This window comes from Microplitis mediator, chromosome 4 (genome assembly GCF_029852145.1).
Source record: "Microplitis mediator isolate UGA2020A chromosome 4, iyMicMedi2.1, whole genome shotgun sequence".
Lineage (NCBI taxonomy): Eukaryota > Metazoa > Arthropoda > Insecta > Hymenoptera > Braconidae > Microplitis > Microplitis mediator.
In genome coordinates, this window is record NC_079972.1 from 10,965,323 (window position 1) to 11,109,501 (window position 144,179).

The 144,179-nt window shown below is 30.4% G+C and overlaps 3 protein-coding genes across 5 annotated transcripts in view; 1 reads left to right on the forward strand and 2 right to left on the reverse strand.

Annotated features, from left to right (window-relative positions):
• Positions 1-2,426: 2,426 nt before the first annotated feature.
• Positions 2,427-89,472, forward strand: LOC130666268 (semaphorin-1A). 2 transcript variants are annotated; one of them, XM_057467091.1, is made up of 9 exons: positions 2,427-3,284; positions 65,402-65,498; positions 67,460-67,869; positions 71,728-71,816; positions 73,785-73,926; positions 74,098-74,446; positions 75,191-75,804; positions 76,013-76,223; positions 76,352-89,472. In XM_057467091.1, exons 1-9 carry the CDS (start codon positions 3,173-3,175, stop codon positions 76,629-76,631), a joined length of 2,304 nt encoding a protein of 767 aa, XP_057323074.1. In that variant the 5' UTR covers positions 2,427-3,172; the 3' UTR covers positions 76,632-89,472. The 2 variants fall into 2 exon arrangements, with proteins under 2 accessions (XP_057323074.1, XP_057323075.1); XM_057467092.1 differs by having other exon boundaries at positions 76,355-89,472.
• An 8,281-nt stretch (positions 89,473-97,753) lies between these two features.
• On the reverse strand, positions 97,754-128,397 carry LOC130666649 (inactive tyrosine-protein kinase 7-like). Its single transcript, XM_057467837.1, has 8 exons — positions 128,086-128,397; positions 116,855-117,157; positions 104,931-105,054; positions 104,142-104,581; positions 101,615-102,478; positions 100,094-100,369; positions 99,736-99,918; positions 97,754-99,393 (listed from the first exon to the last, which is right to left on the reverse strand). Exons 1-8 carry the CDS (start codon positions 128,123-128,125, stop codon positions 98,294-98,296), a joined length of 3,330 nt encoding a protein of 1,109 aa, XP_057323820.1. The 5' UTR covers positions 128,126-128,397; the 3' UTR covers positions 97,754-98,293.
• Positions 128,398-131,507: 3,110 nt separating this feature from the next.
• LOC130666730 (homeobox protein OTX2-A-like) overlaps positions 131,508-144,179 on the reverse strand; it is a 16,612-nt gene continuing 3,940 nt past the window's right edge. The window contains exons 2-7 of one of the 2 annotated variants that reach the window (XM_057467965.1): positions 139,469-139,787; positions 139,213-139,364; positions 134,953-135,137; positions 133,589-133,709; positions 131,754-131,960; positions 131,508-131,628 (exon numbers count right to left, since the gene is read on the reverse strand). In XM_057467965.1, coding sequence (XP_057323948.1) covers positions 131,527-131,628; positions 131,754-131,960; positions 133,589-133,709; positions 134,953-135,137; positions 139,213-139,364; positions 139,469-139,709 — 1,008 coding nt within the window. In that variant the 5' untranslated portion in view covers positions 139,710-139,787 and the 3' untranslated portion in view covers positions 131,508-131,526. Of the gene's footprint in view, positions 131,629-131,753; positions 131,961-133,588; positions 133,710-134,952; positions 135,138-139,212; positions 139,365-139,453; positions 139,788-144,179 lie in introns of both variants that reach the window. The other variant, XM_057467964.1, reaches the window with a different exon arrangement.

A 144,179-nucleotide genomic window follows, 5' to 3' on the forward strand; every position in this document is an offset into this window, starting at 1 on the left:
CGCGTACACACAATAATATAGTAATGCTTCTGCGCAGCGATAAGTAGTGAGAGTCAACACTCGGTCAGACAAGTAAAGTCATAGCCTCTTGCGCGTACAACACACGTGCGCATTACATATATCTCGACTGTATTTACCTTAACTCTACTTACTGTATTACTGATGTACTCCTGATACTGCTATACTGTAAATACAGTAGCCCCCTATATATATATATGAACAACATACATTCCGAGCATAACCTGCTTACGTTCAACTCTAAAATTTCCTACATATACATTAGACTGATTCAAAAAAATCGAATAATTTTTCTTTTCTTCATTATATCGAAAATATTGTTGGAAATGACGAAAAAAAAATACTGCGAAAGTTTGAGCTCTTAATATTAATATTGACAACTGCCGCATCGCAATTTTCTATTTCCCGTTTAAATAACATGGGAAAATTTATTTTATAAGCTTTGGAATTTTGTAGCTCACGGTGGGACCAATACTTTTAAATGTCCAAGACATATTCTTACGGGAAATTTGACGCTCTACAAAAAAGGTCTCTTATAATTTTTTGATATTTTTATTTCTTCAAAAGTTATTCGAAGCTGAAGTTAGATTGACGATAAATTTTTACATTTTTTAAATTTTTTGATGCATCCATCAACTTTATCGGAAAATTGTAGAGGACATTTTTTGTAGAGCATTTTATTTCCTACAACTTATCTCAGAGAAAATTTTCGATATTTCTCATAACCCGTATGTTATTTGCAATTAACTGAAAATTTTCTTAGATAATCTGAATTTTGTTGCTTAAAATTAATTATAAATTTTGAACATCACACCCTCACATATATATTAATATTAAGAGCTCAAACTTTCACAGTATTTTTTTTTCGTCATTTCCAACAATATTTTCGATATAATGAAGAAAAGAAAAATCAGTCGATTTTTTTGAATCAGTCTAATATACATATATATATTTCGACGTACAATTTTGGCTGGTAGTGGCCATAAACGTGTATTATAAGATATTAAACACGTGTAGTCCAGAAAGCCGTACAGAGTATTAGCTAGTCGAGACTCAAACGCAACGTAACCAAATGGTTCAGTGGGTAGAATGGTGAAGATGAGACTGCGGAAAAGGAGATACTGAATGTAGAGTAGAGAGGAGAGACAGAAAGGGCGATAGTATAATATCAAAGATAGAAGAGACCAGAACCAGAGAGTCAGTAGAGTGCACAGGCACAGCAGAGTCGAGTTTTAGTGTATGGTGGCTACGCCTCGTACGTTATCCGTAATCTCTATATATGTGACTTGACAATGAGCCATTACGCGTCAGTATGTAACTACTGTACAGTATGTAGGTATATCCATAAATATGTACATGTATATGTATATGTTAATCTATATATAGACACTCTGTTGGGCATGAGTACAAGTCATATTCAACCAACAACAATGATCATCCGGTGGAGTTTATCGACTTCGGGTAATATCTGCGAGTACAGTACATGACCGGAGTAAACAATGAGCCCGGTCAATGCGTTGGATGGGCCATGGGGGTCTCACTTATTCACTCGCTCGCTCGCTCACTCACTAACTTACTCGATTTCTCACTGTCTCCTATATACATTAATGTATCCACAGCCTAATTTCGACGCTGCGTGTAACGTTCATTCCCATGGGTACTATTTAATAAACATGCTTCAATGTTTAACTAACATTTCATCATTCTATTTAAGCTGTGTAATAAAGTCCCATTCATCAATTATTCATCCCCTCTTGTTCCTCTAATTATAAATCATCAGTGGGATTTAATTTTTTAATTTAAATTTACAATCATCATTAATTCTGTCCTCCATTTATTTATAATTTATATTTATGTTAAAAAATTTAACAATTAATAAAAATAAAGTAAATATATTTTTTTATGTTACAGATCGACGGCGTAACGGCTTGTTTGACGCAAAGACAAACGGGGTATAGCAAAACCAACATAAGAAGAGTCGTGAATAATAACAATAATAAATAATAAAAGATAAAAAAAATAATAAAAACGCAATTACCGTAGCCTTGATAAAGAAGAGAGAGTTTCAATTGTGTCTGTGGTCCTTTCGCGACTCCCCTTCTTTTATTCTTTACGTTTTGATCTTTGTTTCATTGTTTCCTTCCGCCACTCTCTCTTTCTCTCTCTCTATCTCTCGTGCTCAGTGAGTTTTTTAAGTTATTTTTTCTCTATTTTTTCCCCTCGCCGCGTGGTGTTACTGTATACTAAACTCTTCATCCTCATCGTCGTCGACGGCGAGTATCGTCGAGCAACGCGCAGAACCCCGTGCGCATTCACGATCGCGCAATTCGCGGCCCTCTGGTGCAACTCAAAGTAACTCACTGGTTGTCGTCGTCGTGCGACCGCCGTCGTCATCGTCATCGTCGTCGCCGTCGTTCACTTGCGGCCGCGGCCGTTGTCCGCCGCAGACTCATGAGTAACTGAGTCAGTCGGTTATTTCGTGTTATCAATGTGCTAATAATTTAAGTGAAGTGATTAAATTTTAATTCATTAAATATTAATATAAATAAATATATTATTTAAACGATTTGATAAAACTAATCGGGATTATCTGTGAAGTGTTAAAGGATAAAAAAGTGAATTTATGAAAACAAATAAGTGATAAAAAAAAAAATAATAAAAAATATTAAATTACAATAAATAAAAGAGTGATAAGTATGAACGCGCGCCGGACGTACGTTGCTACGAGCGACCTCTCGTACGTCGCGACGGACGCGCTCGTCGAGTGAGAAGACCGGAATCCACGCGCGCATCGTCACCCAGAGGCACGCGTGACTCTTCGTTGTGCACGCGCACGCGCGTTCAACGTTTCCTTGTCCCACCACCCACCACCTAATCCACCTCATCCACCCTCGCTTTTCCCTACCCATTTATCCCGCACACGTTTCCTTCCGTTTTATTACTCTTTCTCTTATTCTCTATCTCCCACCCTCCCTCACCCTCACACTCATACTTACACTCACACATTAAAATCTCCCTTTATTCCTCTTTCTTGTGTCCCCTTCATTTATATCCACCCGCAATATCCACAAACGCACGCAAGTGCGTGCGACGCATCCTCTTATTCCCCTCGCATCCTGATTCGCGTCCGTCAGGCACGTGACTACTGGTCGCGATGCGGCCGGCCGTTGTGCAACTTTTTCTCTCATGTTGGGCCGTTGCCATGCTCGGCTTTGCTATTGCCGCGTGGCAGGAAAATATTAGACCCAAGATGTATGTTCAACTTGGTAAGTCATATTTTTTTTATTTTATTTTATTTATACCATCATTTCATTATTGTTACAATTGTTATTTGAAAATGATCCTGAAATTAACTGACGTCTAATAATTTTTGAATTTTTCTAGAAACGATAATTAAAAAAAAAAAAAATATTTTTAAAAATTGCACCTATAATTCTTTCAATTTTCTACATGTGCATATTTTTTTTTAATTAAATTAAATTGTTAAAAATTCATAGTTATGATCCTGAAGTTAGCAGCCAATTAAAAATTTTCTATTTTTTTTTCACCAAACAAATTACAAAAAAAAAAATCTAAAAATACGCACATGTAGAAAATTAAAAAAACTACAATTGCATTTTTTAAAAATATTTTTTTTTTAGTAATTTATCACTTTAAATAAATTTAAAAAATTATCAGACCTCGGCTAACTCCAGTATGATTATTTAGGGTCCAATAAAATACCACTTGATTGTTTTTTTAAAGCGGATTTATATGATGTAATTTATGGGTGGGTTTAAAAGTAAATATAATAAATGACAGCCCTATATTCGGTTATAAAATAACGTATTGAGACGTGAAAACAGATCGTAAAGCTATTAAAAGCCAGCTGCAACCCTCGTCATGAACTTACGCTTATTACACGATGACACTGAGTAGTTAGCTCTAGCTATAGCTCTATATAGATGAGTATAAGCCGCATACAGTGTTGTATATATATGAGCTCTCGTCATGGATACAAATGACCTGTGAGTGAAAGAGCAAGTGTCTCGCACGTGACACCCCTAAAACCGTGTATGATATACCTGGACGATTATTATACATCGTCACCTCGTAACGACGTAACTTGCGCGCCATACTGTGTACACCTGACACTACGATAAACATTAACTACTTGACGTATACACATATATACTAATATATGTACTTTTAAATATATGTGTACGTAAATTATAAAGTTTTAATAGTTTAATGTTCGGGCAGTTAATCAATTTTACTAGAGACTTCATAAATTATACCGAGTATACATTTCATTATTTATTTATTTTTAATTGATATAAGAAAAAAAAAATTATCGGTAACATTAATTATTAGATGGATATAAAATTTATAAAGTCGGGTAATTAATATGTAGGATTAAAGTTAATTTAATTGAGCAAATAATGCCGACAACGAGCAATTTCTACTTAAGTAATAAAATTAAATTGATCTTGAGAACTGCGAGATGCACTTTTCTTAAAATAAAAAAACTCGATGGTAAATCCTCTCTTGTTGAAAACTTTAAATTACGAAATTATTTTATTTCATTTTTTTACTTTTAAAGAAAATAAAAATTATTTTTTTTGCAATCATATCACAGTTAGAAATTTTGTGTATCTGTGTTAAAAAATTATTTGGTTAAATTTTTTGATGATTTTTAACACAGAAATCTGTTAATTAAACACAAACCGTTTGTGTTATTTTACTTTAAGAGATTTTTTATGTTAAATGATTGGAAAATCTAGAATGTAACACATTTCATGTGTTATTCGAAAATTAACAACAATTTTGTGTTGTTTGACTAAACGTTTCCGCGCGATTCTTCATTACTATAACCAAACAAAGCATTGTAGCAGCATTGTCTGCAGGGAAATTTGGATTATAATTTATTTACAATTAAATATATACATTTTACATTTAAATTTAGATAACTTTCATACTTTTTTGACTTGGTTCAATTGTTCGCTAAATTGACATAAGTTCTACTAAGGGTAGATCAGTATACTTGAGTTGGTTAGGTTATGTGCTTATGTTTATCAGTTGATTCTAACACGAAAAATGTGTTAAATTTACACAAATGTTCCGTTAAATATACACAAATTTTCTGTCAAAAGAACAGATTTTATGTGTTCAATTTTATTTAACATATAATTTGTGTTAAAGATCAATACAAACGCAATGTGTTGAATTAACACTAAAATTTGTGTAGACCGTTTGCAACAGACGATTTGTGTTGAATTTAACACTAAATTTCTAACAGTGTACATCAACACTTGATAAAAAAAATAATTTTATTTAAATTTAAATGATAACATTGTGGAGTAGGATTTTTTTTGAAAGTACACTTGAAAGCGCTCATATAAAGCTGCTGAGTACGAGGAAAAATCTAAATACCGATTGATTCGATAAGACTCGTCCTTGTCAACAAGTATAACTGACATTTGTAGCGTTCCTTGTGAAAAGTACATGTGTGTAAAACCCCTTTGTTGCTTATTTACTTTTTTTTTTTATATTTTATCTTTCGCAATCTCAATCTTTTTATCTGTAGTTTTTATCTTTTTTTAGTCATGTCTCGCTTTCTTATATATGTGCACACGAAGCTTTTTATGCGTTGCGACGACAACAACGAGGGTGTACTCGAAACCGATCGAGTGGCTGTCTTTCATCGTCAACCGAGGGGATGACGCGTCTTTTTTTTTCTTTTTTACTTTTTTGTTTTTTTGTTCTTTCAACCTGAATCTTGGAAAGCTCGCGGGTTAATGAAATAAAAAAAGTGGCTCATGAAATCAGATAATTGATAAAAGAAAAATATACGAAAGATGTTAGAGATCAAAGCAGACATAATTTTTTATTCATACAAAATGATAAATTTGATAGTGTATTCATGTTCCCTTAGATATAAAAATCACACTAACGTTAGCGTATATATATATGTATACATTTATTTTGTAAAATAACTGATGTGGCTCACAACCAAGTGGCAATCGTTTCAATTTGTGAAATTATATTTATCCCTCGGGCAAACGAGACAGGGAAAATACCCTAATACCTTTAGGTTTACAGCTCACCCTGATATAGCTGTATATAAATATATATATAGATAGATATATACATAGATTCTAAATCGTTAATTCTCAACGTCATCCCCTCGGCTCGAGTCTAACCACGTAGTCCGTCTTTACTCGTTCGTCCTCTTCGTCAAATTGTTCGTATCGAAATTGGTTTATTGCGAAAAAAAAACGTATGAATAATTCAAATTTGTCCTCAATCGTTCGTCGCACATACCAATCAATTTAAAAAGTATATTCCACACGAGTTATTTAAGTTTTATAAATAAAAATATAATATAATACTATCCAATAATATATATGCTGGATATTTCTTTTTTATTTCTTTTGCAAACTTACAATCGAAAATAATAATAAATAAACTTATTCAATTTTCGGAATTGAAATCTTTATTAAAGGATTCGCTAATCCCATATACTGGAAAAGTCAGGGAAATGTCAGGGAATTTCGTCACATAGCTGGAAAAATTTTCACTTTCTTTCTTTTGACTGAAAAAATCCTCCAAATTTAGTTTTCTGTCAAACTGTTCAAAAAGTGACGCGGCGCGAATGCGGTTGTCAAACCATTTTGAAAAAAAAATTAGTAGACATTGATTTCAATAGCGAAACAATGAAGCAGTTAGAATTATCAAGGCTGTTAGAAAAAAAAAGTCTAAGTAGAAACCAATCGCCAAGATCTTCAAACTATTAACATCCATATTGACTAGTTAAACAAACTAAAAACATTAAATGTATACATAAGTAATGAACTAATAAGTTTCACTATATTTATTATTCGCGTACTTCACACTGAAAAAAAAAAATTTACTACCGTAACAAAAGTCAAGATTACGCAGCTATTTGTTAAGATAACAAAACTATCTTGGTTAATGTTGTGGTAAGTAAAGTGAAGTTGCTGTTTTAACAAATAATATGTGTTGAGGAAAAGTTTTCGAATACACATAGAATTTTTTCCATCTAATATATTGCTAAGGTTGATAGTCAGTATTGGTCATAGGTGTAAACGTGATACTTAGCTCAATTTAGACAGACAGTTATTTTCCAGATAATAATTGTGAACAAATAAATAATATTTTGCTCAACACATGTCATTTGTTACAACGGCAACTTCACTTTATTTGCCACAACAAATATCACTTCGTTGCGTTGACTAAGATGGATTTGTTATCTTAACAAATAGCTGCGTAATTTTGACTTTTGTTACGGTAGCAAATTTATTTTTTCAGTGCATTAATACTTTATTAATATTCTTATTTATGAAATTTATTCTAGTGAAAATGAAAAATTTATTTATATTTTATTATAAAGTAAGTTATATAAAAACATGGATTTCAAATCAAAAATCAGAAATCAAAAATTATTAATTTAATAAATAAAAAAAAGAAAACCATGAACATTGACAAATAATAAAAAAAAGTTTCATTCAACGACAATGATTAATTATTGATTAAACTGACTAATACCATTTTATTTTAAATTAAATAAATATTTCCAATGATTTAATATTACTACACATAGTCAGGGAATTTTTGAATTGTTTAACTGGAATACCTGGAAAAGTCAGGGAATTTCAATCTCAAAAATCTGTGGCCACCATGTAATCCTCATTTTGACTTTGATACATTGGAATAATAGAAGGATTCTAATTTAAAGATAATTTTTTTAGACGTCTTGAATTTATTTAAGGATTTTTTTATGGGGAAAAAAAATGTTGTAAAAGTGATGGGATTTTTCACTGGTCAAGTTATCAATGGATCAAAGTATTTTTCGCGTTTATTTTTTTTTTGACATAACATTATTTTTTGTCTGACTAATCCCTTGGTAATGAAAAAATATATAAATTGCTAGAGGCTATTTTGTTTCATAGCTACTGTACGGTATAGTGTATTCACTGTAGGGAGAAAAGTTAAAAAGAAAAAAGAAGAGAGAACAGAGTTGGAGTTTGTGGTTTTTGGGAATCTGAGGAGAGAACCGACCACGTGGAGAGAAGTCGATAGGAAAAAAATAATGGCGGAACGCGCATGCGCATAATGCTTCGTTGCAAGCTCTACACAAATATATATAGGATATAGATATATAGAATATAGAGCTTTTTATGAAGGTTATCGTTGGGAGGTTAACAATGAACGTGTTCCTCGATCCTTGCAGCAGCATCTACATCTACTCTAGCTTCATTGTAACTTAGCTGCAATACACCAGTACAGTGTGTACTATATAGCTGTACTCTTTTACTCTCGACAGTTCGCTCCCTCTTCATCTTCATCTTTTCCCTCTTACTGTACTTTTTATTTTATTTTTATATTTATTTTTATTTCCCGTCTTTCACTTGCCACTCCACTATGAGAAATCCAGTCGTGAAAAACTTTGAGACGCTGAAATCCCCGTCTAATCGTCTGTATGTCGCCTCAGTAACGATCGATACAAATCCATCTCTTTCTCTGATATCTTAAATTATATATTTGTTATCATCATTATTATTATTGTCATTACTGCTAATAGACGAAGTGAGAAAAATTTAAAAACTTTTTTTTCAAGTAATATTTTTATTTCAAATTCACACATGAGTCATCACACGTATAAAATTTTTTTTAAACCATCCATGGTCTCAAAAAAAAAAATTAACGGCAATTGAAAATTAGTCTTATTTTTAAAAATTATTTGAAAAATAAAAAGAAAAGATTTTGTCGCTGGTTAAAAAAAAAATCAGTATTCAAAAATTTTTTTTCCAAGTAATTTTCAAAATGAAGCTCCTTAGTAATATTTGAATTTTTTTTTCATCAAATCAATTACAAAAAACCGAAAACTAATAATATGCACATGTAGAAAATTTAAAAAACTACAAGTGCAATTTTTGAAAATATTTTTTTTTTTTATATTTTAGTGTTTCAAAAATAATTACAAAATTATTAGACGTCGGCTAACTTCAGTATCATACGATCATGGGGTTTATTACAGAGATAAAATTAAAACAAATAAAACTTTACTCGCCCAAAGAAAATTTTTTCCAGTTCTAAAAAAATTTTTATTTTCATTTTACTTTTTTTGCGCAAAGAAATTTTTTTTTTCTGATGTAATTTAGGTGACTAGTTTTGACATTAATTCAAAAAAATCTACTCATTACGTCTACGATGTATTTAATCTTTAAATTTTTCATTCAATTATCTTACAACGCATATCTATTGAAAATCGTTGGTAAAATAATAATTATCAATTAATTATTATCAATAAATTAATATCAGGTTTGACAGTTTCACTAATGGGTTTGTTATCATTATCTGTCCCTCTATCAAGTACAACTAATATCCCATATTCAAGTAATTAAATTTTTCCAAAATATTAATAGAAATTTCAGGGCTGATAAAATTTAAATTGGCAACAAGTTATTGGCTGCAGGCAAATGTCCAAAATACGCAATTAAAGTATACAAAAATGTCCATTAAAATTTTTTAATGCATAAATATAAACTTAAGTTAAATATATATTTTTTATTAAAAGATAAAGTTGTAAGCGAGCGCTCTTGACTTTTTACAAACTATTAATTTATATTTATTTCCTCGGAATGATTTTCTGATGGCTTTCAAGTTAATTCAAAAAATTTTAAATTAACCTCTTATCGTGTCGTTACTTTAATATTTTTTTTTATTTATCTTTTTCTCACGACGTAATTTCCTCTTTTGGATGCTTTAGCGATAAAAACTTGTCACAAGATGTGTGTCTATATTTCCAAGCGAGCACTTAACTCGATGCGCCACTTTAACCTCGAGAAAACACACTCGTCTATCTAGTGAATCCGTCGATTACGTTGTCAATGTAAACGTCGCGCTATTGATCACTTATTTTTTATATTTTTTTCTTATTATATATTTTTTACATTACTCATTTTTATTTATTATCTTTTTTTATTCACTTACAAGACGTATTTTCAATCTACTTCTCTTCATCTTACTGGTCTTTATCTTCACTCAATCATCATCTTCGTACTTAGGTTATTGACGTCTATCATGAGCGTCGTTTATTTTTCTTCCTTACATTGAATCTCTCGTCGTTGAAATTTCATATTTTTTACTCATTTTTTATCATTTTTATGTTCGATTATTCTTTCGTACTCGTACCCGTTTTCATTCTCGTTCTCATTTTCGTCGTTTTTTTCATACTTTTTTTTTTTGCTTTTGCTTTCTTTAAAGTCTATTCTCATTGGTCTCGCGTGGAGAAATACGTTAAAGAAAAATGAAGGAGTATAAAAAGATAGAAAATTGCAGATACGTCGACATGACAACGCTAAGGAACGTGAAAGAGAGACACGTGATATCAGACATTGTGTAGATAGAGAGTGAGAAGGTTATCACTATTGTCCTATTGTTCATGATAAAAGCGTTCGTCCTTGGTTCTTTCGATATGTCATTATATAAAAAATAAAATAATAATGATAATGAAAAAATAAAAATAAAATACGTGAAAAAGAATTGAAAAAGAAGATGAAGAAGAATAACGATGAAATAACATTGTGGAAAAAAGTATAAAATGGACAAAAAATTAGAAGAGAAAATCTTCAGTGAGAAGTAATGCCAGCTTGAGCTGTTTTGTTTCATCTTTTCTTTTCTGCCTTAAACTTTTATTTTTACTTAAACTTTATTTTTATTTTTATCCTCGTCATTCTTATTTTTTGCTTTCCTCTGGTTTTCCTTTACTTGCTGAGCATATAAACCATCATACAGCTTCTCCAAGGAACTCAACAAACTCGAATACCAAGTAAAGGCTCTTCTCGCCGATTCTCATCGCGTTTATGACCACTAGCATGGATGCATTGTACTCAAGATATCGACTTCCACGCTCGTATTATATAAATACATATATATACGGGTGAAAAAAAAATTTATATATATATATAAAATAGAAAATACTAAAGCTAGATAGAAAAGGGCACTTCCACCGGAACCATATTCTTTACTTTCTGTGCCAAGTATTTTTCTTCAACATTTTTATATTCACATTTGATTCCGTCACAAAACTCTTAAATTTTCCTACAATATATTTCTCTACACGTAATATGCTTTATATAAATATATATATGGACCCAAATAAAAGTAAATTTTATCACCTCGTTAAAATTATAAAATAATATTTTATTTTTATTTTAACGATAAATAAATTTTTTAAACTTATAACAAAAAAAAACTCAGCTTACATTAATCAGCGTTGTATTGATTTATTAAGTTAGAAATATATATAGCGGTATAAATTCAAAAACCAATTTTCAAACGTGGGCTCTAAAATTAACGATCGTAATCTTTTAAACCCTCAAATAAATAAAAACCTCATATGCCTGCATTAAACGGCGCAGCTGTCTTTCATCAACTGACTGGCCATACCAATAGCCCCGTGTTCCATATGTGAATATGTGTATTTTATTTCCGTGCATATAATACCCAGATTATTTACATTTTTTTATTCTCCTATTTCTTCTTTATATATTTAACATATTCTCGAGTAGAGTGTGGCCTCAATATCAAGTGAATGAGGGTCTAATATCGGTTTGAGAGGTTGACTCTGATATCCGGAGGATTGTGTATAGTATTAGATATTGGGTTACATATATATGTATACATATACATATACATATCCATTTATAGCCTCAAGACTAAGTATTGTATAGTACAGTTGAGCATACAGTACATCCACATATAGAATCCTGTAGGATATTACTGCCTTATATACTGGACATTTGTTGTCGCGTTGGGCGTCGTTCAGATGCCAAAGGACAGCCGCAAAATTCATACTCACAGACCTTATATTTGGACTTCTAGTAGTATTACTATACAACTACTAAGTTAAATCTACCCAGACAAATCCAGACACACAGGAGACATAACACGTAGACGAGGATCAGACAAGGAGATGGAGAGAAATAAAAGGGAGAGAGGATGAAAAAGGAGTGGGACGTGACAGACAGCAAGGCAGACGAAAGAAGACGCGGCTTATATTACGAGTAGACTAGACTGCGGCTATGCTATTCTCTCTTATATACATATATACGTACATACGTACATACGTACAAGTTGGAGTACGAGTAGAGCGAAAGCGAGAGGAAAAAAGGTCGGCAAAAAGTGAATGATAAGAGGGAAAAAAGTAAGATAAGAGGGAGAAAAATGGACATAACAGTGCGTCGAGACTTTAAATTCCGGGGTATGGTCGAGCTTTTCAAAAGAAAGATATGAAAAAAAAGTATCGGCATCATCCCGTCATGATCCCACGGTGAAGAATACGAAAAATTGGTAAGCTCAGGCACTCTTGGACCGCTAGTGCTGCTGGAGAGTTTACCAACTCACGAGCAGCTCTCACGTGACGAGATAGTCGCCATGTTGAGAAAGAGTGAGAAGTATAAGGATCGCGGGTGGCGGTGGGGCTCGAGGGTGAGCAGAGCGAGATAAAAGATATAGCGGCGGAAAGCTAGTGGGGTTTTGCGGGGTGACTGTAAGAGAGATAAAATACCCGGGTATGAGAGAGATAGAGATGAGAACGAAGGCTCACGAGGATACCCGAACGTATGGGTTATTCTCTCTTCAGTCTGGTCCTCTCTTGCTTTGGTTCTGTGAATAGCGATCAATACCCCGTATATACCCACGGCGTGGTGGTGTGCCAAGAGAGCACAAAGTTATGCACGCGGTATTTCGGGGGTCACCCATCAGTGCTGCGGAACGCGACGCCGAGGATGAGAGGGTGAGAGAGGGCTTAGTGGTAATCGTGGTGAAGGAGGATTGTCCTTTATGTACTACAATATTCAATGACACATTCTCCCATACACTTAACTTTAAATTGTTATTTTTATTGTCAGTACATTTTATTTTAAAATGGATAATTTCAAAATCTAAAGGATACTTTTTTTTCGTCTACACCTTTCTGGTTTTTTTTTTTTTACTGCTCCCGGCTAGGCCCCTTGAGAAAAGTTTGACGCTCGGGCTCTTTATTTGGCCTTTTGGGGGTATTGAGCGGTGTAAAAGAGACGGTATAATATATACATACATATATATAACCAAATGAAATGGAGTATAAGGTCGTAGTCGGTAGTAGTCGGCTGAATTTAAAGAAAATAAAAGTTTCTATTGTGCGCGTTATTTGTTATATTTTTAAACTTTATCATTCAAATTTATTTTTATTATTTATATTTCTTATTCTTATTTATTTAATAGTATATGTATATGAAGAGTCAACAATAAAGCCAATCAGTACCAGGAAACTATATATAAATACATTAAAATTTATATTCAATATCACGAGAATGATAAAAGAAAAATATATTTTAATATGATAATAATAATAATAAGAGAGAAGTTTAAATAGAATATGACAGAGACTTGTTTAGTTACAATAGACACTGTATCTCTTTTATCTTAATGGTCTTTGGGAATACGTTTTCCCATCTCGATTATTGTAAATTCTTTTGTATGCTTAAGAATATACAATGTAGTTTTGCGGTAAAAAAAAAACAAACTTTTAAATTTCTTTATAATGAAATTTAAATAAGAAAATGAATTTTTTATTTCGGCTATAAATGCAATAAATAGTAATATTTATATACGTAAATAAATAATGAGCAAGCACGTATGTATTATAAAGTGTTTTTCCAGTAAATAGTTATAGCAGAGCGAGTGATTTAATGCAAAATCTTGAAAATAATAAAAATCAGCTTGAACAAAATACAGTCAAGCGCAATATTACAGACCGGCTAAAGCACCAGCGCAGTCTTTGTGTTTATATCCCGTAATAATTTAGATCCAAAGTTATGATAGGATATAACAAGCCATTAAAGTGAGCTTACAAGATTTAAAAATTTATAAAAAAAGTTAAAAAAAATAAATGTGTAGATATTACGGAATAAAAGACGAGATGACGGGGTAAACGTTTGAAGATAACGTGAAGAGAGGAGCTTTCGAAGCCGTTAAAAACATGAGGCGTCGGATGATTTTCACCGGAGACGAGACGTTCGATTTTCAACGGCTCTTCTATCTCTTGCTTTTTGCCATAATATCTCTGAGCTTCTGCAGAGGCGATAAATTGTAGCGTGTGGGCCTCTGTGTCAGCTTTTAACCTCTCTTGCTCTTTCTCATCCACTCTTTTTGTCTCTCTTAACACACTACACTACTACCACTACTACTAGTATTATTATATCTTGCTATCTACATATATATTGTATATGTATGAATCCATGTATGTATGTGTGTATAAGCCTGTAGATACGACACTGCGATTGGATTTGCGGCCTCAGGCCGTCTGTATAAAAGCGCGGGAAGGTTATAAGGGTGTTCTTGGGTTGAATCGATAGAAGCCGATCGGGATATGCTCGGGTAGGGGACAACAAAAAATAAAGAAAGACGAGCTACACTCTGCTGGCACAAGGGGGTTGCTAGATAGAATAGATGGGGATACCCAATAGGTGGGGAACAAAAAAAAATACAGGAGAGAAAGAGAGAACGAGGGAATGAGACCACGGGGGTTCCTTCATTTTCGTGGTGAGCTGTGGGGGTTTCTGCTACACTGTGAGATTTACCGCACATGCTCGTGATTCGTCAATCGATTTTTATCCTTACGACAATGTCTATTTATATAGATATATAATAATAATAATAATAATAACGAGATAGGATGAGGAGGAAAAAAAAAAAAAATTTAGATGACGTGGAAGTGACTACGCGAATGTCGAGTGTTAAAGTCTCTTTGAAACGTCCTCGGGATAAGCCGCGTGGTATTTCTGGTTGATCCACTCCTCGGTAGCGTTCTTGGGTCTTTCTTTTCCTGTACATTCTGCCCACTAAGGACACGAATAAAGTCCGTTGCCATCTCATTTTCACCAGCGTATTCTTTTATCTTGTAGTATGCGTTTTTCATTTCTTTTTCTTTTTTATCTTTTTTTTTTTACTCTTTTTCTTATAGATAGAGAGATAGGGTATCCGATGTAATAGAGAATTTTCTCGTTTTCACCTCCAATGCTTTTTATCACTCTGTAGCTACAGCTTGACCTATAAACCAATTGTTAAGTTAATGACTCTGGTTTTTTTAACATCACTAGAAAAGTTAAAGAACAAAGGTTACTTTTATTCAATTATTATTATTATTATTATTATATAATTTTTTTTTTATCTGAAAAAAAATATTATTTTAAGTAAAATAATGCCTTGATAATTTATTTCTTCAACGTTCATGTTCGGTAAAAATAAAAGGTTTTGGTTCTGACACGTCATTTAATAACATGATTATATAATTTTTTTTTGGAGTAAAATTTTTATTTTATTCAATAATTGGGATTAAAATAATCCTGATAACGAATACAAATTAACGAAACCCTGTTCCAGATAATTTTACAAAGTATTTTGCAAACTTCCCTTATTAGAAAATTCAAACTTACGGTATATTTACTTTGTTATATAATTCTTAAAGCAGAAAAAAGTAAATAAATAAAAGAAAAAAAGCTTTATTACAAAGAGTACTTTCTCAAGTATATTTCTAATTATATTTCCTTTCATCTTTTTCTTTTATTCCATTCCTTCATTATTTTTATTTTTAAAATATCTAATTATAGTCTAATATAAAACAGTGGAAAATAAGTAAACAAAAAAACTTAAAAAAATGAGTCATGTTAAAAAAAAGTTTATTAACTTCTTTCAAGGGCCTTTGTCACGTTTGCACTAACAACGGGTCTCTTTTTCGTTATTTTACCGGCTGTCGCATAACAACAACTGAACAGGAACAGCGACAATGTATACAATAATAATTATATAGTAATAATGATAAGAATAATAATAATAATAATAATAATAACAATAAGTGTTGACTAGTACAGGGTTGAATTAATCTCCGTATTGTTTGTGCTTTCCTCACATCGCTTAGTTCTTATTTTCAACAATTACATTACGGTCGGCGAATAAGTCGGTTAATTATCCTCTACTCTGTTCCTCTGTAATTATCCTTCTTTAATTCTTTTATTTCAAATTAGAGGTAAACAAAAAAATAAAACTGGATAAACAAAGTTAGAGGTGCACGGAAAAAAATGATGCTCAAAATTTTAATAGTTTGTAGTTTATTTTTGACTTAAAATTAGTATATTTGTATACTCATATCAAACTAGGATCATTATATATTACAAAATGGCTATTATTTATATTAAAATTTGATACACATAGAAGAGCAAAATTTGTAATTTCGTATATTAAAATTAACATGAAAAAGAATCGATAAATTGGTATCTATCAGGGTCAAAAATGAAACTTGATTTCGACTTGGTTCACCAAATCAAAATTTGGAGCCGTTTTTCACAAGACAAACTCGACTTTTTTTACGGAGATATGAAATACATTGAGTTTTCGCCTTGGTTTAGACTTAACTGGCTTACTTAGTCACGATTTAAGACGAAAAATTTTAAATCAAGTCGAAATTAACTTGATTTAGACTCATTCGACTTAAATTATAAGGCGAAAAAGTCAAAACTAAGGTGAAATAATTTTTATATATTAATGCATACGTAAGGCGAATAAATAACTTTTTTTTCGATTTGATTCAGCAAGTCAAAAGTAAGGTGAATGACTATCATGCTCGAAGTAAAGACAAATAAGTTCAAACTAAGATCAAAAAATACAAATAAGTTGGAACTAAGATGAAAAAAGTTTATAAGTTGAAAAAAATTTAATTTAAGTCGAAAAAGTCGAGATCTTATCAAAAAATCGTTGGCAAATCGATAATTTCAAAAGAAAATAAGGGGAAGCGAGCCTGAATCAAATTTTATTTTTAACCCGAGTACAGTTAGTTATTACTATTCACATAAACATAGAAAAATTAAAAAAATTTACCACTTATTCGATTTATTTATATAATAAATTAATTTATAATAACGAATAAATAACATTTTATATTAATTATTAGACAATGGGATAGAATTTATAAAATAAGAGTTAAAAGTTTTCGGTATTTTTATGAGCAAAAAATCAGTATCTAGTATCCTAATTTTTCATTTTATTATTTACCACTTATTCGATTTATGTATATTGTAAATTAATTTGTAATGATAAATAAATGATATTTTAAGCTAATAATTGATCAGTGATATCGAATTTATAAAATAAAAGTTATTAACTTTTGCAATTTTTCGGCTGGAAAAATCAGTATCTAAGATAGCAATTCTTAATTTGACTAATCATTACTTTTTAATAGATGTACGCCATAAATTAATTAATTTTCACTGATGTCACGTATTTATATACCTAAAAGTAATAATATTTACTTACTGTTTGAAATAATTGATAGTAGTTTTTAGAAATCTACAAAAATTAGTAAACTACTTTGCATTAAGTACACAATAGTACTAATTATTGATAACAGATTCCACTTTTTACTATTATTTATTAATTTTTAATATTCTGTTTTTTCCCTGTATAAGAAACCAAAATTAAATTTTGTATTGAATCTTATAAATATAAAATCACTATACAGAAAAAAAAAGATTTCTTAGCGTAAGAAATATTTTTCATTTTGAAATGAAAACAGAAATTTTTCCTTATTTTAAAAATTTTTGTTTTTAATTCGTAATCCAAAAATTTTCTCGACTCAAGAAAAATTTTCGTCGTTCCAAGAAAATTTTTGTTATCAATTCATAATCTAAACATTTTTTTTGTGTGTAAAAATTTTTTACGTCGAGAAATCCTTTTTTTTCTGTGGACGTAAATAAATAACACGGTTTATATATTTATAAAATTTGTCTTTGCAATATTAAATTATTAATTCATCTTGAGAGCTTTTGAATTATTGAAACAAAACAAAACGAAATCAAAATTTTCACTAATAAGTCACGTATTTATATACCTAAAAGTAATAATATTTACTTACTTTTTGAAATAATTGATAGTAGTTTTTAGGAAATTAAAAAAATTAGTAAACTACTTTGCATTAAGTACACAGTAGTACTAATTATTGATAACAAATTCCACTTTTTACTATTATTTATTAATTTTTAATATTCTTTTTTTTTCCGTGTGGAAAAAAAATTGGATTAATAAATAAACCAGATAAAAAAGTTTTTTTTTCGGTTCTTTTTTTATAAAAAATCTGCAGTAAGAGTCAATAGGTAAACACATTTATAACGACTTGTTATCTGAGACTTGATCCTGACGCAGATTACTCTATCATCGTATTGGCGAGGTTGCAAGTAGATCGAAGTGAAGTGTAGAAGGGACGACGAGACGGTTTATTGGCAATTTTCGAAGCTACGCCTTGAGATATAAATCGTTTATTTTCTCTCTTAGCTACATCGCTACTTGGTTTTAGTAAGTCGAATACTGAACCTCATACATACATACATCTATCCATACAGATATATTTATATACTAAGTATATATGTGTGGGGTAGAGTGTAGAAGTAAGAGAGGCAAAGGGAGAAATGAGAGAAGCTCAGGAAGTTAAGGAAATCCCGTCGCACTTCCGTTCAGCTATTAGATTCTAACTGTTACGAATGATGTCCGGATTCTAAAGCTTGGACTACTGGCTGTAGTCAGCTTCGACTTTACTTGTGTTTATGCGAGGAAATACAACGTTCCGTTTTATCCGATCGATTTTACACCGAGTTAACTGAACGTTCTTAAGATATTAATCTTGACATCTTGTTAAACTTTGATAATTATTAATTTATAGATATTCCAGTATTCCAATGATATATATTTTTACCAAGTCATTAATTCATATCGGGTCTTGAAGTATGAAAGCTCAAATTAAATATTAACGCGAGACTTTTAAGATAATTAAATAATAATTGTCAAATGTCACTTTAGTTTTATATATTTATGTTAATTTGAATACCAATAGTACTGTAATATCATTTACTTGAACGGATATTACTGCAAATATAGACTCATCTCATATATTAATCAAGATTCATGACTTAATTAGTATTATAATGATAATAGTACTGATTTCCATGTAATATATCATAGATATATGGAGATATTAAATTTGATATGATGTAGACAAGTAACGTGCCATATTCGTCGTACTTATAATCTTGATAACGGTAGAGTTTATTATATGAGTGGAATTTATAATTAACTGTCGTCGCTCTCAGTATAAAACCATCTAAATCTAAATTTTCCAGAAAATTACTATTTAAATGTACTGTGGGCAATCGTCGTAATACGGATTGTCACTGAGTGGTTGAATTTAAGTTATATAGGTGTCGCATGAAAACCGGCTGTAAGTCAGACAAAAAATTCAAGAGAAAACCGATACTTTAAAAAATTAAGATCATAGAATATTATGTGACAAGGAATAAAATGAAACGATTTCAAACCAGGGTGGTTGGCTGCCTGAACCAGAGTCGAGGGCTGACATCACTCATAGTCTGAAATCGTGTATCATTCTGAGTTACACACATATTTTTCATGATTACCTGGATTGGAACTTAAAGTTTCGGTGACAGCAGCCAGTCAGAAACAAGTTAATTTTCGACTAATGGTGTAATCAACTACACTGTAAAAAGAGCGGTGTTAAAATAAAATTACACCGGTGTTAAAAATACCGGTGTTAAATCGGGGTAACCGGTGTAAAAGCGGAGTAAAATCGGTGTAAAGGCTGGGTAACCGGTGTAAAAACGGAGTAACATCGGTGTAAAAGCGGGATAACCGGTGTAAAAGCAGGGTAAACTGCGTCCCCTTGGATTATTAGCTTTAAAGATTATAAAAGACAAAAAATGTCAGTTCTTTATGAAAATTAATAAAGAATATCATTTATTAACAAGTATAGTGATCGAGTAAGTAAAAATATTCACAAAGTAAAATATTTTAACACTGGTAAAGAATATCTACAACGGCGGCGGCGTTATTTTAACACCGGCTTAGAATATTTACACCGGTGGCGGCGTTATTTTCACACCGCTTTCGGAGGTAAATTTAACACCGATAATTTTAACACCTACACCGTTTTGACTTACCCCGGTGATTTTTTACAGTGTATTAAATTGTCATTTGCAATTTGTAATTAAGCAGAAACTATAAATACTATTTACTATTCACACTAATTTTTTTTTTTATAAAACTTATTTATTCATTAAGAAAATGACAAGTATCAGAGTTTGAATTGCGAAAGCCTTCAGTCAGCGGGCAGAAAAATTATTTGTTTGTTTCCAAGGGACAAAACAAGTTTGCTTCTGCTCGCTGACTTGACATTCACAATTTACGCGTTTGCTGATAATAATTCGCGGCATTGTACTGAAACTATCTTCTTTCGACTGGCTGTAGAGACACTGAAACTTTAAGTTTTGATGCTGGTATCTTTGAAAATATTTTTCACATGCGCATTAGTAAAAGAAATTATATCCTGGGCAAAAACTTCTGCATACTATACATAATTACACGTTTTTTTTAGTTGACAAAATAACTTTTTTACTGTTTTTTGCTCTTTTGTATAATTTACAAAAATGGAGTTAGCCGGTTTTCTACTGAGAACGCTGATATATAATATTCTGTTTTAAACGTCCGATAGACGAAATATTTTAGTTTGAATATTTTATTTGAAACAATGTAATAACAGTATTCATAATGATAATAATATACAATAATGGTAGCGAAATTGAGGCAGATAATGAGCACATCACTTTCTACAAATGAAGAACTCTCGAGAGAGAGTTTCAACACACCCTCTAATTGTCGACAAGTGGGAGATACTCCTGAATCCGCACTCTACCGGTATCATAGTGACAAATTATTGTATCATGTATTCTCTTTGCAACAACAGTCTATATTAACGCCACCATTATCATAATATTTAATTTTAACAAAAGATCCTAATATTTGATAACGTATTGAATTTTCGACAAAAGAATATTAAATTTAACACAGGATATTGCTTACTAATATATTGAAACACAGAAAATTTCCACAGGCTATCAAATATAATGTATCAAAATTTTAAATCATTTATTTGCAGATAGATATTTATATATTTTTTTATACAATTTAATTTTCTATACAATTGTGTAATTAAACCGCTAAAGTATTTTATACATTCGATTGGTTTTCGTTCGGTTTCAATTGCTGTACAAATTCTGCGAATGTGCCGGATTAAAACAATGAATGTATGTATATATATATATATATACATACGTATATAAACTAAATCCGAGATTCTGTACACGGTAAACCGCGGAAATTTTATATATTTTTGTTTTTCTCAAAATAATAGACTCCCAGTAAACATTACCAGCTTTTGCTGGTATAAAAACGCGAACAATATAAAATTCTGTTTTCTTTTTTATCATTTTCTTTTTGTAAAAAATGTATATTTTTTACTTTTATCTAAACCATTTCTGCGTGTGACACCGTGACAATATTGTCGTAAAACATTTTAAAGCAATTTTTTATTTTTTTTCTGTCTTTATTATCCGTTATAAACAACGTAACTAAACAAACTCACTTGTACTATTTGTTTTTATTTCCCCTTTTATTTTTTGTTCATCAATGAATGACATTTTTTTTATTAGTCAATGTCAATAATTTTTAATTTATGCATGCAAACAAAAAAATGAATACATAAAGTGTGTGACAAAATATGTATTCGTCAAAATGCGCATACACTTTGTCAATTTTTGAGGAAAAACGGAAAAGCCGCCAGTCGAGTGTGACGGAAGTATGGAGGGGAATATGATAGAGGGACGTTCGTAGATGAGCTAGTAGATGAAGGGGTGGTTGGTGGGTAAAAGAGGAGGATTGTTGGAAAATGACTAAAGCAAGAGTTCTATATATATATATATATATATGGCGATATGAATATTGATAAAAAGTAAAGTTTGGACAGAGGGTCGAGTCGAGATGCAGAGAATCTGGACTAGTATTAGTGTATTGAGGGTGATGTCGTTGTATATATGTATATATATGTATATACAAGAAAAATGTATGGATGTAGTAGTATTGCGGTAGCTATGACGAGTTAGTTGTTGTAGTAGTCGGGAAAAGAAGGAGAAAAAATACAATGGAGAAAGATGGGTAGTGAACGCGTCGACTAACGAAGCGTGAAGCACGTCAGACCGGACGTCTGGCGTGTCGTGGAATCGGCTTGACGGTAAAGCTGATGTGGATTTTTTTGTCGGAAAAAAAATAAAAAAAAAAAATTATTAAAAAAATGTTATAAAAAAATTATGTGTATGAGTGTGTTGGCAAGGGGTGGAGACAGGGTGGGGGTGGATAGGTGTACTCACAAAGCTTTTGTAGCTCGTGTATTGAGTTCATGTTATCCCTGACAAGTGAATATAGAAGAATCTCGTAGCGCAAAACATTCTCGTCTCCGCTCCATTTCCACATATCGATCCTCCGTAGGTCATTCACTCGAATCGGATGTGCTTGGCATTTTTAGAGTTTAATCTATTGTCGGATTTATATTTTATGTATTAATATTATTTTTACATTTGGCTTATAAATATTATTCTGTGGGAGGTCTTGAAGCTCGGATTGGACTCGCCCGAACGGTTTGTTTTCGTATACGTTACTTTACTTTTTCATTTTGCTACAAAAAATAAAAAATTACATTTATATTTCATTGTGAATATAAATTTTTAACCTTTTTATTTAATAAAAAAATTGTTAATTCCATATTTTCATTATACGGTTGCTATAAAAATTTTATTGTGTTTTATATTAAATTTTTTATCTCTCTGTTAATTAAAAAAAAAAAAAAATTTCCTCTTTAAATTACATTAATTTTATGCATTTTAACTTTATTTATATTTTCAAAAAAAGTTATTCAATTTATATAATGAAAATATAATATGAATGCGTTGAATAGAATTTTTAACTTATTAATATTATATATATTTTCTCGAAACCTGCACTTAATTATTAGCTTAAGATAATAATCCCGTCAAAAAAGTACCAGGTCAGCGCTGAGAATCCTTTTGAAAAGCTTTTATATAAATCACACACAACAAAAACACACATAGAAGATGAAAAACATAAAAATTAAATTAATCCTCTTATGAAATACTTTTACAATTTTTTTTTGTTATTATTATTATATTTATTTATTTATTTTCACTAAATCACAATGAAATTCATCAAAAGAATTTATATTTATAATAATAAAATACTATAATGCTATAAATGAACGTATAAAATCCTTCAAAGGTATTCTCGTGTATTATGAGACCTTAAGTAATGAAAAGAGAAAACTTGGATCCTTTTCCGCCGTGTTCGCTCGTCTGTACATACTTCGAGAGTGTATTGTGTCGTTGGTTGAAATCAAGTACCTCCATTTTCCCTCAACAATCATCCCTTTTTTATTTCAACTTCGTTTATTCAAGTGTCGTATTACTCTTTAAACACAACACTTTTAAATCTACTCACTAAATTATTTTTACTTTTATTTTTACAGTACACATATAACTGTCTAACAATAACGATAATTAAGAAAATAAAAATAAAAATTATTTGCTTTGCCTTTTTTATATTTTTATAGTACACGGAAAATTATTCTCGTTCGAAATTCTATGGCGTCATAGTAAATCTGGACCCTGATTGCCACCTGCAAAATTCAGATAATAAACACATGCAAAAATTACTTGGTCATAGTAATTTTTGCATTTTATTTCTATTTCAATTTCCGGCAGGTGGCCAACGTGCTCCGGTTTCACGATGACACCATAGCGTTTTAAACAAGAAGAATTTCTCCGTATAATTTACTTTAAAATTCATATTATGGTCTGATGACAAAGTGCTTTTCTGAAACCCTCGTAAAGTATAAATTCAACTAAAGTAAATTCGATTTTCTTGTGCATAATTATTTCACAATAAATTCCACTATATATTTAACCCCTACTCACTAGACATAGTTTCGATATTTTGACCGTATGCTAAAAATGAATCAAACGTCTTATAGTCGACGGGAAAACGCTAAAATTAACTACACTGTAAAAAATTGGGAGTGATTACGGATTTTATTTAAATCCAAATTCTTTCAGTCACTCGGAGTTTCGGAGTTTAAAAAAATCAATCTGCATACGGAGTAAATAGGGAGTTTATTTTTTCAGCTGAGTGATTTCGGAGTGATCCGGATTTTCAATATTAAATCGAACTTCTCTTTGGAGTGAATTTCACTCCGAGGGGATTGAATAAATAGTCATCCGCTCCGCATTCACTCCGTGTTTACTCTGCTAATTTTTCACAGTATATGAGTACTTGACGTTAATTAAAAAATTAGTTGTTAACATCGATTTGAAATTTTTCAAAAATCACTAGATGAAATTTAAGAGGAATCTGCATTTTTTTCTGTCACACTCAAGTCGACAACGATAATGTCCTTGTTGCACTTGCGCAGTAAACGCTAACTTTTTCCACGTTTTTCTCTTAAACAAATCAACATTTTTGAAAATAGAAAACGTAGATCCCCAGATTATAGAGCAAGGTATCGATCATCGGTCTAATTTTGCGTTCTTAAAGGTTTTGTTTGAAAGAAAATCTTGGGGAAAAATTACTATAGCAAATTTCGTAGCAGAGTGAGACATTTTGAGGTTTCTCGAAATTTAGTAAAAAAAAAAGAAAAGGAAAAGTGACTGTCCAAAACATAATCGGAATGACTTTTAATGATTTTCTAACGCAATTTCCACAATAATAATAGTAACAGTGACGAAGAAAATATAATATTAAAATATTAAAATTAATGCAAAAATATAAAATTAACATGTCAACTCGTATTTGATCTTTTCACTTCTTTCCATAGCAATAAGAATATAAGTTAAGTTTGTAGTAGTTGATCTGGAACTTTTTGAGGATTATACAAATGTACAGATGTTACTTTTCACACTTTTCACTCATTAATTATGTAGGGAGTAAAACCTTTTCGTACAACTTTCTCTTTTCTCCCTTTTATGTATTTCACTATATTTCATCTCTTACTCACCATTTTGTATATATATTTTTCAACACTCTATTCACATGATCGCTTTTGCGAAGTACAAAGTTGTGACGTAATTTTTTGTTTTTTAATTTGAATGAAAAAAAAGCAAAAATTAAAAGTAAAAGATAAAATTTCTCGTTTAAAAAAAAAAAAAATGATGAAAAAAAAAGATTTCAAGTGTCTTTTTACAATTCTACTAGCTTGCTCGTCTTATCGAGAATTCAAGAACGTGCGCGTGAACGAATTTTGTTACTACAGTGTCGATTGAGCGATTGAACATGCGACCCTCGACATTCCATAGAATTCCAGTGGTTAGATTTTCATCCCCTTCATACTTACTCATCTGTTAAACTTTCAGTTACATTATCGTTATCCTTATAATCTTAAAACGTTCACTGTTATATAGAAAAAAAAAAAAAAAATTACTTTACTAAAAAAAAAAAAAATATTTTCTCGTTAATTTTTTTTTCTTCATAAAACTTAAAATATTTTTATGTATGTATAAAAAAAAATTCGTTTAAATGTAAATTATTTTCATGTAAAATTTTTTTTATACATTTCAAACATAAACTTTAATGAGTTCATATTCATCGGAAATATAAGACTGCATTTCAATTTTTCATCCCTTAACTCATATCCTGACATGGGGGTGGTAAAAAAGGTGACAAGAGAAGGGAAGGGGAGAAGTAGGAGTGTAGGCTGAAGCTGATGTTGAAGCTGCGAGGGAATATGGGGGGAGTTGAAGGTGGATTTGAGGACAGGAGGTTGGCAACCCAAGCCAGATGATCATAGTCCGGACTGCATTGGAGACTGTGACTGTATAAGCAAGATAAAGGGGAGCAGAGAGTAAAGGAGAGAAGCAGAGTGAGTTAGTAGTGAATGAGTGAGCGAGGAAGAAATAGTAGAGTGCAATGTAGTAGATGAAAAAAAGGGACAGATGATAGAGAAAGAAGAAATAGTGGTAGCAGTGGTACAGGGTAGTGTAACAGAGGGTGGGGTCTCATTAGGAGCTCTAACGACCCGAGTGCAGCCCCTATCAACGTCTCGCGCTGAATCACTCACTCACTGTCTCTCTTTCACCGGTTACCTCTTTTTCTTTCCTCCACGGTTCGTCTCTTTCTTACGCTCACCAGTCCGCTTTATCACCCTCGCAGTCTATTGCAAGTTCTCTTTATCTTCGTACCCCTGCTTCACATTCTACTCTTTTTCTTCTTCTCTATCTCTTTCCTCTCTTTACCTTGTCTCGTGTCCTTCCGACCGCGATACCTGATCCGAAAGTCAAATGCACGCCAACTTATTTTCCAGTTGTCCTAGTCAACGTTTTGTCGTATTCTCTTTCTTCCAACTCACTGTAATTATCCACTATGCGGATCGGGAAATCAAGATGTCTTGTAATTACTGCTACAATTTACTTCCTTTTTTTTACTTTATTCATCTCATTTATTTTTTATAATCTCATAATTTTTACATTCATTTAGTTTACATAGAAAAATAAGTAATCATTCAAAGTTCAACTATGGAGATTTTACTTTTAAATAACTAGCGCAATTTCTTAGCCATTCTTGCTGTATACTTTTTTTTTCATACATAAATAAAAACCACATTTGCTAAGAAATAAACTACCCATTAATTTTAACCCCAGTAAAAAAAAAAAAGAAAAAAAAACTAACTCCTTTTCCTTTTTTTTTACATTTAAATTATAGAACATAATTAACAAATATATGGTACCATAAAGTACACTGTTAAATACATTTTATGTGGTGTTTCAAATACTCAAGATTCTCATTACCTGCTCAGTGACATAAACCTTCATATGGCAATCTCATCTAAATTAAGTGACGTCTTGTACAGCAGCATGTTAATCTTCAGATGCATACATATACTTACCGTATCTTGTTGACTTGGTCCTTAACTCTCTTCTCATCTTTCCATACCCTCGTATATCCACACATAAATATATACACATACAATATGTTATATTCCTTAAATTATAAGTTGGTACTGGTACGTGATGCATGGATGCAGCAATGCGCAAGATGCAGATATACAGATTTGCACACGGTTCAAGAGCACAAATCCTCAGCATTTGGATTCCATGACATGAAGGCAATGAATTCATCTACAAATACGTGAACAAAAAAAAAAAAAAATGCATATGTACTCCACACATTCATAAATAGATACATATGCATACAGATAGATCTATATGTAGACATCATGTCACATGTACATAACACAAGATATAATAAATTTAGCATCAGAGTACCGGTAGTAAATTAGAAATTTAAAGCCATACCTCATTTTACATGACACCAATAACATTAGCCTGATTGTCATGATGTTTTTGACATTTTCCTTAATATTTAAATTAGTTAACTGTTGTTTAAATTTATCCGAATATGTTAACTTTAATGTCTATATATGTATGTATTTATATGGGTGTATATAAATATAATATTAAGTGACGTGAGTCGGTGTGTATAAAGCCTCTCGGCGGCAAGGTTCAAGCGTATCGCTTGTTCTTCCCAAGGGAAGCGTAAAATTTACCTTAAGAGGGGCTGCCTTATTCTTAGCAGATACAGAGACGGTATAGAATAGAATGAAAGTAAAGAGAAGGAGGAGATAACAGAGAAGAGAGAGGAGAGACGAGAAAACGCAAGAGTATTATATACCAGAGGGGAAAGAAAATTCAACTGCATTTACGTCGGAAGAGCTCGTTAGGCCTTTCTCAACTCTACTCTTGAGTACACTAGCTCTAGTCATTTACTCGTCCTTCAATTCAACTTTTTTACTCTCTTTTTCTCATCTGATGATGCTCTATCTGCTGTACTGGTTGGATGTCCCTTGATTTCGTGGTTTCAACGTACGAACAATCCTAGGTAAAAGTCGCCGTATTCGTAGTGTAGTCTTAGTCTTAGTCGACGTCGAGGTCAACGAGCAAATGCTACAGCTTCTCTTTTCGTGATTGCGATCGTCCAATTGTCGTTGAATGTACTTTACCTCGACGTTGCGGAAATGCTTTTTAGATTTTACGAATCCTTATTTCTTTTCTCTATTTCATTTTCTTTTTATAATTTTTCTTCATGTCTCTTTTTTGTGATAAGGATATCAACTCGGACAGTTGAGACAATTTAATTAATTTTTTTTTTTAGTTAATCTTGGAAACTTTTTTTTTTTTTTTTATAAACAATTTTTGAACTCGTTGATTAAATAGATTTTTTTTCACTCAAATTTATATGAGATGATTAAAGAGATGATTTATTTTCCTTGTGAAAGGAATTAAAATAATTCAAATGCTTTAATATTATGACATGTAAATAGAATCCAATTACATTGACCCTTTGAGAAGGTTAATCCAGCGAATTTTATCTATCTTTTTTAATTACATCAAAGTAAACTCCATTATTTTTTATCATTCACCATTCAAATAAATTGAGGTAAATATTTATTGCAATAATATTAATTGACCAAAAATATTCCAACATTTTTTGATTGAATTTATTGTAAAAATTTTTAGCTTTCAATTATCCATTGAATTCCATGCGAATATATAAAATTTATATGACGAAACATATACTAAAATCTAGGTTACATATTTAAATATTTACTCGAAAATCGATGAAATTTGCACAACTTTAATATTCCTCATACATGCATTTTTCGGTCATTGTTACTCATATTATTGTTCATTCGCACCTACAATTTATTAAAAAAAATTTTTTTCACCGCAAAAAAAATTTTTTTTTTAAATATTTTAGAATCAGAATTCGATTGTAAATGAATGGAAATCTAATTTACCATTCACTGGAAAATTCACTCCGTAAATTAATTGCGAATATGTATGGATGATTAAATATATAACAAATGTATGTGAATGTCCATAAATATGCAAAAGAAAAAAAAAAATTTTGAAGTATGCACATGCCGTACGTATAATTGAAGGGAGAGACGTGTGTGTGTATGCCCTGAGTGGCAAAGAATTGCCACGCCCGATTCGATTAGCCCATGGGGTTTTATATTTCGACGATTAAATCGACGCTCGAGGTCAACAGAAGCCCTGCACCACTACTCGAGCTAACACTTTTTTATTTATTTATTTTTTTTTATTCTATATTGCGAACAGGGTGCAGTGCTACATCACTATCACCCCAACTTACTCGCATCAGTTTTGCTCACAGCTTTCACCCTTTGGACGATTTACAATACTCGCCTTTTTCACCCTTACAATTGATACAATCGAGTTGGAGCTTTATATCACAATTGACCTTGACGTTAACATGCCTAATAAATTTTTACTTTAAAATCATTTAACAATAAAAAATGAAATGGAATTTATCTGAAAAATTTTTTATTCAATAAAAAATTTCAGGTATTTTATGTTTTCATCGGGTGTGAAGAGCGAAATTTGAATATAAAAAAAAAAGTGACCCAAAAGCGAATGTCAATTATTTTTTTCTATGAGCCGAGCTCGTAACTTTATGCTTTGTTGATTGAAAAAAATGGATGGTAAAAAAAAAAAAATTATACCAGGAAGCTGGTGGATACTCAGTGCTTGGCAAAGTGGCCTATCATAAACCTTACACCTCGTCGCACCGGACGCGTCCAACGCGCGTTACGCTCTCTGGCGTTGAAGCGTAAAACGCAAATTACACGGCTACCGGTCGATCGAATTCTCAAAGCGCGCAATGAGAGAGCTTTCTCTTCCAGTACGCTCCAATGACAATGTACTATACAACTCTCGGGTCCTCTTCCTCGACACCCGAGAAATGTGTGCTCACCGACGGCGATGCTACTCCAGCATCACCGTTTTACTACTACACAGGGACAAGTAACGTCGTAAGACCATTAACTGCATTAATACAATGGACATTACCATACAATTATTCCGTCAAAGACGTTACAATAATTAACGCCAATATAACTTCAAACACCATAATTTAAATGTAATTTTAATTAGCCTATTACTTTTAATTACTCCTGAGAAATTACCTTTTATTACTTAAATTATTTTCATGCCATTAAAGTTTTATTATTCTCAAGTATTAGATAAATATTTTATCGAGATAAATTACCAGAAAAGTATATATGGATGTAAAAAATATTCAATTATAAGAGAATCCAATAAATCTAGTTCTGCAATCTGTCATATCAAACTAACTAACGAAAAAGTCGATAGATTTAATAAAATTTACCATTTTTCCGATATTCAGCGCTTTCTACTCTAATTAAATAATAATAGTATTACTCAAATATTAAATATTAAACAAAGTCTATTATAACATCTGCAAATCTATTCGACAAAATTATAAATTAAATACGTCAACGTTAACCTCGTCGTTATTAAAAAAAACAACGCATTGCTTAAAATAGTAAACAATAACTGCCCTCGATGAATCAACGCATTTATTTTTAGCTCACTTCCCTAGTAATTATTATAACCAAAATAATAATAATTCATGGATTATTTGACCCGTAAAAGCATTTTAAAAATCTCAAGTGACGTTTGACAAGTGACACGTCCGCCATCTTCTATTCGATTTTATCCGACGACCTCCGACATTTTCCGATTAATTGTACTCTTTTTCAAAATTAATGACGTCGATACCAGCACTTGCAGTGAAAAATAAAAAAAAGTTTATTTAAAAAAAGTAAAGAAAATAAAATAAAGAGCTTTCTATGTATAAAAAATAAAATACATCCGCAAACGAGGACACGGAGTGAAATCAATACTGGATTTTCACCAAACGATGTTGTTTAAGCCTAGCGGTTTAACCTGTACCGACATGGTGCAACCACAGAGGAGATCACAGCTTGTTTAGAATGCAACCGCGGTGCACATCGAATCCCTTTCCCCTGCGGATCTGACGCGTATCCAAGAGACAGTCTCTATATTCCCGATCGTATATTCTAGTCGCTATAGTTCCAACTACGGAGTCCACCTACACCTCAACGAGTCCTCTGGTGATCCATGTCACTACATGATCTGGCTCTTTACTCTACATATATACGTCCAGTCTACATATACACATATATATATATTCCATTTACCGCCCATTCCACTTCCCTTATCACACTCTCTGATGGCGCGGTGCATCATGTGGAAGCATGCCACCATTACGGCCTATGGGATCTGGGATTTGGGACATATCAGCCTGGTGTCATACAACTCCGAGTTCACGTCACTAATTGATTGGCACGTCTCTGCAGAGATGGCTCTTCCATCACATACACATCCATATTTAGCATACTCAATGATCGGTCTAGTCGGTCGGCTTATTACCATTGAAATAGCTTCGCGTGTCCTCTTCTCTTAGTCGTCGTAGTTGTAGTCGTGGTAGTTCTCGGTTAGGGGAATTGTGGATCCTCGCGTGACAAAGTATGCGAAAGCCGAGAGCTTTCCATTTGGGCTTTTATCTGTTTGGATGTATATATGTATATATTATATATTCTGTATGATAATACTCATATATACTCCTTCATTCGACGATGTCTGTTATCATACTGATGTGGTTGTAGGTGTGCTATATAGGGCTGTCTCTTAAAGTTTATTGGTAGCATGGTAGTGATGCTACGACCGACCGACGACATCGCCACTACGTAATAAACTTTTCTGTCGTATATTTATATATATTTATAGATATATATATATATGCTCGTATATGTATTAAAAACCTGCACCAAGAGGTACGTGATTTTGCGATTTGACAGAAAAGTTGAGACGACAGAATTCAGCTCAACATTCGCGGAAAAATGTTTATATATATTTTTATGAAGGATAGCTTATTGAAAAGTATTTTTATACTTGTCAATTTTAGTGATAGATTCTACTGTTTGATTTTTAACTAGAAATTTGCTAGTGACATTTGAACTTTATTTTTAAACAAGAATATTGAGACGAAATTTAAATTATGTATTTTATTTCTCATATTTAAAATTCTGCTATTATATTAATAAATGAAATTTGTTTCCGTTTTATCATCTGATGAATTTATAAATGTCATAAAAAAGAAAAGAACAAAAAAAAATAAAACCGAGCGGTGAATAAAAAGAGCAGTAAAATATTAATCCCAATGAGTGACATGGTTAGAAAATATGGGGATAAAAATTTAATTTAAACTGTCCCAAGCACACACTTGTACTACCAGTATCATGGATAGAAGCCTCGGAATTTAAAAATCGAGCAAAAGATAACAGAGTCGGGACTGAATAAAAGAAGGTGCTGGCTGAAATTACGTTATAGATTATGTACTGCCATATTCTTTTCTTTTGAGAGTACACGTTATGTTATAGCCGCTCACTCCGCTAGTGAATATATCCACTAAAATTATTAATACCCTCTACAAAGTAGTGTTTGTGCTCTAACCCATGATGTAAAGGGAAAGTACTACCTGATCCTATGTAATAATAAAAACATTACGGTCGACTTTTACGGTCACAGTTTATACGAATTTTAAAAATTTCAATCGCTCCTAAAAAGTTATACCTCCAATGCATACGTACATACATACAAATATGTACATATACATATATGTACCTAAAAAAGGTATATATTTGACCAAATGGACGGCCATTAAGTGAATCACTAGTGTCGAAGTTTGAAACTGTGGCCAGCAAGTGTCTTAGGAACGTCTTCCTTACTTTTATCCCCCGATTCTTGATCCACGGCGAACTTTTAAAAATGTACTTTACCTTACTTTCCCAAGATTCTTTCCATTTCCCAACAAGTAACGAGAGTAACAACTGCGACAGAGATGGAGACGAGAACGAAGCTACTCAAAAATAAGCAGCAAAACCAAAAAGAAACCTTGACCCAGCTGCTTCATATTTTATCTCCATACATATACATATATATGTATACACTTTTTATTATTTTATTTTATCATTTTTTGTTTTAACCATCCAACTAAACTTGCAAACGGAGAAAGTAAAACTTTAGACTCAGCGAGCATGCAAACTCTATACCTTTATATATAATAGTTGACGATATAAATTTTTTAGACGACGAGGGCGGTAAAGAAAAGTTTTTCCAGCTATACCCTCTTTACCCCTTATTACCTTACCTTTCTGTCATTTCTTTTCTTTCCATCCTTTCTTTTTGTCACTGGAAAAGTTATAGCCCGAGTCCAACGAACCTACCCCTCAATTCACCATAAATGTTTTTTACCTATAAATAATACTCTTCTATTTTTTTATACACACATATATACATATATATATGTACTTATATACGACTATACAGTATATTGTTTAATGTCTTTACCAAAAAAAGGAAAAGAATATTAATAGTATTAAATAAAAATAAGGTAGCAGAGAAGTAGAGGATAAAGGGGATGGTGTTGCAGAGGTCGTTAGTCGTTAGCGATTGGAAAATTATTCCAATTGAAGATGGCGTGTGTTTCTGACATAGCGTACTTTAGTGAGTTAACCTCATAACCTCTCTATATCTCGCTTAATCTCTCTTTCAACTTGAAAGCTCTTAAGTTCTTGAGATTAATCGGCAACCCAGATTCTAAAGTCACGTGTATCTTTATCTCTCAATCGCAATCTATATATATATATATATATATATACTACCTTATATTCCCTACTGTATTTCCGGTTCAAGATTACCCAACCGTTTCTTACATTTTTTCATTTTTTTCCACTTTCATATCCCCGGCATAGTTGAGTCGTCGTCATCGCAATCGCCATCCTTGTCCTCGTCCTCGTCCTATACCAAACGTACTCTAGTCATAGACTTACATAATATCAAAAGTTTAAATATCCTGGCATTTGCCAAAAGCTATTTAAACTTTAAAACATTACTTTTTAAGTCATGCAAATTTCCACAAAAATGTCAGACCGAAGTAGGATAAAAAAAATATTATAAATAAATATTTAAATCCTGATATATTTTTTATCTTATGGGATTCAAAATATTTTAATACATAAATAACATGATTATTAATTCATTTTTTTTTAAATTTCTATATATATTTTTGGCTCAAATTTAAATTTTCCCATTTATTATTTAAATTTTCATAAATGTTTTTGGGTCAGATTTAAATTTGGTCAGTTAAAAATTAAAATTTCCAATAATATATAAATATATATATTCAAATAAATAATCCATAGATACAATAAAAATGTCAGATTTAAAATATAACATTCGTAATGTCAATTTAAAATAACATTAGTAAAATTTATAATTCAGCATGATAATTTATTCTATATAATGTTCAAATAAAATTATAATTTAAATTTGAATATTTTAAAGTCTCATAAATTATTCTTGGACATATATATAATCTAGTTTTATGAATAATTAAATTATTGAATTATAAATATTTAAAAATCAATATGGATAAAATAAAATCTTTCAGATTACTGACTTATATTTTGAAATATTCCCAGAACTAACATGAGTATTCAGAACAGAATTGTGTGGGGTTATTACAGAGACAAAGAGATAATTCGCTTGACACAAACGAAATTAGCCATCGAGCGTGACGTGCGGATAGTAAAGTAAGGGGGACAGGCTACGAACCCACATACATATATATATAGAGAAAGAGAGAGAATAGGGTGGATAGGATATGAGTCAAGTACAGAGAGTAGAGAGAAGACGACACACTGGTAATGGTGATGGTGATGGTGATGCTCTCAGTAGAGTTACCCTCTCGTATAACTTTGTTCGTTTGGTGTTATATACTATGAACTCACTACTCTGGTACACACACTGGGGTAACAGTGTACGGTATCCCGTTTTCTTGGTGCCTTATATGGGCTCATACTCTCTGCATCATACTGTGTAGTACACACCAGTGTGTAAGGCACAATGCCCAAATAGAGAGCATTGTGTACCCTTCAATGCTGTCGCGTAGCTAGCTTCGCGCGTCTGACACTAATTGAACCGCCTGCGGTGTCTGTACCTACTCGTCTTCTATTCCACCAATGCAGAAACGAAACGCAAACCATGCGAATTATTGTTCCTCTTCAATCGAACGTTCCTTTGTTATTCGATCCCGGGTACATTTCCTCACCTGAGAACATATTGCTCTCTATGTTTTCGGATATATCTATAATTTAATTGTCAACCTTTTCATTTACTGCAAACCATTTCAATATTTTCATATTACCTCCAGCTATTTATTCTTTATTAAATTCCGTGTAACCATCCTTCGAATTAGAAAAAAAATCTGGAAAACGCTTGAACCTGGCGACCGACCCCAAAACTTCCCGCTGTTTTTGTGCCCAGAGAGCTCGGAAACGTTATTATTTGTAAGCCTTTGAGCTTTTCGAATTGCAAAAACGCTTGGCTTGAAAAATAATTTCGATGGAAAAGGGAATTTTTGTCCAATGATATCTTTGGATTAAATTTTGAACGAAATTGGTCGAGCTTGTAGTTAAGGTTACTACAAGTTGGAGTAAAGAAATGCCAACTTCAACTTGGAGTAACTTTAACCACACATGCAGTAACGCCAACTACAATCATCAATGTTTACTACAATATTTAGTTGTCAGTACTATTTATGTAGTATTTTTTATCACATATTGGAGTACCCGCTACTACATTTTTTGTTCAAAATTTAATCAGATTTGAGACTTGATGAGCCCTTTTGATTGACGCCAAAATTTCAAATCAAAATTGATTCGTTACAAAAATATCGTGCGACAAAAACTAGTTTACACACAAACACGCTTACACGGACATCCATCCGGAAATGATGAAAATTCAGTTTTCGAAAATCAGACCGAAACCAATAACTTCATGTACCTGAGGATCGGAACGTTTTTCGTGCAGCGAAAATGAAAAAAATTTACGTAATTCGACTGCTTAAGGTAACGAGGGATAATTGGGGGTGTCTACAATTTTCGGTTGACATACAAGCATCTGCGCGAAACATTTTGGAAATCTATATCCAGTAGATTTTTTACTTTTCCCTTCGTTTTTTTATTTTCGTTCCGCAAAAAACGTTCCGATCTTCAGGTACACATAACTTCCCTATTTTGAAAATTTTCAATTTTCATATCGGAAAGATAAAAAAAAAACCCTTTCGCTAAAAGTTATAATTTAAATTGCCATAAAAAAATAAATTTGAACGAGTGAAACAAAAAATAATTTATCTTCGTTAACGTGGGATTGTGACAGTAAAATAAATTACCAAGATTTCTTCAATAAAACTTTAGTTAATTGCAACTCGTAAAACGTTTAATGAAGCCTTCCCTTAACATTACCCAGGTATTCAGAGAAGATTTCAACCCTTTATCGGGCCTTAATTGCCGATATTACAGTGCAGTCACAAGTAGAAACTTGCTATTGTTCTCCTACGCGTCTAAGTGTTTGCTTGTAAATGAACGAACGTGTGTATGTGTGTGTGTGTGATATCAGTCTTATACGGCCCACTTGGCAAGAAGTTTAGCTCTAAGAAAAGGTCTTACACTGTCACGCTACCAATTTGTGCTCTCGAAAAGCTTAGAGTTTAACCAACGATGCTAAATTCCTGCAACATCATCTACTAGTGTTTTAGGGTACTTACAAAACAAACATAAGTAATTCGCGTTATTTTGTGTGTGTGTATGTGTGTGTGTGTGCCTGTGTTTATACACATGCATATATAGAGTACAGTAAAAACTTAAATAAACTACTCTCTATTTGAAAACATGTAAAAGCTTTTTGTCTGTAACCTTTCCACAATATATATGTACATATATATACGCGGCGTTTTATTACTTTGAGTAATTCAGAACGTAATTTTGTCAAGTTAAATATAATTATTGCCAAGCATTGCAGTTGTATTCAGTGACGCTTTGAACGAACATTATTCATGCCTTATTTGAGATGCCAGGTGTATTTGTAGAACACCTGCGGGTTTATATTTTATGCACCCGGCATCGTATATATACGACAACCTCTTAAAGATGTTCGATAAAACATCAACTTGGTTACTACTCACATATATCTGCATTTAATATCCATATATTTTTGGTACCACGTTTATTCTTCATAAATATTTACTTGTTTTTGACAAGAAGATTACTCGCCAATTTTACATTTATTTTATTAAAATCATAATTCAATTTATTGGTTGCCAACAACCGGTTCGATTTATTTGTTACGTAAATACCGAGTCATATTTTAGTCTGTTTTCTCAAATAATTAAACATATTTATATACAAGCAATATTATATATGATTACGATTTCTTGAACGAAAAAATATTTTTTGTAAAAACAAATATTTTATTGCCGTGTTTACACTTGAAAAAGTATAATAAATAACAATTATTTACTTTAGTGACTTTAGTACTGCAGTAATAAATTAATAATCGTTTAGTTGTGAGTTCTCTGTACTTGAAGTAATTTAATAATTAAAATTTCAATAACTTAAACAAATAAAATAAAAAATAATACAATAAAAAAGTAGAGAGAAAAAAATCCTGATAATATTTCATGTGGGTCAGGTATTTAAATTTTCAACGTTGTACAAAATACCTACACAGTAAAATTAATTAAAATAATAACCGTGTATTAAGCAAATTATAGAGCTTGAATTTCAACGTGAAAAATGATTGAAGAGTAGTTATAATAAAGCGTACTCTAGATCTCCTTTACAGCTACCTCTATTTTATTTATATTTTTTACTTTCACCCCCGCCTTCTCTCCCTCGCGCCCTTTTTTCTTCTTCTATTTTAATATTTTTCGCTTCCTCTTATTTCCTCTTTATTTCCTCGGAACTTGGTCGGCGATCCGTCTTTTCGTGCCGCGGCTGAAGAAAACGTGCCCGAGAATTCAGCGACGTCGACTACTGGTTGAGTAAAAAGGAGAGCAAAGGGGAGGGGTAAAGTCGAGGGGTTTCCTATGGCGCATTCGCCTTTCGTGCGGCTTATTACTTTTCACTTAACGCTCACATCTATAACCGTGCAAAAGTTATCCAAGTGACGTGACGCGTGTCATTTTCCGCGCCGCTCGCTCCGCAAAATTGCCAACAGCTTTGCTCCTTTCGCTTAAATATACACATATACATATATATTTAACTAATACAAGAGGGCAATGATTCATACCAACTATTTTACTCAAAAAAACAAACAGAAAAAAGTAAAATAAAATATTAAAATTCAAAAAATATAATAAATCCTTGTTAATAATTTATTGCATGCGTTTTAATAAAAACGTCAGGACGTTAACACACATACTCTTTATTAAAGAATTATTTTAACCATTATTTAATATAACAAACTCCTCACTCGTTATTACAAAACATTTATCAATTATTTACACTTCACACGTTATATTAATTTATATATATTGAAAATAAAAATAATTTATTGTGTAAAAAAAACTTGACGTCAAGTTAATTGACTGTAATTATGATGGAATACTATATAAAGTTTTCTTCATAACAACGTTGTAAGCAACGGAAAACACGCAAGTGTATTTAATAAACTTATTTATATATATATAAATATTAATATTAATATATAAAATATAAATTAAAAATCATACATACGGGTATATGTTTTCAATGTAAATTATTTTCAAAGAAAAAAAAAAGTTATAAATTTTATAACGATGCAGATGAGTTGAAAATGTGTAGCCAGGAGCAGGATACTCGGCAACAGTGACCCGAGATTATGCAAGTATAGTTACCAGAAAATATGTTAAACGTTGCGATAAGCTAGCGCAAAAGCCAGATGTATATTTTCGCACAACTACCGTCACTACCACCACCACTACTGCTGTTACTTATACTTCTACTGCTATTGCTACTGCTACTGGTAGACTTTCCATGAGCTATTTGCATAATTTCAAGTTGTCTTTTAGTTCACTGTGCACACAATTTTCCCAGTATACTTTTCTTTGCATCCATATACAAATATATAGATACATAGATATATATTTGTATAAAAAAGACGCGTAATGTGAATATATGTACAGTAGATATATTTCAGATGTAGTCATTTTTTACGATCAGATTTCTGATGCTCTCATGTCGTCATGCCTCTTCCAGCTCGTTGAAAAGTCAACGGGACTTAAAGTTTTAACATTTTAAACGCCAGCAGTAAAAGTTGAAGACGGCTCTTGATCATCCAAGCGTCGTTTGTCATCTGGTGTATATCTAACTGAGGGTGTCTCGCTAGTGTAACATGCTGCTTTGAAAAATGGCCTGTTTATATATAAAAATAAAAAATAAAAAATAAATATGGATATTTTTATATAAATATTACTTTTATATATATTTATACAATATAACGCCTTGGCAACAAGAATAGCGCAAAACGTGATAACAATATTCGATTATATCGTGTCAACATAAATTTGACTATATATACTTTTTTTATATTTTTTCTGTCGTGCATTGAACAAATTTCACCCTTGGGTTTCATTTATGATAACTTTATATTTTTCATTTTTTAGGTGGTCTACAAAAAAATTTTTTTTACTTCTTTTTGTTACATGCCATAAACATATTATTGACATGAAATTTATCATATATTTTAATATTTCAAATTTCCATATACATTTTTTTTTTTTAATTTAAAACGTTTTAATAATAAACTTTAAAAATGAAATTGTAATTAAAGTGGCTGAGTTTTGTTTATATAATTTTTAATTTGAATACATATTAAAATTACTAAGTGAATATGAACCGCATATGTATGTCTTTTTTATTATATTCGTTTGAGTATTATGTATATATATATAACATATGAGAGCCAGTATATGGTTTCAGTCATTTTCAATTTATGCCTGTTTTTTATTCGCTCATTCAAAGAAATAAAGTGTAAATTTTTTTTTTTTTTTTTTTTAATTTTATATATAGACTTGTCATGTCTTTCTGGTGACAATATTCTCGCACATTCAAATGTAGTCGATAAAAAAATTTCAAGTATTATATTTCACATAAAAATTTTTATTTTCTAAAAATTCTCATACAAATTAGAATGATCCTGAAGTTAACAGAGTTCACAGTTTTTGGATTTTTTTTTTTAACAATTAAATTTAAAAAAACTAAAAAAATGCACATGTAGAAAATTTGAAAAACTATCAATGCACTTTTTCAAAATATTTTTTTTAATAATTTATCGTTCTGAAAAAAAAATTCAAAAATTATTAAACTTCAGTTTCGTAAATTAAAATGATGCTGAAGTTAACAGAGTTTACAATTTATTGATTTTTTTTTCAACAATTAAATTTAAAAAAAATAAAAACTAAAAAAATGTACATGTAGGAAATTGAAAAAACTGTCAATGCAATTTTTCAAAATATTTCTTTTTAACAATTTATCGTTTTGAAAAAATATTCAAAAATTATTAGACGTCGGATAATTTAATTATCACAATTGATCTCCGAAGTAATTAATCAAAAAATAATTTAATTACAACGCGCTTTCAAAATGAAGAAAATAAATCCAATTACTGCTGCTCGACTAAATGAACAATAAAAAGAAAACAATAAATAATAATTAATCGAATGGTTTCATACATTTCAATTGTCACGAGTAGTTATTTAACGTTAGGTAAATTAATCATCGGTAATAACCAATACAGTATCAAATGAATTATTATTGAAATTAACTGTTTTCATTTACTCCAAGCTATATATTGTAATTTACCATATATATTTATATACATATATATATATTAACAAATACATATCGATATGTCAATAGTCATAACAAGACAACAGAGCATGCGTTGCGTTTGAAATTGTGATTGAGGTTTCCTCACACTTTCACACACACACATACTCACACTCAATTATATGTGTACATATATAAATATATATGAATAGACGTATGGACATCTATATTTATCACATAAATTTAAAAAAAAATGTTTTTTTCTCACATCAAGTGATACTGACGATGTATATTGGGGTACATGACCCCGACAGGTTATATTTCACAGTAGTATAAAAAATATTTCACTTGATTGATGAATATCACATTGGGTTTCGTTATAATTATTACTGTGGACTGTCGTGTATCATGTCACTCTAATTATTGCACATGTAGAAAATGGTTGAATAGCCTGGTCTATATACAGAGTGAGCGAGTGATAAAGAGGGAGATGGGGGATGAGAAATGTAGCCAACAAATAGATCTATATGCATTTGTGCAAACAAACTCTTGCAGTCATTTCTATCCCGTTCTATTCCTGCGTACTATCACCCTTCTGTATCATCTGTCTCTATTCCCTTCACTTTACTCTTCTCTTTCACTCTTTGATTAATTAATTAATGAAACGCAATACCCGACGTCAGCCTTTACGGTTTAGCATTTTCCCGTCACAGCTTCACGCGGCAATTTCAAAACTTTACAACATAATTATATTATTATTCTTATGTGAATTAATAAATGTCACGGTATATTATATTTTTAAAACTCATTTATTTATGAGTTTAATTTATTTAAAATTTAATCAATAAGAGTTTATAAATAAAAATGACAGCAATTTTGCAGAAAGCTCGTGAATTTAAAATACTTGCTACCGTTGCTTGACAATGAAATATTCAAACACATGAATTGCTAAAGCTTGTAATTACACGGAATTAATCCTAAGTTTACTCACTACTGCGGTTTAATTGTATTACTCATAATATCGATCTCGCCATAATGTGAATTGAATTCAATTATTTTAGATTAAATAATAGTTGTATAATTATAATAATGATAAAATTCAAGACTTATTAGAATTAAAACCGCGTAAATATTTAACTTAAATTAATAGTAAAATTTAATTTTAAAATAGTGAATAAATTTAAACATGGTGTTGGATAATTTTGCAGAATAGAATGAGGTTGGAGATACGAAAGATGTAAATACGTATTGTAGAAACTCTAAAAGCACTGACTCTAGTCATACTACTGGGGGAGTTTACTAAACTCATGCATGTATGTATGTATTATACATTTATACGTATATATGTATAGATAGATAGATATATATCCGCAGAACATTTGTGCTTACACAACTCTAAGGCCTTTTCTTATCTCTATTTCACCAGCAGTCGTAAAGCTTGACCTGAGATTCACTAACGTTCCTTTAAGAATGTCTTTTCATACACTTTGGAATCTACTGTAGTACAAAGTCACTTGCCATTTATTCTATTCAACCATCTCACCAATTTATTTTAGTGAGATACAACAAAATAACAAAAAATTTTAAAAAATATTCCTCGTCCTTTTCCCAGTTCTCTATCTGATTCCTCTCCCACCCGTCCCTTTTTATTTATTTATTTAAAAATAAATCAATTTATCATACCCGCGTATAAATATCAAAGACAAATATCACGTCGGAGTTGGACGTATTTGAAGATAAAATTGAAATATAAAAATAAAATCTATCCAATATTTCAAACCGTCAAAGTGCGAGGGATGATTTTTATAACAAGAGTACCATCGGTCATCTTTCTTCTCGCCAGAATAAAATACTACGTCGACATTAGAGATGAGATGACTCTGTTGGAAGACCGATAGTTGGATGAAAACGACACGTTCAAGTAAACTAAAACCTTTGCTATAAGACCGTTTCATCTTATGAGTCACGGTTAAAAAAAAGCAAGAGAAGAAAGAAGAAGAAGAAGAAGAAGAAACCGAAGTAAAAAGTATAAAAATATTTTTCTACACATACGTACACAAAATACCAGAGTAGTGTAAAAATGAAAATAGGAGTAGAGTAAAAGCAAGAACAAGCAGAAAATAGTGTAAGAGCAAAGAGTACAGCGCCACACTGCGGCGTATTATTGATCGAGTCTCCCCTGTCTACTCTTTACCTCCTTCCCTCCGTCCGAGACTCCCTCACTTACTCACCTACTCACTCATTCACTCATTCACTCACTCACTCACTCACTCACTCACTCTCTCACCCTTTCTCTTGAAGCAGAGTACCAAGTCCTCTTGGAATTCTACCGCGGGCACCACGCCACTGGTAGATGGCCCTTAGGGCTGCCCGAGCACACATTCCGCTCCCCTGCAATTGTTCCAATCCAATTTACGAATTGGAAACGATAATGCCGTATTCCCGCTGACCTCTGCCAACCGTCTGGTTTCTCTACTGCCATCACCAGTAGTAGTCCACTCTGCATTACTCTCCAGCTAGTTCTTGCGTGTATACATATACATATATATATGAATGTCTGTACATGTACAAAAGCACATACATTTATCTATGGCAATGTAACCAAAAGGGAGAGACAGAGAGAGAGGGCTGAGAGAGTGAGTGAGTGAGTGAGTGCCCGTAGGGACAATTCAACAGTCACACGAGTCACGAGAAATTTCAGGCTCTCGGATAATGTGTCGGCGTGCCGCTAGAGGTCGTATGTCCAATAATTACCCGTAGCTAACGTTCTCCGACGAATGTATATATACAATAGTAACTACAGTCGGCAGAAGACATATATATGTATATATATAACAGCGGTTGGCGATGGGCTAGTAGTGAACAGTTTGGGTCATTCCTTCGGGTTCTGTTGTCACTTTAGCTAATCGACATTGGAGTTAACCCCAACCTATGTTGATGTCTAGTAACGTTTAGCAATAGAACGCGGTTTACCTCCTTGTTTACTCTATATATTATCTGTTTTGTTTTACTTTTAGACACATATTTACTTGACAATGTATATTTATATATATATATATATATATATATATATATATATATATATATATGGGGAAAATATGTGCTGATGTATGTTGTCTACAAAAGCTTGAGAAAATGTGGTATTTATTTGCTTTGAAGCGTAATACTCTCGACAGCAACACCAGGTTAATTGCGGGAGTATAAACGTGCAAAGCTTTTCAGAAAATAACGCTGACGATGCGAATGAGGTTAAACGATGAAACTTTACGTTTAACTGCTCACATTTCACTCGAGATATGGTATACTAATAAGTGAATGATCCGCAAATGGATTATTCATTTAATGACTATATATCTATATACATATGTATCATATATATATCGTTTTATCTATATTTCTGTTTCCTGAATCGCTGAAAACCATTTCCCTATCCAAGCTGATTATAATCGCAGCAAATAAAATGGATAAGCGTTTTGTCGAGAATATAATATACATATATATATATATATATATATATATATATATATGATATCGGATTTTGTATATTTCTCGGGTCAGTTGTACAATATTCGAGGAGATTTAGTTTGAGAATTCGATTTACTATTTAATTGTACATTATTTAGTATCAGTAATGTATATTTATACATATAAATATATATATATCCACATATATTTATGCATAAAACAATTAATAATGTATTATCGACTTTTGTCTACTCAATTATACATTTTAATACTTAATCCCCTTTTAATACTATCAATGATTTCGATCATAAATTATATAATAATACATATTTTATAATAAAATAAATTTTGTTTTTAATTATTAATTAAAAAACTATATCGCTATTATAATTATTATTATCAGATATGAATTATAAGAGATATTGAATTAAATAAAGTTGTAAACTTTAGCAACGAGGGTGAAATATCACATCAAATGCTCCATTTATTATTTTATTAAGTATAATAACCGTGGAACGTTTAATATTTAAGGCTTGCGTTGGGTAGTTGAATATAGTTTATTACAGTATTGTGTATTGTACATATACATATATATGTAGGTGTGGGTAGTATAGATATATATTTATAAACGTCACTTTATGATTAAATCTGCTCTTGGGAACAATGACTTGACGGCAATAACCCAAGAACCAGCCGTTAATGTCGACTTTAGTTACTCTCAGTCGATATTGATTCTCGTGTAAGTTTCGAAGAACAAGTAATACCCCTTTTCTCTTATGTACAATACAATTCAATACAAAACTAATACGTGCACGCCTCGTATTTCTAACACTCACTAGTCCATTACCGGTAGTCGTGCAACGGGTATTTGGTGTTTTGTACTGTAACTGCTACAGAATATAGAGTATTTACAGTTTACTGTGTGCATATAATGTACATATATAGGTATATGTATATATAAACAGCACCACGATCAAAACCACGAGATACAGGCGCCGCATGGCACCGTTCTCTGCCCATTATTTTATTGCAAATGTCAAAACGACTTACGTATTACACAGCTGGCTGCAATTACCAGCCCACGCTGCTCTCTGCTCCTCTGTCTCTCTACTTTGAATTCTATTTTATATCTATGTACCAAACATTTTGCATTCTAGGCGCATTCACGGCTTTAATTCTAATTTTTTAATTATTTTTAAATTTTTTCTTACACTGTAAAAAATCACCGGGGTAAGTCCAAGCGGTGTAGGTGTTAAAATTATCGGTGTTAAATTTACCCCCGAAAGCGGTGTGAAAATAACGCCGCCACAGGTGTAAATATTCTTTACCGGTATTGAAATATTTTAGTTTGTGAATATTTTTACTTACTCGATCACTATACTTGTTAATAAATGATATTTTTTATTAATTTTCATAAAGAACTGACATTGTTTGTGTTTTATAATCTTAAAAGTTAATGCTCCAAGCGGACGCAGTTTTACCCTGCTTTTACACCGGAATTACTCTGCTTTTACACCGATTATCCCGCTTTTACACCGGTTACCTCGATTTAACACCGGTATTTTTAACACCGGTGAATTACTCCTCCTACACCGGTGTAATTTTATTTTAACACCGGGCGGAGTTAAAATGAGTCCATTTTTAACACCGCTCTTTTTACAGTGTACGAGTTAACTCGGAAAATTTCCTATGAAAACACAGTAAAAAATATTGTGTATCTGTGTTAAAAACGGTCCATGTTAAATTTTTTGTGTTGATTATTTTGTGTCAAATCAACACAATTCTCTGTGTTACTTTAAAATTTTTAATCGATCTACTATTCAACACTTTAAAAATGTTACCTAGTACAAAAATCGATATTATCAACATTTATTAAGTGTTACTTTAAAATTAACACTAAAAAGTGTTGAAGCGACAGTTGAATTGTCTTAAAAAATGACTTTCTTCTATTCACGCGGGAAGCGCCATTAAGCATCAGTTTTGCTTGATTTGTTATTATTTTTGTGACATTGATTTTATTTATTTTCAATTAGACATAAAAAAATAAAGTTGACAAAGTTCATGATTCGTATAGTTTAAAAAAAAAAAATTGCATCTGTGGCTTCTTTACTTTTCTACGTGCACACATTTTTATTTTTTATTTTTGTTTTCGTAATTAATTTGTTGATAAGAAAATTCAAAAATTGTTAACTGTCTGCTAACTTTAGGATCATGTTTATTATCACAAAATAGTTCAATGATAAATAATAGTTGTTGACACTTTTGATAGCGTAAAAATAATTCATAGTACGAAAATAAAATGTAAAAGTAAACATTTCTTTTGTGTCGCCATTAACATTTAAAAAGTTGAAGTTACTTCTCATATTACTCGAATTGTGTTTTGAAATTTTAATACAAATTTTGTGTTGAAATTCAACGCAGTCTGTGTTGAAAAATAACACAAATATTGTGTGGACCGTTTCTAACATACAGATTGTGTTGATTTTAACACAACATTTTTTACTGTGAATAGTTAATTCGATGGAAATTCATTCGTCTGATTAATTTTAAAATTATTTTTTGTTCAAGTATTAACTGGGGAATTAATTGAAGAAAGAAAAATTTTTTTCTGCGATTATCTGATGCTTTTTTTTTAATTAACTTCACCCACTTGTACGTGGAAATTGAGCGAAAATGAAATTATCCGGGTTTGTAACCCCGTGGGCTTAAAGAAATGGCTGAAATAATAAGGGCACATATTCGTCCAGTTTTTAGACATATGCTGCCTAATTATAAGTACATATTTTTATCAAAACTATTTTTCATGCGGGTTGAAAAATTTTAGTTAAAAATGTCCGCCATTTTGATTTGCTCAAGAATTTCGAATAAGTAATAGGCGTTACGGCTCACATTTTTTTGTTTAATTAAAAATGATTTTGTGGCTGTCTTTATTGGTTTTCGAAGTACATGTATGTAAAGATCGATAAAATATTTCGCTATGGCATTTAAAATTTACGCCGAGTATTGGCAACGTTCTACAATTTTTTATCTTCGTTGATTCTTTTAAAACACGTGTACCATATATAGATATTCTTGTTGAAAATAAAATTTCCTATACGGGTCTGAAAAAATGAACTTTTTCATGCTCGAAAGCGAATAGTTTTTCGATCGATAAATTCATGAAATAATATGTAGTCAAGTAAAGGAGACCCGGAAAATTATTTTTTGAATTTTTGGAAAAAATCGTATGATTTGAAAACTTTAATTTTTTCAATAAAATTGAATAATTACGACAATTTATATAGAATTTCAAGTGAAAAATATGATTTTCAATGCAATGAGAAAGTAAAAGTGCCGAAAAAAAATTTTCCGAACATAATTTGTATTTCTAAACAAATTTTGGTACTCAATTTTTTTGGTTTTTACCCCCGTGGCGAAAAGAATGACAGTTTTTACTAAAATTACTTGTATGCTGAAAAATGAAAAACATTCAATTCAAAATCGATTTGTCGGATGGTTGCTTGAATTAAAAAAATTAAAAAATACTCGGAATATTAGCAAGATATTAAACTCGGAAAACTCGAACAAAATGTCAATTGAGCGAATAATAATTCTCGTTGATATTTAAATAGGTGAATTTTAAAAGTTTTACGTTAACATGGAGATGCCGATTGTCTGGAAAAATTCCTCGGAATATTCCCTAAGAAATATCCTGGTGCACGATGTAAATGGCAGAAGAGGTATAAGCAGGGAGGGTTTAGCTCGAGTGTAGAATTGAGTTGAGTTGAGTTTGAGTTTGAGTTAGAGTTGAGTAGCATTAGCTTACAATGATCGAAGAAGTCACAAGTAAGTAAGAAAAGTCCGGTATGGGGATGATGGGTAACCGGATAGACGATATAGTCAGCTAGGTCGCAAAAGTACACGGGAAAAGAGAATAAGTGAAATCTATTCTATCCCTCTGACCTTGCCGTTACAAAGTTTTCCTAAGACTTGAACAGAATCGTTTTTCAAGTCTTTTACAAAAAATTGAGATGCAAAGAGTCTGCGGTAATTGAAAGTCTCCTTTCCTTTCCTTTCCCTTACCCTTTTCACCAAGAATGAGAAAATTTTCTTTTACTTTTTCAACAACTACCTTCTTATATATATAAAACACTTACAGCGACATTTTTGCTTCAATCTTCATCGCTATTTACCTCTTTTATTTCATAAAATAAGAGAAAAAGGCTTTAATTCAATCCTTCCGTGGATTAACCATTAAGTAATAAACGTCCCATTTCATTTTCTTTATAAACAATTCTCTTGTATTTTATTTTTATTTTTTATTAGTTTATTCTCTTGTTCTCATTTTATTATTTTTACTTTAGTAAATTAACCAACCGTTTTTATTGATTACTTCACTAATTAACCCACGCCAAGACAAGCCTCGTAAAGTCTTTTGTGTAAATTTCATTACTGCTTTATTTAAAATAGTATTGACACACCAGAAAAAAAAAACTTTATTATTTTGTACATTCAAAGGCTTAACCCAGTAAGACAAATATTTACCATAAATTTAATTTTAAAAATTAACTAAACAAAAATAACTAATTAAAATTTTAATGTAAAATAAATCTTTTGAATATTTTTTTAAATCCATTGAAAGAAAAAAATTAATAACAACTTTTTTTTAAATTTAAATAAATTATTCATTAAATTTAAAACAGAGATTTACAAGTTGAGCCATTAATCTCCATGAAAATAAATTTTTAATCATCTTAATTAACAAAATGAAAACTAATAGTTTAAATAATAATTAGTGTTTGAAACAAAAAATCTTAATTAAAATTTAAATATAACCAAAAACTTTTCCATCGATTTAGTATTAAATAAACATCTAATTCAAATATTCCAGTACTTCAGGCATTATCCATATTTCAAATTAACACGAATAATTAAACCCATTGAAATGAAAATTATTTATCTTGTATTCGATAACTTTATTTTCATGTCATTACCCGATAAATTTATTCCGCCCAACTAACAACCCTTAAGAAATCCCTAGAAAAAATAAATAAATTAAGAGAAACCGAAAAAAAAAATAATAAATAAAGTATGAAAAATAAGATAAGACATTCAAGTGCACTTAATTATTTCTGCTTCATAAAAATCTACCCAAGTATTTTATCTGAAAATATAGGTCAACGAGAATTGACTCTATGAAGAAGAAAAAAAAAATATATATATATAAGAAGGACGGATGGACGGGCGGAATAGTCGTAAAGTATATAAGAGTTCAAAAGCAAGTACACTGAAAAAAATAATCGCTAGCTGCTAGCGATTTTTTTCTTTAGCAGCTAGCGATTTTTAATCGTTAGCTGCAAGCGATTATATCGCTAGCGGCTAGCGATTTTTTCTTTAGCAGCTAGCGATTTTTAATCGTTAGCTGCAAGCGATTATTTCGCTAGCTGCTAGCGATTTTTTCTTTAGCAGCTAGCGATTAAAAATCGCTTGCTGGAAGCGATTATTTCGCTAGCTGGAAGCGATTTTTTCTTTAGCAGCTAGCGATTAAAAATCGCTTGCTGGAAGCGATTATTTTGCTAGCTGGAAGCGATTTTTTCTTTAGCAGCTAGCGATTAAAAATCGCTTGCTGGAAGCGATTTATTCGCTAGCAGGTAGCGATTAAAAATCGCTTGCTGGAAGCGATTTTTTCTTTGGCAGGGAGCGATTAAAAATACGGTTTTATTATTGAAATAAATATATAAATATACATATTCATATATATTTATACATATATATATATATATATATATATATATATATATATATATATATATATATATTATATATTTATATATATGTATAAATATATATGAATATGTATATTTATATATTTATTTCAATGATAAAAACAGTATTTTTAATCGCTCCCTGCCAAAGAAAAAATCGCTTCCAGCAAGCGATTTTTAATCGCTACCTGCTAAAGAGAAAATCGCTACCTGCTAAAGAGAAAATCGCTACCTGCTAGCGAATAAATCGCTTCCAGCAAGCGATTTTTAATCGCTAGCTTCTAAAGAAAAAATCGCTAGCAGCTAGCGAAATAATCGCTTGCAGCTAACGATTAAAAATCGCTAGCTGCTAAAGAAAAAATCGCTAGCCGCTAGCGAAATAATCGCTTGCAGCTAACGATTAAAAATCGCTAGCTGCTAAAGAAAAAAATCGCTAGCAGCTAGCGATTATTTTTTTCAGTGTAGGTCCCGATATAAAATAAGATACTTTTCCAAATATATATACATACATATATTTATAAACATATACATATATATAGATATATGTATGTATGTATAATGACAACTAGAAGTCTTTCACATGGGAAATGGCATAATATCTAGACATAAATACAAATATCTAAACACAAATATATACTCGGAAACAAACGTAGATATATATATGAATATACATTTATATATGTAGTAGATCCGCGGGCGTTCACCAGAGAGATCTGCCCAGTGCGGTATCTAATCGGCGTCCAGCGGCCGGAATTTATCGTCGTCCTTCCGTTATCCAGAGGATTATTTAGCGTCCCTGCGGAAGTAGATTGTGGATTGTGGATGTACTAACGATACTCGCATGCATGTCTGACACTTATTTAAGGTCTCAGACACTATAATCTATCGTTCATTTACTCATTCACTTCATACACCATAAATATTAATTGCATATAATCTACAAACAAATAATAATACGCCTATAAACTACAATCACTCGGAGAAAATCTCGACAAATGGAGGCGTTAACATCCTAATGCGAGTTTAACTATTTATATGCGATAAATTACTTTTCCACAACTGTAGTTTCACTTAAATAACTCTTACCCATTACGCTAATTAATTAGCTTTATATTTTTTCATCCAAGATATGGAGTTCGGAAGAGTTATAAAAAAAAATAGTGTTTAATATTTTTTTAAATTTTATGACGTTAATTAAAATTCAATATTAAAAAAGATTTTAATTATTCATTATTGAGGAAATCATAAAATATTTAATTAATCCTGAAATATGAAACTTTAAAAAAAAACCCGCATAATATCCGAACACCGAATTGCCGGTCTAAATTATAATTTTCGCGAGAACTGTCATTTGGAAAACATCTCCATAATCCTTGAAACGCGGGTATATTTTTTGCTAATTTAAAAATTTTTTATCTCGCTATAATAAAAAACGGATCAGTATTCATACAAGCAATCATATACATCTATATTAATGCACATCAATATCAATATGCGGACGCAGCTCCAGGCGTTGGCCATTAGCGCATATGAATTTATCGAAAGCCATGGAGCCAAACCGTTGAACGATAACCTCTTCATCTGATTCCACGAGTGTTTGTGAATATTCTACACCTCGAGCGTGGCGGAAATACTTGGCTTCTATTTCGCCTTCACTGGAATCTAACTGCAAGAACTCCGTCCGGCTACCAAATACGAATAGCTAACCGTAGCAAGTAAATAACCTTTACATATATGTATATTCCTAGATAAAATATATATATGTATAGCGGTATTGAAATGGAATTCAGGTCGAGGCGAGACAGCATAAATTTGAGGAAACGTAACGCGAGTCCAGGATGGATTATCTATGAACACTTGTCTCTATATCCTTCATCTACTATCTACACATACATACACACACATATATGTATATATATATTCCTCTCAGTCACCAAACGCTTTGTCATGCTGTTATTCCCTGGTTTGCTGATAGTGTGTGTGGCACCTAGCTGGCCGAGTGTACCCTACTGTGAGACTATATAGTGCTGGCGTATAGACCGTTTGGTAGCAGAGTACAGAAGCAATATCATCATGACAATAGCCCGTGTAAAGGGATGAGATGAGTCATTCACTATATCTGTATCCTCTCTTTCTCTCTCTCTCTCTCTCTGTTTTGTACAGTAGTATAGCCAGCTAGCCAGTACCGGCAGTTATACAAGGTAATGGTAGTTGAAGATGAAGGAACAAGGAAATGGTAGAGGTGGAATCCGAGGAACCACTATGACGTTAGCTTCTATTGTCACAAATGTCAGATTGACACCTCTGTTCCCGTTTAATTGGATTCGAATGTACTCGGATCCTTGTTCTCGTAGCCATCGTGGCAGTCATAGTCGTTGTCAAGACGACCATTGGCTTTGTCAACCTTTCGTGTTTACTGGTTTTCCACCTTTCATCCTTTCAACCGACCCCGCATCTTTCATCCGGTCCCTTATAACTGTTTTAGCTGTGATTTATCTTTAACCTCATCCTCTTTGTTTTCATTATGTTTTTTTGTCTTAACGCCGGCGAGCAACCAGAAAAAAATATAAAATAAAATAAAAAATATACGGAAAAGGTAAACAACTTTGTTCCGATACTTTTCTCTTTCTTACAGCCGGAAATACCTCGGGGAATTACGTTAAAACTTCGTTTACCTTGATTTACTTGTTTATTGCGTTAAGACTGCGGTATCTTCGCAAAGTTACGGCACTCAGGATCCATTTCATGATATCACTATCACATTTTTTATTTATGCAATAACAATATTACTCTATACAAGAAAAATATTGAATTACTACTTTATACCCGCTGCAAGTTATTGATTTCACAAATTAATTTAATTTAACATTTCATTCCATTTCTTCTCTTCATAAAATTCTGCATTCACTGGAAGAAAAATTGTTTATGTGCAGCTTTATTGTATTTCCAGTACTATAAAATCAATAGTTTACGCGTTACGATCGTTTGAATTTAAATAATAAAATTTTTCCACCACTTCATTCATTCACATGAATTATCTATCGTACGACTATAGTAGTAAAAAAATATATATATAAAATAAGAACACTACTGCTACTGCTATAACAGTATTTTCTTTTTTATTTATTTATTATTTAGTTACTTTTTTATGTGTATCGATAGGTGTAGATAAAGGTATAGATAGGCGAGGATATGTGAGAAGTCATGCATGACAAATTCGAGCCTGTTCTTCGCGTTTCGTTGCTTCCAAATGTTGTTACGAGTAGTATAGCTGAGTTCGAAGCTTCTACTACCTTCTATACACTCTATCATCCATCTGTGTATCCATATTTAACATAGCGGATGGAAAAAAATATAAAAATGTGGACGAGTAAGTGAGAAAGTGAATTGAACGAGTACATTTTAGAAAATGACATTAAATAAGCGAAATCCATTAAAATTTATCGTTTATTTATTAACTTATTTTTATAATAATAAACTATAAAAAATTGCGGAGCAGATTATTGTTTATTTATTTAATCCTCTTGGAGTTAAATTTACTCCAGGGAGTTTATTTTGATATTAAAACTGCAAATCGGAGTAAATGCGGATTTAAATAAAATCCAGATCACTCCGAATTCACTCCCGAAATAATAATATTAATAATTATACTGAAATTAGCCAGCGTCCAATAGTTTTTGGATTTTTGAAAAAAAAAAAAAAAATGCATTTGTAGTATTTTCAATTTTCTACATGTGCATTTTTTTTTATTCGAAATTGAATAGTTGAAAAAAAAAATCCAAAAATTGTTAATTGTCTGCTACCTTCAGCATCGTATACACGGAAAGAAATTTTCTTTAAAAATTACCGTTAAATTCACTGTAATCGTGGGGCGAATGGCACGACCTAATCATTTGTCGGTAAGTGAGATAATTTTTAACTTTTTTTCAAAAAATTTTACCGTAGTCTACTGTAAATTTTATTCAGTTTTCGGTAGATTTTATGAAGTCTACCACAAAATAAATAAATTTTTTATTTAAAAAATGGTAATCAATAAAAGCGTCGCATCATATCCCATGATTACAGTGAATTTATAAGTAATTTTTAAAGAAAATTTTTTTCCATGTAATAATAATAATTTTTATTAAAAAAAAAAAAAATTTTAAGTTTACAGTCCCGAGTAAAAATGAAATTATAGTTTTTTGACCAAAAAAATAATTTTAAGTCGATCGCCGAACGACCGCTGCATCACCGTCATTTGGCGAAAAATTCCGCCGCACGCTTCGAAAAAAATCTTCCATTACCGCCGCACCACAGCCGAACGTTTCGAATTTTTGAGTTTTACGCTGCCACACCACAACTGAAGCACCGCTGCACACTGACAAAAAAACAGAGGATAAATTACGTAAACATACTTTTGTAAAATTTAACAAAACTCAAAACTATTTCAACGAAAATTTATCATTCCGTGAATATTTAATGCCGAGTTTGGTAATGGAACAGCCAAAATGAAATTGTTTCTGATGGAATTGGCAACTAGGAGTAATTCAAGTTATATATGGGCTGATGCATTAGGCGATGGATGTTGGTCAGTACATATATATATATATGAGAGGAAGATAGAGATGCTTGTCCATCTGCTTATAGTATATCTCGCGTGACCACGTTCATCTGATTGCTCCATCATCCTTGTACATGATTAGGGCGCCGTCGATGCTCTATCCCCTTTGGGAACGTCTATCTGTCCATCTGAATTATCATTATCACCGGAGACGTCGCCGGGACGACAGCAATGCAGTGGTCAATGATCGATTTCCCGGTTTCTCCACAAATCCCATAGATAAACCGGCATGCTTTTGTTGATCCTAAACAATCCTTGCATTAGCAATTGTTGCACTCCATACTACCACCCATTCATATCGTATCCCCATTCATTCAATTTTTATCTCAATTCACAAACGTCCCCTACTTCGTCCTCTCCTACCCCAGTATTTTTATTTAAATTAAATATCACGATAATTTTTTCGAATATTTTATTTCTTTATTTAATTTACTGATGTTAAATATTATTTTTTTTTCACTTGAACGTTTTCTGATATTTTATCAATTAATTCATAGCACGATTTTTTTTCATTCAAATATATATTATATATATAGTACAAGAAATATCTTTAATTAAATGCTAGTTAAAATGGAAATAAAAAGATGAATTATTTCATAATGGGAATAGAATTGATAATACGAAGCAGACGATGTAGAAATGAAAAAAAATACATATATATATATATATATATATATATATATATATATAATAATGTCTACAAGGAAATTATATATCTATATATGCAAAGATTGGTATGATATTTTATTCATTTTTCTTGTTCTATTCTTTGTCTTGGATGTGTGCCATATACTGGTACGACAGGGAAACTAGAAATTTTCTCTGTGGTAGTAGTAGTGGTACAGGTTTAGTAATAGTGGTAGTAGAATAGGGATGCAGCGCAGTAGTATAGAACAACGCCAAGAGCTACATCCGCGGTATGAAGGCTATCGTAAGAGTCGATTGCTATGCAAACACCGTGTGCTGCTGATCTAAATGGAGAGAACGTGCTTTATTTTTCGTTATTCCCCTTTCTTTTATAACTTTTTCTTTATTCTTTGTATTACGGCAGATCTATACGCTGTTATCCAACTTGGATTTTTTACTGTTATCATTATTATTATTTTATTTTCTTGTTTATATATTTTACTCGAATCTTCACTCGCTACTCGACGCCGTATAACTGTGAAAAATTTCGGTGTAAAAATGGATTCGGAGAACTTTACACGACCGTGTAGTATGAAATAACGGGGTAAAATTCTCTCAGTATAAATTTTCCATCCGTGTAATTCTAATATGGTGTAATGTACTTTTTTTACACCATTCCGTTTTAGTCGTTGTAATTTTGATTAATGAGCGACAAACGATCATTGAATATTTTCAATTACTTAACTAATAACTACATTAATTAGTATTTTGAACATTTCAATATTTTTATGATTAATTTTCTTAACGGAAAATTATCAAGAATTGTACATTTACACGTATGCAAAGAAAAAACAGAATATTAAAAATTAATAAATAATAGTAAAGAGTAGAATCTGTTATCAATAATTAGTACTATTATGTACTTAATGCAAAGTAGTTTACTAATTTTTGTAGATTCCTAAAAACTACTATCAATTATTTCAAAAAGTAAGTAAATATTATTACTTTTAGGTATATAAATACGTGACTTATTAGTGAAAATTAATTAATTTATGGCGTACATCTATTAAAAAGTAATGATTGGTCAAATTAAGAATTGCTATCTTAGATACTGATTTTTCCAGCCGAAAAATTGCAAAAGTTACTAACTTTTATTTTATAAATTCGATATGTCTGATCAATTATTAGCTTAAATATCATTTATTCATCATTATAAATTAATTTACAATATACATAAATCGAATGAGTGGTAAATAATAAAATGAAAAATTAGTATACTAGATACTGATTTTTTGCTCATAAAAATACCGAAAACTTTTAACTCTTATTTTTTAAATTCTATCCCATTGACTAATAATTAATATAAAATGTCATTTATTCGTTATTATAAATTAATTTATTATATATATAAATCGAATAAGTGGTAAATTTTTTAAATTTTTCTATGTTTATTTGAATAGTAATAAATAACTGTAGATACCAATTTATCGATTCTTTTTCATATTAATTTTAATATACGAAATTACAAATTTTGCTCTTCTATGTGTATCAAATTTTAATATAATTAATAGCCATTTTGTAATATATAATGATCCTGGTTTGATATTAGTATACAAATATACTAATTTTAAGTCAAAAATAAACTACAAACTATTAAAATTTTGAGCATCATTTTTTTCTGTACTGCGGTGTAAAAATTTGTAATTTACGCCACCTAAATTTAACACCGAATTTGGTGTAATTTTCACGCCAACATTTTTACACCGAGACATTTACACTACACCGGGTCCAAAAAATTTTTTACAGTGTAGAGGAAAATTTACGCGTTTCAGTATATATATTTTATAAAGTGCAACGGTGTCTCGTAGTTACAAACTATACTGCTACACTACTTTCGTCGCCTCTTAGTTCAGACCAAAACTAAACACTCAGCTAACAGTACATATTTTTTTTTTTTTTTTTTTTTTATTATTATCGCAAAAAGAATAAAAAAACTTAAAGGTAAAAAGAAAAGACATGTTTGTCAAGTGTTTGTACTGTTAGTCAAGACACTTTATGTACACACTACTTGTGAAATTGTGGAAATGTAACTTGTTATCTTTCGCCATTTATCCTCACAATTTTTCTCTGACGTTTACGTTTCTTTTTTTTTTTTAATTAGTTATTAAATATTTATTTACATGAGTGTAATTTTTAATTTATAAATATTTGACAGATAAATATTTAATTAAAAGATTTATTTATCATGAAAAAAAAATTAACTTGAAAATAAAAGTTAATATAAAATCAAAAAGTTATACCCGAGTTATAATGAAAAACAAAATATGAAAATTATGTAATAAATAGTTTATGTTTCGGTAACACAGTAACTTTAGTACAATTGGAGTTGAATACATTTCAAAGTGTTAAACTTTAAGGACTCAGTTATCTCAAAGACTGACAAAGAGATATAGACTAGAAAAGTAAAACAAAGACGAGGAAGAAGAATAAGAAGTGCAATGTTATGTCGGTGGAAAATGTTACTGAGAAATTCTTGGTGGTTCTTCATTTTTCGGTGCTCTGGGGACTTCAGTCCCTTGTTACTGAAAGTTCGAGCTGTCTATTTCCGTTAGCGCAAAACCGCACTCTCATTCCCTTTATCTATTCTCGTTATTGTTTTTTTTTTTTTTTTTTTTTTTTTTCCAATTGCTTTTGTATTTTTTATTTTATTTTTACCAAGCAATATTGAGTCGAGAGTATCAGTACCAATACCGTCAATCTCATTGACGTCAAGTCGCATTGAATGCTCTATCACGTGTCTATCAATTTCATTTTATACTTGAAATCTATCGACGTTGCTCTCTCTCTCTCTCTCTATATATATACACAAAGTCATGTGAATATTTAAAATACTAATGCCGTAGTTTAATATAACGAGATTTCAAATAAATAATGTTTATACTACCGCGTATTTGTGTTCATACACTCTGCCTCTTCGAAATCCAATCACAAGTCAATAAAATTTATATTTCATTTAATTAACAATTTAATTATGTCTATTCAGCCATCAATTACTTTAGAAATTATTTCATATAAATTTTTCATTTGAATACTTCTTTCCAATTAAGGAATCAGTCACGACAGATCTGATAAAATTTTTTTTTTATATCTATCACGATCTCTGTACATATTTTCAGTTAATTATAGATTTTAATACGAAACGGAGTACGCGGATAAAATAAAGTATAGAAAATTTGACAAAAAAAATTATTATTATTTGTCAGTACTCGTTATTAAAAAACATTAAAAACTTGTTATAGATTTGTTTTATAACAATGGAATAAAATCACGTACTGTAATTTAAATTATAAAACAAATTTATTTTTGGTACTAAAAAAAAAAGTTAACAATGAAAATAAAAGTTGAAATGATATTTTGAAATAGTAATTACTCGCGGAAAACTCTGTAACTCGTAAACAATTCAGTTTATATACATCTATATGTATATATGTGTGTGTATGTTATGTGTGTTGTTAGAAAATAGACACAAAGTGGGCAGCGAGATTGAGTAGAAGTGTTGCGATACTGTCAGACCATTAGAGTGTGAGATAGTAACGTAGTACAACCTCCAACCGAAGTTTAGAACCATTCTAAATCCAACTCCAAACAAACTCTCACAGCCGTTGTGCGGCTCCACTTCCTGCCTGAGGGAAAATGTCTTGATTCTTGGTATAGAATGTTGTATTTACTTGACTTGCGTTGTTTCCCTCTTTCCCACAAACCGAGAGCTTTTTCCCTTATTTTTTCAGTGCAAGACTTTCCCCTTTTTCATTCCTGCCTGCCTGCCTGCCTCCTTCCATTTCTTCCGTTACTTCTTTCTTTCTTTTATTTATTCTTTACTTTGCTATTTTATTATTTTTTTTATACTCATACACAAATCCGCTTTACTCAATTCCCCAGGCTGAATCTTATTGAAATGTCGAAACTTGTGGTTTTAGAATGTAAAATTCAATTCACCGTGTACGCGATCTACTGGCATTATATATCTTTGTATTCAAATCACTGTAAACTGAAATAGAATCAATTCAAATATTATACCCCAATGGTAAATCCTCACTAGTGTTGTAACAGTACAATAAAGTTAACTAGAATAAAAAAAAGAATATGTAAATTCAAATAAATGGATTTAATAATAAATGCCGAACAAAATTACACAGAAAAAAAAATTATTTACTCAAAGTAAGTACTCTTGATTCAAGAAAATTTTTTTGAAAATTAATTTTCTTGAGTAGAGTAGAAATCGTTTCTGGCGAAGACGAATTTTCTCACGATCCTGAAGTTAGCAGAATAATAAATTTTCGAATTTTTTTTTCAACAATTCAATTAAGAAAAAAAAAAACTAAAAATATGCACATGTAGAAAATTTGAAAAACTGTAGGTGCAATTTTTTCAAATATTTTTTTTTTTATAATTTATCGTTTTAAAAAAAATCCAAAAGTTATTAGACCTTGGCTAATTTCAGTATCATATTATTTCTAACCGAGACAAATTCTCTTGGCTCAATAAAATCTTGACTTGATCCCCAAGAACGTTTTTTGTCTTACAAAATATTTTCTCGTTAAAAGAAGAATTTTTTTTTTATTTGAAATAATTAAAAAAAAAAGCGAACATTGAACGGGTTTCGAACCGCAATTGATCAGCGTTGCGAAGCACTTCCGTGCGATAATAAAATATATAATATATTTTTATTGGCTTGTATGTAATTGATTTAATTATCGATATTATACCGGAATGAGAAAAATATGAAATAAAGAGTAAATTAAATAAAAAAGGTAAAATAAATAATCTATCATTTAAAATGCTCATTGAAAAAAGCGCAGGGTTCTTTTAAAAGAGTAAAAGGCAAGTAAGAAGGAAAAAAGGAATGATGTGAAATGGAAGGACAGATTACGTTTCTACGAAGCACACGGGGGTGCTTTCAGCTACATTATTAATATGCCGACTCGCAAGCTTTTGCATGCACGATATATAAAGCTGTAGAGAAGGTAAAGAGAGAATGAGAAAGAGCTTTTCTCATTCCCTCTCTTTTACTCTCTTTTTACTTTCTTGATGGCAGGTGCACACTACTATATATTTATACATATATATACATGTGCAAGCGCGAGTCCAATCGAAGTTAGAAGCGTTGGGACACGACTTGGAAAAGGCACACGATGCGGCGCGGTGAATTGGCGTCGGGTAAAACTACCTACTGTACTGTATATAGTTGGGGTAACTCCTAGAGGCTAGGGGTAGATAGAGTTTGATGGGGTAAATAGAGAGAGAAAGAGAAGGCTGAAGACGGAGATGGAATTATAGAGTAATGGATAAGGAGTAAGAGGGAGGTAAGAAGGTGATGGGCGAGATACGGAGAAATAAGAAAGACTAGATTGAGAGAGAGTGAGTGAGTGAGTGAGTAAGATGGAGATGTGAAGTGAAGTGAAGTGAGACGTTGAGAGTGGGACGGAAACTTTGCTGTTCGATATTTTCTAAATCGAGCAACTCTGGCTCGACAAAACTTACCAACTGAAATTGCTACGACCACGCGCATCCTAACATCCTCGATGTCTTCGTCCTCGTCTTATCCTTGTCAATGTTGTCGTTGTGTAGTAATTTTAGTAGTAGTAGGAGTTGTAGTTGTAGCAGCTTGGTCGTCGATGGTTTCCATCCCCTTTTCATACTATGACGTGTACCTCATCTTAATCAATCTCATGATCGTTCAATACTCCTAGAAAATTATCAGATAAATGTCTTATGAAGTCTTTACATTGCGATCGATTTATATTAAATATTTTTAATAATTTCGTTTCGCCAAATGAATCGTTTATTTGAGAAACCCCATAATTCATGTTTTTTACGAAATTGGGTTTTTGGCATTTTTGGGTTCTTTGGATGTCCCTCCATAGAAATCAATCAAAATATGCATCAAATCAGCGTTTAAAAAAAATTAACGGGGTGACAGCAATTTCATTTAATTGAGAAGCCCCATAAGTCAATGACTCAAATAAATATATGCAGTTTTAGTTTTACAGAAATCATTTTTTTTATTATTTAAAATTCGCGCTTTTTTGGGAAATTAATTTCAAATGTTGTTTTATTGTTGACTGTTATATGACTAATTAAAGTGTTTAAATTAATCATAATTTTTTGTAATTTCTGAGTTTCAGAGTTCAAATACATATTTAATACTTCATTTTATCAGTGTAATAAATGCTTTGAGTGGAAACATTTAAAAAAACAATGATTTTATAACTTTTTTTTTCCGTTTGGTTGAGAAACCCCACAAGTCAATCAACTTTAAATAATTTTTTTAAGTAGTTTCAGTTAAAAAATTGAATTTTTCTTGTTGGAATCTTTTTCAGAGACGCTAACATTATTGTATTCAATTATTTGTTTTTTATTTTGATGTCAAGTTTTTCCAAAAAAATGTTTTTTGTGTTTCCTGAAAAATTTTGTTTTCTTGACTTATGGGGTTTCTCAAATAAACGATTCAAATAAAATCACAAGTATATTTTTTGAATTTTATTACACTTTTTATTGTTAAAATGTATGAAAAAGAAATATATTCTATCCTCTTTTGGACAAATTAAATTTTCTTTATCCCTTAGTCGAAAGTACGCACTTCCCTCCCTAATTTTAAGGCCTAAAATCTCATTTCCCTCTCCTGGTGGAGTTACACGCGCCCCACTTATATCGCCGGGAGCAAAAAATTTTTTCGTGCCTACGGAAACAGCCGGCTGCTGCCATCTACTGAACGTCTACCACTTTATCAATAAAATTTTTGACGATAACATCATAGATCGTTGCTTTATTTATATATATGTCAGTGTTTTTGTGTCTCGTTGTTTGTGATATTTTAAGTAAACAGTGTACTTGCAATAATAAAATGACTGAAAAAGTATCATCTGATGACTTTATGGACGAGGATGAGGTGATAAAAGATTTTGATGCAGAGGCGAGGTTACTTATTGAAAGTTTATGTATTCATTTATATATTTTTTATTGGCAGGGAAAAAAAACTTGTTCATAGGCATAAATTTATTTCTTTCGAAAAAAAATAATTTTTTTTTATTTTTTATTTTTTATAAGTATAATTATGTCTTTTTTTTTGTTTTGTTTTTGATGCCTGCCCCCGCCGACCAGACGCACTCGCTTCGCTCGTGCTTTCAAATGTCGCGGGGCAGGCATCAAAAACGCAACAAAAAAAAAAAGAGAGACGGAAAAAAATTAAAGTTTTATGTATGTCCGAAAGAGGCGCGTCAATAGGGAGCAAATAAAAAAAACATGGCCGACCTGTCAGCTGAAGGCAGAACGTGGTTGTATTGTTTATAGTATTCAAAAATGTAATTAATAAACGTACTTTCGACCAGGTATAAAGAAAAATCGTATACACCACACGGGAAGATAGTTGAAAGCCCTACCCTGTGTGTCATGATGCCCTCGGCTTCGCCTCGGGCATCTTATCACACAGGGCAGGAATTTCAACTTTCTTCCCTTGTAGTGTAATATACTATTTTTTTTAAACCGCGAATTCATCGCAGATGTTTCTGATCATATTCTAATTACTCCTATTATCGTAGAAATATTTTAAAATTTTTTATGTATGAAAATGAAGTAAACCAGAATAATCTGTTCTAAACAGTAACATTTATTTCTATCAGTGCAGAAAAGTTAATCTTTAATATTTAAACTGCTTCGAAGATCAGGACCATACTTATAAGCGTCTTTTACTGGATTTTCAACCGGTTGATTCGTTAAAAATTCATTTTAAAAAATATTAAAAGAATTTACCTCCAAGTGAAGAAATATTTTCTTTGATTCTCATGTTATTTTAATTAAAAAAAATTACTATTTAAAAGTAATCCGACATAAATTATAAAAAAAATTAATTACGTTTCTCTGAAATTTTATGATATTCGTCTTGATATTTAAAAAAATCGAAATTTTAATTGAAATAACGACGAAGGCGAACCAAAAATAAATTATTAAATTATTTAAAGTAATTAAAAAATTGTCTCATTGTCTAATAATGAATTTGCTTTAAAAATTATATAAGATCAATAATTACCTTCATAATAGAAAAATAAACATAATTAAATTTAAAAATTAAAACTTTTCAACTCGAGAAATAGAACAAACAGTAAAAGAGGAGTAGCAAAGACAGTCCTTTAATTAGATTAATAAGAGAACGATATTGACTTTCATCTAATTATTTTTAATTATAATCCTTCATAATTGAATTAATATCTTCAAATTATTTAAATAAAAAAAATCAACTGTAGCCCGATCAATAAATTAAAAATTTCAATGCATTATTAAATCATATGATAATTTAATTATTTTAATTAAACAACGGTAATTAGTAATTCAAGTAACAACGATAATTCATTTAAAAAAAAAAAGAAAAATTATTTAAATTATATGTGGGAATTAAAGTTTCAATGGTTGCAAGTACAAAGTAATATATTATAAGTTACGATAGGAATCATGAATATGGATATAACATAATACCCATTTAATTTCCGGGGCCAATAACAGACTAGGTCAAAAATTTCGTTAAAGTTTATTTAGCTCGTACTACACTCCATTGCAATGTCTGTCTGTGATGTTAATTCGTTTTTCTGGCGAGCCAACTACCGACGTTCACAACTACTTTCTTCAATAATATCTTTCCTCCGTCTGACCTTAATTACATTAACTTGGCGCAACCATTCAACCTCTCGAGAAGCTCAAAAAATAATTATTTTTATTTTTATCACCAGCTTCTTATATTTTATATATTATATATATAATCCTCATAATCATTAATAAGAAATAATTACACTCAAAAATTTTTGTATCTGGAGATCGGAACTTTCGCGGAACGAAAACGATAAAAATTCACGTAATTCGACTGCTCGAGGGGTAGTTCCGGTTGGGGGTGGCCTAAGATTTTCGGCTGACATATCAGCATCTACACGGAGAGAAATTTATGGTAACCGTTCCTAGTACGTTTATGAAATATCATCCCATACCGTTATGGTAATGATTACTTGGAATTATGGGATATAGGCCCATACTTTCTGGGAAAAGTTCCCATAGGTATGGGAACAATTCCCATAATTATAGTAACAGTTCCCATATCACGTGTGAAAGAATTATGGTAATGATTACCATAATATTGTGGCAATCGTTCCCATTATACTATGGTAAACGTTACAATATTATGGTAATGGTTACTATACATTATGGTGATCGTTACCATATATTATGGTAACCATTACCATAATACTATAGTAACTATTACCATAATGTTATGGTAATGGTCACCATACTTTTATGGTAACGGTTACTATAATTTTATAGTAATGATAACTATAATATATATGGGTGCCATTCCTGTAATCGACATTTCAAAAAAAAAGGTTACCATGCATTATGGGAACCATTCCCATAAAATATTGTAATTGTTACCATAAATTTCTCTCCTTATATATGCGAAAAATTTCGGAAATCTAGAGATCTAGTAGACTTTTTACTGTGCAGGTTTTTTTTTCGTTGCGCAAAAAGCGTCCCGATCTTCAGGTACATTAAAAATTGTGGAGTGAACGCGGAGTGGATGATTTTTTATTTATTTAATTCCCAGAGTGAACTTCACTCCGAAGGAGAGATTCGGAAAATATTAATTATAAAAAAAATTACTAATACACAGCGAGCTTAGGTCTGATATTTTGACATTTGTATTTACGAAAATAATTACGAGCTCCCTTTCCATATATTTACGCGAAATGATTTTTAAAAATTATAAGCAGCTGATAAAAAAACTTTAACAAGTATAATTACACTGAGTCACAAACTGTCGTATGACTTACATCAACCATACCACGAGATAACATTTCATATTATACCGAAATATAAAATATTCCTATAAAAACTATGTCACCATAGCTATTCAATAATTTAATATTTTCACTATGTATTATAATATATGAAATTGCAATTTAGTGAGTTACTAAAACATTTTATAAATTAAAAACATGGTATTTTAAGTTCAATTATTAATATCTGAGTCAATTATTTATTAAAATAATTATGTTTCTAATTAACAGCTGTTTCTATTAAATGCAAATTTGTTTTATTCAAACTCCGCACCGGAGTGAATGCGGGTTGAAATAAAATCCGAAATCACTTCGCCCAAAAAATTCCTATTCACTCCTTATGCGGAATTTTTTTTTAAACTCCGGAACTCCGAGTAAAGTCAATTCGGATTGAAATAAATCCGTATTCACTCCCAATTTTGTACAGTGTACAATCAGTCTACTCTATAAATTTTATTTTTTACTTTAAATTGTCACAATAATTGCAACATTTTTTTCTTTTGAATTACAGGTGCTGAAGATGTATTCAGGTTTACTGGAAATGAAACGCACACGGACTTTTTCCGGCTGGTGCTACGAGATGGAAACTACCTCCTTGTTGGCGGACGGTAATTATATTATTTAAGAACATTATTTTTTTTTTTTACGTATTTCGCTTCTTCTTCTTCTTCTGCTTCTGTTACTTCTGGTGCTTTATTATATTTATATTATATTAAACTAAATTCCGTGTACTTTACTAATTGTCATGAAATGCTGGTGAAATTGTTAGGGTAAAATAATAATTATAATTTAAATAAATAACACTTAGCTTAAAGTTATATGTTTTGATGAAACAACTTATTAATTAATTAAAGTGATTTTTAATTTTTTAATTTTATGTATGATATTGAGAAAACACGTGAGCATATCTAGTTTTTCGAGTATCGTTGAATTTGTACAAGTGGATGGTCGTCGTTACTCTTTCGTCCACTCAGCAGCATTTCAACGTGTTTGTAATGATCTCGTTAAAACTTTAAATGTAACTTTTCAGTTCTTCATACCCAAGTTTTAATTCAAGTAAAATTAACCGCGCGCAGATTATTATAAATTCATTTAAACTTAAATTTACTCTTCAATAGATTTGTTTAGTAAACGAAAAAAAAATATGTACGGAAGAAAATAAAACTTAAAAATTTATTAGTTCGCAGTATATTTTTGACAAAACTAATATTTGTACATGTACTAATTTTGAGCCATCATAATTTATTAATAAATGTTAAATATTTATATGAAAATTTAAAACGTAGAAGAAAGCAAAATTTAGAAGTTCTTACTTTAGAACAATCAGTATTTGAGATACATTTTCAATGCACGAAGAGAAATTTACGATAAAAATTACTCTATAGTATGGTAATGGTTACCCTATCGTATGGTAACAGGTTTTTTTGAAATATCGATTATAGGAGTAGAAGTCATACAAATTACGGTAAGCATTTCTATTGATATATGGGTTTCATTTTTATACGATAGTGGAATCGTTCCTATAAAATAATGGTAATGATCCTTATGTCATTATGGTAATCGCTACCATACTATCATGATAATAGTTACCATACTACCGTAGTTACAGTTACCACACTATAATAGTAATTATTACCATAGTATCATAGTAACCATACTTTTGTGGTAATCATTACCATACTACCATAGTAATAGTTACTACATTATAATAGTAATCACGACCATGCTTTTGTGGTAATCATTACCATACTATCATGATAATAGTTACCATACTACCATAGTGACAGTTAACACACTATAATAGTAATCACGACCATGCTTTTGTGGTAATCATTACCATACTATCATGATAATAGTTACCATACTACCATAATGACAGTTAACACACTATAATAGTAATCACTACCATGCGTTTGTGGTAATCATTACCATATTATCATAATAATAGATACCATAATACTATAGTAACAGTTACCACACTATAATAGTAATTATTACTATAGTATGATAGTTATCACTACCATACTTTTATGGTAGTAGTAACCATACTATCATGATAATATTTATCGCACTATCATAGTATTAGTTACCATACATTATCATAGTAATAGTTACCGTATTATCTTAGTAATCATTACTTTTATGGTAATCATTACCATACTTTTATCGTAATCATAACTTTACTTTTATGGTAATCGTCATCATACTTTTATAGTAATAGTTACCATAAAATATAATTTATGATTCCCATAATTATGGGAATCACGATCATAGCAGTATAGTAACGATTACCATCTATGAGAACTATTCCCATGAGTATGGTAATCATTACCATAATTCAATTATCATACGGTGTAAGAATTATCACCATAATTATAGGAATTATTTCCATAGTTGCGAAAACTTTTTACAGAAGTTATGGGCGTATATCCCATAACTTCAAGTAATTATTACCATAACATTATAGGTTGATATTTCATTAGCGTACTGTGTGAACAGTTACCATAATTTTCTCTCCATTATTTTCGTATGATTAATTTACATATGATGTATATTTTTATGTTTTCAGGAATCTAGTACACAATTTAAGTTTGACAGACTTGACAGAACAGCAGAGGCTAACGTGGTACTCATCGGAAATAGATGTTAAAATGTGTGTAGTGAAGGGAAAAGATGAGGAAAATTGTCAGAACTATGTGAGGATACTAGCGAAAACTAGCGAATCAAATCTTTTAGTGTGTGCAACAAATGCATTTAAGCCAATGTGCCGTGACTACATTGTACACAGTGGAAATTATACGATGGCAAGTGAGAAGGCGGGTCAAGCATTGTGTCCATATGATCCACAGCAAAATAGTACATTTGTGTATGTCGGCGATGAATTGTACACGGGCACTGTTGCTGACTTTTCGGGGATGGACCCCATTATTTACAGAGAGCCATTGCAAACTGAACAGTATGACTCAATGAGTCTAAATGGTAAATTTACATTATTTTTCATATTTTTTTTTAAATCTCACTACCCTACTTCACAAAACAGTTCTTTTATTTTTTAATAAACTGGAAACTCACTGAATGTAAAATTTAATATTTAGGTCAAGTCAGATTTTAAAATCATTACATAAATCCTCTTTGAATATGAATATTATTAAATATTTATTGAGTATACAAAAAAGTAACATTCAGTTAGCGGAAGAAAAGAAAAATTTATCAAAGTATATGAATATTTTTTGAATAAATTTATTTCATTAACTTTTAGGAATTTTTTTTTTTACCGTTTATTTATTACGTATACTTGAAAGTTTTTTATCAACATATTAATTTTAAAAATTTATATAGTAAATTTTATTTCAATTCATTTGAAATTAATGATTTTATTTTAGAATGAGTATACAGAAAAAATAATCCCTTAGCACTAGAAAAATTTTTCATTATCCATTGAATACAAAAATTTTCTTAGGACTAGAAAAAATTTTTTTTTAATTCATAATTCAAAAATTTTACTGAAGGAACTGAAAAATTTTGCGTCCAAAAATCTTTTTCTGTGTACACGAAAAAAAAATTACAGCTTAATTAATATATATATATATCGGGAATGTATTTTTATTGATATTTTTAATTAATCACTTGATTTAAAAAAAAATCTACCGAGTTCAAGTTTTTTTTTTAAATAAATTACAAGAATTAAAAAAATTTTTTTTTTTGCATTTATTTATTAATTTTTTTCAATAATTTTGATTAAAAAAATGTCTTGAAAGTTTTCATTTATTAGGATTTTCAATTAACTTTTACAAAAATTTTTTTTTAAACACAAACTGGCGGGAAATTTAAATTTTTTCATTTAAAATTAATGTCGTTATAAGTACGTGAACTTTTGAACTTCAGATATTTTTAGAAGCTACTTATCAAGTGTGACATTTATGAGCAACTTTTCTTAAGACCCTGATAAAAATTTAATAGTTGAATTTCCAAGAAAATCTACAATTAGCGCCTACATTTTAAATAATAAATAAAGAAACGCAAGTACCATTTTCTGTCGATTTCCGAGTTTTATAACTGACTTTCACACAATCCATGAAAAAAAAATAGAATCGGATAAAGTTTTTCAAATCAAGCATAAAAAGATGATAAGAGTTTTAAAAAATTCAAAACTTAAATAAAAGTAATTTTGTAAAGTCACTGAAAGTTTTTATTACACAGATTACAGTTCCAAGAATGACGCAGTTATCTGGACAGTAAATTTAAAATATCTGAATTCACACAAGACAGTATCGTAATAACTTTTGAATGATCAGCGAGCGAATAATACCAGCAGCTAATTAGTTTTAATAATTAATGATTAATTTCAAAGGAATTTAATTATTATAATTATAATAAAAATTAATTTTTTTTATTTAAATATTAATGAGGGATAAATGAGAGACGCGAATTTTAGTGTGTGATACTACTATGTGGAAATTCCATGGCTGGTAACTCACTCCAACACTCAACAGCCGCCCAATTAATATGTCGAAAGATAATTAATGTACCCTTATACACTCTCGAAATTAAATGAGTGAAGGGAATTTTAATTTAGTCAGTTAACCGTTATATCGCAGTACCCATAGGGCGAATAATGCAGCCTCCAACTCGCGAGCGATAGAAAACTTTGTCGTTATTTTCAAACTTCCAATCAATTAACTCACTCACATAATTTACACTCGACAGTTTATAATTTCTTGATAAATAAATTCCAAACCAAATTACTCATAATTAATAAATATTTCAAATAAAATATATGCCACGATATTAATATCGGTTTGTCACGACTAAATATCAGTCATAATATCATGTAATATTTTGACGATCTCAATATACAAGCCGGTGATATTTTGTCGTGATATTATAAATGTGATATTTAGTCATATAACTTGCTAAGGAAGGCGATCTCTTTGGGTGTCTATGAGAAGGATCAAAAGTGAGGCCACACGGACAAAAATGGGCTTAAGAAATCTATGAATTTTTACGATATTGTCGACTAAACTTGAAGCAGAAAGTTGCCAACAAATGAATATTATTTGTCTGAATTAGGAATTGTAGTGGAAAATACAAAATTTTTAGAGGCTCATACACACTGAAAAAAAAGTGGTAATACTTTCCATCTTAACGAAGTAACTATTCCCATCTTTACATTTTAATCATTCTCATTCATTTATGTTAACTTTTTCTATCGGAGATGGTAAGCATTCTTATCCGTGATGATAATCATTATTAGAAATGCGAGCGGTCCCTTCATTGACATTTTTTTTGGTCACCGGACAGTCACAGGACTGTCACATGACCGTTTGTTAAATGACGAACCAAGCAAGCGACAATGCTGCCATCTAGTGAATTTCTAACAACTTATCTTAGCATATATCTCACAGATATCTTAGCATATAAATACTAATATTTAATGCTTAAAAGCTATGAATTAAAATATATTTTAGACGATGGTTTAAATAATCAAAATTAATACGAATATTCTCTAAAAGATACAAAAATCATTTATTTAAAAAAAAGATATCGTTATTAACCTTAAATATGAAGCTATATGAAATCTTAAAGATGAAGATGTAATAATACCTCTATTAAATAAAGAAACTTTTGTGATAATAATAATATGATTTATGTCATTTCATATTTATTGTATTTTATTGGTTGAAAGTTATTTTAAAAGATAATTTTAAAATGGTCCATGAAAAAATTATTTTTATTCGACTTTAAAATGATTACCTGTGCAAGCTAAAACTTAAATATCTCGGTAAATTTCGGTAATACAATGATCGACTTCTTTTATAGTGTTTATTTGAGAATAAATTATAATTGAAAATTTTCGTCACAAACGCCTATATAGATGCAAATGACCAAATTCATGACGGTTTTTAATGTGACTGTAAATTGTGCATCAATTCTCCAAAAATGCTTTATTAAAAAATTCTGTCAAAAACGTCTATATAGATGCAAATGACGAAATTTGTGACCGTTTAAAACGTGACGGTTATTCCAGCATTACAGAATTTTTTTTAAATTATGTGACGGTCTTATGACCGTGTTTTAACCGAAAATAAAAATGACGGTCTTTTCGCATCTCTAATCATTCCCTACTGCAAGATGGTAATAGTTAGCAGTTTTTTTTCAGCGTGTAATAATAACTATAGTGCAGCATGGTAATTTTTTGACGATTTAACTTCCTGTTTCAAGTTTGGTCGACAGTAGAATAAAAATTCAGGCAAATAAATCCCATATTTGAATGGATCCAATTTGACACAAAGATATGGTTCATTTGGATGAAATAGTGATTTGTTTATAGTCAATAAATCTGTATTTGAAATTTTTTCAACCAAGATTTGTTAACTATAAACAAATAAATATTTGAATGAAATAAATAATTTTGTTCAGTCAAATAAATCTATTTGTTTGGCTCAAATAAGTTGTTCTCTCAGTGTTCGTACACTTTTTGTCTCCGTTTTTCTATGTGCAAAAGAGTAATTTTGAACTGACATATCTGGTGATAATAAGTGATTATGGTGATTTTTATATTTCCTTTTTTCTCTCCATCAAAAATGGATTATCAATTATTATTAATATTTGATTTTGTATCTTTGATTATTTAGTAATAGTCTTTTTATTATTTTTGTTTTCGGACACCGATAGATTGAGTTATACCAAATATAAATATAAATATTTGTATTTGTCTTTCAAATATTATAGTTGTTATTAACTAACACTTTATATACATTTACACTTTATATTACATTTATAAAATTTCCCAGGGCGTTAAATAAATAAATAAACAAATATTTTTTTATTTTTTAGCTCCAAATTTTGTCAATTCAATGACTCAAGGTGACTTTGTTTATTTTTTCTTCCGAGAGACAGCCGTCGAGTACATTAATTGTGGAAAGGTAAATAAATTATTTTTTAAATTAATATATTCACTGTTTAAAATTATTTAAATCTTCAAGGATAATTGTCATCAATTTTTATGTAATTAAAAAAATTTTCGATCATAAAGCTCACTCTGATGCTTCGCATCATGAGTCGTGCAATTGAAGCATCATCTTTAATAAGAAATCAAGATGTTGAGTTGGATTTCAATTCGAATAATTTTATGTACCTGAAGATCAGAACGTTTTTCGCGCAACGAAAATGAAAAAAATTCGCGTAAATCAACTGTTTGAGGTGACTTAAGAGATAATTGGGGGTGGCTGCAATTTTCGGCTGACATATAAGCATATTGGCAGGGTGTGGAGTATAGGGTGGGAACAATCGAATCGATTGTAGCGCCTGCAGTGGACGAAATACGCGTTAAATCGCACTTGTCTTGTGAATAGTTAAATGAAAGCAATGTTAAAAAATAAGAACAAGTAGTTGTTGTGTTGTTAATTGCAAAAATACTGACAGAAATAGTAATTGCAAGTTTTATACATTTCCATCCATGATATTCATCTTTGGCTAAAAATTATTACGGGGAATTTTTTAAATTACAAATTTTTAACCCAAAGTATTTTTAATTGTTGAGTTTTAAAATTTAAAATTACGAATAATTTAAATCACTTCAATTTCTTTACTTAATGCAAATTAATAATTTTAACTTTGAAAAAATTATAATTATAATTATTTTAACTCATTTGTTATTATGACTATTATTGTTGTTATTATTATTATTACAAGCTAACCTTATGTCGTTCAAAATAATATTTATTTTGTATTTATTAAAATTTTTTATACTTATTTTTTTCAGTACAATCTACTCTATATTTTTCCACCTTTCAAATGTGGTATCACACATATATTTCGCAATCTTTAAAAATTTTAATTATTTGTTTATAAAAACTTTCCGTATTCTCTCTGTGCTTTTTGAGGATGATTTAATGCGGTCGACAGATGTCGTTTTCGTCGCGCACCTTGCCAATATGCTAAAGTGGTCCCAGTAAGAGAATGCACCTCGGAAATTGCCCCCACCACCGAACATTTATGCATTGCGCATGCGCACAGAAAAGTGGGAGAACATTTAACACATAAAACACCCAGAGTGGGAGTAAAAACCGACGACACCCGAGGTGCATTCTCTTGTTGGGATGACAATAAACATTTTGGAAATTTAGATACAGTAGATTTTTTACTTTTCATTTTGTTTTTTTATTTTCGTTTCGCGAAAAACGTTCCGATCTTCAGGTACATATAATTTTTACAATATAGTACTGACTATCTTTTTTTAATTGAAGTTTTTGATAATTGCGAGTTTATTAAAAGTCTGCTATGAAATTTATCGTAATCGAATAATTTGAATTTTTGAGTTACTAGAAAGTTTTCAAATTATTCGATTCGAATCCGATAATTCTGACCAGTTCTCCACTATTTAATTTTTTTTAATAGTGAGCTTAGTTTTTTAAAGTACACTGAGAAAAAAAAATACTATTTTCCAAACAAGAATTTCTTGGTTCAAGAAATCCGTTCAAAATATTTATTTTATTATTATTAATTATCAACTTCTTGAGAAAAGAGCATCAAATTTATTTTTGTTATTATATGAATTTGATATTATATTATGAGTAAACAAAAGAATAGCTTTACTTGAATTAAATAAAAATTATTTCCTTCAATTTTACGAATTCTTGAGACAAAATTATATATTCTCGAAAATTATCAAGAATATATGTTCTTGTATCAGGTAAATATATTCTTAATAAAAGTATTTTTTTTCTCAGTGTAAAACATCTCAAAAATTTAAAAATTATTTGAAAAATTTAAAAGTTCGATTCGATTAAATTTGATGCGAATAATTCGTAAGCTCGAACTATTCGCACATTCTTAACAGTTTGCTTTAAATTTCTATAAAAATTTAAAAACCTTTAATATTTATTTTTCAGGCTGTTTATTCACGAGTTGCAAGAGTTTGTAAATATGACCGCGGTGGTCCACATCGTTTTCGAAATAGATGGACATCATTTCTTAAGTCTCGCCTCAATTGTTCTGTTACTGGAGATTTTCCATTTTACTTCAATGAAATACGTAAATAAATATATAATAAATATATCAAAACATAAACATATATTTTTCAAGGGTCTAGATAAATTTAATCTATAAAACTACTCGAATAATATTTATTTTATAAACTTATTTCATTTCATTCTATTCTATTCTATTCTATTTAATGTTATCTTATAAATTTATTTTCTTCAGAATCAACAACTGATTTAATATCCGGTCAATACGGTAGTGTATCAGCGCAATTGATCTACGGAGCGTTTACAACACCAGTAAACAGTATAAGCGGTTCGGCAGTCTGTGCATTTTCGCTGCAAGACATCTCCGACACGTTTGAAGGCAACTTCAAAGAACAGACGGCGATAAATGCCAATTGGCTGCCGGTCGCCAGTGCCAAAGTACCGGATCCAAGACCTGGACAGTGTGTCAATGACTCTAGAACACTGCCAGATCTTACATTGAACTTTATTAAAACTCATTCGCTGATGGACGAATCCGTGCCAAGTTTCTTCGGCCAGCCCATTGTTATTCGTACAAGTTTTCAGTCAGTATAATTTATATTTATTATCCTCATCATCATTATCATCAGCATTAGCGGCCGTTCATAAAATACGTCACGCAAAACTTTACTTTTTTAGACTCTCTCCTCCCCTTCGTCTCGCTGTCACATTTTCTGCGATTTTCCCTATCAATTTTTTAAATCAATTTTTTTTTCAACAACTAAATTACAAAAAAAAAAAAAACTAAAAATATGCACATGTAGAAAATTTAAAAAACTATAAGTGCAATTTTTTTGAATATTTTTTTTTTATAATTTATCGTCTGGATTAAATTTCAAAAATTATTAGACGTCAGTATCATAAAATTATGATTCTTAAGTTAGCAGGCAATTAGCAATTTTCGGATTTTTTTTTCAACAAATCAATTGCAAACAAACAAAAAATAAAAAAATGCACATGCAGAAAATTTAAAAAACTACCGGTGCAATTTTTTCAGATAATTTTTTTTTTATAATTTACTGTTTAAAAAAAAAATCAAAAAATTATTAGACGTCGGCTAACTTCAGTATCATGAAAAATTTATATATTTACAAATATGAAGCCAGTGACTTTCTATCGTAACAAAAAAATAAAATGTAAAAAAAACCGAGAAGAATTTGCAAAATTGTTTCCTTAGACCTCCTGACCCCCTTGTCACAGTAAGCGACCCCCCATAAGTGCGAACCCATTTTATGAACGGCCGCTTATCATTTCAAATAAATTTAAAAAAATTTTATTTTAAAATATAGTTATAGATTCACTCAGATAGCAGTGGACCCACAAGTAAAAACTCCCGGTGGAAAAACATACGACGTATTATTTATCGGTACAGATAACGGTAAAGTTATAAAAGCGATAAACGCCGATTCCGCGGACTCACATGAGCGGGTGAGTCCGGTTGTGATTGAGGAGATCCAGGCTTTCCCTACTTCGGTGCCCGTCCGTGGAATAAAAGTCGTACGAGCGTCTCAGGCCGGTGATGGTCTCGAAGACGGACGTCTAGTGGTAGTGGCTGACAGTCAAGTCCAGGCATTAAGATTGCATCGCTGCTACAGTGACAGAATACTGTCGTGTGGTGAATGTGTCGCTCTGCAGGATCCTTACTGTGCTTGGGACAAAGAGGAAGGTAAATGTCGGGCACTAGTTGGACCAGCGGCTACCGACGCTGCGAGATTTCTTCAAAGTGTTGCCACTGGAATTCACGCTTCCTGTCCACCCAGTAAATCACTGAGCAAAGATGCCGGCAGTGTCGGAGCTATTTCGGCAAATCAAAATAAATTCCCTCAGGACTCGTCGCCTAACAAAGACGGACAGGAGGGTGAAATAATAAATATAATGCAAGATGAAGAGCCAAATAATTCAGGTGAATTTACTTGACTCTAATTGCATTTTTTATTTTATTTATTTATTTATTTTTTTTTAGCATTTAATATTTAGTCTAAACGGAATTGATAGAGAGCAAACGGGAGAAATAAAAATTTATATATTCAGTATCCAATTTATTGAATTGGATTAATTGATTTGTTTTTATTTGTTTAACGTTTATATTTATTGACATTGTGAATTTTTAGGACCAGAAGTATCAGCGGCAGACTCACCGTTGCCTCAATATTCAGTGGAAACTCTGGTGATGGCAGTTGTTGCTGGTGCGCTGGCGGCGTTATTCGTCGGTTTTATAGCCGGGTATTTGTGTGGTCGCAAATGCCGGAAGGATGAGGATGACAATTTACCCTATCCCGACACCGAGTACGAGTACTTTGAGCAACGTCAGAATGTTAATAGGTCAGTGATTTGTCTTTAAACACACAAACCAGCCATTTAACAGTTTGATAAATGTTAAATCTCTCCGCCATATCAGCAATAAATAAATTAAAATTAATAAAAATTTTTAAATCTTTAAATGCCAACAGTAGATTAGCGCCAGAACCAAAATTGTTGCCTCAAGAAGAAGTGACGTACGCAGAGCCAGTGCTGATGCCGCAGCCTCCAAAAATGCATTCACCGAAAGGTACAATGAGGAAACCGCCGCCAACACCCGCCGAGACGCTGTTCCAGTTTCCCGAAGCGTATGGATTTCGCGGTGGCCCGCGGGACAATTTCGGAACACTGAGATCGTGTCAGGGCACCGACGCATACCGACGTAACGACGGTTTCGCAACGACACGTAGCGTTAAGAAAGTTTATCTCTGAGAAACGAGTGAGGAGGGAGGCGGCCGTCACCGTAGTTTAGGACGGCCAGGAAGAAATCGTCACAATGCGACTTCTGGTCGAAATCGCGGCGTTAATTCCGGTGGTGGACAATCGAGTCGCGGGGAACTGGCTGGTGCAAGGACACTTGAGTCACCCTCCCCGCCGTCCAGTGTCTCGTCAAGTTCGCCATCGCCTCCCTCCTCAACGCCATCACCACCGCCAACGTTATTACCCATGTCTATTAACGACGGGTCTCCACCACCGCCGACACCACCCTGCAGTTTTATATACCGATCATAGTCTTCGCGTAACGGTACTAATATATACGATTATTGTCCAGCACAAACTCGTAACATTTAAAAATATTTATCACCGTTACTCGATCTATAAATATAAATATATATATATACATAATCCACCTCCATCAATTTATATCTATATATATATTTATACATGTTTTCACCATACAGGAAAAACAGGAGGATTAATAACGACAGCGGAAGCTGCAGAATCACCCAGTCACGGGTTTTTAATTATTTTATTTTATTACTGTTTTTATTTTAAATTTTTTCCCCATTAACTCGTGCGCTGTTTAATTGACAAGGACTCATATATATATACGTTGGACTTACTGCGGGTTTATTTGTGCGTGTAGGTGTGTGTGTGTCAGAGAATGCTGTGCAGCTTAATGGTGTGTGCGTGTGTGTTTAATGTATCGTACAGACATTGAGTGTCGTGCATGCTTTAAATTACAGCTGGTGTGTATTTACACTACGGGGAAACTAATATTTTTTATCGAGATGTCTGACTGACGTTACGCGTTACTCGGTCAATTGTACAACGCTACCACTCACTGTGCGACCTATAGCGTTATTTTAATTTAAAAACTGGCAATTTTATTATTTTTTAAACAATTATTTTGCCGGTGATTAACTAAAGATCTCTATTTATATTATTTTATATTTTATACTTAAATATTTAAGTAATTAATTAAGTAAATTTACCTCGTGCTGATAAATTTAGTTTTTTTATTTTACAAAACGATATTATCAAGGCTTCATGTTGATAATAAAATGACAATTAATATCACTATTACTGAAACAATTATAAAAATATAAACATAATTAAACAATTAAACAATTAACAAAGTGTGTTCGCGGGTTGTGTCGTGACTTTGACTGATTAAAAAAAACTAAAACGAAAAAAATCTTTGTCGACAAGCGTCTTTTTTTGCTTATCAACAAATCAGTTAGTTTAATCAATAGAAAAAATATTAAATTTAATGACTAAATAATTTATAATAATAGTTTGTAAGTTGGTAAAAATTTTTTGACGCTACATAATTAGTAGTAAAGTAATTTTTAAAAATATTAATTAATGTTTATTACAATTTAACAAAATAGTATTTCATGATCTCCATTTATTTTATTGATTAAATTTTTTATTATACACTGTAAAAAATCGGAAATGATTACGAATTTTTTTAAAACCAGAATTTACTCCGTCGGAGTTAAAAAAAAAATTACACCGCATATTAAATAGGGACTTTGTTTTTTTAGAGGAGCTATCAAAAAATTCATATGGGAATCGAGCCTAGATTTCTATGGGTTCCCACATGTCGTTTTCGGATAGATTCCCATATGGTTTCCTGTAGAAATCCAGCAGAAATTCTGACATGGGTTTCTATGGAAATCCATATGGGAATCGTATGAATTTCCATGTAGATTTTTACTTCGACTTCCCATGGGAGTCTGCATCATGTCAAAGTCCATATGGGAATTTTCTATGGACTAAGAATTTGACAAATTAACAAAAAGCTTCACGTTATTGATATAAATACCATAAGAAGTATCAAGTTCCTATGGGAATCGAAGTACCGACAATTTTCTCCAGATTTTCCATACAAGAATCCAACTACCCATAGATTCTTATATAAATCCATACACTTCTCTATTAATTCCTATGGATTCTTACATAAATCGATAATTTTCTATATGGATTCCTATGCAAACCCCCATAGATTTTTTTGATAGAAGTAATTTGAATCCGCGTTCACTCCGACGGAGTTTTAATATTAAAATCAACTCTCCTTCGGAGTAAATTTAACTCCGGGGGATGAAATAAAAAAAGTCATCCGCTCGTATTCACTCCAGATTTAATCCGCTAATTTTTTACAGTGAATTTATCCTCATTTTAAATTATCACGTCATATTTTATTCACTTGACTAAATCTTACTACATATGGTATGAAAATAAAGCGGCAGTAAATCGCCGTAGTAAAAAAGAAAAGAATAAATTTTAATGCACGTCCGTTGGCAATAAAGTCAATAAGTCAATTACACGCATTATTTTTGCTTATGACGATATTTGTCGTCGGACTTATTGTCGTGTTATTGAATACACAACAACGCTAGTCTTTATATCCAATTAAATTCACTGTCATAAATAAATAACTTCTAAAAAAAAATACTAAATATTAATACTCGTCAATAATACCAAATATATAGAGAATAAAAGCCTGATTTATTTTTATATTAATTAAATTGTTTAATATTTGAAGATGAAATTTTTTATACGAACAAAAAAAAAAGAAAATAATAATGGAGGTCATGATTTTATTTAAATATTAAGTTATAATTGCTATTATTAATATTATTATTATTATAATTATAATAAATAATTGAGAATAATACATAAATTATAAAACAGTGTTAATTAATTTAAATGAAACGTAGACTGCGCCGTTCAAGTTGAGAACACATGATGACTTGTTAATTAAAATCAACAGTTGAGTTTTAGTTTTGTGAATTACAAAAACTGATTAAATAATTAATAATATATTAGTTTAAATATACGCCTTTGTACTCGCAAATACGTAATGACAATTAATTCGAATGATGAGAAAAAACTAAACAGGAATTTAAATTAATACCAAAAATAATTAAAAGGATTAACAATAAGAGATTGAGATAAAGAGTAAGAGTAAGAGTAAGAATAGGAGTAGGAGTAGAAGGTGGAAAAAAAGGCTTTTATGTATATAATTACATATTTAAACAGTAATGGCAGTTAAAGTTATGTATGAATGGTAAATTGATATCCCTAGTGGAGCTGAATTATGATAAATTACGGTATTTACCGTAAATTACCGTATTTTGCAGTAAAATACTAGATTATTACGGCAAATTTGCCGCATGTTACGGTTATTTGCTGTAAATTATGGCAATTAACTCTGATCTACGGTATTTTTACCGTAAAACGGTACGATATTTCACTCTACGGTAAAATTCCGCACTTTTACCGTAAAATGTCGCAGGGCGGCCGTAAATTTATGATAAATTGCCAGGTTTCAGGGTAAAATACCGTAATTTTACAGCAAATCTGCATGTCTACGATAAAGTGTCGTAATTTTACCGACCTTTTACGGTAAAATACCGCGCGGTTGCCGTAAATTACCGCAGGATTGCCGCAAATTTACTATAAATTACTGTATTTTTACCTTAAATACTTCAATTACCGTAAAATACCGCAATTAATTCTGATTTGCGGCATTTTCACTGTAAAACAGTACGACACTCTACGGTAAAATACCGTAATTTTGCAGTAAATCCGCACATTTACGATAAAATGCCGCAATTTTACTGCGCCTTTACCGTAAATTATCCTAGGATTGTCACAAATTTACGGTAAATTACTGTATCTTTACCTTAAATCCCACAATTACCGTAAAGTACCGAAAAATCGCCGCAAATTGACGGTAAACTTCCGGAACTTTACCGTAACAATGCCGCAATTTATCTCAAATACTGAAATTTACTGTAAAATACCGTATTTTACTACAATTCTTCCGAATACCATAAATTTGTGTACTTACCATAATTTACCATAATTCAGATCCACCAGGGATATAAAGTAATCGATAATTAATTAAAATCAGTGCATCTATTTGCGAGAAAGCCTGATGGCGTGTGTAGAAAAAAACCAGAAATCTATCGTAAAGTGCTTCTTATTTCAGTGTGTTTAGAAGTAACGCGTATGTGATATATTCTATATATATATATTATGATTATGACTATGAGGATAATGATTACGATGAGATATTTTCTAGACAATGGGTTAAGATAGGAGTGGAAGTCGTGGGTGTCTTTACTATTAAATTTAATTAATTAATTATTAAATAATAATAATAATAATAATAATAATAATAATAATAATGCTCTCTCTCTACACAGGCGATAACAAGCTCTTTTGTTCACAAATAAAATCCAAACGTTAATAGTAATAATAATAATTAATTAATAATAACGTAATTGTAGTTAGACGTTGAGGATTTTAAAAATAAATTGTGCCATTTGCACGTTAATAAAACGTGTATATGTTGTGTAATTTTTAAAAATACCAAGTTGTAAAACAATTTGAGTATTTGGTTTTCCATAAATAAATTAGTCGTGATAATAATGATTTAATCTTTAAGTAGTTTGTGTGGGCGTACTTGTAACTCTTAAATTATATATATATGTTAATTTATTACCCTACTAATTATATTAAATAGTAGTTTGTAATTTACGATTACAACAATCGTATTAAAACCAAAAAATTTATACTCATAAGTAAATATATTTTTTTTTATTTCCTTAGTTAAATTTCTAATAAAAAAAATTAATGAATATTTTAATTTAATTATAATTAATGTAATTATTATTAATTTGATAAGTAAAAGTTGTTAATAAATTAAAAAAGTTAAAATTTAAGTTTGTGAAAAATGAAAACCCACAATTCTACTTAAAGTTTAATGCAACAAAAGGGAAACTTAAAAATTTATTTAAAATAAAAGTAGATTCACTAAAGAATCACCGAGAGTGCCACATTGGATGTGAATTTTTAAAGCTAAATAATAAAATTTCTCAAGGTTAATTAATATTAAACGAGAACCCAACGATGGTTTAAAAAAAAAAATAATGAAAAAGATAAATAAAATAAAAAATAGTTTGTCGGGAGTTTTCGCTAAGCGTATTCTTACTCAAACTCACTAAAATCTTTGTCACTCGTTAAATATAATAAACTTGTACAACAAACTCGATGGTAAACATTGAAGATTAAAATAAAAATAAAAGTTTAAGTGGAAAAAAATGAAAATAAATAAAAAGTTTTTCTCATTAACGCACTGAGTTTGTGAACAATCGAACTTGAATAATGTCCGACTATTACACGCACATTCAAACTTACTCACTTACACGCATTTAATTATACAACTTTTATTATACGATAATTATGGCAAGGCATCAGTTGCCTACAATTTTTTTGCCGATTGTATCAAATGCCTACAATATTTTTTCGTACATAATAAATGCATACTGCACAGTTTCTTACTGCTCAGTTACCTACCAAACTCTATTGCCTACAGTTTTATTGCCTACAAAAATAAAAAATATGAACATATAAATGAATGTGTTTTCAATCATTAATTGTATTGAGTTGAATTATACACAAATTTTTTAAAAAATTTTTTAATAATTTATCATATTTGTAATAAAAATTTAATATTCAAAATTTCAACTAGTTTTTGAATTTAAATTTGAATTTAAATCGAATGATTTAAAAATACACACAAAAAAAATTATGCAGCAGGGATCAGACAAATTTAAAATTATTAATAAATCGAGTAAATAATTAATAAAATAAAATATTTAAAAAATTCGCATTTAAAAAATTTTGAAATTAATATGTGCACTTTTTATAAATATTTTTTTTTAAATTATTTACCCTATTTATTTATAATTTTAAATTTGTCTGATGTCTGCTACGTTCACACTCGTAAAAAAGGAAGGTATCAAATGCCTACAATATTTTTTGGTACATCATAAATGCATACTGCTCAGTTTCTTACTGCTCGGTTGCCTACCAAATTTTATTGCCTACAGTTCTATTGCCTACAAAAATAAAAAATATGAACATATAAATGAATATGTTTTCAATCATTAACAATGTTAATTAATTTTTAATCTGATAGAAAACTTAATGAAGTTTCCAGTTAATATTGTGAAAACTACCGTGGTTCTGATATTTTTCAGATCATCTGAGTTTTTTTTTTTTTTTTTAAATGATCGGTCCTGAATATTCATCATTTCTCATCAATAAGTACTTGATTTTCTTAGCAAATAAATCAGAAGCTTCTCTACATTAATCAGGTATTTCTCTGATGGGTACACAGTTGAATAGTAATCAATTGGACATCATAAAATATTTTTTTAGTAGGCAATAGAACAGTCTGCAATAAATTTTGTATGTAATTAAAGTATGTATTTTTTATTTTTGTGGGCAATAAAGTTTGGTAGGCAACTGATTAGTAAGAAACTGAGCAGTATGCATTTATTATGTACGAAAAAATATTGTAGGCATTTGATACAATCGGCAAAAAAATTGTAGGCATCTGATGCCTTCCCAATTATTTTTATTTTTTATTTAATTTTCAAATTTTAAATTTTTTTAAATGACTAAAATTGAAGCTCGTTACCGACACCTCCCAAAAAATGAATTTAAAAAGACTGACAAAAACCTCAACGAGCTTTGAAAATTTTTTTTATTGCAATCGTTTTTTTATTACAAATTTAAAAAAAAAAACATGACTACAAATAACCCGCGTACACTTTTTTTTTACCAATAGTACAAATTTTTTATCTTGTTATTTATTATTAAGTTTTAAACAAAATAATTTTTTTCATACAAATACTCAGTACCCAGACATTAAAAAGTAATAAAAAATTTTCAAATTTTTTATTTACTAATTTTTGAAAATTTCCAGTGGTAAAAAAAATGATACTGAGTTAGCGGACGTTTAATAATTTTTGAATTTTATTTAAAACGATAAATTACAAAAAAAAAAAAAATATTTAAAAAAAATGCACTTATAGATTTTTAAATTTGCTACACGTGCATTTTTTTAGATTTTTTTTTTTGTAATTTATTCGTTGAAAAAAAAATCCGAAAACTTTTAATTGTCTGCTGACTTCAGTCATAAAAAATTGTAATTTTAAAAATAATTGTTGACAGCGGTGACATGTGTATAGACTTTTTAAAACTAATTAATAATTAATAATTAAAAAAAAAATTATCATCATAATCACAATTTAGTCAGCCTGCAGTCTAAGGGTCGGTCGGTCGGTCGTAAAAAAAATTAAAACTTTGAATGTAAAAAAAAAAATCAATGAATAATGGGATGAAATTAGGCCATGAAATATGACATTTTGAATATTGGATATATGAAATATAATAGTTGACACTTATTGAATTCGTATGAGAATTAATAATCACGTGGGGTTCGAAGTTGGGGGCTGGATGTTGGAGCCATTGGGGTTGGGCTCGCGGTGGGTAAAGAGAAAACTGGGATAGGACACATAAACCTGCCATTATTTTTAATTGACTACTTCCTCATCTTGGTTATTACTAGTGCCAGAAAGTTTGTTCAATGTATACTCGTTAAATAATTATTACAGCGGCTGATTGTACAATGTACTGATGCATTGTTAAAATTTACATTTAACATTCTATTTCGTTAGTTAACTAATTAAAACTTTAACAACGTGTTTTGTTGATTCATTTTTAACAATTCGTTTAACCCTTCTTTTAATTAATATTTTATTTTTATTATTTAATAAACGCAGTGTTTAAATAACCGGGTAATTTATTCATTTCGAAATTAAAAAAATTTCATTATCGTTTTTTATTGTTAATTAAATAATTAATTTTTCACCAGTAGGTTAATTTTTATTTCATTTTCTGGCTCTAGTTATTGAGGCTAAAAATAATTAGTTTTTTAAAATTAAATATTGGAGGAAATTAATAAATTAATTGTTGAAAAAAATTGAAAAATGTCGAGATCGATTTATTGATTAATGAAAATAAACTCAGGCATGATACCAAAGATATTTAAATTGTAAAAAAAGTAGACCGTTGTAATTGTGAGTTATTGTTAGAGTCGCACAAAGCGGTATTTCAATCCGATGAAGAAGTGACCCCTTGCACAACTTTTATTAAAAAAAAAAATGATATAAATGAACGAGAAGAACTTTGATAAGTTAACAAGAACCACAGCAACGACAAGAACAACAGCTGACACGTACACATGACATGCACAAAAAGTAAAACAATTTAATCAGAGGTCCATTAACATATGTTAACGTTTTAATTATTCTGTCGATAACACCGTCGGGGGACACTTGCTTTAAATTATGGCCCATTTTTTTATTGAATTGAAACAATCTATGTTATTGAGACTTTTTATTCACTTTAATTATTACACTTATTCATTTTTTATTTTATTATTGGAATCATTTTTAGTAAATTGTCTCAATAAAAATTAGTTTTTGCTCATAAAAGTCCGAAAACTCAGGGAAATTTTTTTTTTAATAAAAAAAAAATTAATGATTTGAGAAAACAAAATTATTTTGATTAAAAAATTTAATTGAATGAATCACCAAATAAAAAAATATCTATTTTAAAAAATTGATGATTAAAATTTTCAAAATAATTTCATTGGTTGTGTCTACAACTTCAACATATTTTTTATTTTTAATAAAAAATCCGTTTTTACTCACAATATGATTGATAATTGAAGTTATCCGTCATCTAATAATCTTTTGATTTTTTTTCCAAGCGATAAATTATGAAAACAAAATTTTGAAAAAATTACACCTGTAGTTTTTCGAATTTTCTACATGTGCATATTTTTATATTTTTCTTTTTTTTCGTTACCTGGTTCATTGAAAAAAAAATCCAAAAATTTTTGATTGTCTGTCAACTTCATTATACTGAATTTAGCCGACGTCTAATAATTTTTGGATTTGTTTTCCAAGCGATAAATTATAGAAAAAAATTTTGAAAAAATTGCACCTGTAGTTTTTTGAATTTTCTACATGTGCATATTTTAATTTTTTTTTTTTTTGTAATTGGTTGAAATAAAACCCGAAAATTGTTGATCTTCCATCAATATCAGAATCATAAAATTTAAATAAAAAAAATGACCCTGAGTTTTCAATGAGCATCAATAAAAAAAATAAAAAATCGGCATTATTTAATTTGAATAACACGTGAGTTGTATATGTATTTATAGAGAGATTTAGTCGGTTATAATAAATAATAAATATGAATGGTTAAGGATTAAATATAGACAGGCTCCTTTTCCTTATCGGAGCTTATAGAAAATACTGTATAATGTATGAGAACGTAATTGATTATGATGATGAGAATTATAGATATAAGTAGGTGATTAGCAAAAAAAAAAATTATTAATGAATTAAAATTAACAATTGGTATGTAGAGTCGCTTATAACGTATAAATATATAAATATATATTATATATTATTATTATTATTAATAATATAATATTATAACTTTTTATAAATATATTTTTCCGTCGGAGTCTAGCCTAAGTAGAGGAAAACATACACAGTTACAATTATATATATATTAATTATTAAGTTATCTAACTGATCTGTATATTTAAACAAAAGATCTAGTGTTAATTCATCATTTAAGCGTAATAGTTTTATAAGTTAGGCAAGTTGTACGAATTGTAAGTCATTTTAAATAAAAATATTAAATATTTAACAAATTAGTACCTAATGTTAATTAGAGTTGATTACACGTTTATTTATTTTTTGTCAATTAACTTTTTATTTTTATTTTCTATCATTTTCAAAAATTACCTGTCATTTTTTTTTCAATTAAGAAAAAGTGTTGATGCAAAAATTTAATTGACAAAAAATAAATATGTGCACGTGGTTGTAAATCGAATATTTAAATTAAGAACTCATTTGCCTGCCATTCAAATCTGGCACACGTTGATAATGTTTTTCCCTGTCCCTTTTGTTTATAAAAAATGAATAAAAATATTGAAAAAAAAAAAAAAAAATAGGGCTAATGCATGTGAAGAGTGAAATAGATAATGAGTGAGTTTAAATTTATTTTAATTTTTAATAAAAAATTAAAAGTTATCAACGATTTAAATAAATTGTAATGTAATTAAATATGTATTTTGCTTCTTCCTAATACAGTGCCGTTCATGCTATTTTTTACTGTAAAAACAAATAAAAATAAAAATAAAAATAATTAAGAATTTATTATATAGGTGAAGATTTGAAAACAATGGGCTGAGTCCTGGCATGTGTTAATGTTGCTAAATCAGCCATGTGTAATTGAGAGTGATCTGAATGCGACTCTGGTTAAAGTAAAAAAAAAAAAAAAAAATTATTGAGAAACAGAATTTTCTTTTTAATTTTAAGTGTGAGCGCAAATACTTTTAATTTATTAAGAAAAAAATCAGATGCGCATCAAAAATTCCTGACACTGACATTTATTCAAATTTGAATATAATTGAAAAGAAAAAATATATATGAATGTAATAAGGAAATAGTTTTATTTTTTTAAGGGCCAGAGTCGGCATTTGACATGAGCGCGTTAAAAATTTTCATTAAAAAAAAATTATTACGCCCGGGAAAAGATAATTTTGAGTTACGGAGACCGTAATTTAAAAAAGGCAATTTATCGTACTGTAAAAAATTTTAAATTTTTATTTGAAAAAACTTTGAGCCTTAAAAAAAATTGAGATCTAAGATCTTAATTAATTTGAATTTATTGATATAAATATGACTCGTTACATAAAATATTTTTTCCCGAGTGTTCTAATTATTAAAGTACTGGAATTTTTTTTTATTTACTTCGATAGATCTTTGAAAAAAAATTAAAAATATAAACTATTGAACTGTAAAAATAAAATTTTGAAGATTTAAAAAAATTTCAAATCTATGCAGATCTCAATGAATTTCATTAGATCTAAATTATAATTTTCTGGTATAAATATGATACGATGATGGATAAAAAAAAGACGGAAATTACCAAGTAGTTGACAGTAGGCTGAGGTAGAGATCGCGTCTTTTTAAAAAGTAAATTTTGATTGATAAATTAATGAATAAATAAACATATAAAATATAACGCAAAAAGATAAATTAGTGATTTACTGTGGCTGATTAATAGAATGAATGCTGCTGACATAGGAAAGATAATTGACAGTACAGAGCATAGTGGGATTTGAGAATCCTGATTAAAATAAATAAATAATCTTAAATAAATCCGCTTACGTTGCTTTGTAATTAAAATTATTAATTCATTGTTTTCTACCAATTAACAATATTTTTATGTTTAATAATTATAATATTAATTATAATTATAAGTAATTGTAAATACTCATTCATTTTTTAAATCCATTTTAAATACTTAATAATAAATGCAATTTTTTTTTATTAGAATTTACGTAAAAAAAATTTTAAAAAAATCCAATAATTCTTGACATTCCAATAATTCCCATGTTAACAAATAAACTCGTTTCCAAAACAAGTTGATATTTTTAATATAAAATAATTATTAAATTTATGTAATTATCATTTAATTATTTAATTTTTTAACAAAAAATATGTAATTTAAATAAATATGTAATAGAATTTTATAATATTTTTTAATGTAATCGCACAACGTGATGTAATACTGCCTCTGCTTTTACCGAAAATTATATCGCAAATTACGTAAATATTTTGTTGGTAATTAATATTTAATTACATAAATAAATGCGCACGTAAACAAAATTATTATTTTTTACTTTATTTTATGTAACAGCATTTAAGGGAGAAACGAGTCTGAGATACAAAAAAAAAGATATTTTTGTGATTTTTTTTTTCAGAGTACCTTCGATATTAAAATTTTTAAAATATGTGACACTATTAAGCATCATTCCAAGAATATTCTCCTAAATTTTCATTAAAAAATATTGAAAAATAAGCCAGTGGTAGAAGGAAGAGACGAGTCACCTCAAAAAAAAATCTTCATGCAATAGGCAGGATAACTCATGACTGCCTCATTTGAAATCCAAAAACCAAAAGTATTTCTTTAGTACATAAGTTTATCTCGGATTTGAACGAAGGAATAAACAAAATATTCATTTTGGAATTTTTGGTAAACGTGCAATTATAAAACTCTGATTTTTGCCAAAAATTGTTCTTTTTATTTAATTAAAAAATAAGTAGTCATTTAAGAAAAAACCTTTGTTCAAATCTAAGATAAACTTATGTACTAAAGAAATCTTTTTAGTTTTGTTATTTCAGATGAGGCAGTCATGAGTTATCCTGCCTACGTCATGGAGACTTTTTTTTCATGTGACTCGTCTCTCCCCACTACCACAGGCTTATTTTTCAATATTTTTTAATGAAAATTTAGCAGAATATTTTTGGAATAATGCTTAAAAATGTCACAAATTTTAAGAATTTTCGTAACGAAAATACTCCAAAAAAAATCACAAAAATATGCTCATTTTTTTTATCTCAGAGTTTCCCCCCTTAATTTTCACCAACAAAATTTAATAATTTAATTATTAAATTTAAAAAGATCAAGATTTATTTAAAATCTTGAGACTTAAGAAGACAGTTTTCATTATCCGGATATTTAATGTCTAATTGGATAAATAATATAAATATTAATAATAATAATAATGATAATGATAATGATAATTTCTAAGTAAAACGTGCGCTTGATAGAATGTATAATTTATAGAGCGAGTACTAAATTGAATCAACAAATAATTTTTGGCGCGAAAGTTTGGATGACTGATTAAATTACAAATAATATTAAATAAAATTGAGATTTTAAAATCCGAGTGTTAGTGATAAAAAAAAATTAAAATTAAAAAAAAATATGGAATGATTGTAAAGTCGGAAGACATTTAAAACCGGCGGACTGCTGTTCATAGTGCCCTGTTATAGCGGGTTCCCTGGGCAGAGATCTAGAGATAAATAATTAAAAATTATAAAAATATAAAATAAAATAAAATTTTCGTCCATCACCTGCAAGTGTGTGTTGATTGAACGAGCGAACCGAGCCATCTCCCTTTTATTGCGACTAGTTGTTATTTAAAATAATAAAATAAAGAGAGAGAGCGAGAGAGAATGGAAGAAAAAATGGACACTTTTTAAATGGGTGATAAAATATATCAAGATCTTTATTTAAATTATTGGACGATAATCGGTAATTAAATAAAATATTAAAAAAAAAATAAAAATAAATGTTTCAAATCTCCACGAGTTCGATGTGCAAAGTAATTAATTATTATAATAATTAATATTTAAATTAAAATTGTTTGCACGTGACTTTAAAGAGATTTTGATATTTATTTATGTAAAAGTTATAAAAAATGTTGCTTGAACTCGTTTGTTCTTCCCAGTACTTGGTCATTACGTCATTCAGACGATGTAGATTTATAAAATAAAATAATTAATTAATTAATTAATTAATAATAATAATAAAATAAAAATTGATGATTTAAATCTCAGCCCTCTGCCTACGGAATCCTAATCTATTTTTCAGAATACGCTATTGTGATTATTAACTATATGATAAACATTTAAAAAGTGAACAAAAATAAATAAAAAATAAAAAAAAAAAAACAATTAAGTAACGAGAACAAAAGGATTAAAAAATATACTTGTAGAATTGTTTATCGATTATTCCGACATTTATTATTTATATAATGTTAATAATCTGTATTAACAATAATTACTGCATTATTATTATATACTATTATTATATTTAGTACTATTAGAGAGTGAGGCTGCTATGGTATTAATGAATTATGTACAATATATACGATTAATTCATTAGTCTTTATATAAAAGGAAATAAAAAAAGTGAAATGGAAAATAATAAATAAAAACAAAAAAAAACAAATATATATATATTATAAATATACATTAAAGTAAAAGACATGAAACTGAAAAGAAAGAAACCATACTCTCGCATCACTGTTTTATCATTTTTGCATTATTCATAAATTAGGGTCTCAATCATCGTACAATTGCCTCTTATCTCTCATTATTTAAATGAAATAATATATATATTATATACCGTAATTTTTTGTCTACGGTTTAAATATTATATTATATATTTAAAATACAAACACTTGCGTTTTTGTACCCATTTTTGCATTTGACTATTGCGTTATTTTATAAAAATCAACATAGATTATAGATTGTACTATGAAATATTAAGTCAAAATAAATTTGATTAGGTAATAAAATAATATAACAATGCTATTTTATTATTATTTATTTATTTTATTATTATTATTACTATTTTTTCATCCTCATTACATTCTTTTATTTAGTTTATCCTTTTTCATATATAGAAAAAATGAATTTCCCATACGAAAAAAATATATATCCGGGTAAATCTGGAATATGTCTCATAAATGCAGATTTGTCCAGATATATATTTTTTTCGTATGGGTTCTTGGTGTAAGAAATTTTTGCACATTGAATTAGAAACAAAAATTTTCTTAGGACTAGAAAATTTTTTATTGAGGGGAGTAGAAATTATTTGCGTCAAGAAATTTGTTTTTTCTGTGTGGGCATTAATATTTGCTAGACTGTAGGAAATCGGGAGTGAATTCGGAGTGATTATGGATTTTATTTCAATCCGAATTACTCTGACACTCCGAGAAAAAATCACTCCGCATATGGAGTAAATCGGGAGTTTGTCTTTTCAGCGGAGAGATCTGGATTTTTGAAAAATTAAAATTCACTCGGGTTCGGTGTTTTAGTATTAAAATAAATTCCCTTCAGGAATTAATTTTACTGCGAACCAGAGTTCCAATATTAAAGTAAACTCTCCTTCGGAGTGAATTTTACTGTAAGGGACTGTAACTTTCCCAATAATTATTTTTTTTTTATTAATTAATCTATGGGTAAATTCTCTAACATTCTGATCACTTATTTAATTTTTAAATTAAATTTTGAGTAGAAAGGGATAAGGGGTGAGGAAAAATGGGCTATATCTTTACGTATTTATTTAAAAAATATAAAATCTTTGAAACAGAAAATTTTTACAGGATGAAAACAAGTTGAGCCTGGTCTGCACGTTCATCAATTTTTTTTTTACAACAAAGTTTAGTGGTCTCATACCCTAATCACTGTTCAACTTAAAATTACCCATCAATTCTAAATTAAAAGCTTTTAGAAGTAAAACTCCTGGGATTTAATTACAGCAATTGCAACTTTTGAAACCAAGCGGAATTTATACCATCCCAATATAAATTTGTAATAAACTAAAAAATTTCTTATGTTCTTCTTTTAAATTTTTAAAGGTGAGTAAATATATTTTTAAAAAAATACCTGAAATTACAATTAATTTATTATCAGTACTAATAATTATACTCTCAATATCCTTAGAATTTCCAGAAAAAAATTCCATACCTTAGTTCAGATATGAAAAAAATTTCAAGTGGGTACAGGTCCAGTTTGTACACAGTAAAAAACGAATCGTCGAAGTGTAAAAAAAAGCGTATGTTAAAATTCTGTGTGTTGAATTTTTAACACTTTTGTGTGTCAATTTAACACAGTATTTATCTTGTTTTAATTACCAGGCAGCATTCAAGTCGGAATGACTGCTCTACGACGACTTTTTAATGGCGTTTTTAAGAAGTCTTATAATGACTTCTTAAAGGTGTCATTTTTAAGAACTCTTAATCAAGAGTTCTTGAAGACTCCATAAATAAGACGTCAGTCTTGTGACGTCTAAATCTATTCTTTTTTTAAACTTTTTTGAAGTCAAAATGAAGTCAAAATTAGGAGCTCCTTAAGACGTCTTGGTAAATTCATACACGGAAAAAAGAGCAGTTGAAAAATTACAGTTTCGTATAGTAGTAAAGCGCTCCGAGTCTGAAACTGTAAAAATTACATTTTTTATCAGTAAATTTTACAGAATTAACAAATATTACAGTTTCAAACTCGATATTGTCGATTTAAACTGTAAAATTTGCTGCTTAAAAATGATCCTGAAGTTAGCAGACATTTAAAAATTTTTGAATTTTCGTTTTTCAATAAATCAATTGCAAAAAAATAATATAAAAAAATGCACATGTAGAAAATTAAAAAAACTATAAGTGCAATTTTGTCAAATATTTTTAACTTCCCGCTAAGAAAATTGTAAATTTTCAAAAATTCGGGAAGTTATTGGTTTCGGTCCGATTTACGAAAATCGAATTTCCATCAGATGTCGACGTTTCGAGGTCCTAGGGAGCTATCCTGACTAATTTCACGATGATGTCCGAGTGTATGTATGTATGTATGTACGTACGTACGTACGTACGTATGTAAATACCTGTATCTTTTGAACGGATGAACCGATTTTGAACTTTAAGGTGTCATTCGACGCGGATTGTCAATATCTTGAAGCCAAGAGAAAATTGAGCTTGATCGGTAGGGCTCGTTCAGAGATATTTCAAAAATAAAGTTTTTTCAAAAATGTTTTTTTTGGATAACTTTTAATGTGCTCGATGGATTAATTCCAAAATGGACTGGGCTCTAGAGCTTTATAAGCCGCGTCGAATGCCACCTCAACCATCAAAATCGGTTCATTCGTTCAAGAGAAACCGTTGTCGAAAGAATTAAAAAAAAAAAAATTTTTTATTTTTCCTGAAATATCTCAAAAACGACTCGATAAATCAAATCCAAAATTTGATCAGCTTCAGAACTTGACAAAACGCGTCGATTGCCGCCTCAACCATCAAAATCGGTTAATTCGTTCGCGAGATATCGTGGGAGAAAGAAATGCTAAAAAATGGTTTTTTACAAAACAATGGCATACAAAAGTATTTGCGAGCTCGAAGAGCTCGAAAATGTATTCACAATAATGTTTTCGAGCTCAACGAGCTCGAAAACAGCGGGAAGTTTTGGGGCTGGCCCGCAGGGTCAACTGACAGACCGATTTTTTTTTTAATGTTTTATCGTCTAAAAAAAAATCCAAAAATTATTAGACGTCTGCTAACTTCAGTATCATGCTTAAAATTGTATTAATTTTATTACTATAATAAATTTCTAAAATTACAATTTAAGCTTTAATGTTTAAAGATTTTTGCCCCAAAAGTCTTTTTTACTGTAGTAACTGTAACTTTTCAACTGCTCTTTTTTCCGTGTACTGAAGTCTTATTTGCGAAGTCAGAAAAAAGAACTCTTTTTAAAGACGTCTTACTAAGTTCGCGAGATGGCTCATTCGACATCTTGAGAACTCCTTAAAAATTTCTTTAAGATGTTGATAAGACGTCCAAATCATAAATAGGAATTCAGAACTCATCAAGACGTCATTTTGCTATCTGGGCTGTCGCAATTGATTGATTTTTTAACACACAAAAATGTTATTTTATTCGAAACTCACACTTTTTATATGTTACTGTCAAATCAACGCACAAAATATATTAAAAATAATGTCGAGCACCACAAAAGAATTCTTGGAAAATTTTTACTTTTAACATATGCGTATGTAACTTTTTTCAACACTCACAACATGTTAAAATAACACATAAATAAGTGTGAAACGTTCGTTTTACACAGGATGTGTTGATTTTGACGGATCCTTTTTTACTGTGTAGAGGTCTAAAAAATATGAAAGGTTAATTAAAAATGCAGGTGACAAAATTTAAAAAAAAATTCAAAATTATTGACTCTGAAGTTAATTAGCCTTCATGTACGTAGACAGCCCTTGATTAATTAACCAGCCGCGCACACTAAAAGCCAATTAATCATTTGTAACACATAATTACACTAATTAATAACCATTAATCGATTTTCAATTTTACCAGACTTAATTACCATGCTATAATTAATTACCCATCAATTAAAAAAAATCAGTGAAATTACCAAACTGCAAGCAAACCCTCATAATTATTTCTGCAAAAAAAATTTAATTAAAATTAGCAAACATCTCTCGGAGTTTTTGATTAAAAAAGAAAAAAAAATATTGAAAGGGTTCTGTTTGAAATAATAATAAGAATAGTATCCAAATATTTTATCGCATTACATTTATTCATATTTGCTCATAGCACATACCATTTTATAATTAAAAAGTATACGCCATAAAAAAGTACAAATATTTACAAAATACTGTTTTAATAAACCACCAGTTATTTATTTACTTTTTTTTTAGTATCTCAAATATAAAATGCCTTTAAAAGTAAATGTAAATTTTAAAAAAATCATTTTTTTTTATTTATTTTTATTTGTTGACTCGTTTATTTAATTATTTATTATTTAAGTTCTGTCTTATCGTCATTATGACTAGAGTATATTGGGATAATTCACCGAATATTTAAATATAGACGATATAAGTATAAGTATAATATATAATTGAGAGGAAGAGCTATAAGTCTATTATTATTTCATGTTAATAGTTTTATAAATTGAGCCTATTTAAATTAATTTATTATTAATTGCAGCTAATGTTCATGGGAATGTCGGTTATTAGTACGGCTCTAAATTAGTATGGAAGAATCTAATTAATTGTTACAGTATTTTAAAACAACTTCATTTTTTATATCAATTATAATGTTTTCTATATTAATTATTATTAATACTAATAATATTATTAATTATAATTATTGTAATTATGTTTCTCGTTCGTTTAATTGCCGAAATATTAGCAGTACTTTTTGTATCTACTCAATTAAATAATTAATTAATACGTACAGCCAAAAATACATATGACGATATATATATTTATATATCATTACGTTGAATATCAACTTTAGTGAGTATCTAATTTAATTTCGCGTACATATTTACCATTTAAATATTTTAAAATAATTAATATCAATATCAATATCATGATATATTTATTAGTAGTAAATGTATGAGTTTAATAATTATATTTAAATTTATAATTAATTATTTATTTGTTATTACTTCTCCTTTGGCAGCCGATCGATGAAAATGCATGTCATGTAAAATAATACATATATATATATTTATATATTTGGGCTGTACAAATAATTCGTACATGTAATTATTTGTATTGAGTCGAATATAAATATTTGATTTAGATTTGAAATCAAATTTGAATTTTTTGTAAGCTTTGATTTTTAAAAAAATTTTAGTTATTCATAAATTATTGTAAAATTTTTTTAATAATTTATTATATTTGTAATAAAAATTTAATTTCAAAATTTCAACCAGTTTTTGAATTTAAATTTAAATCGAATGATTTAAAAATATACAAAAAAAAAAGAATGTAGCAGGCATCAGACAAATTTAAAATTATTAATAAATCGAGTAAATAATTAATTAAATAAAATATAAAAAAAATGCGCATTTAAAAAATTTTGAAATTAATAAGTGCATTTTTTATAAATATTATTTTCAAAATTGTTTACTCTGTTTATTTATAATTTGAAATTTGACTGATGTCTGCTACATTTACACTCGTAAAAAAAACGTCTGACAGACCGGAAGGCATTAGTTGCCTACAATTTTTTTGCCGACTGTATCAAATGCCAACAATATTTTTTCGTATATAATAAATGCATACTGCTCAGTTTCTTACTGCTCAGTTACCTACCAAACTTTATTGCCTGCAAAAATAAAAAATTTGAACATATAAATGAATACATTTTCAATCATTAACAATGTTAATTAATTTTTAATCTGATAAAAAACTTAATGAAGTTTCCAGTTAATATTGTGGAAACTACCGTGGTTCTGATATTTTTCAGATCATCTGATTTTTTTTTTTTTTTTTTAAATGATCGGTCCTGAACATTCATCATTTCTCATCAATAAGTACTTGATTTTCTTAGCAAATAAATCAGAAGCTTCTCTACAATAATCAGGTATTTCTCTGATGAGTACACAGTTGAATAGTAATCAATTGGACATCATAAAATATTTTTTTAGTAGGCAATAGAACAGTCTGCAATGAATTTAGTATGCAATTAGAATATATATTTTTTATTTTTTTAGGCAATAAAGTTTGGTAGGCAACTGAGCAGTAAGAAACTGAGCAGTATGCATTTATTATGTACGAAAAAATATCGTAGGCATTTGATACAATCGGCAAAAAAATTGTAGGCAACTGATGCCTTCCATACTGACGGTAAATATTTTTGATTCATGAAAATTTTTATGAAAACCTCAATTTTCTCGGATAAAGTAGAAATTTTCTGACCAAGTCAAATTTTCTTGGCTCAAGAAAATCTTTATTTGGTTCCCAAAAATATTTTCTTGACTCAAGAACTGTTTGTTCTGTTTACAAAAAATGAAAATTATTTTAATCGAATAATATTTATACACCCCTTATATATGTATATATATATATATATATATATATATATATATATATATATATATATATATATATATATATATATATATGCATTATTTTTTTTCCAATTATATTAATATATAAAGTCAAATACTTAAGCTCATTAATTATTGCGAGATACGTGCAAGAGAATATGATTTATATATATTTTTTTCGACTCACTCAAAGCATCCATTAGTCATATATCATATATTATATACATCCACAACCTTACGCTATACATTAATATATTGTTGCGTATTCTAACGCAATATAATTTAATTAATATCCTAACCTTAATAACTTAATCACTCAAACTTTTATCCCTTATAAAAATTATAATAATTTTTCAAATTTTTCACTTGCAACTTTAAAACCTACAAAAACGTACTGATTTTTAGTCCGATAAAATTTATCAAAAAATAATTGTCAAAAATTTCCGATAAAAATGAAAAAAAAAATCATTTTTCAATTAATAATCAGTTATGTTTAATTGGAAGAACATTAAATTAATTTAATTATAAAAAACGTATAAAAATCAGTTGAGTAATTATTTCAATATATACAAATAGGTTTTCTTGTTAAAATATCTCGCGAGAGATCAATCACTCTTGGTCTTTCGATCCTTTAATAAAAATCATCAATTATCAATATTAATATCAATTATCAATTATTAATTATTAATTAATTATTAATTACTTAATACTAATTTCTAAAACCTAAAAAAAATGTTTATTAATAAAAGTAGAATAAAAATTTTTCACGTTTTTTTTTTTTTTAGTTATGATATGGCTGGGATACTTTCGTAAATAGGCAGCAGTTGGACTGAGTCAGGATCCGACTCTCGCTAAATAATTATTTATCTTATGAGTACAAGTTCGATGTGGCCATTATTTAAATATGTACTATATATATTTCATTGTAAAAATGTAATCGGGGTTTAGTTTATTATTACTTAGTTTTTTTTTTAAATATCGTTGAAAAATTTTATTGCTACCAGCAATTTGTCTAGGCCATTATACTACTTTCGTGGCAATGATCGATTATAAAATAGAAAAAAAAAAGTAATTTTCAAATAAATAGTTTTCTAAATCTACTTGCTAATTAATCGATCTAATTATGCATTATTTTTTAATTATTATTTAAGTGAAAGCGCTCGAGGCCTTTAACGATACCACGCATCCTAATAATTATTTAATATATCATTTATATTTATATATTTATATTTATATATATATATATATGTATGTATGTATACATAGTCTTAGGTCGACAATAAACGCTAATAAATATTATCTAGCGCTGATTAATGGACAGAGGCAGTGTCAATTAGCCGTTGGGACCTAACGGTCAATTATCAATATCTTAAACTCGCTTATCTTAACTGTGCTTAAAAAAAATTACGGTGATAATTAAGAGTTAATGTCGCGAATATAAAAATTAAAATAAATAAAAATATAATATTTTCTTAAAATAAAAAAAGATGGATTTCATTAATTTTACAAGCAACTGTCGACGACGATCTCGCCAATTTTAGTGACAACTTCGTCAAAAGTCGGTCTCTCCCGTGGGTCATTTGACCAGCACTTGTCTTGCAGCTCTGAAAGCGCTGGAGGTGCGGCTTTGTGAGCTTTCCAGACAAGAACATGAGTTTTGAGCTGCGTTAATACGGAATCATCACTCATTTTATTGAAGGGCAATTCACCCTGGTGGAATATTTCCCACAGTAAGCATGAGAACGAGTACACGTCACTCTTTGTTGAGTACTCGTCCTCGTAGACAGCTTCGTAGGGCATCCATCTGAGTGGTATCACTTGATTCCTGTACTTGGCGTACTCCTGCTGATAAGGTTCCTTAGACATTGAGGACATGGTTATTTTGAGACTGAGATTGCTGGCGATTAAACAATTACGGGCAGCAATGTCTTTGTGGACGAGACGATTGTCGGCGATATGTTTAAGTCCACGAGCTGCTTGATTAGCCAGCGATAGAATTTGAGCAACTGTCAGTTGTGGAGCGCGTTGTTTAACGTCGGAGTTAATGCTATTTGTTGTTGTAGTTGTGGTTGCTGTAGTTGTTGTGGTGGTTGTTGTTGTCGTTAATGCCTCGTCCTTTTTCTTGGAAGCCAATAAAAACTGCTTCAAATCACCCCAGTCGGTGAACTCAAGTATCATGTAATCCGGCTCAACTTCGCGACAGAGGCCAATTAGCTTAGCAACATTCTCGTGATTTAATTTGTGAAGTAAATCCAAATGCCGCTTAAATTCTTGAAGTGATGTCTCGTCTTTCGTATTCAAAAGACTTTTAACCATTACTACTTGCTCTTTTTCCCCGTCTACCTGATACTTTGTGGAAAATACTTCACCGAATTCTCCACGTCCCAGTGGCTTTAGCTCCCGTAAATTTGATCGCGATACGGCTAATTTGTCGTAGCTACTCTTAGACTTTTTCGAATGATTGCTGCTTTGACTCTGGGCTGTTTCTGCGCCGTCACTGCGATGGGAATCCCGGTTCTCTTTTTTGCGCTCTCCGTTCTGCTTCGGGTTCATTTCCTTTAGCTCTGTTTGCTCTTCATGGATGTCGCCGTTTTCAAGTTTTTCTAAACATTTATAATAATTTTTATATTAAAAATATATCAGACATTTTTGGGAGATACTTTTAAGAAAAATTTTAGCTTTTAATTTCAAACTCATCAATCTAAAATTTCGAGTGACTTTAATAAAAAAAAAAAAAAAAAAATTTTCTGAAAAATTAAAAAAATCCAAATAATTTCGAATCAAATTTTTCTTAGTAAATTTAAAGACAAAAAAAATATATTTTTATTTTTACCAATACCAGGATTTTTTTTTTTAATTTCGTGACTGAGTTAAGAAAAAAAAATTTAATACAGGAGTTTTCAATTTAAAAAAATATATAAAATAAGTAATAAATAAATAAATACCTTCTCCTTGTTCTTGTAAATACTGTTGCTTCCTACGTCTACGTCTGTAACGGCAATAAAACATTAAACCAACGACAAGAATCATATATGCGCCAGCAACACCCAGAGTTATTGTTACTGTTTTAGTCATCATCGAGCCATCGTAATTTTCGACATCCATATCTGATCTGTATCCATCACCAGCTATAAGCAAATATGATACAAAGGTAAATATTATTATTTCAAGTTGATACCACATATATATGTCCATGTTACCTATTATATTTAAGTAATAGATATATATTGAGGCATGCAAACGATTGATACTATTACAAACTAAACATAAAGTTGTTATAAGTAAGCATGATCATAAGCTTACGTTTGACATTCAATTGAACCTCGACCCTCTTCAAACCCCCGCTGTTGCCTGCTGTGCACCCGTATTTTCCTTCATCGCTAAGGTAAGCCTCTTTGATATATAAACTTCCATTTGCTAAAACCTGTAATCTTGGATCATCGAGATTATTTAACGTCGAGTCTTTATCCCAATGGATTTGGGGGGTTGGATCGCCTTCAGCAGCACAATGCAACATCACTGGGTAACCTTCCATAGCTTCCGTTGGATCTTGCGGTAGTTGGGTGAACTTCGGAGCAACTGTTGTTTATAAACATAATTTTCTTTATTTATTGTAATTAATTTAACTAGAAATCTGCAGTCCCTATGTGACTGCTTGAGTATCACTACTTAAATTATTTTTCTTGATACCAGCATCGAAACTTAAAGTTTCAGTGTCTCTAGAGCCAGTCAAAAGAAGATAATTTCAAATAAGTAAATTGTGAATGTCCAGTCAGCGGGCACACAAACTTGTTTCTTCCCTTGGGAATAAACAAATAATCCCTGGTATCCAAGCTGGCGACAATCTACTGCAGCAGCTTGTCACCAAGTTGCTGCAAAAATTGGCTTCTCCATAAATTTACGGCAACTGGTCGACAACTTTCTGAGAATGTTGGTGTCAAAAGTTGGCATTCGTTAGTTGACAGAAAGTCGCCTTAAATTTTCTCAGAAAGTTGGAGACAGGTTGGGACAGTAGATTGTCACCAACGTTCTGAGAAAGTTGCCAACAACTTGTAGTCAACAGTTACAAAAGCTGAAAGTTGTCATCAACTTGATCACAACTAATTGACACCAACTTTCTGAGGAGAAAGTCTTGCTATTGGGGATGTTTCTGCCCGCTGACTGAAGGCTTTCGTAATTTAAACTCTGATACTTGACATTTTTTTAATAGTAATTTCAGAGCATTAATTTTATTTGCGTAAATGACAGTTCTGACTGTGATTAAGTTTTATAAAAATTAGTGTCAATAATAAATAGTATTTATAGTTTCTGCTTAATTATAAATTGCAAATGACACTTTAATAGTCGATGCCACCATTGGTTGAAAATTAACTTGTTTCTGACTGGCTGCCGTCACTGAAACTTTAAGTTCCAATGCAGGTAATCATGAAAAATCTAGTGTGTAACTCAGGATGAAACACGATTTCCACCTGCGGGTGATGTAAGCCAACTTTACCCTGGTCTGAAATCGTTCTGTTTCATCCCTTGTCACACAATATACTATAATATATTTTAAATAAAAACTTTTAATGTAAAGATAAAAATTTTTATATTATTCACATGTATGAGGATTTGTTTAAATAATTTTCTAATGAAAAGTTACTGAATTATAAAAAAGCGATTCAAATTTAGATGACCAGTATTTAATTATGAATTAATAAAAATTATTTAATAGCACTTTTGATTCCGGCGTAAAAAAATAGTGAATTTATTTTTGATCGCAATTGGGAAAAATAAAAAAGTAAGTAAACTAGTTTAATAAAAATAAAATAATAAATCACTTACTGACAACTTCAATCTGTATCGTGTGATTAATAGAACCCTGAGCATTAGACGCAATGCATATATAACGACCTCTATCTGTTTCAAGAACGCCATTAAAGTGCAGCGTACCATTAATGTCCTGAACGTGATCTGGAAACTTTTCTCCTTCGTGTTCTTTTATCCATCTGACACTTGGGTTGGTAGCGCCCTGTGCTTTACAATATACTTTTGTCGTGGAATTAAGTTCAAGTTTTTTGTCAACTGGTGGTGGTGAAAATTTAAGCTTTTCTTTGACAATAAGTGTCGCCGGCTGGGACCTCAGGGCCGGGAATCCCTTGGTGTTAATTTCGCAGGCGTAATTGCCCTTGTCAGTTACATAAGTTAATTTGTAATGAAGAGTTACGTTTCCATGTCGATCAGTGACCCGATGTCTGCTGGGTCCGCCGGTTTCTTTGAGCGGTTCTCCGTCTTTCAGCCACTGGACTTGAGTAACTGGAGCTTCCATTCCAGTGTAAGAGCAAGTAAGAGTCGCAGGATCACCTTCCATCACTGTCTGTGATTCCGGCGAGCTCGTCAGTGTCGATGGGGTTGACACGACAACTTGGACAACTATTTCACTGGTTCCAGCTAAATTTTCTGCAATGCATGTGTAATTACCGGCGTCTTCGTTCACTCTCGCTTTAGCAATCAGCAGAGTATTGTCTTGTACTCTCACAGGACCGGAGTCACTTATCAAGTGACCTGTGGGATCACGCCAGAACACACGAGGTGTTGGTAATCCTGCTGGCTCCAGACAACTCACTTGTAATTCTTGATCTTTACCTACAACTGCTAATTGATCTGGTAGCAGTGGCTCTAATGACGCATCCGAAAGATTGTGCAAATCTAAAATTTTTTAAATATTTTAATAGCAGAAACAAAACGGGGTAAAATGAATCGTTTAAAAAAAAATTCCTAGCAATTTCTTAAAATTTATTTCCAATTTTTTTAGCCTTCAATTTCAATTGTTAATAAAAAATTGACATGGGGTAGAATGGGGCACCTAGAAAATTTTTTAGTTCTTATAAAAAATACAGAAAAATTTTATCCGTTTTTTGTTACTATAAGGTAAAAGCCCCTGCACCCGCTCACTTTTCATTGGAGTGAGATTAAATCACTCAATATAAATTAATAAATAAAATGAAAAACCATTTTTTTTTTTTATAGTTATTTTTTGAAGTTTCGAGTATTAGAATAAAATTTAAGTTTGAAGAATAATGTTGATAATTAATTATTATTCATTTTTTAAATAAGGTCCTTGAGTGTACCCATGGTCGCTCACTAAAAGTTATCATGTACCATTATTCGACCAACAATGGCCCTATAGTCGCTCAAAGACAATATCAATAAAACTATGATAAGTTTATTGATTTGGACAAATAATTTATAAATTATTCTACTTTATTCTTTCATAATATAAAATTTCATGAATTTTAAAAATGTATTTAATAAGATATACTTATAACAATTCTTAAAAAATTTGACGTAACCTAAATTTAATCTAACGAATGAACGTTAAAGTAAAAATGCCCGGCTGAGCGCGATTTTGAAAACAGTCATTTAATTTAAATTTATAATCTATTATAAAATAATTTGATACATCATATTTTAATATAATTCGATTCACAAATAATTATTTATCAATAATAATTTTTAACTTCCCGCTAAGAAAATTTCAAATTTTCAAAAAAAGGGAAGTTATTGGTTTCGGTCCGATTTTCAAAAATCGAGTTGTTATCAGATGTCGATGTTTTGAGATCTTAGGGAGCTATTCTGACTATTCCCGGATGGACGTCCGTGTGTACGTGTGTGTGTGTGTATGTGCATGTGCGATCTTTTTCTTGTCCGACGATATCTTTGGAACGAATCAACCGATTTGAACGTATTTGGTGGCAATCGAAAGAGCTCACCAAAACTTAGAATTGACTAGATTTTGGGGTAGATCGGTCATGTAGTTTACAAGTTATACAAAGAATAAAAATTAAAATTTTTTTTGTTTTTGGTTTTTTGCATATAACTCATAAACCACTTGTCCGATTTAGCTCAAAATATAATCAGTTCCAACTCTTGTTGAGCCCTTTCTATTGCAACCAAGAACGTTCAAATCGATTGATTCGTTCCAAAGATATCGTCGGACAAAAATTATAATTTTTCAGTGAAGGTATGTCCTACCGGCTAACAAGCTCGAAGAGCTCTAAAATTTACAAGTAATAATGTTTCCGAGCTCCCTAAGCTCGAAAACAGCGGGAAGTTTTTGGGCTGGCTCGCAGGGTCAGGCGGTTTTCAGATTTTTTTTTGTAAAAATTATAAAAAAACGCCTTAAACAGTTAAAGTGAGCAACTAATGGAACTGAGCGGGTATAGGGGCTTTTATTTTAATTTATGTATTTGAAAGAAATAAATTTTTTATTTTTAAAAAAATTTAAGAGTTTATATTTAAGATGGCCGACTTTGTCCCATGTATTTTATCGTTTTGCAAAAAGTATAAACGTATAAAAGCTTAAACTTACATGCTATTTGTAGTTCAGCCGTGTAAATCTGAGCAATGCCGTCTCTGATACCATGACAAGCATAAACACCTTGATCTCGGTGTTCAGCGGCGCGAATAATCAGTGTGCCATTTTCAAAAGCCATTCTCTCCTCATCCTCGTCACCGAGTGGACCGATTTCTTTAAAGTACCACTCGACAGAATCTGCATTCTCATACACACAGTGCATTGACGCTTGTTCACCACGTTTAACAATGACATTTTGTGGTACTACTTTTATCGTTGCTGTTTCATTCGTCGGTACTACCAACGGATAACTTTCTTTTATAGGCGACGATCCGGCTTCATTTCTTGCCAGACATGAATACACCCCATTGTCTTTTGTACTCACATTCTGGATGTGCAGTTTCTTTTTGCTCTTTACTTTAATGTGGTCATTTGTCATGACACTTTTAGTGTTTCTGTTAATAAAAGTAAAATATTAAATAATTACTTCATTTATAAATACAGAGTATGAATATAATTTTAACGTTTCATTAGACTTTAAATAAAAATATACGAATGTTAATTCAATGTAAAGTTATATATAACAGACACGCCCCGTCATGTTTCCCTGCTCACTTGAAACGATGCTTCAACTTCAGTTTCTATTCAAGTTCTATACACTCGCGCTGTTTTATTCATTAGAGACTCAAGTAGGGTGGTACGATAATTAGCGAACAAGTGACAGTACGAAAACGTGACGTGTCTTGTCAAGTGTCTGTTTATTGCTACATATATTTATAAGTATACGTATATATGTGTACTAACTTAAACCACTCGTATCTCATTTCACCAGAGCCATCCACGTGGCAGCGTAATTCTACCTCAACACCAGGACGTACTGGAGAAGGAAACTTTGGTAATTCCAAGACTACTCGTGACTCGCTTATCCCTGGAAACAGAAAAAAAAAATTTTCATGAATTAATTTGTTTATACAATTAAATATTATTTTATAATTTTTTGTGTACTCGGAGAAAAATGGGGACAAAAAATGGACGAATTTTTATTATGCCGTCGACCAAATTTAAAACAGGAAGTTGAGTCTTTAAGGAAATTATTATGATGCATATGCACTATAATTATTATTGTGACCCACTGGAAATTTTTTATTTTCTACTATAGTTCCTAATTTAGACAATCAACTGTAAAAAATTTACGGAGAACGCGAATTAAATTCGGAGTAAATTCAGAGTGACTGTAGCGGAGTGGGTGACTATTTATTTATTTAGTCTCTTCGGAGTGAAATTTACTCTGAATAGGAGTGAATGTGGATTTAAATAAAATCCAGACCACTCCGAAATTACTCCGCTGAAAAGACAAACTCCCGATTTACTCCGCATGCGGAGTGATTTTTTTTTTAAAACTGCGAAACTCAGTGACGAAGTAAATTCGGATTGAAATGAAATCTGTAATTACTCCGCATTCACTCTCGATTTTTTACAGTACATTCATTACAATTTATTAATAGTTTTAAGTGTAGTGTAGCATAATAATTTTTTGGTAACTCAACTTCTTGTTTGAAGTTTGGTCGACAGCATAATAAAAATTCGTAGACTTCTCAAGCCCATTTTTCTCCGTGTAAAAAATTTTTGAAATACTTGAAAGGCAGACTTTAATTAAATGTGATATTGATTTGGTAGAAAATAAAAAAAAATTGAGATCTAATGTCAGAGCCCTTAGTCGTTGAAAACTAATCGAATTCTCGGTATAAAAAGTTAAGGGAATAAAAATAAATAGACGAAGGAAGAAGGATAAATTGGAGAAAAGGATAAGAAGTAAAAAAATTTCGGAGGAATGGAAAGATCTTGAGACGACGTGAGTGCACTCGGTATACATTGAGTAGCATAGAGAGAACTCGAGGGACAATCGATGCAATGGTTTTTTGGCAGAATAAAATTTACTTTATTTTATTTTTGTTATTTGAACTTTTAGTTTTGTTATGATTCTTGTGTTTTGTCGTCGGGATTGTAGACAGTCTGAAGACTGTGTAGTTTTTTGTACTCATCGGATTAAGCCCACAAGGCAGTTTGAATTGCGTTGGCAATTGGTTGGTGATGTGGATACACAAGAATACTGAACAGAGAGAATGCAAGAGAACACAAGACTAAACACGTTATAGTAGTTTGTAATGGGGGAGTGATGAGTCAAAAGCAATTTACGAGTATCGAATACACATTTGCGGCTTCGTCGATTCGATATGTATCACATTATAGATGTCAACTTGTTTTACAACTTTATAATCATAAAAAAAATCTCAAAGTATCAAAATCGTAATTTAATTAAATCCCGAAGTTAGCAGACAACTAACAATTTTCGGATTTTTATTTCAGCAATTTAATTTAAAAAAAAAAGAAAACTAAAAATATGCACATGTAGAAAATTAAAAAAACTACAGGTGTAATTTTCTGAAATATTTTTTTTTTTTTAAATTTATGGTTAAAAAAAATCCAAAATTTATTAGACGTCAGCTAATTTCAGTATCATAGATATCATGATCCTGTTTAGCAGACAATTAAAAATTTTTGATTTTTTTTCAACAATTTAATTAAAAAAAAAAAAAACTAAAAAAACACACGTAAAAAATTTAAAAAACTGTAGGTGTAATTTTCTGAAATATTTTTTTTTTTTTAATTTATCGTTTAAAAAAAATCCGAAAATAATTAGACGTCAGCTAATTTCAGTATCATAGATATCATGATTCTTTGTAGCAGACAATTAACAATTTTTGGATTTTTCTTCAACAATTTAATTAAAAAAAAAAAAAAAAAAAAAAAAAAAAAAAATGCACATGTAAAAAATTTAAGAAACTACAGGTGTAATTTTCTGAAATTTTTTTTTTTTTTAATTTATGGTTTAAAAAAAATCCAAAATTTATTAGACGTCAGCAAATTTCACTATCATATGATCCTGAAGTTAGCAGCCAATTAAAAATTTTCGAATTTTTTTTTTCAACAGATCAATTACAAAAAAAAATGCACTTGTAGAAAACTAAAAAAACAACAAATTCAATTTTTCAAAATATTTTTTTTTTTATAATTTACTTTTTCTAGAAAAATTCAAAAATTATTTGACGTCTGCTAACTTCAGCAGCATCACTATCGTAGATATCATGATCCTTTTTAGCAGACAATTAACAATTTTTCGATTTTTTTTCAACAATTTAATTTTTAAAAAAACTAAAAAAAAGCACATGTAGAAAATTTAAGAAACTACAGGTGTAATTTTCTGTAATATTTTTTTTTTTAATTTATCGTTTAAAAAAAATCAAAAAATAATTAGACGTCGGCTTATTACAGTATCATAACCATAATTCATCGGAAGTTATTAAATAAAAAGTTTTGGGGGCAAGACAAATTAATTAATAGACTATTAAAACCTTGCAAAGATAATGACAAGGCTTAAACTTGTTTGCAATCGTCACATTTTCTTTCAAGGTCTCTCAAACTCGACCGGTAAAATTTTTCACTTGGTACAACTTGAGAGCCGGCTCTTGACTTTTTATTTTTTCTTCATTTTTAAACTTCTCTCTCGCGATCTTGGACTCTCGTGCTTTCGCTCGCGGTCTTTTTTTACTCTTTAGCTCTTCAGTACTCGGAAAAGCGTGTTTAAACGCACAAACGAAGCGAGAGATCAAAGGTCCCGCCACACGACCAGAGACTCGAGGGCGCAACGTTTATTATTATCATTCGCCCTCTCTTGCCTTCCCTATACCCGGTTGGTCCATGAGGAATTAACTTTTGTTTAAACAAACGGCTAAGCGGTAGTCTGGCACCAGACTGCTAAATAGATAAATTAAACACCTTTTTTTTTTTTTTAAAATATTTTACACTTACGATTCTTTACATCTTATTCTTTATACTTGAGAATTTAATTTCTACTCCAACTACTCCTCGGAAAAATTTTCCCATTCATTGATTCCTTTACTACTTAAAATATATTTTTGACCCGGTTTTATTTAAGTGGCGCGTAAGTAGAAAAAGAACTCAATGATCAGACACAAAAAAATTGCAATGCATAAAAAAAAAAAACTAATTACAAATAAACACATGAATAGACAAATAAAAAAATTTAATTAATAACAAAGACTGACAAGTTTAATTTCCTTTTGTACACCGCACCGTTACGTTTAATTTCGATGAAATCGCCTCGAGTGTCGGCGTTTCATTTCAGCGACAGAATATTTGACGACAAAAAAAAAAGTATTAAAAAATAAAACAAGCAACGAGATGACGGTATAGGGAAGGTATAGATACAAGATAGATAAAATGGGGGTGAAAGAAAAAAATAAGGAAGCAATATATGTATAATGTATATATATACATTAGGTCGGCTGGTGTGTGAGGGATAAAGAAGGATGAAGAGAAAGAAAAATGTTAAAAAAAGAAAAAAAACGAGTAAAAGTAAAATGTACACAGATGAACGTCATAGTCGGCCGATCGTAAACGAGAGCGGGCGTAGCGGAAACGAATGAACGAGTGGAGGCTTGAAAGAACAAGTGCCGAAAATGAAAGTCGAGCTGATGCTGAACTGACGAATCCTAACGAATGAACTAACGTCGTGGTGGTCTACCCCGCGACTCGTAAGTCGCGATCTACGACCCGCGAACGCATTTTTTTTTTATTTATTCCTTGCGAACGCTTGTTATTTACACACATATGTACATGCATATGCATTTATGTGTACATGTATGTGCATATGTATTTATGTGTGTACGTATGTGCATGTATTAGAATAAGAATAGGGTAAATTTTAGTATACAATGAGAAATGAAAAGAAAAAAAAAAGTTTGGCTTTAGACGAGATATTTGTACGGTTTTAAATTTTAGCAGAACGATTACTTGTCGTGAAGCGAGAGTGCGTGATGATTACGTTCCAACTTTGTCTTTTCATCTCAATTTTTATTCTTTAGAAAATAATAAATTTTTTTTTGCATATATATTATGATTTCTTCTTTTCTGTCTTTTGTTAGGGGTTATTTTTATTTGACTTTTGTATTTCGTAATTCTTTGTTTGTATTTCAGTTGCAGAAATTGTACACGAAAAAATCTTGGAGAAAAACTCCATAGATTGTTTATGAAAACAAACAGCCAAGTGAGTTTTATCCATTTATAAGTAAACTGTTTTGTTGATGAACAAAAAAAAATAAAAAACAAAAAGTACTGGTAAATTATTTCTGAAAAATTACCTCAGTTTGTTTTCATCTTTTTGTTTCTCATAAGCCCATTTCTGCTCGTACTTTATAACCTGCATTTCGGTATATTATTTTTTTATTGTTTCCTCTATTAATTCGAACAAGCTATTTAACAATACGAAAATAAATTGTATTTAAGTCTTCATAAATCTTTTCATCCCTTTTTTTTTAAATAAAAATCTTCATTTACTATTTTTTTAATTAACCTGACAAAATTTTTTAATTCTCTTTTGAATTTAAAGTTAAATTAAATTCACATATCAGTTATTGTATAGAAAATATATTCAAAAACTTTGATAAAAAAAAATTTTCTACTCCAAACTTCAGCGCAAAGTCCCCAGGGATCTCAAAAAAAAAAAAATATTTTTAAAATAATTTTTCATCGAAAAATTCCCTCGTTCCCGAAATTTTCTTCGACAAAAAATTATTCTGTAAAACTAAATAGCATTCGCTGAAAAGCCACGAGAATTAATTACTCGCTTAGACATCTCGTCAATCCCCAACTCCCTTAGTGTAAAATAATACTATAAATTATAATGAATGTTAAAGGTATCCACGTGTAACAAAGTAATGAGAATGAGAATGATTTTCTGACGATCCTCAAAAAAAAAGGTAACGTGTTAAAAAAAAAATTTTTAAGCAAAGATATGACATCTACTATTTCTCTTTCGCGATTCCTTTATACAACATTAACTATCTTCTTCTATTATCTCTCCATCACTCTCAAACATTACTCTTATTTTCTATACTATACTCTCGACGTCTCGACGCTCGTGAGTCGTGAGTGTCCTGATAAGAGCCAGGGGAGTCTGCTCAAGGCTGCTATATATGTCTATACCACCAACGTTTCGTGACTGCCTGGTTAGTTATATGTGCGTGTCATATTCACATTTACACACATACTCATTTATATACATATATATAAAATATACAGACTCTAAGTACATTTGTATGTGTAAAAAAAAGTAAAAAAAAAATAGGAAACTTTACTCAGGTACTTTACTAGTCTACTCTGGTCGGTAGTTTTACTTGGGTACCCACCAATGGAGGAGATCGGTTCCGAGTTCCAGGGGAAATAAAACGAGAGATGCCAGGAGCTCTCATCGTCGTCGACTCTACTCTCAACTCTCAGCTCAGCTCTTTCTCTTGCTCTTTCTCTACTATACTAGTATAGTGCCAGTAGAGTACAGTAGTATCGGGGGTTGCACGGCGCGTTGCCATGGTAACGAGCATTGTGGGGGCGAAGGGACGAGAGAAAAAGACAGAGACAGAGCTCGAATACAAGCCGAATAACTGAGCGAGAGAGAAATACTCCGGGACTCGGTCGATGCGAACACACCATAAACTTTTATGGCTCTCGAAACTACGGGCCAGACGTATGTACGTGAGTTCGTTTCCCGATACCCGCAAGAGTTTACCAAAAAATTATAATATTATTTTATATAACTTTTTTTAGTTTGTTTAAACTTTAGTAGGTTTTTTTTTTTTTTTTTTTTTTGAGGACTTATTTAATGCTTGGAACCTCGAGGACCGCGGACACCGCCGCGGTTTGTCGATACTTTTAATTATTTTTATTAAATACTATTGATATTTAATGACCGCTGCGGTTTTATTTTTAAATATGAGCATGTACTTGACAACAAATAAAAGACTTTGTAATTTTTTTTAAAATCATTTACTGTCTAGACTTATTTTAATTGTTAGAAATATGAACTCAATAAAATAATTAGACTTACAGTAATTAATTATAAAATAATTAAGAAAAAAAATTGAGATTTTTTATTTTTTTTTTTCAATTAGTTAACAAAAATAAATTGGATTAATTACGAGATGAAATAGCGGATGAATTTTTTATTGAAATATTTTTTCAAAAGATATGAGTTTGATAATAAAAATATATGTACTAGTAAAAAAAAAATAGAAATATAATTAATGATGTAGTTGGCAATGAGGTCTCTTTAGAAATTTGTATTAGAGAAAATGAAGTTAAAAAGAATGAGAAAAAGTAATATACATAATATATTTTAATATATATATGTATGTAAACGAGCACTACGCATCGAAGTGAATAATAATAATTCCCCCTGTCTTCCTAACTCTTTCTTCACTCGTTTATTTAATTTTTTTTTTTTTGTTAGCGAGTCTGCATTTTTGTTCGCGAAAAGCACTATCTCACGGGGCTGGTGCTATCGCGCGTGTATAATATAATGCAGATCGACGGAGAGAATAAGAGCGAGCTGAAAAGTAAAAGGGAAATGCTGTAGGTGGTGATACAGGAGAAATAATTAAAATACAAGCGGAATAAAAATAAAATTTTTTTAGTGTTTCTGTTAGTAGAGTAGTGGAAGTTGAGGTGGTAGTGGATAGGGCGTTTGTACAAACCAACGAGCATTTCCAATTAAAATAATTGCAATTTTAATGGCCAGTATAGACTGTATACACAAATTGAGTACTATATTTACAAATGTATATACATATATATGTGTACTAAAAATCCGCAGATTCGATCATTTGCTTGTCATAATTGCACTTTATGCGCGCTAATAGTATTTTTACTACAATTTATTTGTTAATTGGTTGTAAATTACAATTTATTTGGTGATTTGCCAGGTCAAAAAAATTATTTGATTTTGACGCAATTTTAAAAATTCAAAATAAAGCAAGTTTACGAAGACAAAAGCAAGTCAAAATTAAGTTCCTTTATTTAATAAATGAAAAATATATTATAAGGTATGAAAATACATTTGGTTTTGACTTACTTTTGACTAAGTTGTCTTACTTAGTACCCATTTACGCCAACTAAGTCAAATTCAAGTCACGTTGTCTTGAATTTGACTTAGTTGACTTAAATTTAAGTCATTCAAGTCGAGCTTAACTTAAATTTGATTTAGTTGACTTGAATTTTCAAGTCAATCAAGTCAAGTCTCACTTGAATTTGACTTAGTTGACTTAAATTTTCAAGTCAATCAAGTCAAGTCTGACGTGAATTTGACTTAGTTGACTTAAATTTTTAACCAAGTGTAGCCAAAACCAAGTTAAGAGTCACATGCAAGTCAAAATCAAGTTATTTTTTTGACCCGGGTTTAGTTTTTTCATATGAGTAAATAATATTTTCAAATGTCAAATATTAATCTAAAGGTGAAAAATATTTTTTTATGATTTTATTGTTAAAATATAAGTATATTTTATCGTTAAAACAAATACTGCGATAATCAATATCGAGTAATACAAATATTTGTATAATTAGATGAAAGAAAATGCGAATGTTTGCGTTCGACCACGTGTGTAAAAACAACGCAGTCACATGTATATTGACAAAGTCATATTATATACATATACTATCTATCCATCCATCTACCTATGTGTACATAATATACGTTATATATATGTACGTATGTATATATTGTGGTGTATGATTTATTGGAATAACGCACAAGTCACTCGTACTGGGAAGCCATGGTAGGATGCAATTTTATCAGGGCTTTGAGGTGTCTTTTACATTCTTACTCATCTTGAGAGTAATTCAATGTTTTAATTAACATGAAATGTCTGATGGATTTTGATTAATATATTTATTTATAGTGGATGTAGCATAATAATGAGACATCTCGGGTCAAAAAAATTATTTGAATTTGACTTCTTTCTGAAATTCAAGTCGACGAAGCAAAACCAAATCAGATTTAATGTTTTTTTGACTTGAATGGATACTAATTAGGGCAAGTTAGCTAAAAGCTAATGGGTTTTTCATCCATTTTAGCTAGTAATTTTTTTTTCTCTAATTTTAAAAGCGATGCAGAGTTAAAGGGATCCAAAAATAAACTTTACTCAAAGTTACTATTTAATTAATAAGTATAAGGGAGGCCAGGGTAAAATGCTTGCATCGAGTTTTGGAGTAAGTCAGCGAACTGGGGCAAAGTGGACATAAGAAATTTTTTTTTAATGCACAATTTTTTCTAATTAGAAAAATTTTATCTAACGGGACAAATTGAACACCGTAGAAATTTTTATTTATAATTATGGTTTGAAAAAAAAACTTTTGGTGGAGTCTTCCGTTGGAAGTTTGGAGTATACCGGTATTCCCATGACCTTGAAGGACCGAAACTCCACCGTCCATCGTACGGCATTAAAGAAATTAATATTTTTATATACTTAAACATAATCTGAATCGAATTAAAACTTAGATAACGTTTTAAAATTGATTTTTCTCAAAATTGACTTCAAACCGTGATAAAGTTTTAGGAAGACCATGGGAACAGTCTTAGATGGCCGATTTGCCCCTTCTTTTCATACGTAGTGTCTAAATATTTTTTTGGCAAAATCAAATGTGTTTTTTTTCCATTTTTGACTTGCTGTTGGCTAACTTGACCAACTTAGTATTCATTCAAGTCAAAAAAGTCAAATTTAAGTTATTTTTTGACCCGGGATCATAGTAATTTTACATTTTTTTAATAAAATTAAATATTTTGAACAGAAATTTTGTTTTTATGCCAAAAAAATATTTAGATACTGCGTATAAGGGGAAAATCGGCCATCTAAGACTTCACTAAAACTTTTTTCCAAATCATAATTATAAAAAGAATTCTACAGTGTTCGATTTGTCCCATAAGTTAAAAATTTGTCGAATTAGAAAGAATTGTGGATTAAAAAAAAATTTGGTATCCCCCACTCTTTACCCTAGCCTCTCTTATAGTTTATACTTATTAATTAAAAAATAACGTATGGTAATCAAAAGTTTATCTTTGGGTCCTTTAACTCTGCATCGCGTTCAAAATTGGGTAAAAATAATTACCAGTGCTCTATTGAGATACGCTAGTCTTATTTATCTACATACGTATATATATATATATTTTTTTACTTTATATCCACAGTGTACTTTGTATTCAACACAAATTGTAATGTCCCCTTTTGAATAATAGCATACAGATCGAATATAAACTCGGGGCACGTTTGCAATATCGTTTTATCTCTTTTTCTTTGGCTCTGTGCTTTCTGCTCGAGAATTAGATAATTCGAGGGAGAAAAACATCAGGACAATGGTAAAAAAGTAAAAGAGATAAAACGTTACGACAGACGACTAAAGAGAATACAAAGACAAAGACAAAGACTAAATAGAAAATAAGCAAACAGGGCTTGGCAAACTAGCTGATATAGATTCGCTGACCGACTGCTGGGAGTCTCACACCCTAAACATACATACATATATATATAGAGTATACTAAGAGCCTTATTTCACATATCTCCCTATCAACTACAAGCCAAAGGCACAGGACATCGGATAAAATCAAAATTATTCGCATACGCGTGCCAATTTTTTAAATTTAATTTTTTTTTCTTTTTTTTTTCCAGTGCTGTTGACTCTTAGGGGTAAGATAATTATCAACACGCTCTTGTTAAACCGTTAATTAATCACTTGTCAACATCGCTAATTTTATTTTTATTTTTTACCGCGCATTATAAATTAAATTAAATTTTTTAAACAAAGTAAGTTTAATTGTTTTAAATGATGTTTAACTGTCTGGGTAATTAATAAAGTTTTGATAATTAAAATTATTGATAATTAAGTTTTTAAATGAGTTAATTTGAATAGAGAGTGAAAGAGTAAAAAGTGAAAGAGCGAGAGAGTAAATAGTTTTAAAAAAATTGTTTAAAAATTCAAGTGGTGTTTGAGTTACGCGGGCTGAGTGATGAAACGTATAAAAAATAATGCATTTATTCAGAGTGAGTACACATTTTTATCTCAAGTAATCCATAAGATTAAAGAGACCGCGGTGCGGTGAAAGATATAGAGTAAGCTGAGAGGCGTCAGCAACTTTTAGTCGTCTTTGTAAATGTTCTCTAATAGTAATTATGAGGACAAAATGATCGACAACATCAAGAATTTAATTTTATGATCTTCACGTTAGTGGTGAAAGATTTTTTTTTATTTTTATTATTTAAAATATATTAAGAAAATAATTAAGGGAGGAAGAGACAAATCGATGGACAGATCAAAAGAATACGAATCAGATAAAAGATAAAAAAAAAATTTAATAATGAATAATGACAAAAAAAAAGTATAAAGAAACGCAATCAAGGATCGAGAATTGAGTAAAATATTTATGAATATTTAAAGAAAAAAATTAAAATTTTTTTTAACGAGATTGTTAGTAAAGTTAAACTTTTTATATCTTTTTAATCACAGCCAAATATATATGTATTTAATATTTATTTCCAAGCAGCCATTTTTTACTGATAACGATTTTTTATTCAATACCAAAACAAAATTTCAAATTAAAAAAAAAAAAAAATAGTTTCTTACAAAAGACGTTTCTTAAACTTGAAAGATAAAACTTGTTCGCGAAGTAAGAAGACAAAAAAGTTAAAGATAAAAAAATCCGTATTTATTTTCGCTTTTTAAAATGCAAGAACTTAAACGATTAATTTTTTTTATCACTCGCTAATAGCGTACAGTCTTCAAAGACAATAACACTAAAAGATTTTCATATATAATGTGTAAATATATATTACACCCACGTAATACTTAAATCTACCGACACATCAATAGAAATATAATATGGCGCGAGAGTAATTTCGTCGCTTTTTTAATACTTCTACATACATACATACAAACATATATATATATATATATATACCATATCATCGTTTGTCAGATGGTAAATCGAGACACTCATTTATAGTCTACAACACGGCGACTTAAAATCTCGCCACTAGGGGATATGATTTTAATTATTCGGTACATAGGGTAGGGGCCAGAGGTAGTGTACCTAGTGTACTCATACAGTATGTAATGTAACAGTGCTACATGGTATATTATACCCATATAACAGTTATACACCTACCATGTAACCATATACATATATATATACATATACAAAACTATACAACAAGTAACGATATATATTTACTGTATAGAGTGAAGCCTCTTCGTCTTCTCATACATTCAACACATATGTATATGTATATATATATATATATATATATATCCCTTGCCCTTTCTATTCGTCCTTGTCTTTTCAGTTCGGCTTTCACGTTCAACAACTTCCTTTCCATTGTTAGTATACATCTACCATATATCCACATATATATATAAATATGTATGCATATATGTGTAGATATAAGACAGAATATAGTAGACGCATGCGTGAGATCAGGAACGACGAGAAAGCAAGAGGACAAGGGACACCACAACATCAACCTCCTCATCCTCGTTGATCTAGAAAAAGCTTCAACTCAACTCGACTCTGCTCGTATTTATCGCCAAGATGTTATTTTTTTTATTTTGACAAAAGCCGTTAGTCTGGTTTTTTATTATCGCCGTTAGCGAGACGGGGAAAATTAAAAGAAATAAATATTTGAAAAAAAAGCTGGAGGATTTAGAACAAAAGCTTGAGAGTTGAGGGTAAGTATGCAATAAAAAATAAAATATTAAATGAAAAATGAACGAGGAGATGAGAAAAACAAGTACTATAATTTATAAGTGTAAGTTAAGTTTATGCTCACATTGTACGTCGATTTTAGCGGGTGAACTCTCGATGCTGTATCCAGTTGGTTCGTGGTATGCAACGCAAACGAAATTCCCACTGTCCAGTATCCTGTTTACTCTAGTGATATAGAGATCCCCGCCGACTTGATGACGACGCGGACTCGGTGCCAGAGTCTGGCCCTCGAGTTTCCACGTGTGTTTTACACCCACACTTGGCTGAGTTTCACAACGCAAACGTACCGGCGAGCCCTCGACTACTGTGTGATCTGCGGGGCTCACGGAAAAAAATAAACCTCCTTCTTGGCTACGAGCGAGTCCAACTGTAACATAATTTATTCATTAATTTAGTTGCTAATTACCATTACTATTTTATAGACTATTAACTTTTTTTTCATTTATTTATGCTGACGTTTATAATGTCAAGCACTATTATTTTACAGTATTACTGTTTTTTGCTCTGTGTACTTGCACTTGTCGTATTCACGTTCTATATACTCGTGCTCTTAAGTATATAGACTATAGACTCACTTCTCTTGTTAACATCAAACATGAACATATTTCCCAGGGGTATAATACATACTGCAATTTACTCACAGATATTTTCTGAGATTTGTTCCACGTATTTGTCATTAATATCTACACTACATTCTGTTAATAAAACAATGTCTGGGAAAACTTTTTTTACTCGTGTATTTGAGGTAATATTTAATGTACCAGAAATTCAAGCTAAATGAGACGCCATTATTATTATTTTTTTTTTTTTGGTTCAAAAATTTTTGTTTATCTCGAGAGAATATGGGACAACTTGACCACACTCTAAAACCAAGTGTGTTATATACAAGTGTATTATTTTAACACATATTAAATGTGTTCTATGTTTAAGGCCATAATCAAAACTATAGTTTTTTGTAGTCACTTAAAACACGTTCCACGGTGTGTTAAAAATCTATAGATTGCTTATGGCGTTTCAATGTTATTCGGCAAGTGTATTAATTTCGACTACACACTTGGTTTTAGAGTGCATGTACCTGAAGATCGGAACGTTTTTCGGACAACGAAAATTAAGAGAATTTATGTATGTAATTTTACTGCTTAAGGGGTAGTTCCGGTAGTTGGAGGTAGCCTGATTATCGGCTGACATACCAGCATCTATGTGTGAAACATTGTGAAACTGAAATTGGCCGTTGTCTAATAATTTCTGGGCTTTTTTAAAAATGATAAATTATGAAAAAAAAATATTTAAAAAAATTGCGCCTATAATTCTTTAAATTTTCTACATGTGCATTTTTTTAGCTTTTTTTTTTTTAATTAAATTGTTGAAAATAAAATTCGAAAATTTTTAATTGTCTGGTAACTTTAGGATCATTAAAACATTTCGGAAATAAAGTCATCCAGTAAATTGTTTACATCCCAATTTTTTTTCTTCGTTGCTCGAAAAACGTTCCGATCTTCAGATACATACTCGACCACCCTGAGTAAGCCCGGGTCAAAAATAAAACTTGATTTCGACTTGGTTTACCAAGTCGAAATTTGGAGCCGTTTTTCACAAGACAAACTCGACTTTTTTTACGGAGCTATGAAATACATTGAGTTTTCGCCTTGGTTTAGACTTAACTGGCTTACTTAGTCACGATTTAAGACGAAAAAGTTGAAATCAAGTCGAAATTGATTTGATTTAGACTTCTTCGACTTAAATTATAAAGCGAAAAAGTCAAAACTAAGGTGAAATAATTTTTATATATTAATGCGAAAGTAAGGCGAATAAATAACTTTTTTTCGACTTGATTCAGCCATTCAAAAGTAAAGTGAATGACTATCGTGCTCGAAGTAAAGACAAATAAGTTCAAACTAAGATCGAAAAATACAAATAAGTTGAAATAAGTTAAAACTAAGATGAAAAAAGTTCAAAAAGTTTAAAAAAATTTAATTTAAGTCGAAAAAGCCGAGATCTTATCAAAAAATCGTCGGCAAATCGATAACTTCAAAAGAAAATAAGGTGAAGCGAGCCTGAATCAAATTTTATTTTTGACCCGGGAGGCTAGATCAAAATTTTCATTTTTTCGATCCGCGTTTTCATTTCGTTTTAGCTCTCTCTGATTTTCAATAAATAAATATTCTTGTAAAAAAATTTTTACGGGGTCATTTTGCCCCGAGTTCTCCTACTAAAATAAAAAAAAAAGTTATTCCATATTTAATGTATACCCTAAGGCATTAAATTTTTTCAAACGAAATCGTACAAACAAATATAAAAAAATTTTGTAATAAAATTTTATTGCAGCTAAAAAAATGAAATTATAAATGTTTGGGCCGTAAAAAGTATAATTTAAATATTTTAAAAAGTTAATAGTTTGAAGTAAACATTTAAAACGTCTAGGATAGTAAAGTATTTTAGACAAATAAAGTTAAATCATCAAAATTTAACAGCGATCTTTACAAAGAGTTAAATAATTGCTACATAAATTTACAGTTTGTTAAACTAAACGGTGTACAGTGTAATGTACGTATTGTAAAGTTTATTGAAGCACTCATCAGTAACACGATGTTGCTAAATGCAGTAGTTAGTCTGTAGACTTTGTCATAATTCCAGTTTTCACCCCTTGGAATAAAAAAAATGTTCCTCTTTTATTCATCATTACGATTTATGATCGTAACGGATCTCTCATAAAACTTTAGCCCGGGGATTTTTATCCGTCGTGTCGAATCAAACGAATGTGAAACTGAAAAAAGGTACAGTTGTTGTACTAGAAGCGGCAATACACTACTAGGGATGGATATAAGGGTAGAAATGGGAGCGAAAAATAAAACTGAATAATATATATAGATATATAATAAAATAAAAAAAAATAAAATGACGTAAAAACGATGAGACCGAAGAATAGCATTAGAGGAGGACTTTTTTCACGTCCATTGTTTTTGCGATGGTGGAATAACGAGATGGAAGAAAGCGGCGATCGAACTGGCTCGTTCTGGATTAAAGACTCCAGCTCAAGCTTTTAGTCAGTTTTACAGCACGTGTAGCTATAGTTATCTGCGCAAGTAAACGAATGAGAAGAAAGAGGAGAGTAAAAGGGTCCAGTATGCAAGGAAGAAACTGAAAATTCAGTCTGAGAGATTCTACTCTTAAACTTTGCTTGCGTTTTTTTATTTTATCTTTCTCTACACGGCGATTCGTTTCATCTGCCCTCTCTTTTTGCTCATACTCTCGCATATATATGTATGTATATAAACTACTGGTGCTTTTTCTGGTGTGTGAGCGCTGTGATTTTGAGTGTGCCGTCGAAACCGTTGGCGCTGGAAATACAGGCTGCTCAGTCCACACAACACTGGGCCATAAATCCATCAGACGACATGCCCAGAGTTCCCCTAGCTCTTTTATTTTGTCCATACGAGTGAGCTCTATACCACTATACTTATTCTCTGTCGGTTTCTATATCTGTATTTGTGTATATCCATATATATACACACACACACACACACACGCACACTTTTACTGAACCGCCCTGCCTAATTCTAAAACTTCCAGGTATATATTATATATATAAGGCTTCTTATATCCTCCAACTCTATTTACTACTCACAGATTTACCCTTTCATTTCAACGTATTTATTTTTAATACTTTCCGGTTTTTAATAAAAACTAAACTATTTTTTTAAAAAAATTTTACGTGAAATAAAAATAATTACATGTAAGGTATCGAATAAAACTGATAAATTTAACTGATTTTTTATTATTTTATATTTAAATATTTAAAGAATTCGACCCGAAAATAGAGGAGTAAAAATAAAAATGTATTTTTATTAAAAAATGTTGAAAATTAAATTTATTGATTTAAATATTTAAATATTCTCTTGTATTTTATGTGTAAATTATATTACGAGTAATTGGTGTGTGTAATAAAACATTTATAAAAAATTTATTGGCGGAATTGATGAATGTATCGGAAAATTGATCGATTTAATAACGAGTAAGTGAGAGTAGACTGAGAAAATCCAGTAGTTTTATGTGAGGGTGGAGGTTTCAAATAATTGCATAACTTTGATAATTTTAACGTGGAAATTCGATCGGATAATCGAAATACTTGGGCATATATCTATGACGTCGAGTACGACAGACTCCTCATTAAATTCTCATTAAATTTTTTTTACTCCTTTATAAACTCACACTACTCAGCCCCACTCTTTTTACGACCAGACCTTCCCTCTCTCACTCTCTCTCTAAATATATATATACATATATATGTACTGTATTACAACTTATTCTCGAGATGAATATCACGTTTTATTTTCAGCTCTCTTAGACACTGTAATAATACTCATGTTTTTACAAATTAAATGCGTACATATATATGTATATACACAATAATTAAAGAGCCAGAAATATATTTTTTTACTCGTTAATGCTGTCTCATTTTATTTTATTTTTATTTATATTAATGTTTTAACACTTACTCGTTTAAAAACAAATATAAATTGAAAGGAGCAAAAAAATTGTCTACGTACACGGAAAAAACAGAATGTTAAAATTTAATAAATAATAGTAAAAAGTGGAATCTGTTATCAATAATTAGTACTATTATGTACTTAATGCAAAGTAGTTTATTAATTTTTGTAGATTCCTAAAAACTACTATCAATAATTTCAAAAAATAAGTAAATATTATTACTTTTAGGTATAAATACGTGACTTATTAGTGAAAATTAATTAATTTTTGGCGTACATCTATTAAAAAGTAATTATTGGTCAAATTAAGAATTGCTATCTTACACGGAAAAAAATTAATCGTGAATGCAACATGATGCAGTCTTGGTAAATAAACATGATGAAATCATGTTGCATTCACATGATTTGTCATGTTTCGGCTACATGACAATATGTGGCAGCAACATGACTATCATGTAGCCGAAACATGATTATCATGTAGCCGAAACATGACAAATCATGTGAATGCAACATGATTTCATCATGTTTATTTACCAAGACTGCATCATGTTGCATTCACGATTAATTTTTTTCCGTGTAGATACTGATTTTTCCAGCCAAAAAATTGCAAAAGTTACAAACTTTTATTTTATAAATTCGATATCACTGATCAATTATTAGCTTAAAATATCATTTATTCATCATTATAAATGAATTTACTATATACATAAATCGAATAAGTGGTAAATAATAAAATGAAAAATTAGTATACTAGATACTGATTTTTTGCTCATAAAAATACCGAAAACTTTTAACTTTTATTTTATAAATTCTATCCCATTGGCTAATAATTAATATAAAATGTTATTTATTCGTTATTATAAATTAATTTATTACATCGATACTGCCATTCTAATATGCCTTATCTCACATTTGAGAAATTTTTCAGGAGACGATAAAAACGTTTCACGGTCGGCAAAACAAAATTATTTGTAAGATGTTTACATTGGTATAACCTATAAATTTATTTTCATGTTTTTCGTAAAATACAGGCATTTGTAGTGAATAAATAATTTTGAATTTTATGCCGTAAGAAGAGTCAAAAATTATGCATAATTACCTTCTTATTAATGTCGTTAATTACTTGCTTAAAATTATCTTAAAATTTAAAATGTTAAGCGTGACTGAACCTATACAAATGTTAGAATGGCGCGAAAATCTGCGTGTGGGATACGACATATTATAATATTTATTTAAAAATACTAAATAAACAATTTGACCTCTGAAATTTTTACATATGCTGCACATTGTTACAATCTCTGGTGAAAATTTTTCGGACTTTTGTCCAAAAAAGTCTTTAGAACTCTGAAAAAGTCTTTAGAACTCTAGAACTGAGTTTTTCAGACAGAAGTCCGACAAATTTTCACCAGGGATGATTTCATTTTTCAAAAAAAGTGAAAACGTCAAATTTTGTGGGATACGCCCTATTAGAATGGCAGTGTCGATATACATAAATCGAATAAATGGTAAATGTTTTAAATTTTTCTATGTTTATTTGAATAGTAATAAATAACTGTAGATACCAATTTATCGATTCTTTTTCATATTAATTTTAATATACGAAATGACAAATGTTGGTCTTCTATATGTATCAAATTTTAAATAAATAATAGCCATTTTGTAATGTATAATGATCCTGGTTTGATATTAGTATACAAATATACTAATTTTAAGTCAAAAATAAACTACAAACTATTAAAATTTTGAGCATCATTTTTTTCCGTGTAAACGTCATAAAAAAAAATTTTTTACCAGCTGGTGACCGAAGCACAAAATGTTTGGATCAAACTTGACTCGGATATATGTATATATTTATGTGTGTAAAAAAAAAGTATGATGAGGGGATACATAGCAATCTCAGTAGTGGATCGTAAAAGTAGTACTGTTTATACTCAAGAGATATTTTCAACGTCAAGTGACAATATGTATATGTAATATACATTTGTATATTGTGTATATACATATACATATGTGAACATTACTTGACATTTCTTATATTTTTTACATTATGTTTTTACGCATGGAATAATAACACGGATGCGTCGACGCGTTTCGTCCCTAGACGTTGCAATTTTTTTTTTTTTACTGGCAATTATACCAATGAGCTTCTTGAGAATCAACGAAGAAAAATTTTGAATGTATGTATAAAAGTATATAAACAAAAAATAATTTATAAATATTCAAGTACTTGATATTTTAATGAAAGATAAATTTAAATAAGTGACTAATTGGAATGAAGATCTCTTAAATCCTCATTTCGTTTTTATCTTATTGAAAAATTTTAATGTACAGATATACATTTACGTATATATGTATGTATATTAATCTGACATTAAAGAAAACATTGAAAGACCCGAACGACCGTAAAGAAACTCGAGAGACGCAATAAAGTCGGTAAAAAAAATATCTACTCAAGCCGAGATTGAGATAAAAAAATTAAAAGTGAATTATTTTTAGCAACAAAATATATTTTATCGGAGTATGTAATAAGATTGTTGGGTTTTAAAAAATAGATACGTAAATTTATTTTGAAAATAAATTTAAAAGAAAAATAAAAAATCGTATATTGGACTGGACCGGAAAAAGCTGCATCCTCGAGATACAGACGTTATCTCTGACACTTTAGTATTTATGAGTTGCCTCGGGTTATATATAAATATAAATATAAATATTTCATATCACTTCTTTGTAATCGTAAAGAGTTCATCCCTCGTCTGAAACTATACAACCGCTTATCGATTTAACCGCCTCTTCATTTTCTTCCTTGTACTTAGTTGTCTTCGTCAATATCATATCAGTCTTTTAATTCATAAATTTAAAAAAAAAGTCTAATGTAAGCTGATAAAATCCGTTTTTATTATTAAATTCTGTAATCAACCGATCAATCCCTGATTTTTTTTTTTTTACAAACTAGAATGCCCAGCAAATTTATTGCTTAAAATTACACGTAAAATATTTATAGAAATGTTAAAAAAAAGATTTTTTTTATCTTTTACTGCTACCCCATTCTGCTGATACTGAAGTTAGACGTCTAATAATTTCTGGATTTTTTTTAAACGATAAATTATAAAAAAAAAATATTTGAAAAAATTGCACCTATAGTTTTTTTAATTTTCTACATGTGCATATTTTTCCTTTTTATTTTTTTGTAATTTATTTGTTTTTACGGCTACCCCATTTCGCTTATACTCGAGTTAGTCGGCGTCTAATAATTTTTGGATTTTTTTTTAAACAATAAATTATAAAAAAAAAATATTTGAAAAAATTGCACTTATAGTTTTTTTAATTTTCTACATGTGTATTTTTTTAGTTTTGATTTTTTTGTAATTGATTTGTTTTTACGGCTACCCCATTCTGCTGATACTGAAGTTAGACGTCTAATAATTTTTGGATTTTTTTTTAAACGATAAATTATAAAAAAAAAAATATTTGAAAAAAATGCACCCATAGTTTTTAAAATTTTCTATATGTGCATATTTTTAGTTTTGATTTTTTTGTAATTGATTTATTTTTACGGCTACCCCATTCTGCCGATACTGAAGTTAGACGTCTAATAATTTTTGGATTTTTTTTCCAAGCGATAAATTATAAAAAAAAAATATTTAAAAAAATTGCATCTGTAGTTTTTTAAATTTTCTACATGTGCATTTTTTTTTTTTTTTTTTTTAAATTAAATTGTTGAAAAAAAAATTCAAATTGTTAATTGTCTGTTAACTTCAGGATCATAAATTTTTTTAATAATAATATTTCAATAAAAAATTAAACTATCATTGAAACTGATAATTAATTACCTAATTAATAAAATAAATAATTATTTAAATATTTTCTATCGACTAAATTATTACCACGAAAGATGTAATGAATTTATTTAAATGACAGACTACGATTATTATTATTATTATTACTGTAGTTTAAATTTAATAATAGTTGAACGTTGTTATTTCAGTTGAACTTATAAGTGTCACAATTGGCCTCATAAATATACCCATACTTAAAAAACAAACGGCTTTATTTTTCAAGAGTACTGAAGATTTTTTCTTGACTATTTTTCCTCTCTTTCTCCATCTCTCCTTCTCATTTTTACTTGTACAATATATGAATTTTTTTTTTTTTTAATTTTTTTGTTCATAATTTTTCCATACCCTTAAAAAAGAGTTCGTCGAGCGACTTTGTTCGGAGCAAGAGACCGAATAACGCCGTGCGATGGAGAATAGAATATCTGAGCTCTACTGTTGGGTGTGTATATATAGTGAGGTGGACAAAGAAGCCTTAGTGGTGCTTGAGCTGGAGGAAAGGAGTATGGAATGGAGGCAGAGAGAGAGGAGAGACAGAGGGAGGGAGAGGAAGGATAGGAGGCGAAGATGGAGAAGAAAAGGTTAAGAAGTAAAAAAAATGAGAATGGATAAAATAAAAAATATAAAAAATGAATTGGCCAATGTTATAAGGACTGCGGTGATGATGGGGGTAGTAATGCTGGTGTGTAGGTGCCAGTGTAGCCCCTTTTCACAGAGCACCGTAATTTTCATCCGTAACTCGAGACGTGTAATTAGGAGCACCCGGGCCCAAGATGAATGGCCGAGTCGAGCTCAAAACGCTCTTTCGATCCCCCAAGTGCCCTGGTATCATCGGCTTTACGCCCTGTCGATCTTCCCTCGTGTCATACCACATGTCTATTTTTCGACTCTCTTTTGAGTTTATTTTAAAAATTCACTCCCCGTAATGCCCAGACGGTTCATTATATTTTCATATATACTATCATTGATTACATTTTTAATTCATGGGACAAATTATTTTTAGAGTTAAAAAAAATATATACTGTTAAAAATTTTCGGAATGAACGCGGAGCGGATTACTGTGTATTTATTTTCTCCTTGGAGTTTTTATTTATTCACTCCGAAGGAGAGATTGATTTAATATTGAAACTCCAGTTCGGAGTGAATGCGGATTTAAATAAAATCCAGTTCACTCCAAAATCACTCCGCTAAAAATACAAACTCCGAGTGATGGAGTGAATTAAAATCCATAATCACTTGGAATTCACTCCAAATTTTTTACAATGTAAAATTAAGAATAAATATATGTACATATATATTGGCACGTGTAATTAATTTATGAGTCAATACAAAGTATTTAAAATAAAAAAAAGTTAAAGATTGATTGATGGATTAAATAAAGAGGGAATTTATGTAAAAAATAACCCTAAAAGAGTTTTTAAGAACGACCTCGTGATTTCTCAGTCAATCCGTGTCCTCATCATCGACATATAGAATAAAAAAATAAATAAATAAAAGAACTAAGTAAAAAACTGGTTTTTTTCCAATAAAATAATCTCATCACGTGCGGCACTGAGATATCGCTCTTTTATTTGTTGTAAATTCATTGATATTTTAGCGGCTCGGTATCTTAATTTTATCCGAACTAAAACCCAGTATCAGAGCACAGCTAACAGCCTACAAGCCGTCTAATTTATTTTAATATCTCCATACATTAGCTATTTTTTTCGCCTCTCCTTCCACGGCGATATACATTCTAAGCGTCTCTAAACCGGTTCATCACGTCATCGAGATGACCTGTAGGTTTCGAAAATCGCGATCCGACCGCTTTTTTTCCTTCCAAGGGACCGCGCCTCGAGTATTATCCGAGCATCTTTTTAACTTTTTTTACCATCTACTCTCCGGCTGGGGCTCATTCCGTCGAGATTTCTGTACAAAACTACGTACAGTTCAAGTTGAAAGAGTGTATATATTTATAAAGTTCATTGGCACGAACCCACTACTCTTCTTGCTATACGTTTAATATTTTTCTTTATTTCTTCATGCCTCCCTCCCTCCCCTCTCTCTTTATAAATATATATATATATACATATATATAATCTCTTTGACGTGCAAATAAAGCGAAAAATATTATCACGATTTCTCTCAGCCCAGACGTATACAGTCGTATAAATTCGACGTGCTAATCCAGCATAAACTTCCTCCCTATTTTTATATCCTCGATTCGTACATTTTCACAACCCTCCTTCCTTACTAGTACACTGTACACATTCTCAACCCTCAAAGCTTCTAATAAAAGATATTTTACATTTTCTATATGTATATACATATATTACCTCAAATTTTTTCCATTTAATACATATATATATACACATTATTTATTTGAATTACCAACTAATAGTGCAATCTCTTAGTTGCAGATGCCATTGAAATAAAAAATATGACGTGTGTGGGAATCAGAGGAATGCGTGAGTGGAAAGTGAACGAGGGGAAGGCGAAGGGAGAAAATACGAGAGTGCGATAACGCGAGGGAAAAAGTGCATTACTTCGGTGTTAATTGGAGAGTCAGAGGTAGAGGTAGAGGTTGAGGCAGAAGCAGAACCAGACTGATGCTACGGACATACGTTTGTTAGTCTATACATATATATATATATATGTGTGTGTATGTTCATATGTGGTCGAAGATGTAATATATAGGGATAAGAGAATAGCAAAAAAAAAAATCTAGCGAATAAAAAAATTATAAAAAAAAAATTTAACGAACGCATTGGAGGGTAATCAGGGTTATGCGATTCACCCTCAGTCTAAAGTTGCGTTGAAATAATACACGCTGTGAGCAAAGAATGAAAGTTTATACTATACTGGTCTGTCAATAAATAAGATGAGAGAAAAATATATATATATTTGTATATACGCCCAATCAATAATGTCTTTTTCTACTTATTTTCTGGTGATTAAATTGAACCGTCTGATTTGGTAGTACTTTGATCACTTACCCAAGCAGAGGAAGGCCAGACTCCTCGCGAAATTATTCATTTTGGAGTAGTAATTTGATTACTGGTGTTATTATTCCAATGGATAATTGTTTCTGCCAGACTAATACGTTTTTTATCACATTCCCGTATTTTTTACAGCGATTATTTATTTATTTTTTTAATTTGAATGCTTTCTGAATGATATTAAATATATTGATGATAAGGTACCAATAAGTTCATATATATATGTATAGAAATATATATAGGATATTGGTTGTACGAAGATGGTGTATAAGCGTCCGTACGAGACGAAGGGACGCGCGGAACTAACGAGGCAAATGCCGACGACCCATGCCGGGTAACGCCGTGCCGGCTGTCGTTGCTGATGCCGCTGATGCTCAGTACGTTTAGTAGTATGGGTTTACTCCACTCTGTTATCCCTACTCTTTATCTGTATATTTAACTGTGGATGCGAGTGTGGGTGAGGGTCTGAGTGTGAGTGTGGGTGTGGGTGGACGAGTGTGTGTGTGTGGGAACCGTGATCGTACTCTCTGGTCTTCTTTGCTCTGGCATTCGTCTGCTGTCTGTTCTGTCCTATTCTCTTTGGAGAAGTTTGTATTTGGTGTTCTTGTTATCGGGATTCTCGGGGTTCAGTTGCTAACTGGAGGGTTGGCCACTTTTAAAATCTGCCCGCGAGAGGGGGAAAGTAGACAAGATTGGACAACTGGACTCTGTTATCGACCTAAGGCAATATCACTGCTAAGAATTATTTATTATCGGGTAATTATTTATATATTTCTTTCGATTTTTAATTAGTGCCAATGACCAACAGCAACGAAATTAGAGTCCATGAAATTTGGATTGAAAAATTTGGATGAATTTTTTTTTGTTTAGTAAAAAAAAATGAAATGAAAATTTTTATATCTAGGGGATTTTTTGGAATTCAAAAATATGAATTTGGCAAAAAATTTTTTTTACTTAGCATCAAATTCAATAATGAAAAAATTTCGAATACTGAAGTAAGCCAACGTCTAATAATTTTTGGATTTGTTTTCAAAACGGTAAATTATAAAAAAAAAATATTTAAAAAAATTGCACCTATAGTTTTTTAAATTTCCTACATGTGCATATTTTCAGTTTATTTTTATTTGTTTTTATGTAATTGATTTGTTGAAAAAGAAATCTGAAAATTGATAATTGTCAATTTCAGGATCGTAAAAATTTTAATTCATAATTTGAACTTATTTTCGGTCATAAAAAATTGAGCTAACATTTTGAAATTTTTTTTCAAATTTAAAAAAAAAAATTTCCATAAAAAAAAAATCTGAAAACCGTCTGACCCTGCGGGCCAGCCCAAAAAATTCCCGTTGTTTTCGAGCTCAGGGAGCTCGGAAACATTATTACTTGTAAATTTTTGAGCTCTTCGAGCTTGTTAGGCCGGTAAAACATACCTTCACTGAAAAATTATAATTTTTGTCCGGAGATATCTTTGGAACGAATCAATAGATTTGAACGTTCTTGGTGGCAATAGAAAGGGCTCAACAAGAGTTGGAACTGATTATATTTTGAGATGAATTGGGTAAGTGGTTCATGAGTTATATGAAAAAAACCAAAAACAACAAAATTTTTTAATTTTTATTCTTCGTATAACTTGTAAACTACATGACCGATCTACCCCAAAATCTAATTAATTCTAAGTTTTGGTGAGCTCTTGCGATTGCCACCAAGTACGTTCAAATCGGTTGATTCGTTCCAAAGATATCGTCGGACAAAAAAAAAAAATCACACACACACACACATACCCACACATTCACACACACACACACATACACACGGACGTCCATCCGGGAATAGTCAGAATAGCTGCCTAGGACCTCAAAACGTCGACATCTGAAAACTCGATTTTCGAAAATCGGACCGAAACCAATAACTTCCCTTTTTTTGAAAATTTTCAATTTTCTTAGCGGGAAGTTAATAATTTGGTAATTAAAATAATAAAAATAATTTTTTTCTGAGGATTTAAAATAATAATTTTTTTTGAAATTACAATTTATATGATATATTAATCCATACATATTTTTATGACAGATTTTACGTCGTTGTTTTATTTATTTATTAATTAATTTATTCGTGTATTGATTATCATTACCAGTAATAATTATTTATAGCAACAATCTAAACAGTCACATACTTACATATTTATTATATTTATAATTTTATGTATAATATTCAAATAATTATTTATTCATTTATACATTTATTTTCATATATAACTTTTTCATTTTACATACATATTAGTCTCTGATTTTTTTTTTTTATCATCATTATTTTTTTTTTTTTAATTTTCTGAATTGCAAGCCGTGTCGAAAAGTTTCCCGGGGCAAAGTTTTCTTTTGAATATTCATAACTTCATTGAAGACCTGTCGTCTTCATACACTTGAGAACTTTGAATAAATATTTTACGATTAACCCATTGAGTCTGTAGCAGAAAATTTTAATGGAAAAAAATATTTTTTTTATTTTTTCATACATACGCCTCACTTTTTTCTTAGCAATCATCAATTGCTAACAATAATAATAATATATAACAATATTATTAATAATAATTCCCTTAAACAAAAAAAATATAAGATAAATAATTATCTTTCAAATTTAAATTTATAATATTTCATTTTTATACATATACTTTAAAATTATGCCGAATATTTCATTTATTTATACAATTTAAAAGTACCAGATATGTTGCATTTAAAAAAAAATTAAATATTGATATCATACTTAATAAATTTTTTTTTTCATTGCAATTTAGACACTGACAGGTGGATCCGAAGTTCGCCTGGAGGATAAGACAGACCACTACTAGAATCACCGAGAGCCGACCGTGGATTGTCGCTGCTATTGTCAATGATATGTAGATATTTGTATATATATTTATACATATATACTACCATGCACACGACATATATATGTATGTATTTATTTCACAGATTTATCACACGATGAGGTTGCGAGAAACTCCTGGGAAATTCCCTTCCGGTGTGACTTGCTGCGTACCAATTTTACGATATGCTACATATTAATTTGCCCGAAGCTACATTAAATATCCATATATATATTTTACATAATCGCCTTCCAGACTTGGACGCAGAAACCTATTGTCCGATAATTATTTTTTTTTTTTTTTACGTAGATTGTCATATTTATTTTATAAAAAAGAAATAAAATTTAATGGCGCTCGTATAAATACGTCCAAAAAATTGCACACCTCGGGCATTTATCAAATCGCCGACTATCGAGCGCATAAAACTCGACGTCGCTGACTAGTCTTTAAAAAAAAAGTATTCAGATAAACAAAAAAAAATTATTGATATGCTACGACAATTGTCGTAAATTATTTATCGTTACCATGACTTGACGTTAGAGATTTATATAATATATATATGAAAAAAAAAAAAACTAAATTCACTTTCGTTCACCCCAACCAGCGCTGTTATAAAACCAAGACGATGCTGTCTCGTCTCTTGTTTTACTCCACGTATTGTCTAAATTTCCAGCACCGGCGTCCTGTAAAAAAAAAATTTATTATTAATTATCAGAATGATGTTTAGTCGAAGATAAAAAGAGGAGAGACAAATAAATTAAAAGGGAGATAGTAAACAAGTAATTGAGGAGTTTATTAAATTACTTACGACGACATTGAGTTGATGAGGAGCAGGCGAAAGGTAATCCATGTTGGAGTAATACGAGGAGTAATTTTGATAGCAAGGCTGCTGGGAGGCAGTTGTGGTCCAGGCGAGTCTTTGATGATCTCCAGGGAATGCTCCTCCGCTTTCCGTGATCGCTGGACTCCAGATACTGCTGCTGCTACCGCCGCTGCTGTACACGGTCCCGCCCAACTGAAATGCATCAGATAAATTTATCTAACACGTGTCACGCGTGTGTTCATTTCTTATACATACATATTTATTATCATTGTTTACGTTTATTGTACATCATATATTGTATTACGAGCCATTGTTTAGCTTTTCAATAGACTTTCAAGTTGAATAATTCATAATTTGATATTTGATATGAGTGTTATGTGACATGAGGGTGCAATAATTATTAATAATAAATTTTTTCAATTCATTTTTTTTAATTCACAAAAAAATACTTATTTATTTTAGGACAGATAATTTGAGGGGAAAAAAAATCATTTTTTTTTTTATTCAATAAGAGGTTCAGTATCTAATTAGTCGCTTGAGAGGAACTTGATTAGAATTAGAAGAGATAACTTTGACTATGGTTTATTTCTTCTTATCAATAGATGAGATAATAAATTTTTTGAAAATATGTTTTTTGAATTCTTAGAGGGTAGAGGTACCGTTTTTGGCCACTTTAGGGCCAGTTTTGGACACTTGAAAAATTAAAATAAAATAATTTGTAAAAGACGCAATGACAAAATCAATTTTTAAAATGTATTCAAAGATACTTTTAACCAGCTATTAAATTGAAAATTTCATTTGATACTTTTTCATTAATTAAAATAAATTATCAAATGTCCAAAAATGGAGCAGTGGCCACAAATGGTACCTCTACCCTAAGTGTTGAAAAAAAATTACTACTTGTTTACAAAACAAACGATTAACTATGAATTGATCATCAGATGACCCTAATACCTGATCAAGGAAAAATGTATACATAAATATATGTATGTTATATATTAGAGCCTTGAAAAATAATGCGACCTACTTTTCAAAATTGAGTTAATAATTTAAAAAAAAAAATGACATAATTCGGACTGTGGACTGAGAAATTTAAGCGAGTTGTTGGAGATGAAAAATTTAATTTATACCCGATAAGGGAGCTAATAATAAATAATATGGAAGACAGGTTATCTGTTTTAAGCTTATAAATATATATAGTAATTAAGTATGTCATTATTGTCAATTATCATGTAACAGTTCCAAAAGTTCACTGATAAATATTTAATTCAACAGTACATATGACATTAATGCAACCCGTTTATAAAACATAAAATATATTTTTACTTCAGATTTTAAAAATTTTAATGATCCTTAAGTTAGTAGACATTAATAATTTATGGATTTTATTTCAACAAATCAATGAAAAAAAAAAAAAAAAACTATGCACATATAGAAAATTCAAAAAGCTGTAGGTGCAAATTTTTGATTTTTTTAATAATTTGTCGTTTTTAAAAAAATCAAAAAATTACAACTCGGCAAACTTCAGTATCAATAATTTTAAGGTAAAAATTTTTCTAAGGATTTAAAATTTATAAAAAAATTTTAATCGATCCGTGAAATTTTCATGAGAAATAATTTTTTTTTATTCAGAATAATATTAAATTTATCATATTTTTGTAATAAATCCGGAAGTAAAAATTTTGTAATTTTTAAAAATCGAATTTTTCTTGCTGATTGAAGGTAAAACAAATTTTGTAATGACTGCAGGTATGATAGAAATTTTCTATGACTAATTTGTACTAACAGTCGGTAAGAAACTTTTTTATCGGTAGACTTACACTCGGTGGAGTTGTGCTTGCAGCGAATAGCAAGCCGGTGGTGCTCCCTGCTGGTTTATATTGCGGTGAATCTCGTAAGAGTGCTGGAGAACTTGCAGCAGAACCGCCCGTTCCTCCACTTCTAAAATGTTAAATGAATTTTTATGAAAATCTATATATCGTACATACAGTTGATGACTAACAATCGATATCATGATTCATTGACACAGATTGCATATAAAAATCAAATGGAAACAAAGGTTTATTTATTCAGCTAACGATATAAGTTTGGTTTAAGCGGTTAATTTGATACAATTTAGACAAACAGATCGTATTAGCGTCGAGTTGAAATAAGATTTACTCTGTAGTAATTGCAAGACTCTAACAGGTAGTCAATTCTAAGTAGAGATAATCTCAGACAAAGCTTGTGTATACAACCCAATATCCGAGAAAATTTTCATTACAATTTTACTAACTAAATAATATTCTTAAGCTGTCGGAACTCTTAATTCTACAACTGCTGCTTTTAAAACGAAAGAATTTATTAAGAATAAAGGATCGATCACTTTTCAAAAGTAACTCTTTAGATCTTTAACTTTCAGCCAGTCATTCAACGTCAACGCTTTGCTAAATGACAATTCAAAAAGTCATTTTCAAAATTCCCTGATGGAAATTTTTCGGAATTTTCTCTGCAAAACTCAGTTCTAAAGTTTTAAAGACTTTTTCACTCTCTTAAATATAAAATAGTGAAATTAGTGACTATTCACCATTTGCAAGTGAAAAGTATATCACTAATTCAAATAGTGGTATACTTTGCACTAGCAATAAGTGACCATTCACTGCAAAATAGTGATTTTCACTAATTCGTTTTTAGAGAGCAGAGTTTTTCAGAGAAAAGTCCGAAAAATTTTCACCAGGGTTACTAATAATACGCAGAAGAAAAAGGATTTCTTGGCGTAAGAAATTTTTTTTTTAGTTCACAAAAAGTTTTTACCCCCCGACAAAATACTTGGTTTCAATTCATAATGCAAAAAATTTCTTAGCACAAGTAAAATTTTCTTGGGTCGAGGAAAAATTTTTTGTGCCAAGAAATCCTTTTTTTCTGTGTATAAATAAACAAAAATTATATTATGGATATAAAAGAAAGCCGGGTAATATAAAATGTGAGACTCAAAAATTTTTCGATTTATCACTTAGACAATTATTTCGAAATAATTTGGATGCGCAATTGTCGAAAAATTTAAATTTTTGAATCCAGATTACGAGATTTTATGGCAATGAATATATCAAATAATTGTTAGTTAAAACTCGATAGCTTCTTTCGATTACTCATAAAATATTCTTATAAATGATGATAATAATAATTGTAATAATTGAAAACTTACAATGGCGTCGATGCAGGAACAGCAGCCGCAGGAGTTGGTGTAGTGGCTATCGAAGGACTTTTTCCAGACGGCGGATTATTAACAGGATTTCCCGAAGGTTTTTTCGATCTCGGTGCTTTTTCTTGTTGCTGTTGCTGTTGTTTCTGCTGCTGTCTGCATTTAGCTCGACGATTTTTGAACCACACCTAGAAATCACCAAAACTCACGTCAATTATAAATATTTTTCATTTTCACCGAAATACGCATAGAAGATTATTTTTATAAAAAAAATTGTACATTGACGTAAAAAAAATAATTGTCCCAATCAACCAGGCTTGAAAATTGCTAGAGCGTGTTATAGTTTTGACAATTTGTTTGACGGATGTATGGGAGTCGGGAAATTTTATTGGACTGACAGTTATTCGTTAGTAATTTTTATCTTCATTGATTTTAAAAGTAATTAACAGAAAAAAATATTTAGTGTAGTTGACTATTTACTACTAATTGAAGTATCGAGTTTAGTTTATTTGAACAAATCTTTTTAATAATTTGGAAAATTGATAGATCAATTTTACAATGCAATCAAATTAAAGTCTTTAAAACCTTTTGTTTACAACTCAGAAAATTTTCTTAATTGAAACCTGATTATTTTCAATATAAATTACTTTTTAAATCGAACTAGTTACAATAATTATTTACATTTTTTGAAGTTTTTTAATTTGGCGCCAAGTACTTTCATGTTTTATCAACTTTTTTTTTTTGTAAGCCCGTGTCTCGGATTTTTGTATCATTGAAGCCCGTCAAATAAATACATTTCAGGCATTTTTAGATTAAGAGTAATAAAGCTTAATTTATATTATTGAATAAATAAAGAAAATTTAATGATAATATTTTTATTACCATTGATAAGTGATTGAAATTTTTTGAAATTTTGAAACTTGAAAACCTGAATTAGTTTCATTAATTTCATAATGTAAAGTTTAATGACTACAAAAGAATGTGCCAGAATCATTTTCAAGAAGATTTCGAGGTCTTTAAATCAAAAACGGATTCAAAAATTAACTGGCGGCTTATATTTTATTTTTACCACCGAAATTAATGAGATTCAAAACAAGTAAGAATTTTTTAGACCAAAATTAAGACACTTATTTTTGTAAACCAAGATAACGACATCTGAAAATCCATGAGTTCTTACTCTGTGATAAAATTTTTGGCATTACCAGTAAATTGATTAAATTACCAATCAAATTTATGGTTTCTATTTCAGTAAAGTTTTGAGTGACTTCTGGTCACTGGTATTTGATTAATAATTACTTTGTATAAACTGTCAAAGTTTTTCGGACAGTCCTTTTTGCTATGGTATCCTATACATTATAAAACTTTGGGAGTGAATTCCGAGTGATTATGGATTTTATTTAAATTCAATTACTCCATCACTCGGAGTTCCGGAGTTTAAAAAAAATCAATCTGCATACGGAGTAAATCGGGAGTTTAGCTGCGTGATTTTGGAATGATCTGGATTTTATTTAAATCCACATCCACTTTGATTCGTAGTTTTAATATTAAAATGAACTCTCTGTAGGAGTCAATTTCACTCCGAGAGCATTTAATAAATAAGCAGTCATCCACTCCGGATTTACTCCGCTAATTTTTTACAGTGTACATTAATATTATAAAAAATAAAATATTATAAATAAACAAAGTTGAGAACACAACAAATTTAAATAGAGAGCCGCTGGGAAGCCCCGTGCGATCAATGTTAGACTACTGGCAAGCTTGGGTTTCTCTCTGTACTCTATACTCGGGATTTCCTAGGGAATGCAAGAGTGTCGAGTAACCCGGTGAAGTTGTCATACACAACTTACATTCTTTTTCTTTGCTATCATTTAAATAACGACCGAAAATTTCAGACCAACACACACCGTCGCTCAAAAAATACATAAAAAAAAAAAATCACAATAAAATAAATAAAAAAAATTGTAACCAAACAAAACAGTCGTCCATTTGCTACCGGTATTGAGAATGATGGTAAAAAAAAATAACCAAGTCAACGAGGTTGGACGTACGTGCACGAGATAAAGACTAAGGATACCGTTCGGTTCATTCATTTTCATCAGACCAGGTGTCCAACTGGGTAATTGCGGCGATGTGCCTTTTGCTTTGTGCCCAAGGGGAAATCAGATGATGAGGGCGGAATATGCGTAAACACGTCGACTACTATACACATTAAGGAGTCATCATGACCTCCGTTTATTTTTTATTTTTTAACTCTACAATTTTACCAGCAGCTCTAGTTCCTAGACTATTTCTCTCTAGTTCTTTTCCTCGTTAAGAAATCGACGAGTCACAAACTCTCACAAAAGTCTCGACAATTGACTATTTGTATTTTTTCTAATTTCCATACTATTTTACATTTATTTATTTTTTTTTTGCTGAGGTATAAGTTATTTCATTCAATGAAAATACATGTAATTTAAATAAAATTTACGGTATTTATTATGTAAATTGTGTAGCTGAAAAAAAAACCTGCATAAAATTTTATAAATAAAAATAATCGATTTATAAAATTTGTATGAATTCTCTGTACAAGTAATTGTTAAACAAACCTATTGAGATTGCAACAATGTAGGTGACAAAAGTAAGAAAAGTAAATAAAGTAGCGGTAATTAAATAATTAAATTACACGACGTAAATGTCACCAATCGATTGCGATTTTTACGGCATCTCCTTTATTTATAAATTACTCGGTGTTTATTTTTATCTACCGCCCATAATTTAAAATAATAATTACTTCCATTGAAAACAGAACGCAGAAAAAAAAATAACCCAGGGGTTGAAAAAAAGCAACTCTGTTTATAAATTCATTTAGACGGTTATGGAATTCAATATTCGCACGTGATGTAAGCACGTGTACACAGCGAGGACACGACGAGGCGTCTAATTGAATTAAGTCGCGGTCGTACTGAACAAACGATCGATGTCTCCAGTTACGTATTAGTATAGTAGAGTAGAGTAGCGCGTGCCGACGCTCATTCCGCGCCCTCAAGAACCCTACGGCACATCCCCGTTCATATTATCCATCGCCGTCGCCATTGCCATCACAATCGTCTCTATCTCTCTTTATATCAATATATATACATCCATACATCATACATATACATAATACTATTCTGCTGTATATATTCTCCCTCAATATTCGCTCCGACTCCCATTACAAGCGTAATCCGAGACAATGGAAATCTCTCGCTACTTTACACTCTGAATTCTATCATGAATAACTACTTATTTTCTGTCTCACTGATTTTAATTGACTATATATATGTGTGTGTGATAACAAGGGTATAAAAATCTATTTAAATATATTATGCTATTGTTATTGTCACAACAGTGTAAAAAATCGGGAGTGAATGCGGAGTGATTACGGACTTTATTTCAATCCGAATTCACTTCACTCGGAGTTTTGGAGTTCCCATACAAAGTCGCCAAGCTTCGAAATTTTCCCATAGATCGGCCGATGCCTGGTTTGCAATGATTGGCCAATAAATGGCTAACTATACTGGCCCATGCATGGTGAATAATTGGCAGACGTCTTTTTGCTGATAAAAACGGTTTAATCGAGTGCTCTTGATACCGAGCTTTGGCTGATGATTGATTGCCACGATTGGCCAATGCTTGGCATACCGTTATCATCTGATATTTAGCCGATCTTCGGCCGATGCTTCAAATATGGCAGCCATTCACGACCCAGTAAAAGAGCTGATTCTTTTTTTTTGTATGAGTTTATACATAGAGAAAATTTTTTGATAAAATTTACCCTACAATTTAGAGTAGACCTGGACCAAAAACAAAATAAATACAGAAATAATAAAAACTGATTCCTTTGTTTTATTTTTTAGTCTTTTTTAATTAAAAATTACTCGAAATTGGGTTTTTTTTACCACATAATTAAACACTTTCTAGGAACGGAAGAGTAATTATTCACCCAGGCCCAGTTTTACTTACAATTAACGAGTAAAATTTATTAGATAATTCTCCCCGTGTACAAAAAATTACTCCGCATACGGAGTAAATAGGGAGTTTGTATTTTCAGAGTGATCTGGATTCACTCCGATGCGGAATTTTAATATTCAAATAAATGCTTTGGAGTAAATTTCACTCCGAGAATAAATAAATAAACAGTCATCCGGTTCGCAACCACTCCGGATTTAATCCGCGTTCACTCCCCAAATTTTCTAGTGTATAATAATAATTATTAAAATATTTCTAACGGATATTTATTACCTGAACCCTTGACTCGGGCAAATTAATCTTTACCGCAACTTCTTCACGCATAAAAATATCTGGGTATCTTGTTTTAGAAAAAAGACCTTCTAATATGTCTAATTGCGCTCGACTGAAAGTCGTTCTTTCTCTCCTTTGTTTTCTTGGGTTACCTGGAAGTATAATTGTAATTTGAATAGACAAATATTATCATTATTAATGTAATAAATAAAGATTAATCTGTAATAAATTAGTCACTCACAGTAGTAGGACTCACCGGCGGGAGTACAACCGGGATAACCGATAGTCCCATGCAGAGCTTCGATCGGGGGCATTCCCAGGGCACCGACGTAAGGCGAGGACTTGAGAGCGCCGTAGGGACCAGCCGCGGAGGCGCCGAAACCCGTGGGTCCAAACAAGTCGCTCGCTGAGGCTGTTGATGCTGCGAGACCCCCGAGATCTGTAGCCCCGGCACCCCCGCCGCAACCGGAAGATCCTCCGAGGCTGTTTGGCCACATCGCGACCCACCACGGTCGTGAAGCTCTCGCCTCCCTAGAGAGGCGCACTTCGCGATGATCTCGTCCTGAGACGTCTCTCTAAAAATAATAAATATGTTATACATTTATATAAATATCAAGCGCTGGGTCGAATAACAAGTCGAGGAATTTTTAGTTGTTAATAACAATAATTATAATATAATAAAAATTTTTTTTTCTGTATTTATAAATAACAGAGATAAAAATGATGATGATAAAAAATGAGATGAATAAAAAAAATATATATCCAACATGTATATGTCTGGAGAACGAACATAGAAACGTCGTTGGCAGCTGCGTCGACCGCTTGCGGATAATCCGTAGATGCAACACGACTCTTGGTCGCTTTAGCTTTTCAACTCAACGTATATATTTCGTCCACATTTATATACTGTATATATATATTTTGTATGCCTGTGTATATATGAGAGATATATATATGACTATAATAAGGCAGTGCGTTTCGGGTTAAAACCAAAAGCGCGGGAGAACCCGAAACCCGAATGAAATGGAAGAGAAACCAAGTAGACACCAAGACACCAAGACAGTTATCGAGTGTACGCTTCCAGCAAGAAGTTTCTCTGGTTTTTAAGCAGCCTTATCCTCTCGGGTTACATTAACTTATTCTTTTTCCCACCTTTGTTTCGTGTCGTCAATTTATTTGCCATCGACTGTGTGGCATGACGTCCGAGTCTACATCGTCAGCTAATGGAAATAACTGGCCCACTTCGCAGCTGCCATCTCATTGTTCTACGCACATGTTTTGGATTATGGATTGAGTTTTTTAAAACGTTTTTTTAAACTTTTAATCGGGGGTTAATTAACGTCTGGTGTGTCAACACTCATAAACACATATTGCCAATGACGTAAAATTTTTTTTTATTTTTATATTATTATTTATTTGCTTCGTATTACTGATGACATGACATTTTTGCTCCGAGTGATTAAAACCACGGCTTCATGCATCACTCTCAAACACTTGTCAATTAATAAATCTATGATTAAACCCGATATATATCTCTATTTTTTATTCCATCAAATGTTTTCAGTACAATATTTAAATTTTTTTAAATTTATGCTTAGATAAATTTTTGTTGTCACAACCTCCAGTAATTCTAAAATATATGACAGGTTAGTAGCAGAAAATATATATTTTTAATCGATTAAAAAAATTAATATTGGACACTTGATGACTTTAATAAATTTTTTTTGCACCACTTGTATTTTATAAACGCTTTTGAACATATATATGAAGAAATAATAAAAGTCGTGTAATAAAGCATTGTTTCACCCTCATAACCACTTGCGGATAATATATATATACATATGGTATGTTCATTTGGAATATATTGAAAAGTGAAGAAGGAGCTTCTCGCGCTTCGCTTAACGTACAAGTACTTTTCCTTCCTATACATCATATACATATAAGGGTTGGGGGCAAAACGGAATATGGTGGGCAAAACGTACCCCCAAAATTTTATAAAGAAACACTTTTTTTTTTTAATGTTTTTCAAAAATCAAGTGTCAGTTGAAAAGATTAATGACTTTTGTTTAATGATAAAAACTACACTCAGAAAATTAAATAATAGAAATTACTATCTAGTTATGGTAAAATTTCTAGCATCAATCCGATAGTAGTGAATATTATCTAGATGATTGTATAAATCATCTAGATTGTAATATTCACCATATTTATAATAATTGTTACAATCATGTATGTTAACTAGAGTTAATTATTATTATTATTCTAAATAGTTATATTTATAATCCAGATGGTAACAGTTACTATCAGAAATTATAATTGTTACCATCCTGATAGTAACTGTTACGAAATTTATTGCAGAAGTAAATATTACCATTCTGATAGTAGCTGTTATCATCCTGATGGTAAATATTACCATCCTGATAGTAACTGTTATTATCCTGATGGTAACTGTTACCATCCTGATTGTTACGAAACTTATTGCAGAAATAAATATTATCATCCTGATAGTAAATATTACCATCCTGATAGTAGCTGTTATCATCCTGATGGTAAATATTATAATTCTGATAGTAACTGTTACGAAATTTATTGCAGAAGTTACTATCCAATAATTCTATTTAAAAAAATTATAACACTAACTATTTTTGGATTGAAAAACGTTTCAATCATTCTAGATGATTGGAATTAAAAATTTAGCATAGTGTACACAATTACTTAATTTTCTGAGTGTATTAAAAATTTTTTTTTCTTTCTTTGTATCCAATAAAATGTAATTTTTCTTTATGTAAATTACTTACAAAACAATTTAATTTATTTAGTATCCAAAAATTTTTTTTCACCTTTTTTAGGGGGTACTCCATTTTGCCCGCAAAAGTGAAAATTTTTTCTATTTACTTGGAATATCATAAAAAAAAAAAAATAAAGATTTTTCGTATTTGAGTCCTCGAAAACTTAGTATTTCTTCAAGTACTCCGTTTCACCCCCCCCCCCCGTATAGTAAAGTATTTGGTTATAAAACTATTGTGGGTGTTTTATCTTTAGCAAGTCGTGCTTGGACAATCTTTTGAAAGTATATATGTATATATATGAACTGAAGGGTGTATAAGTACTTGAATGTACACTTGGTGGTTGAATAAAAATAAAGAATGAGTGTAAGGAATGAATGAACGGTCTAACCCTTATTGAAGAAGAGGAAGAAGAAATCAATTGCAGTGTGACGCCGTTCTGCAAACACTTTGTGTTACTAATATATATATGGACAACAGCAGTAGCCAGCCACTGGGAATTCTAATGACTGGTAAATCCCTATTATTACTTGTATGATGGAACGGAGAGACGAGAGAGGATGAGATAGAGAGCCGAAGCTGAGTAGACTAATGTGCAAGGGCTCTAAGGGCAAGAGCTTAGAGTACTAGTATAGATGTGTAGTATAGGGGATAGTGGTGATGTCCCTCGGGACGAAAGGCTCTAAGATATCTCGTGTGCGTAGACACACTGGGCTGGGTGAACAGTCCGACCAGAGAATTCGATTTGTCGAGTCGCTGACTTTCTCGATAACGTTACGGTCTACTTGAAAAAGATCTTGGATATACTTGGATTTATTACGTGAATTACTTTTTAGAAAATACGCATTAGTCTGACTTACGTTTTATAGATGCTATTTTTATTGGAAATTTTTTTTCGAATTATTTTATATAAAAGATTGTTCATCAGTTTTCCGATTAATTTTTAGAGATAAATTATTTTTCCTGAATTTTAAATTTAAATTTATCGACGTGTCCGTATCTTATTTCATATAAAAATTCAATATAGGGGAGACCGGGGCAAGGAGTCCCCCCTGAAATTTTGATAAAAAAAAACCTGGGGCAAAATGGACAAGCGGAAAATTTTGAAAAAGTGATTTTTTCATATTTTTATCGTCAAATTAAAAAAAAATTATCTTCTTTCCACATGTTTAGCCCTACGCATAACACCTGGGGCAAAATGGGCCAGCCGAAACTTTTTTGGGTTAAAAATAATGACAAATAAGAAATATAGAATTTTTTTTTTAATAATGATTATTAATTAATCTAATCGTGGGGGAACGATTTATTACACCTTAAAAAATTTTTTTTGAGTCATATAAAAGTAAAAATAGTATGCAAGAAAAATAAATAGGTTCTTAACGATGAAAATAATTAAAAAAAAAAAAATTTATCATTTTTTTAAGGGGGGCCTCCTTGCCCCGAAAAAAAAATTTTTTTTTTCAGTTTCGGCAAAATGTCTCCAAATTTGTTCAAAATAGGACAAAAATAAAGTGATCTGATGGTTGAAAGCCACAAAAAGTAATAACCGGCTTAGGGGGGCCTCCTTATCCCGGTCTCTACACTCAGAAAATTAAATAATAGGAGTTACTATCTAGTGATGGTAAAATTTTTAGTCAAGCTGATAGTAGTGAATACAATCTAGATGATTTATGCAATCATCTAGATGGTATTCACTACTATCAGCTTGACTAAAAATTTTACCATCACTAGATAGTAACTCCTATTATTTAATTTTCTGAGTGTACGCATATATTCAACCGAATGTTTAAAAATTTTTCAGAAAAATAAATAAGATTTTTTTAAAGCTGAATAAAATTTTTATGCTTATGCTGAAAAATTTTTTTTATAATTAATATTGAGATTCATTTAAAAAAAAAAAATTACATGTTATGTCTGTTGATTTTCAGAATATATTCAAAGATAAATAAAATAAGGAATTAAAAAACGGACTTGGATTTTAGTATCAACTCACAATTGAGATTTTTTTTTAATGAATTTAGTAGATAATTTAATAATTAAGTACCGCCAGCAAAAGAAGAAGTATTAAAAAACTATGTACTTACTATATATAATAAAAAGTAAAAGTTTATAACTTATAAATTACATTATTATATTATACAGATAAGAGGATTGTCGTTAACTTTTAAACGATATGAATAA

Excerpts from the sequence above, each read along its gene's own strand:
- LOC130666268 (XM_057467091.1), top strand. The coding sequence starts at position 3,173 with ATGCGGCCGGCCGTTGTGCAACTTTTTCTCTCATGTTGGGCCGTTGCC. Across the intron at positions 3,285-65,401 it reads CAAGATGTATGTTCAACTTG|GTGCTGAAGATGTATTCAGG; the intron begins GTAAGTCATATT and ends TTTGAATTACAG. Across the intron at positions 67,870-71,727 it reads TGACTCAATGAGTCTAAATG|CTCCAAATTTTGTCAATTCA; the intron begins GTAAATTTACAT and ends TTTATTTTTTAG.
- LOC130666649 (XM_057467837.1), bottom strand. The coding sequence starts at position 128,125 with ATGAATAATTTCGCGAGGAGTCTGGCCTTCCTCTGCTTGG. Across the intron at positions 104,582-104,930 it reads ATGAGATACGAGTGGTTTAA|AAACACTAAAAGTGTCATGA; the intron begins GTTAGTACACAT and ends TTTTATTAACAG. Across the intron at positions 99,919-100,093 it reads GGTTCAATTGAATGTCAAAC|CTGGTGATGGATACAGATCA; the intron begins GTAAGCTTATGA and ends ATTTGCTTATAG.